Source organism: Medicago sativa, chromosome 8 (assembly GCF_051527215.1).
Source record: "Medicago sativa cultivar Bolivia chromosome 8, Bolivia_mono, whole genome shotgun sequence".
Lineage (NCBI taxonomy): Eukaryota > Viridiplantae > Streptophyta > Magnoliopsida > Fabales > Fabaceae > Medicago > Medicago sativa.
In genome coordinates, this window is record NC_140756.1 from 74,749,778 (window position 1) to 74,893,956 (window position 144,179).

At 33.1% G+C, this 144,179-nt stretch overlaps 7 protein-coding genes and 2 long non-coding RNA genes across 14 annotated transcripts in view; 6 read left to right on the top strand and 3 right to left on the bottom strand.

Annotated features, from left to right (window-relative positions):
• Positions 1-451: 451 nt before the first annotated feature.
• Positions 452-3,930, top strand: LOC146901477 (uncharacterized). Its single transcript, XR_015022095.1, has 3 exons — positions 452-545; positions 657-720; positions 3,845-3,930. It is a non-coding gene; the product is annotated as an uncharacterized LOC146901477 (long non-coding RNA).
• Positions 3,931-4,030: 100 nt separating this feature from the next.
• LOC146901478 (putative trehalose-phosphate phosphatase G) lies at positions 4,031-6,872 on the top strand. Of its 3 annotated transcripts, none has more exons than XM_085733937.1 (12): positions 4,031-4,111; positions 4,303-4,545; positions 4,658-4,798; positions 4,888-4,959; positions 5,056-5,181; positions 5,391-5,447; positions 5,536-5,637; positions 5,723-5,800; positions 6,005-6,074; positions 6,177-6,247; positions 6,343-6,435; positions 6,565-6,872. In XM_085733937.1, the coding sequence occupies exons 1-12, from the start codon at positions 4,046-4,048 to the stop codon at positions 6,631-6,633; spliced, it is 1,188 nt and encodes a 395-aa protein (XP_085590063.1). In that variant the 5' UTR covers positions 4,031-4,045; the 3' UTR covers positions 6,634-6,872. The 3 variants fall into 3 exon arrangements, with proteins under 3 accessions (XP_085590063.1, XP_085590062.1, XP_085590061.1); XM_085733936.1 differs by having other exon boundaries at positions 4,037-4,141; positions 4,299-4,545; XM_085733935.1 differs by lacking the exon at positions 4,031-4,111 and having other exon boundaries at positions 4,114-4,545.
• Positions 6,873-17,268: 10,396 nt separating this feature from the next.
• LOC146901479 (Aldolase superfamily protein) lies at positions 17,269-21,897 on the top strand. Its single transcript, XM_085739292.1, has 11 exons — positions 17,269-17,597; positions 17,814-17,889; positions 17,983-18,066; positions 18,612-18,716; positions 19,285-19,365; positions 19,464-19,528; positions 19,765-19,834; positions 19,916-19,993; positions 20,267-20,364; positions 20,467-20,602; positions 21,569-21,897. The coding sequence occupies exons 1-11, from the start codon at positions 17,335-17,337 to the stop codon at positions 21,713-21,715; spliced, it is 1,203 nt and encodes a 400-aa protein (XP_085595418.1). The 5' UTR covers positions 17,269-17,334; the 3' UTR covers positions 21,716-21,897.
• A 26,878-nt stretch (positions 21,898-48,775) lies between these two features.
• Positions 48,776-49,306, bottom strand: LOC146901480 (uncharacterized). The gene has a single exon (XM_085737055.1). The coding sequence runs from the start codon at positions 49,304-49,306 to the stop codon at positions 48,776-48,778; it is 531 nt and encodes a 176-aa protein (XP_085593181.1).
• Positions 49,307-56,819: 7,513 nt separating this feature from the next.
• ATBETAFRUCT4 (Glycosyl hydrolases family 32 protein) lies at positions 56,820-62,028 on the top strand. Its single transcript, XM_085738006.1, has 7 exons — positions 56,820-57,303; positions 58,233-58,241; positions 59,442-60,298; positions 60,477-60,638; positions 60,727-60,962; positions 61,150-61,237; positions 61,330-62,028. Exons 1-7 carry the CDS (start codon positions 56,925-56,927, stop codon positions 61,531-61,533), a joined length of 1,935 nt encoding a protein of 644 aa, XP_085594132.1. The 5' UTR covers positions 56,820-56,924; the 3' UTR covers positions 61,534-62,028.
• A 23,946-nt stretch (positions 62,029-85,974) lies between these two features.
• On the top strand, positions 85,975-90,565 carry SKU5 (Cupredoxin superfamily protein). Its single transcript, XM_085731622.1, has 9 exons — positions 85,975-86,379; positions 86,595-86,704; positions 86,945-87,215; positions 87,322-87,460; positions 87,949-88,315; positions 88,561-88,926; positions 89,015-89,093; positions 89,886-90,085; positions 90,178-90,565. The coding sequence occupies exons 1-9, from the start codon at positions 86,242-86,244 to the stop codon at positions 90,278-90,280; spliced, it is 1,773 nt and encodes a 590-aa protein (XP_085587748.1). The 5' UTR covers positions 85,975-86,241; the 3' UTR covers positions 90,281-90,565.
• Positions 90,566-97,472: 6,907 nt separating this feature from the next.
• Positions 97,473-100,657, bottom strand: LOC146901483 (axial regulator YABBY 1-like). Of its 4 annotated transcripts, none has more exons than XM_085734703.1 (7): positions 100,416-100,657; positions 100,139-100,297; positions 99,881-100,004; positions 98,903-98,945; positions 98,694-98,769; positions 97,827-97,901; positions 97,473-97,688 (listed from the first exon to the last, which is right to left on the bottom strand). In XM_085734703.1, the coding sequence occupies exons 1-7, from the start codon at positions 100,512-100,514 to the stop codon at positions 97,614-97,616; spliced, it is 651 nt and encodes a 216-aa protein (XP_085590829.1). In that variant the 5' UTR covers positions 100,515-100,657; the 3' UTR covers positions 97,473-97,613. The 4 variants fall into 4 exon arrangements, with proteins under 4 accessions (XP_085590829.1, XP_085590827.1, XP_085590828.1 ...); XM_085734701.1 differs by having other exon boundaries at positions 98,903-98,951; XM_085734702.1 differs by having other exon boundaries at positions 99,881-100,007.
• Positions 100,658-142,370: 41,713 nt separating this feature from the next.
• LOC146901484 (uncharacterized) overlaps positions 142,371-144,179 on the top strand; it is a 2,389-nt gene continuing 580 nt past the window's right edge. Inside the window, exon 1 of the long non-coding RNA XR_015022010.1 lies at positions 142,371-142,529. This is a non-coding gene — a long non-coding RNA (uncharacterized LOC146901484). The remainder of the gene's footprint in view (positions 142,530-144,179) is intronic.
• NAC007 (NAC family transcription factor) overlaps positions 144,063-144,179 on the bottom strand; it is a 6,492-nt gene continuing 6,375 nt past the window's right edge. The window contains exon 4 of the mRNA XM_085733847.1: positions 144,063-144,179. This exon is cut by the window's right edge and continues 911 nt beyond it. The gene's annotated coding sequence lies outside the window, so the exon portion shown is untranslated.

Sequence of the window (144,179 nt, forward strand, 5' to 3'; positions counted from 1 at the left end):
TGGACGAATTCATTGAGTTCTTTTTTCTTCATGGCAAATGTTAACCTGTGTTTTCAAGGGCATATATTAAAGAACTCATCATAGAAATATCAAAAGTCGTGCATTCAACTTTAAAATGTTATGTTTTCCATTGTAAAATTACTCTTTTTAGGTTCTTAACGTGTGGTCTAAGCGCACAAGTTAGCACAACCCTTTCTTCGTACATGTATAAAAAATAGTTTTAAAGAGGCATCCGTATCAAGGTAATTAAGAATCGAATAAGTTAAAAACAGTAATTTGGAATCAAATCAATGGAGAAAAATAAAGTAATTTGGAAATGAATCAATAAAAAAAAGATCTGTAACCAAAAATAAAATAATAATAAATAAAATATTACGCGAGAATCATGGTAAATATGGAACGTGAATCAAACGAACTTGATAGGCAAGTCTCCTTATAACCTTCAAACATATAAATACCTAAAGCCACCTCTTGTTTTTTTTTCTTCTCTTTCTTTTCATCAATCTCTCTCCTAAATTTCTCGTCTTCATTCATTCAATTTCAAGGTCTCAATTTTTTTCTTTTTCTTTTTCATTCTCTTTCTCTTTTACGTTTCTCAATTATGGTTGCGTATAATTTCATTATTAATTCAACATTGTTCTATGGTTTTGTTCCAGCACTTTTGATACGTTTTCCGCGCCGCTGAAAGAAAAGAAAAAACAAAGGTAGCTGATAAATCAGGTGTGTTTTTTTTCGATCTCTCTTTCTGCGTATCATTAAAGGATCCGAAATTATGTTGTCATTGTGTTGTGGCGTGGCGTGTTACATAGTTATAATCAACAAATTGTACCAAATCAATCATGCGTAAACATAATGCTACCCTTTAATTCAATCAAAACTTTAAATCAATTTTAATTATATTCATTAAAGCCATAATGAATCATTATTTTATGCACCATCTGTTGTTGTTATTGTTGTTGATTTTTCTTCAATGAGTTTTTTTTATTATTTTATTTTTTTGCAATCCCCATACTTTTTGGTGTAAAAAAGTTACCCTTTTTTGGGTCATAGCACATGAAAAGTTTCAACTTTTTTTTTGATGAAATAACCAGAAACGGTTGCTATCATAGGTAATTGACAAATCTTAGTTTTTGTTGGTCCCGGATGACTTTTGACACACTACAAAGCTTTATTTTATTGAAAATATGTAAAGCTTTTTAATCACACATTGAAAGAGATAGTTTTTTTTTATTTTATTTGTGGCAACTTATAAGTATTGTGATTATACAATTAGACAATGATTTGAATACTCATTTGTTAAATAAAGTAGTATGAACGGTGATCTACGTCGTTACTTTAAGGTTTTTGATGTTATTGATGATAGTGGGACCTCAACTCTAGGGTTGAGGTTGTATTTCGTGACGCCGACGTTATTGAAAATCTTCCTTTGATGTACCTTTGTTATGTTATTTTAGGAAAACCATATTATACGTGACGTTGCTGCGATTTAAAATCTTGCTATAATTTACCTTTATTACTTTAAATGAAATAAAGTTGTTCGAACCGCGATCTTTGCCATTACTTTAAGCTTTTTGATGTTATTGATGTTGGTGCCATCTCAAATATAGGGTTTAGGTTTGTATTTTGTGACGTTGCCATGGTTTCAAATCTTGCTTTAATTTACCTTTATTACGTTAAATGAAATAAAGTTGTTTGAACCGCAATCTGTGTTGTTACTTTAAGCTTTTTGATGTTATTGATGTTGGTGTCATCTCAAATATAGGGTTTAGGTTTGTATTTTGGGACGTTACCATGATTTCAAATCTTGCTTTAATTTACCTTTATTATGTTAAGTTAAATAAAGTTGTACGAACGGTGATCTGTGTCGTCACTTTAAGTTTTTTGATGTTATTCTCAACTCTAGGGTTGAGGTTAGTATTTTGCGACGTTGCTGTTATTTCAAATCTTTCTTTAATTTACCTTTATTATGTTAATTAAGGAAAACCACGATATACACGACGTTGCCGCGATTTAAAATCTTGCTTTAATTTACCTTTATTTTGTTAATTACGGAAAAACATGATTTCTATGATTTTCTTTTTCATTAGTTTATACTACTAAGATGTTGAATTTCAAGAAACATGCCTGCATAAGGAGAGAAAAGTACTAAATAGTTAATGATGGTGGGTCTTCATGCCTGATTTAGATCAAAAGTTTTCTATAGGTTATTACTTTTTCTTCAACTCCATAAGTTTTTTCAACATTGACCTTAAACAAAGCCAGATGGCTGCCAACCAAGTACATCTTCTAAAAGTGAATTTTGATGGTGACCTTACACATGTTTTCCAGAATCTCGTTTTGTTTTTTTTACCCTTTTAAGTCTTTTTTTGGTTTTGGTTTTGTTTTTTTGTGGTGGAGAGTGATTGAGTTTGGTGTATGCACTTATTTTATGCTCATGTTGCCGTTGAAGTGTCAAGTCATGAAGGAAATATTTTATTGTTGTGAATATATTAATTTATAGTTTATAATAATTTATACATGAATGTGAAGGTCGTGGGTTGGATCTGCAACTAACAAGTGACAGGCTGACATGTTTTTTTCCCTTCCATTTTAATTTCTATGCTTGGATAAGTTTCAACTAAAGAATACATACATAACTAAATGGAATCATGAATACATGTGACTCATACAATACAATGCATTACATCTGCATTTGCCATTGTGAATCTTGATCGTTAGATAAAGATGTAACGGCTCGTATTTGAAGTTGTATTTTTAAGTTTATTAAAATATGAGAGCCGTCAGATCTTTATCTTATGGATGAAATGTCTAGTCGGCCCGATTTTCTTAAATGTATACAAATCCCAGTCCACATTGAACCTGTGTTTTCAACTCTACACTTGAGTTTTTATTTCATTTCTTTATCGGATGTTACCATAAACAATTAATCATTAATATATTTTCGCATTTAGTGCATTTGTTCTTATGCAACAATGAATACATAAATAATGCTCCTCAACAAGTTTTTAAAAGGCTTAATAACTGACAATGTTACTAGATGAAAGTATTTTATGCATTCAGGGTTATCTGAATCAGATCTTCTGAAACAATATAAAATGATCCATTGCATATCTTTGGGAAATTTGGATTCATTAGTCAGGAAAATCACGCGCCCATGCAGTTGGAAACGTGAAATGAATTCAAAGGAATCATATTTTTAATTGCGTGAATCTAAATTTAAACAGTTACGCAAAATACGAGTCGTTTTTATCTTTATACAAATATTCTGTCTCACGAACAACTTGAGTGCGCGCTTATCATGATAACCCTGGAAAATCTGTAACCGTCTTCCTTCCCGATCAATTTATCTATGCGTGTTTTATTTTGAACTTGATTTATACGTTATCATGAATTATGTTCCTTGTTATATACTTATTTGTTTATTTCACCCTATAAATTGCTTAGAAATTTTCAAGTTTCAGCATAGCAGAAAAAATATATCCATCATCAATATTTCTCTATTGCTTTGAAAATCTAAAGTTAAGTGAAAGTTTTTTATACATATGCTTGAAAGGATTGTAAGCTCTTTGTTAGTTATATAGATAAGGTTCTTTCTCTGTTTGTTTTCCTTTGACAATAGTGTTTTCCAGATTTTGCAAGCTAAGTTTCAGTTATATATTCATATTTCATTTCACGCACGTTAATTCCTATTTTTCCTATTTAAGCTATTATACATTCGTTGTAGTCTCACCATGCTAATAGGCCCTGCAACATTTGCACTTGTCAGCTTGTATAAGATTAACAAAATTTCAATTATGCATAGATCTATAATTTATCTTTATTTTGGTTAATGCCTATGTTGCAGGTGCTGTAATTATCACTCTAAACTCAGAAGAATTATACTACTAATATTATCCCCTGGTACGAAATGCAATGCGATATATGATAAGGTATTGATTTAATATTTTTATTATTTGTTTCATTCATCTGCCTAACATATTTATTTGGATTTCATGACAAAACTCAATTTGCTTTCTCTGTTAACTTTCAGGGAAAGTCGTGTTCGATGGACTGCTCACACAATAGAACTGACAATAAAACATTAAAGCTTTGGTTTTTCATTGACAAAAGAGTTGGTTAAGCTAAAGATTCGTATAAATCAGTTCTGTTCATCGACAAAACTCATCATAACATTGAACACAAACTTTTTTTTTTTTGCCTCTGTTCATACATAGTTACATACCCTTTTAAGTAGTTTAGTTAGGTGAAATGGATTTGCAGCCTTCTCATGCTTCTCCAATTCTTACTGATCCTGTCAGCAAGTCAAGGCTTGGAATCCATTCTAGTTTGTTAGCTTATTCCCAACAAGATTCACCGCTATCTCCCGGGAAGTATACAAAATCCAATTCAAAGAAAAATATGGGAAGTCTCGATGATGTTAGGTCTAATGGTTGGTTGGATGCTATGAAGGCATCTTCGCCTCCAAGGAAGAAATCGGTACTCAAAGGTTCGAGCGCTCAGGTTGCTTCAATTGACTTTGACATGGAAGATTATAATTTATGGATGGTATGATTTATTTCTACTAATTAATTTCTGCCTATAGTTCTATGCTTGGTTTCAATTAATTTATATCTATATTTTTATGGCTTGCCATCATTAATTTATATTTTTTTTCCAGCTGGAATATCCTTCAGCACTTGGCGCTTTTGAGAAAATAATCGACCATGCAAAGGATAAGAAGATTGCAATGTTTCTCGATTATGATGGCACACTTTCACCTATAGTAGAGGATCCAGATTGCGCTTTTATGTCTGAACCTGTAAGTAATGCATTGTTATTAACTCATTTGCTCTTTAGTTTTAAGTGTTATGCACATAATTTTTTACTCTTTCTCAAAATAATGTTTAGATGCGAACAACGGTGAGAAGAGTGGCGAAGTGTTTCCCTACAGCAATCATTAGTGGAAGAAGTCGCGACAAGGTATTTAAAATTTGTTCAATCTAGCTAGTACTAATTTAAAATATTTTTGTTCATCAGATTTATTAAGTCTAGAAAGTGTGGCTACTGTTTTTTCAGGTTTTCGATTTAGTTAAACTAACAGAACTCTACTATGCCGGTAGTCATGGGATGGACATTATTGGCCCTGTTAGTGACACTTTGCACGAAAACCATCCAGATTGTGTTAAGTCTACTGACGATCAGGTAACAATATCGAACCGATCATGGATAATTGACATCCTCTCATAGTCCTTAGCTAGGAATCCATAACTGTTGCAGTATGAGCATTATTAGGAATCCGTATGAGATATGCGTCGAATAGTGATACCTTGCCATTTTTTTAGTAAGCGATCTTCACAAGATCTGTCATTAAATTCAGAAGTTGACATAGCATTTGTATTTGAATGGGACAGGGAAATGAGATAACTCTCTTTCAACCGGCAAGAGAATTCCTTCCTATGATTGATGAGGTACATAATCTATCTCCAATAAATAATGATTGATTTTTTTTTTTTTCATGATTGAAAAAGAAATTAACGACGGGATGTTTTCGTGCAGGTTTTTAGAACCCTCATCGATATTACCAAAGACATCGAAGGCGCAAAAGTTGAGAATCACAAGTTTTGCGTTTCTGTACATTACCGCAATGTAGAAGAGAAAGTAAGGATTAATTGCCTACCCCCAACCATCGATTTCTTCTTTTTAATCTCATTTCATGTTCTCACCTTTCTTGAATTGATTGCAGAATTGGACAGTGATTGCTCAACGTGTCCATGATATCTTGAAAAATTACCCTCGTTTACGTTCAACTCATGGAAGGAAGGTATAATATTCCTATGTTCGACATTATTTTACCAATATATATTATTAGCTTTGTTCTTTACATAACTATTGAACTTTTCATTATAGTCATTAATTTATTAATTTTATATTTTTAGTAACTTGTTACTCAAGTTTCTTCATAAACTTTATATTCTACTTCAACTTGTTATATTATAAACTTTTTGCCTATGTTGTGTTGTGATAGGTTTTAGAAATCCGTCCTGTAATTGACTGGAACAAGGGAAAAGCTGTTGAATTTTTACTTGAATCTCTCGGTATATAAGAACCTCTTTTTTTTCCTCTTATTAATTATTATATACACCGCACGACAAAGGTGTGTAATGATATATTATAATGTACAAAATTGTTATGTCCAGGGTTAACCGATATGAATGATGTGCTTCCTATCTACATTGGAGATGATAAAACTGATGAAGATGCATTCAAGGTATTGGATTTAATTAGTCTTGAATAACATTTTCTATTTTCTCTTTAATCTGCAGACATATTTATTATAATTCTATAAATTTTGAATGTATTTAGGTTTTGCGAGAGAGCAATCGAGGTTGTGGGATATTGGTTTCATCAGTGAGAAAAGATAGCAATGCTTTATACTCTCTCCGAGACACCTCTGAGGTTTAAATCCCAACACTCTTTTTACTCACGTTTTTCTCTTTTTCTAGAGAGTGTTCTTAGCACTTTTCTATATGTAGTTAATCTTGTGTGGTTCTTCAAAGTGTGAACATTATAATTATATACGTGCAGGTTATGAGATTTCTCCAACGCTTGGTGAATTGGAAGAGGAAGCAAGAAAGAAAGCATGGGAAGAAATGAACTTTATATGATTGCTATATATTGTTCACATTGGTTGTAATTGATGATTTCCTCCGGTTTCATTTCTTTTTATAAGTTTTTTTAGCGACTTTTTATTAAGTTATTATGAATGGGAATTGGGAGCAATTGGATTCTGTAGAATTTTGGGGTATTGTCCTACATGCATACCATGATATTATTGCCATCTCAGGCCTTGTTCTAATGGGTTAAATATATTTATTTTGGATTGGATTGGATTATACCAGTTGTTCTAATGGTTGTTCTCTATGTTTTTCTTTTTCTCTAAACATGTTTTAAAAATAAATTTACCGAACATGCCTTATTTTTAATATTTTCTAGAAGTACAGTTTTTTAATTTTATTTTACGAAATAGTTTTCAAAAATAAAACAAAACCAAACACTTGTTATACAAGTTAGCTTTGAACAAAAAAGTCTTCACTCCGTTAGCATATAAAAAGTGTTTGTTTTGAGAAACAGAAAAAAGAAAAGAAAGTAAAAATAATGTAAATGAAAATTAAAGAAAACAGATGGGAAAGAAAACATCATAATGCGTAGAAAGTAGAAACTAAATAAAATTATGTTTGAGGAAAAACAAAATTAAAATGCGACGTTAACAAAAATAAAAGGCTAACCTCTAAAAAAAGTAAGAAAAATATAAAAGGCTAAGTTATACTAATACCTTAACTTATTTTTAGATTTCACTTTAGTATTTTACCTACATGACATTTATGTTAGCTTTTTATTTGAGTTCGTTAAATGTTACCTACATGACATTGCATGTTGCTGATTAGGTATTTGGTGTTATCTATGTCACGTTTCTTGTTGGATTAGTGTAAACTAGAGGGAGATTGAGAGAGAAGGGTAGAGGTTGAAGGAGATCAATATTTGAGTACCACCCATTCCTTCTATTGTTTCTGAATGCGGTGAGGTGGAGGAGCCCGTCAATATTTGGGGTCAGGTGGAAGTTTGAATGTTGAGTTGTATGCGAAAGAAAGAAGTAAATATGTTTTTTCTTCCTTGAATTTACAAAAATGATTAATTTTATCCATAAATTAATCGAAATAGATAGAACATCCTTGAATTTTATAACATTCAATCAATTTTTTTTTGGTAGTGTTTGGGGTTTGAACCCCGGACCTTGCATATTATATGCATTGTCCTAACCAACTGAGCTAAGCTCATTAGGACAACGACTTCATATTCTCTTTCTTTTTTACATCCCCGGACCTTGCATATTATATGCATTGTCCTAACCAACTGAGCTAACCCCAGACCTTGCATATTAAACGTAGTCTCTAATGTCATCAAGCAAAAGTGTTAAAAACGACTTCATATTCTCTTTCTTTTTTACATCCACAAGCATATGTTACTACAAATATTTGGCTGTCTCCATCTTGTCCCGTATCTCAAACAAGTTGTCCCCCGAAAATATCCCTTTCAAGAAACATCCATCTAACTTAATCAAAGACCTACAACCTATTTTATATGCATCCAAGCATGCATAAATAAAATTTGAATTGTGGTGGGGACTGTGGAATACATTTGTACTGATCCTTGAATAGATATAATGAAATATTCAAATTCTAATACCACTTCTCGTTGATATGATAAATATTGAAAACATCTGAAATAATGATGCTTTCCAATTCCAACTACTAGGCAAGTGTTTAGCCGCAACTTATTTCCCAATCAGATGTTACATATTGTTTTTGCCATTTATGTCATCCAAAGACCACATTTTTCAAGCCAATTAAAACAAAAAATACAAGCTTATGATAATAAAAAAAAAAACATGATATTATAGTCCTATTGCTGAAAAATGAGATTCAAGTTCAACCACCACCCTCTACAAGCAATAAAGCCACGTAAAAGGTAATTCGGTCATTTTAGCTAGCATAAATAGACAATTTGTAACCACCACCAATGAATGGGAGAATAAGAACATTACTTCGATTCAAATATCATTAAGACCAATGTCTAGGGCATGACAGAGATTAATATTAGTCATATAATGTAACAAATAAATCAAAAAATAGGACGGTTCTCACCACACTTTCAACCACAATTCCCATTAGGAGTAAGAATATTACTTTGAATATTTCACTCTATCTTTTCAAAGATCTTACGAATGTACTCCACAGTCTCCACAACAGTTCACATTTTTTATGCATGCTTGAATGCATATAAAATAGGGTTTAAGACAGGTTGTACGTCTTTGATTGGGTTTCTAGAAAGAATATTCCAGTGGCCAACTTATTCCTTATGTAGTTATGTGGGACAAGATGAAAACAACCACATATTTGTAATAGCATATGTATGGGAATGTAGAAAACAAAGAGAATTTGAAGTGGTTTTTAACACTTTTGTATGAAGACCTTGGAGACTATGTTCAACATTGATGAAACTTCATTTCAAACATGTAAAATGTAATAAATAAAATTAAACCCATTCTTTTAGTTTTTAACATTTATTTGATAGTATCAGAGATCAGTTTAATAGATAAAATAAATGATTGAGTGATCGATGATCGATTTGATAGTGAGTTACATAATTTAGAGACCAACTTGATTTTTAATGAGTAATTCATAGATCGATTTGATATAGTGTAACAATTTGTAATAAATTTTATTTCATAAAAAAATTTAAAAAAAAATCAATATTTTCCGTATATGAAAGCTGACTTGAAACATCACGCCAACATTGTTAACGACGAGATTTGACAGTGGACTAAGTTGATTGAACATTCTAAAAATCAAGGACGTTCTAACTATTTCGATTAATTTGGAGATAAAATTGGTCGACTTGTGTAATTTCAAGGACCAAAAAACTCATCACTCCAAAGAAGGTAAAGAAAGACTTGCATGATGTGATGAAATTCTTTATAGGGCGGTTAGGACATGAAAACATGACACAAATGACAGTCAGAGGTTTTTCTTAAGGAAATTGAAAGAAATAAATTGTAGGATGTTAAAGTCCACGATTGTAAATTTGCAACATTCAAGCTTCCTTGGACAAAACACACTCTAATTTTTTTATTTTTTTTTTCAAAGCCAATATTATCCTCATCACTTTTTTATGCATTTTATCCTTATCTTTCAGCTAGAGACTAAAATAGTGACAAAGTGCCCGACGGATATCACAAGATGATCGAAAAGGACGTGTGAAATGTATAGTTTTAGCAGTATCGAAAGATTCATTTCTATGATGTGGAGCATCTACTCAAAATTTGGGTGAGGAAAAGTGTTGAACTAAGGTTAACTATTGGTTGACCTATAGTTCCTTCAAATCAAATAGCAAGGACTTCAAATCAAATACTAAAATTTATGTTCCTATAATATTTTTGTTTAGGGTATAATTATTAATACCTTGAATTAAATATTTATCTTGTTAGACCAATCATGATTGGAGTTTGTCCTCGTGAGCTTAACTCAATTGGTATGGACAATGCATAACATATACAAGGTCCGGGGTTCGAACTCCGGCTACCACAAAAAAAAACATGATTGGAGTTCGAACTTTGCCTCATCCACATATGTGTTTTTTATAACTATTGTTTTTTCGTCAATCTACTAAAAGAAAAATATCTATCTTTGTAACTCAAAGATATAAAGTTCACTTGTGATACAAACCATAAATATTGGAGTCTCCTTATTATCATGTTTTGAGTTTCATATTTGATCAATGTATATGAAAAAGAAAAGAGAAAAAAAAAAGACAAATTTTACTAGGGAAAGAAACACTTTCTCACTTTTTTAAGATAATATTTCTTTTTATAATTCTTTAAACAATGATATTTGGGTATTGATTAGCATCTTTATATAATACAAAAGGATACTTCTATGAGAATAAGTACATGTGGCGCCTCATATTGCTTCTAGCATTTAATGCTCCTCAAACAAATTTTTTGCAAAACATAAGACCTTTGATTAGACCTTTGATCAAGATAGTTGCCTTAATTATGTATTATGTAAATATTTGATTAAAAAATGGTATCAAATATACATTATTATTTTATGTACATGTGCATTTTGCCTTAACAATATGTATTATTATACATGTTAATCCAACCGTATTTTATGTTTATGGAGGAATCCAACCGTATTGTATACATGCGATATTATTATATACGCTCATTCCAGACTAAATTTTTTTTTCTTTTCCACTCTAATTTCGACTCTAATTGACCGATCAATTTTACATATTAGTTACCGATATTTGTTGTAATTACTCGGAGATAACTTAATTATTGTGTACTTTTTTTTTGAAGGAATTAATTATTGTATACTCTTTCTGAAATTTTTTTAATCTTCGAAAATAAGATTTATCTTAAATAGGATCAACGTTATGTACATCGTATCAAAACAGAGTACCACTTTTATATATCATCGTATCAAACTAATTTTTTAAGTCTCCGAAAAAAATGTCATAAATTGTTTTCTATAATTTGGTACCATTTTTTAATCAGAAAAAAATAGCAATTGGCAGTACCATTTTTTTTTAGCAATTACTCTGTTTGGACTCCAATGTTATTTATTTTTGCCATATTGTTTTTTTTGTTTCCGTTTTTTTTATGATATCATGCTATTGCCGAAATCAATACATAATTAATTTGGTTTACAAATATGGTAACTTCTTTCTTAAAATATATATATATATATATATATATATATATATATATATATATATATATATATATATATGGTAACTTCTTTACCATTTCATTACCGATTTTTCTACACCAGGTGTTGCCCACTCAAAGCAATAATGATTTGGTCAAAAGATCAGTGTTGCCGCACTCAAGGAATTTGTTTTCTTATTTGGAAATGGTTGATTGATATCATGTAGTAGTAGAGTGTATAGAAGGAAATAGTTGATTAATGGTTAATTTGCAATCAAGTGCTACAATAATGTATTAACATATACTAACATATATTAACATATATACAGGTCCATGCGTTTTTTGTGTTAAAAAAAGGGTCCATGCGTTTTTTTCCTTTAATGACGTATCATTTCCATGGCCGATCCAATGGTTGTATGACAAGTGTCAATTTCACTTTGTCAGCCAATCGAATCTAAGAGCAATAGTATATGTGGCGTCTCAAGTTTCTCCCTAGCATTTATTACTTCTCCAACAAAAATTTAAATTATCTTTCCTATTAAAAGACGTATATTCTATAAAAGCAAAGTAATTGGTTACCAAATTATTCATTAAGGTCATTGTTCCTTTCTCTTAATATTATATTTAATTGTTATTTTCACAATAAACTTTTATCTTACAAAAATTGAATTAGGAAAAAAAATTACTTAAGTAAATGGTTCTTATGAATATCAAGAATTTTGTTTTTAGTGATACAAAAAAATTCGCACCTTTTAGTCGCTGTAAAAATATTTTTAGTCCATGTTCAAAATTTCATAATCATTTTTTGTTTCTATAAATTTTTTGTCACCATTTATGATCTCTACAAATTCTAAAAGGAAAACTTTACAACGACTAAAAATTGCAATTTTTTTTACGGACTAAAAACGAAATTCTAAATATTTATAAGGACTTCTTTAAAAAAAATTATAAGGACCGTTTATTTAATCAACACAAAAAAAAATATTTTGACACTTATCAACTAGGAAGCATGAATCACGGATTTTAATGGTTATTTTTTAAAATGTCATTGAATTAGCAATTATCATGCAATTAAATACACCAATTAAGTATTTTTTTTTTTGAGAGATTTAAGCATTTTTAATTATAAGGCACAATTCACATACGCATACCAATTCTGTGTGTATATAAGGAATATTGACCAACAAACATTGTTGCCATGTTCATAAGTATTTCATAGTCATATTCTTTTTTTCTTTATCTCATATTCATTTTGCATCTCTTCAAATCATTATTTTTCGTTCAACTATTTTAGAGTACTTTCTTTCTTTCTTACTTTTCGTTCAACTGTTTTTAGAGTACTAAATCTATTTGTTTTGGTTTTTGCAGGTGTTCCGTTATTTCATACGAAGAAAGATTTCAAAAGATTGTTGCGAGATGGTTTCCGGCCGTTTCGATAAAAGTGTTCATGAATTATATTTACTTGACTCTTATTGTGATGTTGTTTATGATTCACGTTGTGTTTGATTCTTACACCCATATTTCTTTTCTCTCTTATTTTCGTTCAATTTTTTTAAAGCTTTGAATCAATTTAGTGTGGTTGTTTCAGATGTTTGATTGTTTCATACGATGAAAGATTACTGAAGATTGTTGCTAGATGGTTTTCCACCATTCCAATAATGATGTTTATGAATTATATTTATTTTGCTATTGTTGTAATTTTTGTCACGATCTATTCATGTAATGTTTGATTTGTACATCCATATTTCTTCTATATGTTTGTCATCGACAGCAGAGGCGTGTACATGGATTTTATGGCCATAGGCAAATTATTTAAAGAGATCTAATGATGTAGTTAATAATTTCTTATATTAATCTTTCAACTTTTTTCACCACGATAAGTTTTATTGATTTGTTATGATCAATTCAGGCAATACTTGATTCTTATGCCTATATTTCTTATATATGTTTGTCATCGACATTATAGGTGTGTACATGGATTTTGTGGCCTTAGGAAAATTATTTAAAGAGATCTAATATTGTAGTTTATAATTTCTTATATTAAATCTTTTAAATTAGTTACTCACTATTTTTTTTGACAACAACCAAATCAACTCATTAACAAGATCATTAATACAAATAGGTATGAAATCAAAATATTGGAAACTAGCCCAAGCAATCATTCAAACTTTGCAATGAAGTTCGCTCACTTATTTTTTTATTTTATTCATTTGACTAAAATATATATTTCCTAACATAAAAAGAAAAAAAAAACTAACTAATAACTCACATCTTCCTAGAAAAGTCAATATGACTACTATATACAAGAATCCTAATTAGAGTTTAATTGTTTCGATTGTAATATAATGGCGTTCGCTATGAGTTTTTTTTTTTGTTTTTTTACAAATTCACTATGAGTTTTTACAAATGAGTACACGCCCTTTAAATACAATCACTAAAAATCTAAAATGGTTTTATTTAAGGTTGCGTGAAAACTGAAAATTATACATGCAAAAAGGCCAATCTTTATCTTTATCTTTATATAATACAAAAGCCTTCATCAAAAGTTATAGTACACATGGCATCTTCACATCCTTCTTCTCATTTAATGTTTTTTTATCAACCAATAAAAATGGATCTTGAATCATTTATTTTATATTAGTCAATCAAAATGAATCATGACTCATTTGTTTTTCATGAGCCAATAAAAATTGATCATGTCATGATTTTTTTCCTATATATATGATTTATTTTTCTTTATTTTCATCTACATCTTCCTCCCAGAAAAAATCATTGCTTTCAACCCATTCTATTTTCCTTTATTTGTTTATTTCTTATTGTTTTATTGTTTGTTTAACATTTCTTATTCTTATGTTACTTTTTATTGTGATTTCTTTTGTTTATATTTTCTTAGTCATATTCTCTTTTAAATTTGTCTTTTGGTGTTTATTTCTTTTGCTTTTGACCGAATCTTTATTTTGGATATGGAAGTCAATCAAGAGAAAAGAAGAAATGCATGACGTAGCAATTAGAATATATATCAATGATTTCTATTACCACGTACAAATATAACCACTTTCATCCCCTTTTATTGTTTTTTAATCCCTAAATACTCGCAAATTTTTCTGTGTCTTTAGCTATAAATATTTCCTTTGAGATTCCAAATTTTCACACCAATTCGAATTGCATTACAATTTTTCATAAGTATTGTCCAAATTTCTATTTTATTTTAAGCTTACATTTTTTTAGTTATCTTATTCTCATTCTCATATTGTTGGTGTTGTTTGAATTCGATTTGTTCACTATGTATCGTGTGACAAGCCTCAAATCATCTATATATGTTTCTGACACTTTATTATTGTTTTTGTATTTTGTTCATCGATTTGAGTCAAAGGTTAATTTTTTATTGCTTTTTCGGAAGTTTAGAATGATTTTTTTTATTTATCTTTCTCTGCATGATTCATTACCAAAATTATGCAACATATTGCAAATATGTCATGAACAAACTTCGTATTTTTTGTCTTCTTATTTTCTTTCAATCTATTTTATGATTTTAAGATTTTTCTTTTGAAGTTTAGAGTAAAATGGAGTACAAAACAAATAACTTTTGGTAGATAAATGAAATGTTTTTTTTATTTAATTTATTTAGGAAAGCTAGATGGAATGTTTAAGATAGGCATTTCATCTATTTTTAGTCTATTGTTATTTTTGTATTTGTTTTTGATTTTATAACCATTTTTAATTTGGAAGTAATTTATTGGTACAATTAAATTGGTTATAAAAGATTCCTGATTCATAAAGTAATATTAATACACCTTCTTCTTATGACCCACAATATGATGATCTCCACAATCAAAATAATTAATAAGATTTAATTAATTTTGTTAAAAATAGTTAAAATTTCATTAATTTCACTATATCTTTATTAGTACTTCGCTTTAATTTTGACTGCTAAAAGCAAAATTGTGACTTCAATACAGATATTACATGATTTGAATAGTTTTTTAATATAATTTTAAATCAAATTTGATTTTTTTTAAAGAAAGTTTTTACATTGCTGAAAATTAAAATCTTTGACTTGATAAGTGATAACAAGCAATTCAAAAAAATGCCACATCATTTAAAAATATATAATAAGCACGTATTTTGTCAACTCAGCATAATACATCTGCGTTTTTATTTGGTCAAATTCCAACAAAGACCAAAAGTGAAGGAATTTAAAAAATAGAGATTGATTAAAAAATGTTGCATGAAAACGATTCAAATCCAAAATATTTAATTGAGTATAAAAATTAAACAAATGACATCTTAAAACTAACCAAATAATTCATCTTAATGTTTTGAGGGAGCCTACAATGAATTATATCATGATATTAGGCTGAGAGCAACCACACAAGTGAGATTGACATCGCATCTTCCTCTAAAATCTTAAGGCATTAAGTATATGAGTCAACTTACTTATATGTTTTTCAACATCTACTCTTCATACACACTAACATCTCTCCATTAAGTGTTGGACTCTTCGTGGTCGTGATCCACCACCAAGCAGTGGCGGAGCCAAAAAAAAAAACTTGGGTGGGCCACTAAAATTAATTCCAATATATAAACACAAATTAAAGTTGTAATAAGCATTAAGTACGAAATTGAAATGACGGAGTTTGACTAAAAAGTTAGGATGAATACTTAAATAATTAGATATTTAACAACTACTATAAATTATGAAACTTTTTTTGTACATTACAACTGTTAACTGTGAGAATTTTCAGTTCACAGGATAATATGCGGGAGATTTGAAACTCATGCAAATTCGAAGGTCTATAAGTCTCCACTAACATGCTAAGTATAAGCATCACAAAAATCAAATATGCCACTTTTGAAACCGTGGAAAACTATAACCGTTGAAAAATTGTTTAAAGTCTCGCAAAATAGACCTATAATTCAATTATTTAAATTTTTCGGGTGGGCCACTACACAACTTTGCGGGAATTTGGATCAGCCGAAACCTAAAACCGACACAAAATTGTATAAAATCTCGCAAAATAAACCTATGATCGTTAATTTTTAATTTTTTCGGATGGGCCGTGGCCCACCCTAGCCCATGAAGGGCTCCGCCACTGCCACCAAGAACCAATCCTGCTACCCCACAATGTTAAACCGGGACATCATACACCTGTTGGGCCATAGGGAGCCAACACTGATGTGGATTGACACATTTGGGAAAGAACAACCACACAATTAAGAGTGATACCGCATTTTCATCCAAAATTTTAAGACTTAAGTATGTATTTTGTCACTTATTTGTGGTTCAACGTGCACTCTTTTATCCAATATTGAGCTTTAAATGAAATTTGATACATCACACTATCATTTCCCTTAAGTATGACGAAATTCTAGCCCGTGCTTGGCACGGGTGTCCATACTAGTTTCCCTTATTTTAATAAGAATGCATAAACAAATAAAAAAAAGAGTAAAATCATCACTTTATCATCCATTTTTTTTTTTCAAGTAGCTTAGTATCTACTCGATCAAGTCCTTATTTTAAGAAACAATTGATTTTTTAGGTTCATTGTGTAAGTAATGTATCTAGTCTATATTTATAACGAGATACATTAATTATTCAATAAACTTAAAAAGTCAATTGTTTCCTATAATAAGGACAGAAGGGAGTAGACAATTAGCTTTTTAAGATGAATAAATATATCCGACGTTCGAACTTCAACTCTTACATATATGATGCAATACACCCTTTGGTCACTATCATAAGCAAAAAACAACATTTTGGATACATTCATTTAATGATGTATGTGACATACATCATTAAATGAATGTATCCAAAATGTTGTTTTTTACTTATAATAGTGACCGGAGGATGTAGTAAACTTATGGAGACATTTCATTCATCTTTTTTAATTCGCGTAAAATGATCAACTCGACAAATATCGTGGAAAATTAAAAAACAAAGAAGATAAACTTAAATTATTATGAAGATTAGTTGATAAAATTGATTATTTATCGCTAATTCATTAATGCCAGTTCTTAATTTCTTCTAACCAAGTCTATAGTGTCGGAAAGCTAGCTTCGTGTTTATCTCTGAAAATCCAGAAATGGCAGCAACATTGCAAACTCCGCTCTATGCAGCTATCTCCTCTTCTCCTGCTTCATCATCATCATCATTACCTTCCATTCGAACAACAACATCATTCTCCTTCTTCCGTTCTACACCGCCACCTACTCTCCTCTTCAACTCCAAAAACTCCTTTCCTCGAATTCGTGCTTCCTCCACTGACACTGTTGTCACTGAATTGGATGCTGTTTCCGCTTTCAGCGAGATCGTTCCAGATACCGTTATTTTCGATGATTTCCAAAAGTAACCTTCCTTTTTCTTACTTCTGCTTCTTTGCATTTAATTCATTATCACGCCGATAATAATTTTAGAAAATGACATAATTGAATGTAATTAAATGTGTCAGTGTCGTAATTGTGTCTGACACATGTCACACACCAGACACATCTTCAAACAGAAGTGTCAGATGCTACATAGATTTGATCTGATAAGTGATTGATTATACTCTATACTTCACAGGTTTCCTCCAACTGCTGCTACTGTTAGTTCATCACTGATTTTGGGGATATGTGGTCTTCCAGATACTATTTTTAGGGTTAGTTCAGTTCTTTCGAATACAACGTGTGCATTTTGATCTGATTCTGAGTGAGTGAGTTGTTTTTTAATTTTTAAGTATTATTGTTTGTAGAATGCTGTGGAAATGGCTTTGGCTGATTCTGAATGTTATGGACTTCAAGATCCTAATGCAAGATTATCTTGTTTCGCCACCAAGGTGCTTATTTTTCTTTTCAATCATGTTTGGATTTGATAGTTAGTAATGCCTGACACTCGGTTGACTAAATCACGGGAATTAAGAATGTTGGTAGTAGTATTAAATTTGTTGAGGATTGATATTGTTTTACAAGTTTATGCTAGAATTAGTTTATGTTTCCATGGCAGTGTTTGTTACAGGTTAAGTGCAACATAATTATGGATACGGTGGTAATAAAATAAAGGGAAATGTTAACGAGTGCTCCCGGGACACTCTTTAAACACTTTAAATGGTAAATTTTTATAAAAAAATTGTGTATTTAATGCATTGGAAATTGTAATAATTGACTTTTTGAAAGAATAATTTCTAAATTTAGGATCCTTAAAGAGTGCCCCTGGGGCACTCGTTAACAAGACCCAATAAAATAATTACTGCAGTTGAAAAGTTAAAAGGATTATATTTCAGATGAAAGTAGTAAGAAGTAGTTTTCTTTTAAACATCATTTTTTTGGGGTAATAGTTCACTATTTACAATTTACGTTTCGTGGATTGATGTTGAAATTGTAGGCTTTAGTGAATGTTGGTAGTGACATGACAAAGCTTGTCCCTGGCCGTGTTTCAACTGAAGTGGATGCGCGTCTTGCTTATGACACACATGGCATTATCAGGAAGGTACTTGGTTCTGTTTCATGATACTCTTCATGTTAAAATTATAAGGTTATGCATCTTGAACATGAGATTATAATTTAAAGGTCTTTTCGAAGTTCAATGCGTTTTCTTTAGAGTTTTCAAATCAAATCTCTTCTAATGTTTCAGATTTACAAAGTTCAAATAAACTTGTATACTCCATCTGTGAGTAAGTGCCATGGTACCTCCCTGGTATTTATGTAAACAGTTCTGGTTTTGCTACCATATTTACCGAAAGGATAGTTTTCAGTTTATTGTGTCATTATCATGTGAACAATTCCCAAATTAAGTATCTGTATGTGTGCTTGTGTAAATCTAAAGTGTGTGCACATTTTGAATCTCTTGACAGCAAGTAGCTCTCAGTCTGTTTAGGAACAAGCTTTGTAGTTTTTGAACCCTTAATACTCCACATTTTTTTTAAGTTCCTGACAGCATGTAGTTGTCAATCTGTTTAGAGACAAGCTTTTCACAGTTTTTGAACATCATTGCTTAATAAAAACACATATGCCTAGTGCCTTGGCGGAGTCTGATGCTACTGTTATCAATTTTACAGGTGCACGACTTGTTGAAGTTGTACAATGATAGTAATGTCCCTCATGATCGTCTGCTATTTAAAATTCCTTCAACTTGGCAAGTGAGTAATCCGAAAAAGTAGAATGGTAGTGCCAGATGAGTTCAGAAACTCTGGTGCTCTACTTACTGCCCTCATGACTTGTTTGATTTTTTATTTAGGGAATAGAGGCTGCAAGATTGCTTGAATCCGAGGGCATACAGACACATTTGACTTTCGTTTACAGGTTGTTTTGCTTAGTATTTGAAAGAAAACTATTGAGGTTTATACAAGAAGGATGTTATCTCAGTTTCTTAGTAAACATTAAATAGATGAGATCCTTTCATAGTTTGTGAATATTTGTGAAGAGAGAGATAGATACAAAATTTCTAATGATGAGTTCATATGAAATTTTACCTTGATGAGAATCCATCCCCATATTATCCATTCCTAATCATTTTATGGACTGGTTTTATTCTTCAGCTTTGCCCAAGCTGCTGCTGCTGCTCAAGCTGGTGCTTCTGTTATTCAAATTTTTGTTGGCCGTGTCAGGGTAATTTCTATATATGTTTGATTGATGTCTGTCAGATAACATTTATTTGGGAATCTTATTTAAACTTTGTGCCATTTTAAGGACTGGGCGCGTAATCATTCTGGTGACAAAGAGATAGAATCTGCCAAGCTAAATGGAGAGGATCCCGGGTTGGCATTGGTCTGTTGTTCAAAATGGCTCTTCCACTCATGCTCATACTCTTTTATATTTTAGATTTACTTTTGTGAAAACAAACTGATAAAGCTCTTGGTGAAAACTTGGAAATTGAGATGTGATACATTTTTATGGTCTAGTTTAAGTGAGAAATGTTGTTATGACTTGTGGGATCCATCTTAGTTCAGACAAGAATCAAAGCCTAGGCTAGAAATTTATGTCAGTTACTAATCAAGCTTATACCTGAAAGCATTACTATTACTATTATTATTATTTCAGGTCACAAAGACTTACAATTATATTCACAAGTATGGACATAAGTCAAAGTTGATGGCAGCAGCAGTTCGCAACAAGCAGGACCTATTTAGTCTTCTGGGGTATGCAAAGACTTCCATACAGTCATATCCAACTTAATTCCTCGTTTAAGTTTTATTTATACAATACCCTAATTTATTTTGCTTTATATTGCTCTTTTCTAGGGTTGACTACATCATAGCCCCATTGAAGGTGTTGCAGTCTCTCAAAGAATCCGTTGCTTCTGGTGATGAGAAGTACTCTTTTGTTAGGAGGCTATCACCGCAATCCGCTGACCGCTACATGTTTAGTGATGAAGAGGTTTGATTTCAGCCTCTAATATCATTTGTTGCTCCCTTAATATTGTAGGAATTTCTTATTTGAACCTGCAAAATTGAGATGGTATCGATATATCTCCACGCCATAGCTGCAAAACATAATGCCACGCCCCTTGGGTCCTTCTGAGTTATATAATGGAAAGTCAAGAACCAGTTAGGTGAAGAGCAATTTCAAAATTCATTTTGCATTTGGGGTTGTTGGTTTTATTACTCCCATAATAATTTATATGAGGGACAAGGAGAAGTTCAGATTTCATGACAGACTTTGACAAACATAACCCTTGATTGCCAAGGAGTTTTTTATTTTATTTATATTCATAGATGACATGTTAACAAAACAATGCCAATTTTTTGAGTTCCCCACCCGAAACAGAAAAACCAATGTAGTCTCTTTACACTTACAAACTTCTGCATTCTGATGGATTATCAACTTCTATCTTTTTTCCCTTTTATTTATCTTAAACACCCAGAGTTAAATATTCAGTTACATGACATTTCTCTTTTTTGAGTAGTAACTTTTTGTCTCGTAAAATAGTAAATGTTTTTATATCAACCATCACCTTGGTATTACATTTGATTTTTTAACCAGAATTATATGGGGGTAAATGCAGTGGACCTTTTTTTAGTAACAAGGTACTTTATACCCCTGTCAAGAAGCTATGCAAAACCAAAATTCAAAACTAGTCAACCGTAACTTCCCTCACTCTATTGATGTGAAGTTTTCTTATATTGAGATTTCTATGATGTGCCATTGATAATGTAATACTAATACAACATGTTATCTACTTTGCATTGCTTGCCTTAGGGTAAGTAGTTATGCCAACCTTATGCCTGTTCTGTTTTTGTTGCTAACCTCAATCTTCAGTCAGAGAACTCTAATAGAATATCATTCTTATTCTGGCGACTGTAATATTTTACTAATTTATAGTATTGCTTTACTTATATTCAGCTTGTTAAATGGGACCAAATGAGCCTTACAAATGCCATGGGGCCAGCAGCGGTGCAGCTTCTGACTTCTGGGCTGGATGGTTATGCTGATCAAGCAAAGCGGGTGGAAGATTTATTCGGGAAAATTTGGCCACCACCAAATGTATAATTTGATCTCTTACGTCGCTCGATAGATGTTTTTTTTTTTTGAACTAATGAACATACAGCAGATGGAGGCAATATTCTGTTTGTTTTGTCATTTCTCTCGTGAACTCTTGAACATTTTCAGTTTTCTTCCATGTAAAGCACCCGCTTCCTTAAAAGCAAAATTTTACAACACTATTTTGTTCAGTTGTTATTGTCTTGAGTTTAGGATTCTCTCCATTTCTTTTGAGAAATGGAAAACTCCATTACTGTAGTTTTGTGTGCACAGTAGCACATATTTCTAAAATATGACACTTATTGAGCATTTATGTGATTTATGCACACAAAACTATAGTAATGAGCTTTCTATTTCTTTTGAGAAATGGAAAGGATCCTAACTCGTCTTGACCTTGTTTTTGGAGAGATTATAGATTTATAGTTTTTCTCTGGATACACCGTATACTGCATTTTAATGCTTGCTAGAAATGCATGCTAGTATGAAGCCGAACCTGACCAAACTTGAATGTAGTGAAAGATGAAATCAATAGACCGATTGTATTATGGCTTGCACACAGGATGAAAGTGCTGCCAGGATGATAGGTGCAGCAGCGGAGATTCATGTCCATGCACGATAAAGGGTGGCTGCGAAGGACATGTGATCACGGCACTAGGCCATATAGTCTTATACAGTGCAGCGGAGGCTTTTGGCTGGCTTGAGTGCTGTTTGCATGGTGGCCAGCACATGGTGACGGCTGGTGGGCAAGGATGTGTGGATTTGAGACATTGGAACAAGCTATCTCTTCTCGCATATGTTTCTACACTCTCACTTCCTCTTGCACATATAGTGGGCAGGTCATTGATTTTAAGTATGGGGCAATGTCAGATCTTGTGTTGGGGGGACTGCTAAAATACCGGAACAGAAGGAAGATGAAAAACATAAAGATGGTTGCACAAATAAATTTCAAATTTATTTGTAGACACCAAGTTTAAGGTCCGATTCATCTCCACCATTTTATGCAAATTGGATACATATGGGTAAACTGACGAATCCCCTTCAGATACGATGGAAATCTTGAAATGAATCGCATACTATCGATCAATGATATTTTATAGAATAATTTAGAAATAATTTTGTATCATGGAAACATTAATTTGTTGTCTTCTTTATATTTATTTATAAAGAAATTTGTATTAATTTAACAAGAGCATGTCGCCTGGTTGATGGATTCTTGCATGTTACTCTAAAAGCTCAAAAACTTCAAGATTGGTCCATATTAAATCCTAAAAGTGGTGGTCTTGACGCTATTCAATTAGCCGTAGTCACTTAATTCGGGAACTAAGTTAGCTTAGCATGAGAAATTAATATAGGGACTTACGTTTTCTCACACATATCTCAGTTCATTATTTCTTAACTAATTTCAGCCCATCTAGTAAAGAAATTTGTATCACTTGGTGGAAGAGAAATTTTTTTTTTCAACGGTTTCGGGATGAATTCGCAGCGAGAAAAATAAAATAGGCAAACATCCATTCGAAATTGTAAACTTCTTATAAATATCCCCTACAAATCGGAGAAACGAAAATGCAAAACCACATGAAATTGATAAACATATGTTAATTTTCCCCCTTTGTCGGTCTCCACCGTTACTTAACATGACGTGGTCGTTAGCGGTCTATGTGGACTGAAACACTACGAGAAACGAAAATTTATAATTAATTTGTCACTCATTTAAAAACTTCAAAATTTCATGCAGCATGTTCTTATGATTTTATAAATAAGATAGAAAAATTGAAAAATGAAATTTGACACGTGAGTATATGCTTACTCTTAACAAAATTACAATTTTGCATGTTTAGATCAAAAAATAAAAAATTAATTGAAGCTTCATCGGGATGCTATGAAACTTTGCATATCAATTATATATATTTTTATAGATGTCTTTGCAAAAACAAACTCAAAATTCAATTTTTAGGTTGATGATTCCGTTGTTTTGTTTTTTGAATTTTTGGCACTTTAAAAATTTATAATTAATTCGTTTTTTGTCGGAAAATTCTATTTTTTTTTTTTGGAAAACCATATTTTAACATCCTAAACATTCATGTAAAAGATCATGAAAAAATTCAATCTCTAGACCATTTTTTTGGAGTTTATGTCTACATTGAAAAATTAGAGGTAAAAAATAGGAAGAATCTCAAATCACAGGGTTAGAATTTGTGTTTACAGCGTCATTTTTTTTAGACTTTGCGTGTATTACAAAATCAATTTAACAAACTGACCTTTTTTAAAATTAAAAAAAAAAAATTTCAAAAACTTTTTTCCTGGATTTTTTTTTTAACAGTAACAAACCCTCACGCCTCATAATCCTATGAGCAAATTTTACGCTTACATACAAAAATATGCCCCCTAAAATTAACAATAATCAAGAACATTATAAGAAGGGTTAAATAATGTTTAATTTTACCACCAAACTCAAGTTGCTTTGGCCTATCAACCTCGACATAATCAACAGTTGATCTTGAATATTCCTCTGTTACACTTTGTCTGGCATTGCGAACCAAAAGAGTAGTCTTGGTTATCTCCAAATATGTGCAGACATTGCATCATAGTGCAACCTGCATCATCAATTGGCTGAGCAGGTGATTTCAATCGGTTTTGAAACTCATGTTTTACGCGATAACACTTTTGAACTGGCTTTGTTTTCCATAGTTTCATTGTTATGTTTGATCCTTCATCAATTCTCATGAACTCCATGTGTGGAAATTTCACTTCCAGTGGATAACGTGGCTTGAAAATCACTTCAGAGTTCAGACAATGCTATGTTAGATCTTGCTTCAACTATTAATGTACCATTGCTCCCAAGAAAAATTTAAACGAAATCGGAGCAATGTTGCTAAATACGGCGCTGTTGTAAGAGCTTATATCGTTTGGTGACTGTATTTAGGGACGGATATAGTGAGAAATGGAGGCAGCTGACCCCATTTAATTTATTTAAAAAACCAATAATGAGTAATTTATGTTAAAGATTTAAATATTTCTTTACGAGATTAGTGAACTAATAAGATAATATAAATTACTATTTTAATTATATAATACTTCAAATAATATATAGTGTTAGGATTTATCAAACTAAAGAAATCAAGAGAGAAAGAAGTATGTTGATATCTTTAGATTTCTCAAAATGGTGTAATTTTACATGAGTCAAAGTGTGGTATTTATGTTGACATTTTTTGTTTTACTATCATAAGTTGACATTTAGATAGGTAATTCACAATAAGTTGATATTATAGATTGATATTTTAACATAAATAATAAGACCTATAATTCTAGGATAATTCAGGTTTTTATAATTTTTTATAACAATTTCAGCTTTTTGTCGAAAAATAATGAGTAGTTTTGATAAGTTGACCTCACATAAAGTAAATTAATGTCTCTACACTATATATATATATATATATAAACTTTTTTAGATGGAACACACTTCTCTAGTACATAGCACACTATGAAAATTAAATCTTCTTTCCCCAAATATATATAATTGTTTGATTATTCTATTTAGGTGGGTTTGTTTAACTTCTTTAAAAGAGAATTGTTTCATCATATATATATATAGGACATATTTGATAGTGTTGAAAATAATACCATTTACAACACTTTAAAATTTGAAGACACCTAATGAGCAATCATATAATCCTTAGGTATTACGGTGTCTTCAATTTTTTATTATACAATGGCATAACTTTTCTGATCTCTAACTTTTCGATATACAACGTCGTTATTTTATCACTCATGCGTTAATTTATTTTTTGTATAAGTATTTACAATATTTGACTTTAATCCTACTTATTAAAATGTTTAGATCTGACACTGAATGTATGTAAGTATGGAATGTTATATTGGATGACCGTTTTTGATGAATTTTAGACTTGTATTTTTAAATATTGGATCACATTGTACTCAATTATGTCTATACATTTAGTTAAACATTATTGCTATAATTATTTTGTTTTTTTACTAACAATAAACGATATTGATTAATTCAAATTGACAAAATACATCGGTGCAATACAAATTCGCTAAGAACAAAAATGATGAATCTGCGAACAAACCCACAACATCCATATTAATAAATAAAAGGCAAAGTACAAAAGTGTACAAGTATGGTTGTACAAAATAAATTTCAAGATGTTTTGTAGACACGTTAAGCTTTAAGTTATATTCTCTTCCACTAGTTTATGTAAATTTGATGCAAATGGGTAAATTGACGAATCCCGATATTGTGGAAACCTTGACATGAATTGCACATTTACATCTAGCACATCAATCGATAATATTTTATAGAATCATTGTCGACCTTATCTAATTACTCCCTTCGTTTCAAAATGAATGTTGTTTAAGGTTTTTACACACATTTTTAAGAAACGCGTTAATTAAAAGAAATAGATGTGTTATTTTACCAAATTATCTTAATCAACTATTGGTTTGTTTTTCATTAAAGAAAAATAATACTTTGGAAGTAGTGTATATAATATTAATTCAAGTGTACAATTGAAAAGAAAAGGTTAGAGTAAATTACACTCCCCTCTCCTCAAAGATGCTTGAATTACACTCCCCTCCTCTCTTATGTTAAAATATACACTCTCCTCCCTTGAAAAGTAAAACTGATAATCCCCTCCCTTATGAGATGCTTGAATTTGAAACTCCTCCCTTAATAATTAAATATACACTACATTTTAATCTATTTTAACATAAATAAATATTTTTATAATATATACTAATTTTGAATCACGATTTAAAAAACATAAATTCGTTTTTTTTGAAGGAATAAATTCGTTTTTTTATAATTTAAATGTTAATTATAATTAAATTTAAATATTTTGTTATTAATTTTATAATTTGGAGCATAAAATTCCCATTTAAATAAGCATTGCTTAATTGACTTGGTAATTTTTCACATACTTTAATTTTATTTTGGGTTGTTTCATATTTTATAATAGGGTTTAAAAGTTAATGAAATTGAGAATAAAAAATAGCGAAAAATATGTATTCAAATTTTGCTTATATTAAAATAAACTTGTAATACTATTTTTCTTCAAAGTGTGTTAGATTATTTTTTTTTTCTAGATTATTAGAAATAAAAAAAATTATTGAGGGAGTAAAACGTAGATTTTAACATAAGGAGGGGGGGATGTAATTCATGCTTTTCTCAAGGGAGGGGAGTGAAATATTTTATAATATGTTTTGAGTAAGAGGGGAGGGAAGTGTATATTTTAACATAAGAGGGGAGAGGAGTGTAATTCAATCATCTTTGAGGGGAAGGAAGTGTAATTTACTCAAAAAGTTATTATTGCATTGGAAACTGAAAGTGACATTCATTTTGAAACAATTTTTTTTTGGCTAAAACGACACTCATTTTAAAACGGAGGGAGTATTATCTTGAGTTATCAACTTGAATGTGACTGTTGAATCAACTTATCAAATGATTATCAAATTCTATGAATTATTCTTGCCTTAATTCCTTAGTAACAAAATCGTTAATTCTAAAAATAACCCCTCATTCCTTAGTGAATTTAAGATTAGAATCAAACATGAATGAACTATTGAGATAACTTCTAAAATTCCCTTTTTTTTTTGTTTAATAATAACAAAACATTTAAATTATGATTAAATAAATTCTGAGATTATTTGTTATTTAACATGTGCTTTTGGGTGAATCCTTGAAAGGTAGGTTACAAGGCAAACAAGAATTTATAAACTCTACTTCCGTTTCACAATATAAATCATAAATCAATTTAAAGGCGACCAAGCAATAAATGCATTAAAAATAGAGATATGAAAAATGATTCAGTAAACTTCTTCAATAATCAAAATAAAGTCATAGAACAAAAACGATCATCTAGATAATCTCATCCATAACAGCAGAGAAATTAGTCACTCATGGCATGATTACAGAGAATAGAATAAAAAGGATTGAAAGAATTACACATAAAGGCAGAGGATGAGAAGCTTCAACTTCAGTCCGCTTGGTCGGAGAACACCTTCTCGAAACCTCTCTAAGTATTTCTCTTCAATTTCTATGTAAAAATTTCTGAACCCCTTCAAAATTTGATGTTTGGGCTTAAATAGACAATCTGAAACTTGAAATTGCACCCAACGTAAATGATGTGGCAGCGTAAATGGCTTCCGCGTCGAGGCGGAGCATTTTTGCTCCTAGGTGCAAAAGGGCAGTAGCGGATAGGTCTCTAAATACAATGGCTGCACACAGACCTAAGTGTTCTGCGCCCAGGCGCAAAATGGCAACATCATTGATTTTTTGAATTCTGACTGCACCCAGGTGTAAAATGACATCATTGATTTTTCTTCTTTCAAATTTGCATACTTGTGCAATGACTTTTATGGTTGACTTTCCAAAACCCCTTAGACATCTTACCACTTTTAAAACTTAATGAAAACATATTGAAATACACAAGTAACAAATGCTCCAAGGATTGTATGGTTAGGGGAAAATCAATACAAATCAAATTCTTTTCGCTAGATATCAGATTATGACAATGATTTCTATTATAAAAAAACTAAAACTAATTAAAAACTAAGAATATCAATTAAAATAATCAGTTATACCATCAAAAAGAATTAAAATATTAAGAAGGGAAATGTAGATCTTAACATAAGAGGGGATATGAATGTAATTCGAGCTTCTCGTATGGAAGAGGAGTGTAATTTTTTCTAATATGTTTTGCATAAGAGAGGAAGGTGTTATACCCTAATTTTGGACCCAAAAATACTTGATCAATTCTTCTTTTCTGGCATTACAAGCCATTTGAACCGTCTCTGATCAATTGCATCTTTCTCTGCATGTTATTTCAATTTTATTTGCAAAATTCACATAGAAGGGCATTTTAGTCATTTCCTATGTCAAAATTTCTTTCAGTCTTTAAAAATTGTTTGAGTCTTTTCAATTGGTTAGAATAAGTCCTTATTTCAATTCTATGTCAAAATCCAGTTCAAAAATTGCATTTGAAGTCATTTTGAGTCAGTTTTGCCCCTAGGGGCATTTTAGTCTTTTCATGTGTTAAAACCCTGGTTAAATCTTAAAAATTGTCTCTGAGTCTTTCAAGTTGGTTTAAATAAACTTTTGTTTCAATTCTCTGTTAAAAATCATTTTAAAGTTGCATCTGAGTCATTTTTAGTCGTTTTAGCCCTAGGGGCATTTTGGTCATTTCACACGAAATTTCGGCAGAGAGAGGTTACTTTAAAGTACCTCATTTAGGCCATTGGTTCGTTTTAGTCCGTTTTGTCGATTTTAATCGTTTCACTTTACGTTATTTTCCGGTTACCAATTTTAATTCATTTTATTTTTATTTTTAGTCCTAAATTCCTAAAATTTGCATTTTAGTCCATTTTTGTCCAAGTCATAGTCCAGTGCCACGTGTCAGGTCCTAATTTGTCCAAGAGTTAGTTATGCCACATGTCATTTTCGTATTGGTCCAGAGGGCACAAGTGTCAGCTATAAAGCCCAGTCATCACAGTCAAAGAGTCAACAATTTTTCATTTTCTGCACATTCTCCCAAAAAGTCTCAGAAACACTTTCATAATTTCTCTCTCCTCAAAACAGAATCAAAACTGAAAATTCTTCAAGAACAAAGATGAAGATTCATCTTCATCCTTGAACCATAGCACATCAAATTTTCCAGAAACATCACAGCACACATTCAACGCAAATCCACATGATAATCACGCAGATTACCAAAACGGAATCCACGTCAAACACGAAGCCACCTCTGTTTCGATCCACAACAACGCTCTAAACACCAAAACGCATCGTTTCTACCGAAACAGTTCGTGTTCGACGCGAATCAGTAGCAGATCGGCTTCAAAGAGTTGGAACGGTTTCAGATCAAGAAGAAGAACGTCAAGACCAGTTTTGCGAAGCAACAACAGTCCAGATCGGAGCATGTACGAACAAGTTCGAGTTTATGCGCCGACGTTTTCTCTCCCGAAGCGTTCCCTCTCCGATTTGAGCGAAGGTACTCGTTTCCTTTTCTTTTCACCGTCGTGTATTCGATTGCAGTCCATTTCTCTTTGAAAATTTTCGAAACTTGAAGCGTAGATCTAGGCCGTTTTGGTATGTTCTTGAAGAAATTAATCATGGATATAGGTAGAGAAGATGAAGAGGAACGTTTTGGCTTTAAAAAATTTTGAAAAAAGGAAGTTTAAACTTCCGACGCGGTGGCGCCGCCACTTTGGCCGGCCAACCACCGCGTCGGACCACCTCCCCTTCATCTTCTCCGGCGAAGCATTAGTTAGAGAGAGGAGAGAGCTTTTTGTGTTTGTTTGAAAGTTAGAGAGAGAAATGGTGAATGGAAATGAAAGAAAAGAGCCAAAAAACCATTATATATGTGTCCAAGACCCATGGATCCGGTTGACCCGCTCCATACCCGCTTCCAACCCGCTCCAGTGGCCTTTTAAGGCCCAGTAACCAACCGCCATGCCTGATTGCTATGCGCCCCCCCCCCCCCCATTTCTGCATATTCTTGCTATTTCCTTGCTTTTTACACCTCCTGCATGTCAAAAAACCTTTAAAAATTTCCTAAAAAATTTCCTATGTGTTCTTGATCATTTTTTTTGATATTTTTGTGATATTGTCATATGTTGAATCTTGGTTAAAAAGTGTGTGGTATTTTCTTGTCAATTGTTTTCTATTTTTGTTAAAAAATTGTGAAATTTTATATGTTTTTGTGTCTAAAAATGCTTTAAAAATTCTAAAAAATTTCATACACACTTCTTGATAACTTTGTGGTGTTCTTGTGATAATCTTGCATATTAAAAATTGGTGAACATAATGTGGCTAATTTTCCTACTATTTTGTGATATTTTGTGCTAAAAATGAATGGAAATTTGCTTGATTTCAATCCCAATTGCTTGATGAACATTTGTGACCTATGCCACTTGATTTGAGGGAGTTTTAGTCACTGTTTGTGTTTGATATTGCTGCATGATTGTGAATCTTGATAGGTTACTTAGTTTACAAGTTACTTGTGTAAATAAATAATGTAAATGTGCCTAAGTTTGCTTCTAAAGTGTCAAGTTAGCCATGTTGCCTTAATTCCCATTCCAAGATTTGATTCTAAACCTTTAAAAATGTATTGGAATGTGAGAATTATAGGTCATATGGCTCTTGCATTCTACGAACAAATTTTAGTCTTGTTTGCATTCATTTTGCCTTTATTGTGATTGGTTTTCTATCCCTTATGTTATAATGTTTCTCTTGCTTCATTTCTTTTGATATTGCCATGTGTTACTAACCATTTCATTTCATGTCTCATATTCATCATAAGCATTCACACTTCATCTTCCTCTCCACCTTATTTCTTGCACTTTAAGTTTCAATTTCATGCAAAAATTAGAATGTAAAGATTTAGGAGTTCTTGTAATATTTTACTTTCAAGCAATTTAAATTTCTTGGCAAAGAGGCCATAGAATGTATCTAGGGTGTGATGTAATAAGGACAATGGACTCCAATAAACGTACACCGACACAAGCACCGACACATGCACACACCTCACTTTAGATAGATAGCTAGAATATGCATGTTTAGATGTATGTTTAGGATTGTATGTTTAGATGAATGTTTAGGCATTACACTTAGAGAAAAATCAATTTCCTAAAAAACTTGAACAAACTTCACTCAAATCATTTTCAAAATAAACCTTGGGATCAAAATCCCATTGAATTTTCCTTTTTCATTTTCTTAATCAAAATTCAATGAAAATAATCATATTTGACTTCTTTTGCAAATGACTAATTCAACCCCACTTTTTACAATCTCATGCCCTTGAGGCCTCTTTCTATTCTTCAAATTCCAATTTTCAAACTTAAAATCAACCAACAAAAACAAAACATTTTTGGAAGAGAACTACGGTGGATTTGATCCCTTAAACGGGTACGTAGAAATTAAAAATAGCATTTAAAAATAGAGCGCGCGCGTAGAAATTAAAGACGGTTCCTATAGGATACTATAGTCGTTATGGGTGCCTAACACCTTCCCATAGCGAAAACAACTCCCGGACCTCGATTCTCAAGGGTTTTGCTTACCTTTTCCCTTCCCAAGAAAAAATAAGATATCACCGGTTAAAAAGGTTCAAACGTAATCAATGTTTGACACCCGAAAACCAAGATAAAACAGAAGGAAGTGTATATTTTAACGTAAGAGTGGAGGATATTGTAATTTAAAGATTTCTTAAGCAAGATGTGTTTAACTTACTCTAATTTTTACTTATCTTCCTCTAATTGTGTTGTTGTTCTAGGTTATGGTGTTTTTAGGTCTTCAAATATAAATTACGAATGTGAATGTTAATTGTGTTCTATGTGTTTGATAAAATGCTTCAATAAATGATTAATTTGGGTTGTTGATTTTTCTAGAAATGGTTGATGATGTGGATAGGTTGATACATGGCAGGCTGATGCAGCACACCTTCGTACGCAAAGAGTGTTTAACAACATATCCTCATAAATGGGGCCATCGTAGATGGGTTACATACGACATTGATGCCTCCATTTTATTCACCATTCTTTGGTATGCCGCGCCACGTTAAATGATTGTATATTACATGAATTTAGCGTTGTTGTTACAGATGCAAAAATGAATCTGTGATAGTCATGAATCACAAGGTCTATGAAGAAGCCTAAATTTTACAGAGTATTGGTGGAGTTCTTTATGATGGTTATTAGTTTAAAGTTGATGATGATGTTTAGGTGGTGATAGATATAAAGATGATAATGATTATTTTTTTTCCTTCTAATTGAGTTTCTTTAGGTTTCTTATTTTTAATAAAAAATAATTAATAAATAAATTTTTTTACTGACGTAAACGTGACACATCAGCGTTTAACCACCACATAAGTCCTATTTAACAAAATTGAATGAAAAATGGTAAGGTTGTGCGACTTAAAAGACCAATTTAAAACTAAAAAAACCTAAAAGATTGATCATGTGCAAACATAAAATTTAAAGCCTCGACGAGATATTTACCCTATTTTTTAAGTCGAGCAATCCATCAAACGACCTAAGAAGTAGTTTTTAAAGTTTGTTATTCCAACTAGACCCTGACCCGTGCGATGCACAGGTTTTTTTTTTTTGTTTCAATTTTTTTTACAATATAAACATCAAATTGGATATATTATTACTTGTGTCAACATGCATAAATGTATTTTTTATTAGATTTCAATAAATACTACAATGATATTATTGAATAATTCAAATTAAAATCATTTTCAATATCACAAATCAAGTTACATTCAGTCTTAAAAGAGTAAATAACTAACTATTGAACATTAAAAAATACTTCTTTGTAAACTACATTGAAACATTCATAATTAACTATGGCATCAGTCCAAGTAGTATGGCACCATTCAAGTGTCTCCATATAGTAGGAAGATTTGGAATTGAAAGTGTCAATAGTAACCATTACAATTTAAAGCGTGATTGTGTTATTACTTAAAGCCTTAAGTGTCTTATTATTTAAAGCATTGGCAACCAAGGAAATTGACGCAACACAATCAAATATAATCAATACAATTATAATATGACTAGTTTGGACACCCGTGCCAAGCACGGGCTAGAATTTGGTTATACTTGACGTAGAGAATATTATTATGTATCATGTATCGATTAAGCTAAAGATTTGATAAAATAGTGGAGGTTGAACAACAAACAAATGGAAAAAAAAACTCATACTTAAACCTTAAAGTTTTGAATGAAGATGTGGTATCATTCTCACTTGTGTGGTTGTTCTTTCTCCAATGTGCTGATCCACACCAGTGATGTCTCCCCTTGAAGGTCCAACGACGGTATCATATCCCGGTTCAACATTGTGGGGGAGTTGTTCTTGGTGGTGGATCACGTATACAGAGACTATGATACTTAGTGGAGAGATGTTAATTTGTCAACTGTGAGTAACAATTTCACATTATATGCAAGAATAGATGTTGAGCAACATATATGTATGGTGACTCATATATCTAATATCTTACGATTGGTGAAATATCAATTTCACTTATATGATTGGTCTTGGTCTAATGTGATGATACAACCCATTGTAGGCTTCCAAGAAGACATAATATTATGATGATTTTTTTGTTTCAGTTTTTGGCTGTCATTTGTTGAATTTTTAGCCTTAAATTTTAATTTTTAAATGTCATTCGCTTTCATGCAATTTTTTTTATTCAACCTTTGTTACTATAAAATTCTTTACTTTTGGTGTTTGGTGGAATCATAGTGGAAAATATAGATGTGTTAGGTCACAAAATACATGTTTATTAGACAGTTTATATTGATGTGGTATTTTTTTAATGGGTCTAATATTTTGGTAGCATAATTACCAGCAATCGCCAACGCCTTCAACAAATCCATAAACTATCAGTAACTCACTATATTACCTATACTCTCATGGGTAAAACATACTTTCCTTAGTTTGTTCCCTCGTAATTTCTCTCATGTTCAAATTCCTTGTTCATCTTCTTTCTTTTATTAATTTACTTTCTTTCTTCGCATGAAAGAAACAAACAAAAACACTCCTCTATGAAACCACCACCAACCAAATTTTTTTACGATGTTGTATCTTTGATCTGATTTCGCTATCTCACTATATCACATACACAAAGATTCCTACCCTTAAGGGAGATATGTTAATGTGTCATGTGAGTTAAACTTCTATTTTGGATGCAATAATATATATTGAGCAACATATGAATGAGTTGATAATATGCCTAATGTCTCGAGTTTTAGGTAAAGATGTGGCATCAATCTCACTTCTGGAGTTTTATTAGTCAAATGTGATGATTAAATTCACTGTAGCCTCCCTTATAACTACAAATATTATGATGAATTATTTAATTTTTTTATTTTTTAATATAATATCTTAATTTTTTAATATTCAATATATATTTTTGGATGTCGTTCGATTTCATTCAATTTTTTATCCAACCTCTATATTTCAAATATTTTCATTTTTGATCTTTGATGAGATTGAACAATAGAAAACTACATATATGTTATGATGAGTTGATAAAGTACATGTGTACATGTTTATTAGACATTTTAAAATGATGTGGAGTTTTTTTATTGTGTCTATTTTTTGGTAAAATAATTACTCATAAATATCTTACTCCTTCAAATAACCCATCAAATTATCACTAATACACTCTTTTCTTAATATTTCCACGGACAAAACACACACTACTTTTTTCCCGTTATCATTTCTCTCATGTTCAAATTTCTTTTTCATATTATTTCTTTTTCTATTTTTCTTTCTCTCTTTTTCATTAAATGTCGTAACATAAATCACCTTCCATGAAACCACCATCAACCAACCTTTTTTACTACGTTTTGCCTTCGTCTAGCTTTATTTGGCTATGTCACCAGATCTCAAACGAAGAGAGTCTCACATTTAACGAAGATATGTTAATGTGCCAATTGTTAAGAAACAGATACGTGAGATGATCAATATAACTAATGTGTTAAGATTTTGGTGATGATGTGGTGTCAATCTCACTTTTATAGTCGCACTTAGCTTAATGTGTTGTTCTAACCTATTTCAGTCTTCTTCAAAACTCCGAACATTATGATTAACTATTTTGTTAGTTTTTTGATGTCATTTATTTCATTTTTATATTAAATATAAGTTTTTGGATGTTATTCATTTTCATGCACTATTTTTTAATCAATCTCTATTATTTCAAATTTCTTCACTTTTGATCATTGGTTGGATTTAACTATAGAAAAATTCTCACGTAGAATGTTGAGTTGACATAATTCGTGCTTATTAAAAAGATTTAAATGTTGTGGTGTTTTTTAATTAGGTATAATTTTTTGGCAAATTAATTACCCAAAAATATCAAACTTTTTCGATAGACCTATAAAATTACCAGCAACTCACTTTATTTCTTATAACCTCATCGACAAATACACAATTCTTTTTTTTTTTTTACCTGTATCATTTATCACAATCTTAAATTTATTTTTCATCTTTTTTCTTTTTCAATTTCCTTTCTCTCGTCTCATAAAAGTGATAAATATAAACCTCCTTCTATTTAATTACTACCATCCCATCTTTATGACCATGTTGTGCCTTCATTTGACCTTATTTGCCTATGTCACATAATTACAGACGTGGAGACTCGCACACTTGAGAGAGAGATGTTAATATGTCAAATGTGAGTTAAAATTATAATGGAGAAAAGAGAAGATGTTGAATAACATATAAGTGATATGAACTAAAAAAATTGTATGAAAATGTGGTATCAATCTAGTTTTTGTGGTTTCTCTTAGCATAATGTTACGATATAACCTAATGTAGGCTACACCGGGAATTTCAACATTATGATAATTTGTTTTGTTAGTTTTTGCGTGTTATTTTTTTAATATTTTTAATCTTAACATTTAGATGTTGGACGTCATTCATTTTCATGCAATTTTTTTTGTCAAGGCAATATATATTTTTATTCAACATCTATTATTTCAAATTCCTTCACTATTGGTCTTTGGTGGAATCTGAAAAAGGAAAATTATAGATGTTTATTAGACATTTTAAATTGATGTCGACTTTTTAATGAGTTTGATACTTTGATAGCATAATTACTAAATTATCTCAATTTTCTTCAACGTAACAAACCCATAAAATTACCAACAACTCACTATTCTCCCTTACTTTTTCTCTCATGTTCAAATTCTTTTTTCATCTGATTTCTTTTTCTACTTTATTTTTTCTCTTCTCATGAAATAAATGAGTGAAAACATCTCTCTACGAAATGGCCTTATTTGGTTATTTCACCATATCATAGATACAAACAGTCTCACGCTTAAGGGAGAGATGTTAATGTGTCGTGTGTGAGTTAAACTTCTACACATTAGATGCAAAAGTACATATTGAGCAGCATATAAGTGAAATGTGGTGTCAATCTCATTTGTTTTTAGGGGTATGTCAATCTCATTTGTGGGGTTTCTCTTAGCCAAATATGAAGATCCAACCCATTGAAGACTCCCTCATAACTTCAAACATTATGATGAAATATTTTGTTAGTTTTTTAATCTCATTAGCTTAATTTTTTACATTAAATATAAAAAAAATCATTTTATTTTTTTGCGTTATTTTAAATTCCTTCATTTTTTGTCTTTGGAGGAATCTAAAAATGGAAAAACGCTAATGTGATATTTTAAGTTGACAAAGTACATGCTTATTAAAAAAATATATGATAGATAAATTAGGGAAATAATTTGATGAGTTACATATATACGCAAAACCTTTGATTAGTTTTAGGATTAATTAGAAGCTGACCCACTTGTGTTGTTTTAATTTTTTGTATTATCCGTTTAGGGTCGACCTACACTTTTGCGTGGATTTACTGGGTTAGGTTTATGTCCCCCCTAATTTGTATTTGTATCTCCCCCTTTTTTAATAATATAATATATATAAGCACAAATGAATAAAGTCTAGTTGAGACATCATATATTCTCTTTAAATTCTGCTTTTAATTTAGAAAAAAAATTACAAATATGATACGTAAAATTTACATTTAGATGTCAATGTATATTGAAGGAGGACACAATCGAAAACCAAACTCTCCACTCAACGAAAAAGGGATTTGAGAATTCGAGAAGAATTTCAAATTTTAGAATGAACGTTGAATTTTGAAACAGTGTGAAAATGTTGAAAGTTAGAAACAATATTTTAAAAAATAAAAATCAATTAAATAACTTCAATTACCCCCTTCCCCTCAAAAAAGAAAAACATCAATTACCCCTTTAATTTTGTGATATGATCAATGTATGGATATCTTAATGGATAAATGCATAGTTGACTAATGATATGATAAATGTCTAATCTTGAATATTATATTTATGCATTCCTTTCTCACTAAAAACTGAAAATGTACATGCTGATGGGGATTAGTTTGATAACATTTAATAAGCTTAAGCACCATATATGTACACGTGTACTTTTGCATTTTCTGAAGTCAAATCTTTATAATAGAGAAAGTCTTTTTTTATATATTAAAACACATTTACGTGCATTTGTTATTATAATTATTTTTGACAAATACGTGCATTTGTTATTAAAACATATGCCATAATTTTTTTAAAAAATAAAGATAAACATTGTAGGAAATTCGTAAAATTGAAATTTGAAAAATTACCGAGTTATTGGTAAAATTTAATTTTACATATCATTCAATTCTCCTTTTAAATTATCTTTGTTATTATTATTTCACAAAAAAAATTCCTTTAGAATCTGGCAAATAGACTTTAATTTTACATAAAAAAATTGAGGACACATCAAGGTCAGGACATGTCTCATGACTCAATAAGCACTTTCAAATTTTTTAGAGATCCCTTGTCAAAGAGATCTTCACGCTAATTGCGGAGATTGAATCCACACCCTTGAAATTGAGTCAACTCATTATTAGCAAAACCAATTATTTAAATAGTGAATCAAAACATGATATCATATAATGTTATCATTTAAATAACATTTTTTCATCTGACTAAAGAAATCAGACATTTAACAAAATCATTTTAATTTAAATTACCACATTAATGACTATTATTTAAAGAACCTTTTATTTTTTAGTCTATTATTTGCCTGGCCTATTAAACGACACAATTTAATATTTATTGGATCAACCCAATTAAAATGACACATAAAATATAATTATTTTAAATTATAAAAATATAAATTTCAAAATTTAATGAAATTTTTTTGCGAATTTGTCAAAAACTTTTTTATGTGAATTAAATAGTCCCTTAAAACAAATGAATATAAAACATTAATTAAAAGGTTAAAAGATTCAAATAATTCATTTTTTTATACAGATAGGAAAATCGAACTACTTGAATTTTAAATGTCTTCCATTTATTTTTTTATAATATACTACTTCAATATTTGTTTGTTTTCATTTTTTTTTTGGTTTAGTTGTTTCCTTTTTTTGGTAGTGTTTAGTTATTTCCTTTAATTAAGGGTTATAATTAACGCTATCATTTAATTTTTTTTTTCTGTTTCCTGTCTGATCCATCAAATGAGGCATTTTCATTCTAAATAATTAAATGATAAATTTTAACCTTTATATAATCATTCTAATTTAAATGACATATTAATTAATCTTAAATTGCTTTATCATTATATTATCCTTAATAAATGCGAAAATAATTATATTTGAGAACTATATTAAATTATTAAGTATACAAAAATACATGAAAATTTTGTGTTAATATAATTCATTTTGTTTAGTTATTAAATTATTAAATGGATTTTTTCTCAAAAAAAAAAACATTTTGGCTTGTTAAAAATACCAAATACGTGAAACTTAGAAAGAAAAAAAAAAGAAAACAAAAAGAAAAAAGGAATGACATTGAGACAAAAGATTGAAAATAATACAATTTTTGATTGAAATGGTGGGTGGAATTGTTTGCAAATGGATGATATTTATAATAAAGGGTAGATAACAAAATTAACAATATTATTTAATAGTCCCCACAAAAAAATTTATTTAATAGTAACTATCTAATTGACAAATTAAAGGAGAAAAAGTCATATGTTGATTATCAAATAAATAAGATTAAATGACACTTAAAGGATTGTGTATTATCTCATATATGGTCAAAAGAAATAAAAAAGAAACCATGTATATTGCTCAATGGTTGATTGAAGCTTTTGATACATTCTATTGAAGAAACCATGATAAGTGAAAAGCCGTCATAGTAAAACATGATGATTTAAGATGTCTTCTTATTAGAAAAGGTTTGTCCAAATTAGATGATGTGAACCAATTGTATACAACCTTTATGATGATGTTTAACATGTCCGGAGATGTGTTTAAAATCATCAATTAGGATTCATCAAATAAGAGTTCATGTGTAGGATTCATCAAATAAGAGTTCATGTGTAATATACGTTTTTGTGCAAGACAAAAATTCTTAAAATAGATATAGATAAAGGCTAAATCAATTTATTGAGATTAGTTTATCGACATATAAATTCATTAAATAATATTCAATAAACCTAAGGTATCTAAACTCTAACATCTTGATTCTATATCAAATACAAAACATTGTCTTGACTAAAAATTATATTGTTGATGTTGAACATCTTGAAGTCGTAGAATGTAGACACATGCTCTCCAATGAGATCCTGGGAAAGTAACATTATCAATTAACAATTAGATACAAATAAAAAAGAAAATCAACCCCATAATCTACGACCTAGTGATGAAACTTCTATGATTTCAAAACACATATAAAATAATGAAAAAAAATAAGGATTTGTTGATGGGGGAAGAGACACATGAAAATAATGAAAACAAATTGTCTATATATAGGGGAAAAAATCATGGCATGATCAATTTTGATTGGTTGATGAAAACTAAATGAGTCATTGCCCATCTTGATTGGCTAATAAAAAAACAAATGAGTCATAATTCAATTTGATTGGATGATAAGAAAACATTAAATGTGATGAAGAATGTGAAGATGCCACATGTACTTTTGCCCATAGAAGTAAGCTTTTGTATTATATAAAGATTTCAAGCATTGACTTTCATCAAAACTGACACAATCAAAATTCACAAAATCAAAATGAATAAAATAGCATTAATATCAAAATTAGTTTAGTGATCATACCATTAGTAAGTTATTATGGATGAAATCTGCATCACAATCACATTTTTTAGGAGAAATCGAAGGAAAAAGGGGAAGAAAGGGATGGAAACTGCTGCCTTCTGGGTTAATATAGAAGGAATAAGGGGAAAAAGGGTTCATAACCGTTCAATGTTCAATTCTAGAAAGAAAGAAAAAGTGATCAATTGATTTTTAAAAGAGCGCGTTTGGTATTGGATGTGAGGTAGTGGAAACAAAATCATGTCACAAAAACAGCTACTGGCTTAGTGGTCAAAATGCTCACATGAAATTATACTGTTGCGGGTTCAAATCTCTGTAGAGATTTTTTTCATAAAGATTTTTTAAACCCCTCAAAAAAGGTGGGGTTAGGGTTAATCAGCACCGTTTAACATTTATATATATTAAGTAAAAGATAAGATAAACAACTTTGAAAAAAAAAAAATCCTCTTTTCTTCCCTCTTACGACATGAGCCTTTGTTCTCTTATCTTGCCATCCTCTTGTTTCCCGTGTAATTAGGATATCTTTATTATATATATTTGCCTAACTTCAAAATGAAAAGTACACGTGGCAGGATGTCTAGCTTGCTATCATTAATTGCTTAAAAATGGTCATTTGAAAATTTGCATTATAGAGCATAGTAACACGTTCTTATTACTTCAAAAAGCATTTTTTTATGATTTAATTTGAACATCAATACAATTAAAATCATTTGATTCTTTTCCAATTTGAAAACTAAATATGGTCAAACATATTTAAACAGGCAAAACAGATCTCACTAACCATCTCTAGAATCTTTCCAGGTACACTAGCATATTCAAAAGACAATTATTTCATAACCCACTAATTTTGTATTGCATTCAAATTTTAACAAATTACAATTGCATTTCTTATGGTATATTTTTCTATATATACTAATTTCGTTTTAGCCATTTCTTCACTCATAACTTTTTTTTATTCATGTCATCATAGGAGGATATTGTGAGTTGTGACTAAAATGAGTTCGATTATGATTGGTTAGTCATACCAATTGGAGAGTCATGTCATTATCATTTTAGTTTCTAACACAAATTTACTAATAATATCAATTCCATTTTCTTTTGCATATTCAAATACAAAGTTACATTGTTTAGTCTCTGTATATAGAAGCAATGAACGCATTTGATGTTGTTTTTGTTGGAGGGATTAAAAATATTGTGGTTGTTGTGCCCTTAGCCCAAAGTTAAAATCTTTCAAGCTATTTTTTTGGTATTCATTTTGTTTGATCAATTATTTTAGATCCACATTTCCAACACATATTTCTATTTTTAAGATTCAATTTTTTAATTCTTTTTTTTTGTTGTAGTTTTGGATCCATTTTTCGATCATCTGCAAGATTTATTGAATAATTGTATTATTTGGATCAACTTTCTTAATACATATTTTCATACCCAGTAATTTTGTTTAATACTTTTATAGGAAATTTTTTAGGTGAGTTGGCTCCCATGCTCACGATGATAATCATTAAGGTTCAAAAAACTTTTACAAAGTTCATTATAGTTCATTCATGTAAGAGATCTTAACGTCGGCATAGTTGAATCCACGTCTTCTGTGACATATGGATCGATCTCTTCGCCAACTTAATTAACATTTGTTGTGTATTTTTATTTCTATTTTCATTTATATTAGCAAAGAATTTTTTTACGGTAATGTTATAAAAGGAATCTAATACTTAAATGTGATTTATACAATAAGGAATGGTTGTAAACCAATATTATTATTACTTATTGTGATTGATCCTTGCTTGACTCCTCATTTAATACGTTTCTATTACGCGTTTTCATTTTTTTTTTATTATATTGCCTAAATTTCTTTAATTCATTATATTATATGAAAAACCCAGATTACTATGGGTTGTTAACACAAAAACTTCACTAATACACGTGGACTCATTCATATTATCACATATAATTTTTTTTATAAGTTTCAACACATATTAAAACGCATGCATGATACTACCTCCGTCCCTAAATATAGGAGCCTTTTGTAAAAATTATGGAGATTAAGAAAGTTGGTTGTAGTATTAAATTTGTACTAGATTTTTGACCCGTGCTCCGCTCGGGTTTATTGTAAAGGGATGGACATACGAATAATAAAATGCAATATATAATAGGTAACGGTGAAAAAATAACACATGATAATCCATAGTAGACAAAATAAAACACTTCATAAAATGTATGACATCTGAAAATATTATAAAAGAAAATTTGGTAATCCTATCAATAATTCAGGTATATATAACCAAGTTTACATGAAAATTTGGTAATCCTATCAATAATTCAGGTATATATAATTCATGTATCAAACGTGATCATTGATATGCTCATAGTTTCTAGAACAAACGTACAACATCAAATAAGTGTAGAAAATATTTTCTTCAAAAAAAAGGCAAGAGGATAGGAATGAAATTGGTGCGATGCATTTTTTTAGATGGAATTTGTTTGGTCAAATAATTGCAAACCTAATAAAGCAAATGAGCAGGAAAAAATTAGGTTAAATTGCTGCAGACGTAACGAAATTAATAAATAAGGATATAATTACTATTGTTTTTACAATTTTATCCTTAAGAGAGAGAACTAATTTATGTTTTCAACATAATATTTATCGTTATTGTCAAAAAAAATAATATTTATCATTGATTGAAGAAAAAGATGCAAAATAAATAAGGGTATGTTGGTAAAGAAATAATTAATGTTCTTGGAAATACCAAAAGGGTCTTATAAAAAAGGACAAAATTTTTCTCAAAAGAGTCTTATAATTAGAGACGGAGGTAGTACATATTTAAATTTTTCATTTATTCCGATTGATTTATAGTGAAAATTAGTCAAAAAAGTTTAACTTACAATGTGCAAATTAGCCAAATCTTATTTTTAATTTCCAATAAATGCATTAGTTTTCCTAAAAAAAAGCATTACTTTTCAATTCATGTAAGCGATCAGGAAAAGTAACTATTTAACCATTAATAAGTGACTAATTAACCATTAATTTTAGCAGAGTCTCTCACTTTTTCTATTTTACGATCCACAAACCATGCACATTTGCTTGTGTGCTTTTTAATAAGTCGTAGGTAATTTTTTTGACAAGACCATAATCATTTATAATTACCGAATTCCTTTGATTATATCATTTTGTCGGTGATTTTTTTTTTTTAAAGATTGTTGATGAGGTTATAAAGAATGAAATCGATAATCATAATTTTATGGATGTGTTAGAGATTTTTGGTTAATTAATTTATTAAAAAGTTAGACTCCATTAAATAATGTAACAATATATAAAAATTTCGAATAAAAACAAATTTTGTCAACTCAAAATATAACACATCAACATTTTCTATAGTTAAATTCCACCAAATACCAAAAATGATGGAATTTAAAATAATAGAGATTGATTAAAAAAAGGAAAGTTCTATGGTGAAGTCATGAAAATGACTTTTTCGACATATGACCAATCATTGAGCATTGTGTATTTAATTCATTCCAAATCAAATTATATGGTGTATTGCACATTTATGTGTCATTATATCTTTACTTATTGCATAATCTTAAATGAATCAAATTTAATTTGAAATCTACGACGGTGGAAGACGAACATTTGAGGAAGATGAATTGACGTCGAAATTTGAGGAAAATGAATTGAGGTCGAAAAATCACCAACACAGATCAGTACCTTAAATGAATACCAATAATACCGTTATTTGATGTCGGAAAATGAATATGGGTTAGTGATTTTTCGTTCGGCATATGAATTGGAAGGTATGAAGAACACGAACGAAAGCGAACACGAACGAAACTGAATAAGCAAAAGTTATACTATTGGCTAAAGTTATACTATTGGCTAAAATATTTACAAAAAAGTTAGTTTCCTTACTGCACCATAGATGCCCTTAAAAAAATGCTTGAAATGGAACGACATCTAAAAGCTAAAATATAATATAAAAATTAAATAAGTAACATCCAAAAACAAACAAAATAGTTTATTATAAGCTCCAGAGTCCTGATGAAGACTACAATAAGTTGGATAATCACAATACGCAAAGAGAGACCACACAAGTTAGATGGACACCACATCATCATCAAAACCTTAACACATCTAACTTGTCATTTTAAAATAATTTGTTAAAATATTTATGTTCCAGTTAATTTGTCACATCTAACCTTAACACAAGGGGTAATTTTTTTATTTACCAGTTAATTTGGAACTTTAACTCACAATTGACACGTTAAAATATATGTCTTAAGTGTGAGACTCTCTGCGTTTGTGATCTATTGACATAGTCAAATAAGGTCGGATAGAGGCACAATATTGTAAAAAAGTTGGGTTCATAGTGCATGGTTTCATGAAGGAAGGTTTATGTTTCCATCCTTCATGAAAAGAGAGAACAAAAATTAGAAAAGAAGGAATATAAAAAAGGGTTAATAGGGCTTTAACCCCCTGTAATATAGGTCATTTCTGGTTTTACACCCTGTAAAAAAAAATTGATTTACCCCCCTGTAATTTTTTTTTAAGTTACCCCCTTTATAGGTCATAAAAAAATGAAAATTTCTGCAAAAAAAAAAGATTTTTTTATGACCTATAAAGGGGTAAATAAAAAAATTACAGAGGGGTAAATTAAAATAATTTTTTTACGGGTGTAAAACCAGAAATGACCTATATTACAGGGGGTAAAACCCTATAAAAACAGTTTGAACATGAGAAAGGTGATAAAGGAAAAAAAGTAGTGTGTGTTCTTTTCATAACAACATTGAGAGTAGAGTGGGTAGTGGTAATTTGATAGGTTAATTGATGAATTTGAAGATTTATGAATAATTATTTCACAAAAAAATAAAATATCATTTTAAAATTTCTAATAAACATGTACTCTCTCTCTCTCTCTCTCTCTCTCTCTCTCTCTCTCTCTCTCTCTCTCTTTCTCTCTCTCTCTCACACACACACACATCTATATTTTTCATTGTTAGATCCCACTAAAGACTAAAAGTGGAAGTATTTGAAAAATAGAGGTTGGATAAAAAAAATCATGAAAACAAACAAAATCCAAAAACTTATATTTAATATAAAATAATTATACAAATAACATTCGAAAACTAAAAAAATAACAATTCACTATAATGTTCAGAGTTATGAAGGAGCCTACATTGGGTTGGATCGCAACATTTGATTAAGAGAAACCCCATAACTTAGATTAACACCACATCGTCATCCAAAACCTTAAGACATTAGTTATATTGATCATCACACTTATATGTTCCTTACTATATACTACTACATCCAATGTACAAGTTTAACTCACACAAAAACACAATATTATATCTCCCTTAATTATGAGACTCTATGTGTATGTGATTTGGTGAGTTAGCCAAATAAGGTAAGAGACACAACATGATCAAATGGTAAATTAGTAAATTAGGAAAAGAAAGAAGATGAAAAGAGAATTTGAACATGAGAGAAATGGTAAAGAAAAAAAATGGAGTGTGTGTTTTATCTATGAAGGTATATAGAATATAGCGAATTACTAATAATTTTATGGTTTTGTTGAAGCTGTTGGAGATTACTGGGTAATTATCCTACAAAAATATTAAACTCATTAAAAAAATGTCACATCAATTTAAAATGTCTAATAAACATGTATTGTGTCAACTCAAAAGAACATATCTATATTTTTCCTTTGTCAGATGTCACCAAAGATCAAAAGTGAAGGAATTTGAAATAATAGAGGTCGAATAAAAGCAACTGCATGAAAGCGAATGATATTCAAAAAATAACATTCAAGGTAAAAAATTAAACAAAAGACAGAAAAAACTAACAAAACAAATCCTCATAATATTGAGACTTCATTGGAAGACACAATGGGTTGTATGATCACATTGGGCTACGATCAACCACCCAAGTGAAATTGATATTACATCTTTTTGTTAAAGTCTTAAGACATTGGATATAAGGGGCCCTCACTTATATGTTGCTCCACATCCACACTTGCATATAATATAAATTTTTAATCATACTTGACAAATTAACAACTCTTCGTTAAGTGTCATAACCTATGTATGTGATCCACCATCAAGAACTGCTCTCCCACAATATTGAATTGGGACAAGATGCCATCATTGAGGCCTTTGGGTGTCAATAGTGGTGTGGATCAACACATTGGAGAAAAAACAACCACAAGAATGATACCACATCTTCTTCTAAAATTTGAAGGCTTAAAGATGAGTTTTTTCCCCTCTTATTTGTTGTTCAACCTCTGCTATTTTATCCAACATTTAATTTGTTGAAACAAGCGTGGTTCATATAATTCCTCTAGGGTTTCGATGATAACAAAGTATTAAAGAACAATTGTAATACTAACATATCTTCAAGTGTACAGAATCAAAGAATGAATCTATCATTGAAGGATGAACATATGAAGAGCATCAGAAGGACCAAGAGAAGCCTAGAAGATTATGGTAGAAGATCTAAAGAAAGATCAACCATAAGTCAATGTCCTTAGAAAAAGGATACCTCATAGAAGCTTGAGAGTTACCTCAATAGATTATGTGAAGGTCATCAGACTCAGAAGCTGACGGCCAGACTTGGATGACCCTCAGATTTGATAAATCCTGAGTGGCCTAGAATCCACGTAGGTTTTGTCTTCTTTTGTGAATTGTCCCTATCATAGTATCTGATAGAGCAATTCTTTTGTCTTCGTCTGTCTACGTGTACAAACGGACAAAGGACCTCAAGAACAAAAGGAATGCAAAAGATAATTCTACTTTCATCAAAGAAAATTCAGAGGACTATTTAACAGAATTATTCATATCAGGCAAATGCCCAACATTCTTGATTGAAGCTTCTCAAAGACTCTATTTACACTGACACTCTTCTTCAACATCTCTCAAATGACTGCATATATAAGGAGCTGAAGATCTAATGAAGAATTAACAAGACTCTGCTATTTTACTGTGCAATTACTCTGTTAAATCAAATAACACAAAATACTTAGGATTTTTGTATTCAAGTTCATATCTTAGAAATCTTAAAGAGTTTGTTCATTTGTTCAGTTTACACTACCATTGTTAAATCCAATATAAGAACAAATTGATTTGTTTACTATTGTAAACATTTAGAAAGTCTCTTGCCTACATGCTTGAGCAAATAAGTCTCTTGGTGAAACCTTGAGCAACTAGGAAGTCTCTTGGAGTTGTCCTTGAGCAAAAAAATCTTTAGGCAGTGTCCTAGAGCAAAAAAGTCTTTAGATAGTGTCCTAGAGCAAGGAATCCTTGAGCAGTTGTGCTCGAGCAAGGAAGTCTCTTGGAAGGGTCCTTGAGCAATTTGTAATCCAGAGTGATTATAGTGAAATCTCTTGGAATTGCAAGGGGACTGGACTACTCCTGTGTTATGAGAAGAACCAGTATAAAAATGCTTTGTGTCTGCTCTCTCTCTCTCTCTCTCTCTCTCTCTCTCTCTCTATATATATATATATATATATATATATATATATATATATATATCTATCTATCTATCTATCTATCTATCTATCTATCTATCTATCTATCTATCTATCTATCTATCTATCTTTGTGTTCTGTATTTATACGCTGCATTCAGACTCTAAGTCAAAATTTGCATACCTCATATTCTAATCAGGTTTTTAACACCAAGAAAAAGAAACCAGAAAAAAACCAACACAATTCAAACCTCCTTCTTATGTTTTACCCACCTTCGTAATTTTAGCTAACACTTTATATATCATAATATTCTCTCTCTCTCTCTCAAGTACGACGAAGTTCTAGCCCGTGCTTGGCACGGGTGTCCATACTAGTTTAACTACAGAGCTTTAAATTATGCCCATGCCTTAAATTCTTTGAGCTTCTTGTGAGACTAATCATCAAAGAATACTGCTCTTTACCCAAATGGATTTGCTCATTCCCAAAGTAAATTCTCTTTTTACCCTTATGTGACTTAACATACGCTAGTTCAAAATGTAATGTGACTTAACTCACGTAGCGTGAGTTAACTCACGTTGCGTGACTTAAGTCACGCTAGTGATAACTAAAACAAAAAGTAGCGTGAGTTAAGTCACGCTAGTTTTAACACTAGCGTGAGTTAACTCACACTGGTTCTGTGCATGAATCAGAACAGACATGCAGTAGCTTCTATCTTGTTCCCTGTTTATCTTCGTTCCTTCGTTCGTTCATACATAGGTACAACCATTCATTCATTCAACCAAAACTCATAATTTAGAGAACATGCATTCATTCATTCATAATTTAGAAACACAATTTTATCGAAAATTAACGTAAATGTCATAAATAAGTGCAACCGCGCAAATGTAAATATAGTACAACCAAAATGTCAGGAAAATACTACAAATATCCAAAAAGACATAAAAACAAGTCATAAAATAAGACACTACTGCTGCTCCTGTGGACTATGACTCCTAGACCTCCTCCTCGAAACTTGCTGATGGACAAACACGCTATAATCGGTCCGGAGACCCTCCAAAATGCTGAAGAAGAGTGGATTTGAAACCACCTCTGGAATCTGCATCACATGCTCCACTCTGCCTCTGATGCTGCTGATGACCTGCAATGGATCAGGAGGATGTCTGGCCCACTCCTGGTCAACAAGAATTTCCTGGTAGACAGGTCTCGGCATGACATTGTCAGGCTCTGGAGCAGGGTTGACGATGAGAAGATGGGATACATGGTAGAACCACCTAATGTACCTATCTGAATGCTTCAAAGGCTCGTCGTCCGGGACTTGGTGACCCCTCTGCTGCTGGGAAACGACATGTAGAGCAAACTCCAAGAAGGCAGCAGCCACATCTGTTGGGGCAAGAGGCATAACCGTAGTAGGAGGTCGGGGAACCCTCTGAACATGTTTGTACTGCCTCAGAACCCGCTCCGGCAAGTGACACACCATCCTTTGTTTGTCGGCCATGATCCATCCAGAGTACCAGCACACGTCCTGAAAAGAATTTGGCTTTGAATGGCGCAAGATTGATGAAATTCGAATTTGGGGGTGAAATTTTCTTGTTTGGCAAAAGTTGGAAATGAGGAACTGTGTTGCTGTGTTTTGCTCTTAACTGACTTAACTCATGCAGCGTGAGTTAACTCGCGTTGCGTGACTTAAGTCACGTTCAAATTATAACTGGCGTGAGTTAACTCACGCTGCGTGAGTTAACTCACGCTGCGTGAGTTAACTTGCGTAGGGGTATATCCGTCATTTACTTTGGGAATGAGCAAATCCATTTGGGTAAAGAGCATGATTCATCATCAAATTGGCATGGAGATGTGAAGTTTATCATACACATAATTGGACTATCTATCAAATAAGTGTCTCTAAGAATTAAACTAAATTTTTAGTAGAGAATGTGTTGTTAAGTGTCAATTTCGTTTCGAGTAAACATGTATTTACGGGGGTTAAATTTTGTTCCCCAATTTTACAGACAAGTTGATAACATCATAATAACCTTCATTACAAAATTTTGGAATTTTTGAAAGAGGGACATATTAGTTATGAATTTCTGTTCCCCATAATTATAAACGTCTTCAAAAATTCTTAATTAATTTTTCCCTCGTTTAAAAATTAAAAAATTTCATGTTGGAGTTTCCTAAAATGATTTAAACATGCCTACAAAGTCAAGGATCAAAATGTGATCCATGAGTATATGTTTACTTGGAACAAAATTGCGATTTTGCACGTTTTGATTGAAAAATCAAAATAAATCGAGGTGTCTTAAGAATGTCATGAAACTTTGTAGATTTTTTCTATGTATATTATTTTTATAGAAGTCTATGCAAAAAGAAAATGCTCAAAATTCAATTTCTAGGTGGAAGTTTTTATTGTTTTAGATTTTAAAATTTTGGCACTTTAAAAATTCATAATTAATTCGTCCCTTGTCAAAAAAATCTAATTTTATGTGGGATTTTAACGTCCTAAACATAAACATGATTGCAAAAAATTATAAAAAAATTCTCCTCTATGTCACCTTTATGGACTTTATTACGAGAGGGAAAAATTGTCTATTTTTTCCTTATTTCAGTCTCTTAATTAATGCTAGGAAAAAAGAGGAGTTCTTAGGAAAAAACAAAGGGAAATGTTAACTAGTGCCCCCGGACACTAGTTAAGGAAAATTAATATAAAAACTTTACATTGAAAAATGGTAAAAAGTAGAATGAACAACTTTATGAAAGTCAAAAAGTTGTTGTTTTTAAAAAAAAAAAAATCTATTTTTACTTCCTTAATTAGGGCCCCGGGAGCATAGGTTAAACTTATGAGGCAAATTGTTTTTTGACACATCATAAAATAATACGTGGCAAACAACCACTTTTCCACATGACAAGATTTTCTACCACGTTAGTGTGACATGTGTGATTGAGTTTCACTAGGACTAAAAGGAGAAGAATCACAAATTATAGAGGTAGAATCTGTGTTTTATTGTTTACATGGGCCATTTTCAGACTGTGTATATTAGAATGATTTTTTTTCTTCAAGTAATCTAGTGGCTAAAAATTCGCCTCATAAAGGTGAATAAGTGGGGTGTTCGACGTTCGAACCTTGGCCCCCAGCATATATAATGCAATGTCCTTATCAATTGAGCTAAACTCACGTGGACTAGAAGGATTGTTTCAATAATTATCTCAAAAAAGAATTACATATTTTACTACTTTTATAAATTATGAAACTATTTTTTTATTATTGTACAACTGCTAATCACTTGATAGAACAATGTAAGGGAGGTTTGAAAGCCCCATAAATTAGATGATCTGTATACCTCCTCTAAACAGCTTAGTATAAGCATGACCAAAATCGTGTATGCCACATTTAGGACCGTCGAAAACTAAAACCGTTGAAAAATATTTAAAAACCCGCAAAATTGACCTATGATTTTAAAAAAAAAAAATCAATGGGCCACTCAAGCATTTTGGAGAAATTTAGATGAGAAATGATATTTGAACATCCATTTTTTAACAACTTTTGTGACAACTCTCTCATACTCTCATTGTACTTTTATTCTCTCTCTTCCTTTTTCCCTCTCTATTGTTATTGTCCAATAAAAAGAGAGGAAAAATGTTGTCACTAAAAGTTGTTGGAAATTGATTGTCAAAATATCATTCATTAATTTAGATATGCCGAAAAGTAAAGCCTTCATAAAATTATTTAGAACCTTACAAAATAAACCTCTTGTTGTTGATTCTTTTAATTTTTTCGGGTGAACTGTGGCCACGAATGTCTCCGCCACTGTAAGTATCTGAACACCATGTTGGTTATATGATTTTTTTTCTTAAATAATATAAAACACAACTCTATACACCTTCGAATGATTGGCACACTGAAATCAGAGAAATCTATAAGTATCATGATTTACTCTTCAAAATTACAATTTTTATATATGTGATGAATTATACACTAAGACGGTGCTTCAAGTTTAATATAAAAAACCACTTGGTTTTTTGTACCAACACTTTGTTTATTTTTTTTTTTAGATGAGATACTCTTGTTATATATATTCTCTGTTGTTCAATTACTATCGGGATCTTTGCAGTTTGATCTTGGTTTGTTTGCTTGCTTAGCAATTAACATGGATAATTGGATTCTAGTGTCTCTACTATAGTATTTTCCTTCTAAATCATGAATGAATAAAACAAAAATACTGACAAGTTCATAAAATTGCGGTGATTAGCTAGCTAAAATGTATCAAACATAATTGAAGAATATAATCATATCGAATTGTCCTATCATAAGGGGCATGTGGAACCTGTTAGCACCACTCGGCGTTGCATGTGGAAATAACATGCACTATGTTAAACTAGGTTGGAGGCACATCATCTTCATGACTAAAAATGTAATCAAAATTCACAAGAACAACAAAGCGTAATGATCTGGATCATGTTTTTGGTTTGGTTTGTTTTGTTTCGTTGTCAATAATGTAGTGAAATAATGGAAAATTATTGGAGGGAGAGGTGGGACGGTACTAGCCACATAAAAAATGAAATTTTTTGGACCACTTCATCTCAAAATTGAGCTTATATATGGTGTAATAAAAACCTGTGACACGTGAATATTTGGTAAATAAAAGTGCCACGTCAATGTGTGTTGGCTTTGGCAATTTACAATAATTATTTTGAATATTGTATATGCAGTTGAAATGTGGCAGGTGGCGGAAATGAGAGGACTGTCTGACTCAGCAATGTTACATAGTCCACCAACTATAATCAAACAGAAACTGATTGCTAAATATACTGAAGGATGTCTGAATTTGACCCTCGTGCATATATTGACCATTGTTATTTTTAAAGGAAATAATGCACAATTGCAAATTATTGTATTCAATAATGTACCTTATTATTTTGTAAAATAAAATAAAATAATGTACATTATTATTAGGGAAGATTGTAACACTTCTAATTTTTTTTTTAGCAATGCTATATCTCTAGAAAAATAACATCAAGAATTCTTCAAGAATAAAGAATAGTCAATCACAATGCACTATTTGCCACAATTCAAGGAGGTGTGGCTGAAAAATAGGAAGTGGACAATTTAATCATCCAATTAAAAATTTGCCAACTGTGTCTTGAAAAATTCTTGAAGCTATTTTTCTTGAGAAGTAGCATTTTCCTTTTTGATAATTTTCAATTGAGGTAATGAAGTTTGAACTTACAATTTAATGAATATACACGAAATTAATGGTGCACATCCTTTGCTCTTTTAAACATAGAAGACTCTCACTTTTTTTTTTTTTACGGAAGAAGACTCTCATCTTTAATTAAGTATGTTTAAATTAATAATACAATTATTTACTAATATGTTTTTATAAAAGACATTTACTTATTTTTGCTCATCATACACACTGTTACTAAATTTAGAGAGTCTACTCACACAGACATATTTAGGAGGTGTGTCATTTACTCTTCGGTTCTCATGACTTGGGAAGTTTACCACCTTAGACAAAGAGGTAAAGGTGTTTGATAATTATATAAACTTGAGTGCTTCTGAAAAATTCATCTTTAACTATAGTTCAATAATCACTTAGTTTTTTTTTTAAGTTGGAGACAGAGAAAAACTTACTAATTAATTAAAGTGTCACTAACAACTATTTTACAATCGGATTCGAGGAGATTCAAACTCAATATTTTAAAGTCATAAAGACTAAAGTCTTACCACTAAAGTAGCACCTATGTGTGATATATATATATATATATATATATATATATATATATATATATATATATATATATATATATATTCGAATTCCCTTGGTCGTATGTGTGTCACTTAAACAAATCTAAGATATGAGTTTCCAATAAATACACTTATGGATGATTGACGTTAATTCTTTTCGTACAAAAACTGATATGACACTAAGTATTTATAAAAATTGATATGACAATAAATCATAATAAGTATGTATATTGAAGAATTGATATGACTATATTAACGGAACATTTTAATGTCATAGATTATTTTGACTAACATAGTACACAATCATTGACTATTTTAAAATTTTGATACACCGAAAGACTATTATGTCTACTTGATACATATTCATGGATCAAAATTACCATTCACCCATATGAATTCGTCGTGTTGATCATATGTGTTTGTGTTGAGTTGTGGTTTACTTTTACATGTAAGTTTGGTATTGATCTTTGTTTTTGTAAACTTTTCTTTCTATTCATGACACATCTTAGTGCCCTGAATAGGTCATAGTGATTTCTTCTTCTTCTTTTTGTGTGGCTTTTTTGAAGAAAAAAATACATGTTCAAGAATGTGTCAAAATTATTCTCCTTAATATATGTACACTTTCGGTGTAATTTTTTTTTTTACCTGTTTCTTTGATTTCTTTGATGTACAATATTGGAGACAAATGTTTGGAATTATAACAAGAACTCATGCATACTATTTTATTTATTTATCAATTATATTGTGGATAGTATGCCTATGGTTTAATAAGCACTATCGCACTTATATTTAAAAATAGCAAATGGTCAAGGTCTCATAGCAAATATAAGTGTGATACACTTACATTTTTAATCCCTTTGTGTATGAAAAGGATTAACCTATAACATTGCAACAACAAAAAATCATAAAAAAAATTAGGAAAGAATTTGACTATTTGATAAATCATGAAAAGGAGTATATCTTTAATTACATTTATTCTATCGATCAAGTGGATCTATTAAACTTTTTACTTTTTTGATGGTGACAGGGGTTTGATTAAACTTTTTACTTTAAGAAAAGTGAATTTTTTTTAGGGGAAAAAAAGAGAATATATTAAATTTCAGATTTGTATTCTTTAAATTATTAAATCATATCTTATTTTTCCTAAAAAAAAATCATATCTTATTTTTCATTTTGAAGACTACATACACATAGTACAACTTTATATTAAACCAATTCCTCAAAAAGTAAAAACTTTATATTAAATCAAATCTATAAAAACAAAATTAACCTTAGCAATGAATTTGTTCGAGTGGTAAGAGACTTGAACCTCTTAAGTAAATGTATTGCACTTTAGTAGTGACATAGAGCGAAAAATATCAACGACATTGGACAATTCAATTGTGACACATGGCAATACATATTTTTTTCCAAAAATAAAATAAAATAAAAGGTTGTGATAGAGAGAGAAGTAGAGAACACATAGACATTTTGACATGTGTCATAATTGAATTGGTCAATGTCATGTGACATTCGCGACGCTATGTCATTGAAGTGCGTATCGAGAAAGTTCGATTGAGATAACTAATTGTGCTATAAGATTCTCCCATAAAGATTAGTTATTGTTAAACGTTGATGAAAACTTTCTACCGATGAATAACATTGTAAGCAGAAAAATATAATTGTAAAATTAACCTTTTTTCTTCATTTATTTAATCAACAAATAGATTAAATAATTAAATAAATCATTCTTTCTATTGAATTATGCTAAGATGGACATTATAGTTTCGTTCATTATCTTGAAAAGCGATAAGATAAGCACTAGACAATACATTTTTAAGCAGGGACTTAAACTATGTCCATTTCGATTATATAAAGCTGGCACCTAGAATATAATTTCTTTTTAATGAATTTCAATTAAGCTCAGTTTTTATTCTTTTCTAATTGTTTTCAATTAATATTTACATTTCTTCATTTAAGAATTATTTACTTAAATAATTAAAAATACTTATTTTGTGATTGAATTCATGTATAGATGGTGTAAAATTTTCTGACGCATGCATCAAATGAAATCACATCAAATTGATATTTTTATACAAATTTTAGGAACTAGTCTAAAGAAGTGGAAATATTTGTATGATTTGATTGCATGAATGTACCTGTAAAAAAAAACAATTACACCATTATGTATATAAATTAAATCCAAATAATTTTATGATTGAATTAATGTGTAATTTTTTTTATACGATAATGCTATATAGCGCGGGAGAATTTCTCACGAAGCCGTTACAACTTAGCGCCACTAGAGTGTTTTTGCCGCCAAATTCAAAATTAAAGTCATCAAAGCGGTTTTTTTTTTTGAAGGATCAAAGCGGTTTTGTTATTTTATTTTTTGAGAAAAATATATTTCATGAAATTTCACGACAAAGTTTCGTTATATATAGCATTTCTTCACCACCAAAAAGAAAATATATAGCATTTCTTCTTTTTATATATAATTTTTACACTCTCGAAATTGTAGTTACTTATATACATGCACACACGAGTATTCATGTTTCGTATAAGGATTAGACATAAACAAATCAATCCTCTTCGGTGAATTTTTTACCGGAGAATGTCCGATAAAAATCCTTGATTCTTCAATTCTCTATGATCCCATGCAATAGTACAGTGCAAGGATCTATTTCCAAGATTAGGCAACAATATTTTGTGATTCTCATGACTCATGTAAAGTGCATATTCTCAATTAAAAAAATAACCATTACTATGAGATGAGAACCAATGAGAAACAGTATGGACAGCAAAAACAAACAATAACTAGAGTCACAAATGATTGCATTAGAAAATTGTAGGGCCACCAACTAAAAGTAGCTTAGTTAAAAAAGAGTTAGTAATTCATACTATCTTAAAAATATGAGTTTAACTCTCACCGTTGTGTGAGAATCTCATTAGTTAATAATCTAAAATTAAATTTGTCACCACCTTATTAGTTTAAACTCTATTCTTAATCCTTATGAACCCCAATCTCCAATTCATCGCAACTCTAGAAAACAATAAAAGTTGTAGGGCAGCCAACTCCAATTATTGATGTAATGTCTCACAATCTAACCCCCTTAGTGGGTCCCAGTCTTCCCTTCCAATAGTCCTTCCTCATGCTTCATGTGGGAAGTAGTAAACGTCCTTGTTAGTTCAATTGATCTAAACAGACTGTGGGACTGAGTCATATGCCTAATATTATTTCCCTATCCCTACATATATAAATACATTGCCAATGTGTCACAACCATTTCAATAAATTTGCACTTTACCCGTGATTCACCCAATCCCATCTTTCATTTCTCTCTTTTTTTTCATTTCTCACGCATATTCATTCTTCTTCTTCTTCCTCCTTCACCATGAGAAACAACGACTCTCCCTATACACCTCTCCTAAATGGGGCCCACAATAACAACAACCGTAAGGAGCTTCTTCTCATTTTTTGTGGATTGTTATTACTTGCTTCTCTTATAGCCTTTAGTGGCTACAAAGCTTCCGACAACGTTATCGTCCCTCATGCTGACGTGTCCTCGTCATCTTCGATTTTATCCCATGAAGAAACAAAACCAAACATGGTTGTTTCACCAAGTGTTTCAGCTGGTGTGTCGGAGAAGTCAAATGTTTTTCTCTCCGGGGCCAATAAGGTTGGAGAAACTGAATCATTTCCATGGAACAATACTATGTTGTCGTGGCAAAGAACAGCTTTTCATTTTCAGCCAGAGAAGAATTGGATGAATGGTAATTCCATGCTTTTAATTTTCATTTTTCTTTGCCAAATAATTTACTTAAGCGCGGAGAATTGCAGATTCAAACATGCGCATCTACGGTCTCATGCGCGGAGAATTTGATTTAATATTTTCTACTTTATCAGAATTTGAATCTGATCTTTCAACTCTTTATTATTAGTTCAAACCAGTTGAATTACTCAACACATTTAATCGTTCTTTTCTTGTTTGATTAATTTAATTTAGTTTAATTATTCTAAGAAGTACAACCCACACGTCCATGTTATGAGAAAAATAAAGTTGACAAAGTAGATTTCATTTTAAATCAAATTAGTTTAAAAGGTACTTTATTTTTCACGTAAATTAATCGTGCCTTTCCAAGCATCAGGGATTGAAGTTTTATTGGGGGAAAAGGATTTTATAATCAACAAAAAGAAAACAGTGAAAAGAAGCGAAGATGACATTTGCAATAGGGAAAAGGGGTGAAAATGATTGAATCAGTTTCACCTAGTTAACAATTGTAATAAACCAAAACTAACGATGAAGCTGATTAATCCTCTTAATGAAAATGTTATGATAAATTTTAGTATTATTTTTTGTTAGACTACTAAAAGATTATAAGAGAGATCAAATTAGATCTTTATTCTTAGATTTATTATATTTTAATTATTGAAAAGTGAATTAATTTTTATATTGAGTTAGAAACATTCCTGCTGGATTACGTCAAAAAGATAACGTCTGCCTTGCTGGAATGATTCATTTGAATTGAAATAAAATAAAAATTTGTGACAACTTTGAATGTTCATGATAAGTAGTAGTGTACAACATTAATACCATTTCTCTTTTATCTCAAGCTAATTTTATTTTTCCATTTTTTTTTTGTTTGGTGATGCTGGCTTGGACTAATGGTGGAATCTGGTTTGCTACTTTGCTCTTTTTCAGATCCTAATGGTAAGGGACACTTTTTCTTTTTCTCCTTTAATTCATCCTAACTCGTTTTAATTCATTGCTATTTTTTTTGTTTAATAATTTTCTTATTTGAAGATTGAATCTTATTTTTTGAACATGATTTTTGGATTACATTGACCGCTGTAAGAAATCATAGCGTTTCGTAATGTACCAAAGAGGAAAGAAAGAAATAATAGCATTCAAATGGTAGGACCCAAATACAGCTCAATGGGGTCTACAATGGGGATTGCTTTTTTTTGAGACCATATATTGTGTATTTTTTTGTAATAAAAAAACACCATAAATTATGTCATCCCCACAAAATTAATGACCACAGGCATAAGTTCAACAATTTTGGATTAAAGAACCAATCTTTATTCTCACGTGCTTTTTATTTTTTACACCTATTTTTTCTTTTTTATAATTGTCTTTCTTATGACATCACTTGTCTTATTTTCTTGTATCTTTCTTTTTTTATTTCTCACGACAATACTTGTCCAACAAGAACACTCCAATTTCATTTTGGTCATCTTGCCAACTCCATCAGATTTTGGAACACGAATTTTTTTTTGGTTCACAAAATTATTTCTCACCGCACACTTGAGATGTGTAGAGAATAGAACAAAATTTACGATAGAGGAAATGAGGAAATTAAAATGTAATACCATGAGAAAGGTAAAAGACAGAACAACCTAAAAATTGGTGTGAGCAAGATTTTGAACCATTCAAGCTAGTTTTGTATATATTGCATTTTGTAATTAGTTATTTTGTTTTTTCCTTCTAAAATGATGCGTTGTTTCCGCTAAATTTTCTTGAATAGTAGTTGTATTTATAAATAATTATTTGTACAACAGTGTGAAAAAAAATTATTGAAGACTTATTTAGTCACGTACATAAATACATAAATTTTTGGTAATGTTGAAAATGGTTAAATGAAAAATATTTTAGTATACTATCTTTTCCCGCTTATTAAAATTTATGAACCCGTCACCGTTCTTAAATACAACGGTATAATCTTCATTGGAAGTTTGAGATCCCTTACATGTGTGACTACATGTTTTCCATGGTGTTGAATCATGCTTGTGAACACAATGCAACAATATCCTTTATACCAAGTTCCAATATATTTTTAAGTTGTTTAAATAGTAATCCAGCAATTAACAATAATTTCTTAACATGTATGGGGAAATTTATGCATTTCAGGTCCTATGTATTACAAGGGATGGTACCACTTTTTCTACCAATACAATCCAAACGGTGCAGTTTGGGGAGATATAGTTTGGGGGCATGCTGTGTCAAGGGACATGATCCATTGGCTTCACCTTCCACTAGCAATGGTGGCCGATCAATGGTACGATAGTAACGGTGTTTGGACAGGCTCTGCTACCATCTTACCTGACGGTCAAGTCATCATGTTATATACCGGTTCAACCAATGAAACAGTGCAAGTCCAAAATCTTGCATACCCTGCTGATCTCAATGATCCTCTCCTTGTGGATTGGATCAAATACCCTTCCAACCCGGTTCTCGTCCCTCCACCAGGCATTCTTCCAAAGGACTTTCGCGACCCAACAACTGCTTGGCTCACTTCTGAAGGAAAATGGAGAATTACCATAGGCTCCAAGATTAACAAAACGGGCGTTGCTTTGGTTTACGACACAGTGGACTTCAAGACCTACGAGCGTAAAGAGGATGTGCTTAATGCTGTTCCTGGCACCGGTATGTGGGAGTGTGTGGACTTTTTCCCTGTTTCTATGAAGTCTGAAAATGGCTTGGATACTTCCGTTAATGGGGAGGAGGTTAAGCATGTGATGAAGGTGAGCTTGGATGATGATAGACATGATTACTATTCATTGGGAACTTATGATGAGAAGAAGGTTAAGTTCACAGCAGATGATTTGAAAAATGATGTTGGTATTGGACTTAGGTATGATTATGGTATATTCTATGCTTCCAAGACATTTTATGATCAGAAAAAGGATAGGAGAGTGTTGTGGGGTTGGATTGGAGAATCTGATAGCGAATATGCTGATGTCGCCAAAGGTTGGGCTTCAGTTCAGGTATACCGGATCTATCTATCTATCTATCTATCTATCTCATTTAAATTTTGTTTTCTGCCTAAAATACTTTTTTTTAGTGTCCGTGTTTTAACTCGAATTTCACAAATTACATATACTAGTTTTTCGTTTGCGATTTTAATATACAGATAATAATATTGTTAAATTTTAAATTGTATAGAGCATTCCAAGAATTGTGAAGCTTGATAAGAAGACTGGTAGCAACTTACTTCAATGGCCTGTTGCAGAAGTTGAAAGTTTGAGATTAAAAAGCGATGAATTTAAAAACTTGAAGGTCAAGCCAGGGTCAGTTGTGTCAATAGATATTGAAACTGCCACACAGGTTTGTATTCACATTCTCAATCTAAGAAGACATCCCTAAATTCAAAATTTAGTTGTATAACATTTAAGTTTTATTGTGATTGCAACAGTTGGACATTTTAGCTGAATTTGAGATAGACAAGGAAGCTCTAGAGAAAACAGGCCAATCCAATGTGGAGTATGAGTGCAGCACTAGTGGTGGAGCTTCCAAACGTGGTGCATTAGGACCTTTTGGTCTTTATGTTTTGGCAGATGGTGCTCTTTCTGAGTACACTCCTGTGTACTTTTATGTTGTTAAAGGAAGTGATGGAAAGCTTAAGACTTCTGTTTGCTCCGATCAATCTAGGTATTTAACCAATCTCAGTTCTCCGTCTAAATCTTAAGTATAAGCAAAAAGTCAAATGTATTTAGTCAAAATAGACTAATTACATTCCGGGAATTATGTTGTCTTTTATATGTGTTAAAGAAAGATAATTATTATATATTTTGGTTGTTATAAATTCAATATTGATTTAGTTTAACTAATTTTGTAGGTCTTCTCTAGCAAATGATGTTCATAAACAAATCTATGGGAGTGTAGTTCCAGTGCTTGAAGGAGAAAAATTGTCCTTAAGGATATTGGTAAGTTGAGCCTTGTTTCAAATGAGTACATATCTTATATGCACATTATCCACATTAATTAAAGGACTTAAATCTTTGTTATTATAATTTAGGTGGACCATTCTATTGTGGAAAGCTTTGCTCAAGGTGGAAGAACATGTATAACATCACGAGTTTATCCAACAAGGGCAATTTATGGAGCTGCAAGATTGTTCTTATTCAACAATGCCATTGAAACCAATGTAACTGCCTCTCTCAAGGTTTGGCAGATGAACTCTGCATTTATACGACCATACCACCCTGATCAAAAGAGCTAAACAAATTGAATTGGATATTAGAGACACACAATTGCAAAGACAAATTAAGGGGAAAGTATTTTGGTTGGCATGTTGTACCCAACAAATGTAATGATCAAATCATCAACCCGTTGTTCAATGTTGTGGGCTTTTTGTATGATATTCATTCCCCAATTTTTGTCCAATTATTTTATTTTTTAAAATATTTCATTGTAATTTGGTTACTCTACAAGTGATTATATTCACAAGAGGTTAATATTTCAATTGAAGAGAAATGATGTTAATGTTTTCTATGTCTCGAATAAAAATCAGATATATTTGTACCAAAAAAAAAAAATCAAATATATTATGGTTATATTAATTTTTCTCTAATTACAACTAAAAACACAGTTATGTCCATATATTGGGGAGAAATGTTGGGATAATGTGAGAGCTATGTGTGTTGCCCTTATTTTGTTTGAAGTTATTTCGAGGACTTGTAGTAAATTTTAATAAAAGTATGTTGATTGGTGTGCATGCGACCAATTCATGGTTAGGTGAGGCAATTATGGTTTTGAATTGTCGAACTGGGAGGATTCCGTTTGTGCATCTTGGGTTACCCATATGTGGTGATGTGAAACGACTGAATTTTTGGGCTTTGTTGTTAGACCGTATTATATCTATATCGTTGAGTTGGAAAAGTAAGAAATTATCTTTGGGTGGTCACTTGATTCTCCTGAAATTTGTCATGTCTTCTCTATCGATATATTTTCTTTCCTTCTTCTAGGCTCACAAGGGTATTATCTATTCTATATATAGAATCAAATTGAAAATGTTTTTTTTTCCTTGGGTGGGGGTTGAGGAATCAGGGAAAGTTTCTTGGGTCAGTTGGAACTCTATCTGAAAATGGAGGTTTGGGGGTTAGGAGGACGTGGGAGTTCAATTTGGCGTTGTTAGACAAATGGTGTTAGAGGATGCATGTTGACAGAGGGGGCCGTGGCGTAAAGTTTTGTTAGCTATGTATGGTGAGGTAGAGGCGGCTTAGAAAGGGTGGGAAATATGGGTCTGAGCGGTGGAAATTTTTGGTGAAGATCCGTCAAGTGATCTATATAGAGGTGGGAAGATGGTTTGATGATAATCTTAGAAGGGTAGTTGGTAATGGCGTTAATACTTCTTTTAGGTTGGATACATGGGTGGGCGGTGTTCCTTTAAGTGGAGGCGGATGTTGTTTACATGAGAGGAAGATCTGGTTGCGAAGTGTTGTGTTTTGCTTCATAATATTGTTTTCCAGGTTGATGAAGTAGATAGGTGGCAATGGCATTTATACATTTTCAAAGAATACTCAGTTAGTGGAGTTTATCACCTTTTCATTACTGCTGAAAGGTTGGTTAAATCTTTTGTGGTGGTTAACATTTGACATAAATGAGGTTCCCTTGAAGGTCTCCGTTTGTGTGCAGTGTTGTTTTATCTTGGTTTTCGGGTGTCAAACATTGATTACGTTTGAACCTTTTAAACCGGTGATATCTTATTTTTTCTTGGGAAGGGAAAAAGTAAGCAAAACCCTTGAGAATCGAGGTCCGGGAGTTGTTTTCGCTACGGGAAGGTGTTAGGCACCCATAACGACTATAGTATCCTATAGGAACCGTCTTTAATTTCTACGCGCGCGCTTTATTTTTAAAATGCTATTTTGAAAGATGATGTTAAACCTAAGAATGTTCTAAGTGAAGAATTGGAGGGAGAAGAATGTTTTTTGGATTTTTATTTTAGTTGAATTGAAGGAATTTTGTTCCTTGCCTACGTACCCGTTTAAGGGATCAAATCCACCGTAGTTCTCTCTCAAAAAATGTTTTTGTTTTTATTGGTTGGTTTTAAGTTTGAAAATGAAATTTTGAAGAATAGAAAGAGGCCTCAAGGGCATGAGATTATGAAATTGTGAGGTTGAATTAGTCATTTGCAAAATGGGGTCTAAGTATTATTAAGATTCATTAAGATTTTGATTAAGAAAATAAAAGGAAAATTCAATGGGGTTTTGACCCCAAGGTTTATTATGAAAAATGTTTGAGTGAAGTTTGTTCAAGTTTTTTGGGAAAATGATTTTTCTAAGTATAGAGCCTAAACATTCATCTAAACATACAATCCTAAACATACATCTAAACATGCATATTCTAACTATATAGCTAAAGTGGTGTGTGTGCATGTGTCGGTGCTTGTGTCGGTGTACATCATTAGAGTCCATTGTCCTTATTACATCATACCCTAGATACATTCTATGGCCTCTTTGCCAAGAAATTAAAAGTGGCATAAAAGTAAAATATTACAAGAACTCCTAATTATTACATTCTAATCTTTGTATGGAATTGGAACTTAAAATGCAAGAAATAAAAGTGGAGAAAGAGATGAGATGTGGAATGAGATGGGAATGCTTATGGAATACATGAAACATGAAGCAAAGGGATTAGTAGTACAAGATATAATATGGAGGATGAAGCAAGTAGAAATTGCATAACAAAATGAACAAGACTTAACCAAAAAGTAACAAACACTTTAGCCAAAAAAAGAAAAAAATGGGAAAATGGACTTGAAGAAATTGCACTAACACCAAAGCAAATTTAAGGCTTAAAATTCTCATATCAATGGTAATTTTCAAATGGTTCATTTCAGCCACATTATGAGAATCATAAGGACAAGTATGAGCCAAGACTTATAGTGCACTTTCAAGTCCATTTTACGCATTATTTCTCATGGTGACAATACACATTACTTATGAAACAAGAAAATCACAATTTGCACTTTCAAAACAGCCAAACAAACACAATTTTCAGAAGTAAACACATCACATTTGCATATTAAGCATTCAACACAAGGTGGCAAGATATTGGAATCAAAAGCATACAAAGATTTCACAAAAAAAAATTGACAAGAAGTGACACAAAGTCACAAGGGAATTCTACATAAACTCTTATTATTTTTGACGTGCCAAAATACCATAAGAAACAAGTTTCAAGCATCAAATATGATTGCAAGACAATTAACAAAATCTTAGGAATTTTGGCAAGGCTTTTTAACAAGAAATGGAAAAGAATTGAAACAAAAATATTTCCTCATTTTTAATGAATACTTAACATACAAACATATCAAGATTCATTAAAAAAAAAAATCAAGGAAACGGTTTGAACATTTTTTTTTAGGAATTTTTGAAGATTTTCGACAAAACAATGGCGCAAATAGCAAGAAATGGTGTAGGAACAGCAAAGCATTAGAATAAAACAGAGGCTGTAGGCAAATTAGGCCCAAGCCCAAACGAAATGGGTAGGGTATGGGCATGGGGCGGTTCAACCCATGGGTTATGAGTCAAAGAACTATACACTTTCTTCTTCTCTCCATCCTCGTCAATAACACACAGACCTCTGTATCTCTTCTCCTCTCTTCACCAATTCGTTTTCAGCAATCAAAACACCTAGATCTAACATTCAAATTTTCGAAACAACAATTCACCTACTCTTTGTTCATGCCTAAAACGAAATTAACACCAGCAAACAATACAAGATTCACGGCGTTTAAACGGAAAGATTCTAGGAACATTACCCTGGGTTCAGTTCTGGTCGGTAAGCTTCGATTCCGTTTGAATCAGACTCGATTTGGATTCACCTTCCTACTCCTGGAAATTGGTTTGGTTATGATGAATTCGGATTCAGCTTCTCTTCCCTTTCTCGATCTGGACTCTGTTTCGAAAATTGCTTGCTGTTTGTGTGTTTGGACGAACTGGTTGTGGCTATGTCTTCTTCTTCCTTTCGAAATCCATTTCCTCTCTGTGTGATTGTGTTGTTGCGATGGTGAGAATGTAGCGGACGGCGGTGATGCAAAATTGAGGAATGGTGTCGCCGTTAAGGTGAAGCGTGATTGCCTTTTTGAGAGCTTCGATTGTTACAGTGACGTCGTTTTCTTCAAGAGGTTCTTTGATTTCGGCTGCGAACGCTGGTGTTCCTTTGATCGAAGTGAACAACGAAACTGCATGATTCCTCCATGGTTGAAGGTTTGAAGGTTGCGGTTCTGATTTGATTTGAAGGAACTGGAGAGATCGGTTTTGGAGAGAATGAGGGAGATTCAGAACTCAGAGAGTGTTTTTTGTGGAGGTTATGGTGGTTAGAGGTGGTTAGAGGTGATGACGGAGGTTGTTAGAGGTTGTTGCAGGTTAGTTAGGGTGGTTTAGGGTGGTTTTTGTGGTGGTGGGAGTTTGTTGTGGTGGAGAGAGAAAGTGGGAAGTTGGTTATGGTGGAGAAAGAAAATGAACACGTGAGGGAAAAGAAAGAGGGAAAAGAGAGAAAATTTTTATGACTTTTTTGTGAATTTTGGAAAAATGATTGAATGTGTGAGACTTTGACTTGGACCTTTGACTTATATAGGGGATGTGGTAAGCTTGGACCAATGAAATAATGCCACATGGCACTGGACTTGTAACAAACTCTTAAGGACCAATAGCATTTGGACACATGGCACTTGGACTCTAACAAACTAAAAAAAGGGATTAAAACGTAAATAACAAAAGTACAAAGGCCGAAATGAAAATTAAACTAAAATTGAATTGAAAAAGTGAATTGAAAATTAACGTAAAGCGAGACGATTAAAAGCAACGAAGCAGACAAGAGTTTTTACGTGAAATGACCAAAACGCCCCTAGGGACTAAAACGACTAAAAACGACTCAAATGCAATTTTAAAATGATTTTTTAACAAGGGATTAAAGCAAGAGCTTATTCAAACAAATTAAAAGACTCAGAGACAGATTTTAGAATTTAAACAGGGTTTTAACGCATGAAAAGACTAAAATGCCCCTAGGGGCAAAACTGACTCAAAATGACTCCAAATGCAATTTTTAAAATGGATTTTGACATAAAATTGAAATGAAGACTTATTCAAATCAAATGAAAAGACTCATACAAATTTTTAAAAGACTGAAAGAAATTTTAACATGGGAAATGACTAAAATGCCCCTAGGGGCTAAAATGACTCAACTGATATTTTTGAAATGAATTTTGACATGAGATTGAAACAAGGACTTATACAAACCAATTTAAAAGACTCAAACAATTTTCAAGGATTAAAATGAGTTGAATGCAGGAAATGACTAAAATACCCTTTTTCATGAATTTTGCAAGTAACATTGAAACAAAATGCAGAGAAAGATGCAATTGATCAGAGACATATCAAATGACTTATAATGCAAGAAAAGAAGAATTGAACAAGTATTTTTAGGTCCAAAATTAGGGTATAACAGCTGCCCCTATTTAAGTTTCTTTGTCCGGGGAGTCAAGAGACGAAGTCTTAGAGTTGACGGGACGAAGATACTTAAATATTAACATTTGCACTGCTTTTGGACATAAAAATACGTTTTCAGATTTTCAAAAAACATGAATGCCATGCAACATTTCATTTATGAATGCAAGACAATCGAACCGGAATCTACGGGCTGTGTCACACCACCAAGGGATTCATATACATCAAGGTAGAAAGAACGGGCAAAAAATAGACAGGTACAAGCTGTTCTTTGGATCGAACTTGCCACTTGACCGAGAGATACAAACAAGAGACGGGTACAAGCTGTTCTTTGGATCGAACTTGCCACTTGACCGAGGAAATACAAACAAGACACGGGTACAAGCTGTTCTTTGGATCGAACTTGCCACTTGACCGAGGAAATACAAACAAGAAACGGGTACAAGCTGTTCTTTGGATCGAACTTGCCACTTGACCAAGGAAATACAAACAGGAAACGGATACAAGCTGTTCTTTGGATCGAACTTGCCACTTGACCGGAAATATAGACAAAAGGTAGATACAAGCTGTTCTTTGGATCGAACTTGCCGCTTGATCAATATCACAACATGTAAGTTGGTGCAAACTGTTCTTTGGATCGAACTTGCCGTTTGACCGATAACAAAACATAAGCAAAGGGTACAAACTGTTCTTTGGATCGAACTTGCCGTTTGACCGGAAACATAGACATATAAGCAGGTACAAGTGGTTCTTTTTGGATTGAACCTTGAACTTAACCAGTAACAAGATACAAATTGAAAGTCTGGTTTAACAAGATACCAATTGAGGGTAAATTGTCATTGACTTGATTTGTAAGAAATGACCATTTTTGTTGGCCCAAAAGCAAATTGACATTGATTTGAATTGAGTTTGAAAGTTGAATTTGACATTGGCATTTGACATTGGCTTGGAAATTGAAATTGACATTGACATTGACATTGGCATTGACATTGACATTGACATTGACATTGGCATTGGATATTGAAATTGACATTGACATTGACATTGGATTGGCATTGACATTGGCATTTGACATTAACATTGACATTGACATTGACATTGGCATTTGACATTAACATTGACATTAGCATTTGACATTAACATTGACATTGACATTGGATATTGACATTTGACATTAACATTGACATTTGACATTGACATTTGACAGCTGACATTGACATTAACATTTGACATTTGACATTGACATTAACATTGATATTGACATTGGGTATTGACATTGAATTTTGACAGCTGACAGTTGGATATGCAACATGTATGTATGATATAGCAAGATTATTGGATGTATGAGCACATAAAATGCATGATTATGCATGTATGAATGCTTGAAATGCATGATTGGTTGGCAATTTGGCAGAGAAATTTCACAAAGGCAGACAAGACATTGGAAGATTGGGCACGTAGTGGCTCGTGCTGCGACATATTCACAGGGGAAAAACCTCTTTGGAGAGACCGTCGTTGCGAGACGTATCGAAACCATGGCTGAGGGTAGTAAACTTGTAGAGGGGGACCTTTGGAAGGTTCTTGGATACAGGTCGCCGTTGCTAGGCGTGTCAGTGCTGGGTAAACATTGGATGTTCGTATCTGTGGTCAATGCTTTTCAATATTTTATTCTTTCATTTTTTCATTTTCAAACCCCACTTTTGGCTGAACCGCCCTTTCGGGTTTTCGATTCACCGGGGAATAGATTCTTTTTATTGCCCCATTTTTGCCTGAATTGCCTTCATAGGTTGTCAATCAGCGGGGTGCTCATTTTTGCCTAAGCCGCCCTTTCGGGTTTTCAACTTAGCGAGCTTTTTATTTTTATTTTTTCATTTTTCATTTTCATTCTGTTTTTTCATTCTTGCCATTGACCACAGATCATCCTGGGGAGTAACCTGCTTGTAACATGTATTGAAATAGACATTGACATTCATTCATTCATGCATGTTTCATTGAAGTGTACCCTATTGCTCAGGTTTGCTTTCAAAATAGACAGAAAAAGATTTTTCAATTTTCAAAAGATGTTTGTTTCAGACATTAACATTATCAATTGGAAAGGAAATATTTTGTATAAAGCATTGAAAGTAGAAAGGAAGACAGAATTTCAAACAGTAGAAAGGCTTAAATTGATGTAGAAGAGTGAAAGTCAGCCAAAGGCATGACTTCACGGATTTACAAAGCTTGGAAAATGGTAATTTTATTGGTTGGTGATACATTGAACACGATGACCGCTACATTTCATAGAAATTTTGAATCCACAAGTACAGAAGCCTCTGATGAAGAAGATCATTGACAGTTGCAGACGCCCCAAGGGGTGATGGTGATTTGCCAGATATAGTTACTTGTCTTTTATTGACCTCATTTTTGCATGAACCGCCCTTTCGGGTTTTCGGCTCATCGAGGCGCTCATTCTTGCCTGAGTTGCGTACAATCTCAGCGAGCTCTTTCATATTCATTTTTTTTGTCCCTAACTTTTGCCTGGATCGCCCTTTCGGGTTTTCGATCCACCGGGAAGCGCATTTTTGCCTAGGCCGCCCTTTCGGGTTTTCGACCTACCACGTTGTTCTTTTCTTTTTAGACAAAGTATTTCTTGACTATATCGGCATTAACAGGATTTGGGAGTTCAACACCATCCATGTGTGTAAGAATCAAAGCACCACCAGAGAAAGCCTTCTTGACAACATAAGGACCTTCGTAGTTGGGTGTCCACTTGCCCCTTGGGTCGGGTTGCTGACTTATCCTTCTTTTCAGTACAAGTTCGCCTTCCTTGAATTCTCGAGGTCGGACTTTCTTGTCAAAAGCATTCTTCATTCGTACTTGATACAACTGTCCATGAGCCATAGCATCCATACGTTTCTCTTCAATTAGATTCAATTGATCGTACCGACTTTGACACCATTCAGCCTCAGTTAACTTTGCTTCCATAATCACTCGAAGAGATGGAATCTCCACTTCCAGAGGGAGAACTGCTTCCATACCATACACAAGAGAGAAAGGAGTTGCCCCGGTTGAACTGCGCACTGTAGTACGGTAACCATGCAGGGCGAAAGGTAACATTTCATGCCAGTCTTTGTAAGTAGTGACCATCTTCTGAACAATCTTCTTGATGTTCTTGTTAGCGGCCTCAACTGCACCATTCATCTGAGGTCTGTAAGGAGAAGAGTTGTGATGCTCAATCTTGAATTCTTCACATAAAGCTTGCATCATGCTATTGTTCAGATTGGAGCCATTGTCAGTGATGATTTTATTGGGAACACCGTATCGACAGATGATGTTATTCTTGATAAATTTGACAACCACTTGCTTGGTCACATTTGCATAGGAAGCAGCTTCAACCCACTTGGTGAAATAGTCAATTGCCACTAGGATGAAACGATGTCCATTGGACGCTTTTGGTTCAATTCTTCCGATCATGTCAATGCCCCACATAGAGAAAGGCCATGGGGAAGAGATAACATTGAGAGCATGTGGAGGCACATGAATCTTGTCAGCATAAATTTGACATTTGTGGCATCTTTTAGCATGTTTGTGGCAGTCACGCTCCATAGTTATCCAGTAATAGCCGGCTCTTAACAGCTTCCTCGACATGGTGTGGCCCGAAGCATGGGTCCCAAAGGTACCGTCATGTACATCGTGCATCAACTTCTCAGCTTCTTGTTTATCCACACACCTTAACAAGACCATGTCATAGTTCCTCTTGTATAGGATTTCTCCGTCCAGAAGGAATTTACTAGCCCATCGTCTCAATGTCTTTTTATCCCTGTTGGAAGCACCAGGTGGATATTCACGATTCTGCAAGAATTGCTTGATGTTGTAATACCAAGGCTTTTTATCATTCACATCTTCATCAGCTTGATCTGGCATATTTTCAATAGTGAACACATGAGCGGGTCTATCAAGACGCTGTACTTTGATTACGGGCACATCATTCCAGTGATTGACACGAAACATGGAAGACAAAGTAGCAAGAGCGTCAGCCATTTGGTTTTCATCCCGAGGGATGTGGTGCAGCTCAACCTTGGTAAAGTATGTCAACAGACGTCTTGCATAGTCACGGTAAGGGATCAGCTTCTCATGATGAGTCTCCCATTCACCCTTTATCTGATTAATAACAAGCGCAGAATCTCCATAGATGTCAAGGTGCTTAATCCTCAGGTCAAGGGCTTCCTCGATGCCCAAGATGCATGCTTCATATTCAGCTATGTTGTTTGTGCATTCAAAGGTTATTCTAGCAGTGAAAGGAATGTGGTGCCCCTGTGGAGTTACAATGATGGCTCCAATTCCTTTACCATAAGCATTAACAGCACCATCAAACACCAATCCCCATTTGCTATTGGGGTCCGGCCCTTCATTGATCAGTGGTTCTTCACAGTCTTTCGCTTTCAAATACATGATCTCTTCATCAGGGAAATCAAACTTAATCGGCTGGTAATCATCAAGAGGCTGACAAGCAAGATGCTCAGCAATGATGCTTCCTTTGATTGCTTTCTGAGCTTTGTACACAATATCATATTCAGACAACAACATTTGCCAACGCGCAATCTTTCCAGTAACAGCAGGCTTTTCAAAGATGTACTTGATTGGATCCATTCGGGATATCAACCAAGTTGTATGATTCACCATATAATGACGTAGGCGTTTGGCAGCCCAAGCTAAAGCACAACAAGTCTTTTCAAGCATTGTATACCGAGTCTCACAGTCGGTGAATTTCTTGCTCAGATAGTAGATAGCATGCTCTTTCTTACCAGTCTCATCTTGTTGTCCGAGAACACAACCCACTGAATCATCTAACACTGACAGATACATAATCAAAGGCCTTCCTTCCACTGGCGGGACAAGGATAGGTGGTTCCAACAGGTATTCTTTAATGCTATCAAAAGCTTCCTAGTATTCATCATTCCATACAACAGGCTGATTCTTTCTGAGCAATTTGAAAATTGGTCCGCAAGTAGTAGTCATGTGAGATATGAATCTTGAAATATAGTTCAGACGTCCGAGGAAACCTCTGACTTGCTTCTCAGTCTGAGGGGCTGGCATCTCTCTAATGGCTCGGACTTTGTCAGGATCAACTTCAATGCCTCTTTGACTGATAATGAAGCCTAGCAACTTTCCAGATCTTACACCAAATGTGCACTTGTTAGGATTCAACCGCAGCTTGTACTTTCTCAGTCTTTCAAACATCTTTTTCAAATACACAACATGCTGCTCTTCATCATTTGACTTCACAATCATATCATCGACATGTACTTCAATCTCTTTGTGAATCATATCATGAAACAGAGTTGTCATACCCCTTTGATAGGTAGCACCGGCATTTATCAAGCCAAACGGCATTACTTTATAACAGAACGTTCCCCATGGAGTGATGAAGGACGTCTTTTCTCTATCCTCAGGAGACATTCGTATCTGATTATAACCAGAGAAACCATCCATGAAGGAGAACACTTTGGATTGAGCCGTACTGTCAACAAGCACATCTATATGAGGCAATGGGAAGTTATCTTTTGGACTGGCTTTGTTCAGATCTCTGTAATCAACACACATTCGAACTTTCCCATCTTTCTTTGGTACTGGTACGATGTTGGCAATCCACTTAGGGTATTCAGCTGTCATGAGGAAACCCGCATCAATTTGTTTTTGTACTTCAGCCTTGATCTTAAGAGCCATGTCTGGACGAGACCTTCTCAATTTCTGTTTGACAGGAGGACATTCAGGTCTTGTCGGTATCCGATGTTCCACAATCTGGGGATCTAGACCCGGCATATCTTCATAAGACCATGCAAAGACATCTGGATAATCATGGAGAAGCTGAGTAATCTTCCTTTTCACCTCTGGCTCAAGTGCAGCACCAATCTTGATCTCTCGCTTGTTTTCTTCAGTACCCAAGTTGATGAGTTCAATCTCTTCCTGGTGAGGCTGAACGGCTCTTCTTTCTTGCTCAAGCAGTCGAGTGATCTCATACGGTATCTCTTCATCATCATCCTCATCTTCAGCTTCATATACAGGGAATTCAAAATTTGGAGGAACCATAGGGTCACTGTGTTCAACGGGTTTATTATGGTTCAATCTGCATAATATGATTGGGATGATTTTAGAAAAAGTTTTTCATGCAGACTTTTGAAATTAATAAGAAAATACAGATGTTTTGGTTTTTTCTGGCATTACCATTATTTCCAAGAAAAAGGCACTAAAAAGTAAAAAACAAAGAGTCGTGAGAAAAACGACAACTTTTATTGATAACGGCAATGCCGAAACAAACACGCCCTTACAATGATATCACTTTCGCCTTGGGCAGAGCGAAAGGATTGTTATTTTGAAAACAAAAAACATGAGCAACAAAACACATTACATGGAAGCATGCATGACTAAGGGAACATCAATGGCCTCCCAATTCCTCACGGTGCCTCCTGGTATAACAAATGTAGGCACATGACCTCTTTCAGCAGCATCTTCAGCAATAGCATTGATGAACCCAGCACTGTAGAAGGTTCCCTTTGAGACAGCAGATGTCGGGGAGAATCCAAGGCCTTCTTTACGCTTGTTTTCCAGAATCTGAATTACTTTGCCCCAGCCAGCAGCTTGCCCTTCTTGACCCGGAGAATCCTGAAGCACTGGCACAATCACACATACATCACTGACGGTCAAGCGTTTGTCATCTATCAGACTCTGGATATCATCCAAGGGAGTAACGACATTGCGGACATCCAGCATGGGATCCTCTTGAGGAACAGGGATCCTTTCAAAAGCCTCGATCATGTTAACTGCAGCATGGCTTGGAAGCGGATTGTCAAGAACATGAGAAGCACTATTCTCGAAAGCCAACCTTCCCTTTTCTATCAGATCTTTCACAATATACTTCAGAGCAAGGCAACCCTCAACATCATGGCCTTGAGCACCCTGATGGAATTCACATGTTAGATCCTGTCGGAACCTGGGAGGCAATGGATTAGGCGGAGGTCTGCCTGGTCTAGTGACACAGTGTCCTTTGGCCAGTAGAGTTGGGAGCAGCTCACCATACCGCATTGGTATTGGTGGAAAGAGGTTTGGGTCGGGGACCCTGTTGTTGCTGCTGTTGAGCAGGAGGCTGTTGTTGCACTTGCTGGGCGATGGCATTGACAGGCACTGGTGGTTGGCCCGGTGGCAGGGGATATTGCTGGTAGAATGGTGGGAAGAAAGGATGCTGAGAGTACTGCATGTAATGATAAGGCATAGGTAATTGTGTGGCAGCTGCAGATGGGTTACCAGACACCATCCCCACATCAGATTCTTTCTTCTTATGATGACCATTACCATACTTCTTTGATGCACTGTTTGAAGATTCACCTTTCTCTAAGACAATAATACCATCTCGGACGGCCTCCTCTAGACGCGTTCCCATTGTAACCATATCAGAGAAGTTGTTTGGGGCAGAGACTATCATTCTCTCCTTATATTCCTTCTTCAGAGTCTTCAGGAATGTCTGTGTTAACTCTTCCTCATCAAGTCGAGGAGAAACACGGGCAACTGCCCCTCTCCACCTCTGAGCATATTCACGGAAGGTTTCATCTGATTTCTGAGACAAGGCCTTAAGAGAGTCCCTATTTGGCCTCAGACGGGTATTGAATTCATATTGACTCTCAAAAGCAGCAGCCAGATCCTCAAAAGTATGGATGTTGTCTTTACTCAAACTAGTGTACCAATCTGCTACATCATCTGTCAAGCTACTCTGGAAGCAATGGATCATTAGTGCATCATTGTCGGCGTAGTTAGCCATCTTTCGGACATACCGGATAACATGGTTGTGTGGACAAGAAGTCTCATTGTATTTGTCAAATTCTGGCTCTTTGAATTTCTTAGGAACCTCAAATCGGGACACCAAGCATAGATCACGAGCTTTAGCAGGAGCACCATTGTTTCCTCGGCTAGCCCTGACCTCACGGAGTTCTCCAGCCAACTCCATCAACTGTCTTCTCATAGCTTCCATTGCGGAATCTTGTCCACGCGGAGTGTCAACATCAATCACCTGTTGTACAGTGTGTACAATAGGGTCGGTAACAACAGTAGTCACTTGAGGCATAGCAGTGGATACAGGAATCTGTCCTTGACCAGCAAAACCAGAGACACCAGCAGCAGTATTAGGAGAGTAGAAAGGTGGGAGTCCATAAGGACGGCCGTTGGGCATAACAAACCGAGCATCAGTAGCCACAGCAGACAGTGGGATAGAGGGAATCACCTCAGCAGTAACTGGAACAGAAGTGGCTGGTTGTTCCTGTGCAGCCATCATAGTGGACATAACGTCATGAGCCTTAGCCAAGTCTTCTTTTATAGCAGCCAATTCGGCACGGAGCTGAGCATTTTCTTCTTCAAAGTTAGCCATGATTCTTCTCTTGTAAAATCTTGTTTGGTGAATTCTATCTGGTTGATACACTTTGCGAGCACGAGCCACTTTTCAGACTGCGGCGGACAAAACCAGGAGGCAATGAGCACGAGAGAAGCTTTTTGTGACCACTGAATGATGCATATGATGCATGATATGCAAATGCGAAAAGACTGTTTTTTGTCAGAGGACTTCTTCAAAGTGGTTGTGAACATCACGGAGAAACACGGTTTTATTTGAAAATCTTGAGCAAAACTAAAAGTTTAGTTGAGATGGTATCACTTGGCGTTCACATCCGTGATGTTCAAAAGATGACTTGTCTAAGTCCTCCGATAAATGCATGGAAAAAAGTTTATGCATGTATGCATGATCACATTCAGGTTCGGAGAAAACATGGTGGGTTTGAAGTTCAAAGTCGAGGAGTCATGGGTGGACACGGCGTCCGGTGAAACTAGGGCTTTAGGATAATAGTAACCGGGTTCTAAAAAGGTTCCCAAGTTGCAACCTCTCCGACGTATATCATGGTGTCACGAGACAACACTCGCTCCACGATTATACGTGGAAGGTCTAACTTGAGTGTAGTATCGCGTGACGACTAAAACTCGAGACAACACTCGGTTTAGCCTCCGCACTACATCCTAGAAAAATGGCCATGGATGGGTTTGGTTATCTACGGTTCATAGCCTCATAGAACAATTAGAAGTAAAGTGCCTAAACGCGACAACACGCGCCGACAACATCACCCCCAAAATGCCTCAGCTATGTGGGATTGATCGCATAATCCAAAACACGAGGCAACCCCCGGAATGAATTGTCGATTATATCCCTCCTAAATCCTAAGTTCACTCAGCCCGGGTGCAGGACTTTTGATATTCTCACCCCACACGTTTGCAAGAATTTAAACATTTATTCACATAGGAAAGCAAGTAAAAGAAACAAGTAAAAATACAAGCGCAAGCGTGGAAATAAAGACTAGGCGTAACTCTCGAATCTCCCCAGTGAAGTCGCCAGCTGTTTTATCTTGGTTTTCGGGTGTCAAACATTGATTACGTTTGAACCTTTTAAACCGGTGATATCTTATTTTTTCTTGGGAAGGGAAAAAGTAAGCAAAACCCTTGAGAATCGAGGTCCGGGAGTTGTTTTCGCTACGGGAAGGTGTTAGGCACCCATAACGACTATAGTATCCTATAGGAACCGTCTTTAATTTCTACGCGCGCGCTTTATTTTTAAAATGCTATTTTGAAAGATGATGTTAAACCTAAGAATGTTCTAAGTGAAGAATTGGAGGGAGAAGAATGTTTTTTGGATTTTTATTTTAGTTGAATTGAAGGAATTTTGTTCCTTGCCTACGTACCCGTTTAAGGGATCAAATCCACCGTAGTTCTCTCTCAAAAAATGTTTTTGTTTTTATTGGTTGGTTTTAAGTTTGAAAATGAAATTTTGAAGAATAGAAAGAGGCCTCAAGGGCATGAGATTATGAAATTGTGAGGTTGAATTAGTCATTTGCAAAATGGGGTCTAAGTATTATTAAGATTCATTAAGATTTTGATTAAGAAAATAAAAGGAAAATTCAATGGGGTTTTGACCCCAAGGTTTATTATGAAAAATGTTTGAGTGAAGTTTGTTCAAGTTTTTTGGGAAAATGATTTTTCTAAGTATAGAGCCTAAACATTCATCTAAACATACAATCCTAAACATACATCTAAACATGCATATTCTAACTATATAGCTAAAGTGGTGTGTGTGCATGTGTCGGTGCTTGTGTCGGTGTACATCATTAGAGTCCATTGTCCTTATTACATCATACCCTAGATACATTCTATGGCCTCTTTGCCAAGAAATTAAAAGTGGCATAAAAGTAAAATATTACAAGAACTCCTAATTATTACATTCTAATCTTTGTATGGAATTGGAACTTAAAATGCAAGAAATAAAAGTGGAGAAAGAGATGAGATGTGGAATGAGATGGGAATGCTTATGGAATACATGAAACATGAAGCAAAGGGATTAGTAGTACAAGATATAATATGGAGGATGAAGCAAGTAGAAATTGCATAACAAAATGAACAAGACTTAACCAAAAAGTAACAAACACTTTAGCCAAAAAAAGAAAAAAATGGGAAAATGGACTTGAAGAAATTGCACTAACACCAAAGCAAATTTAAGGCTTAAAATTCTCATATCAATGGTAATTTTCAAATGGTTCATTTCAGCCACATTATGAGAATCATAAGGACAAGTATGAGCCAAGACTTATAGTGCACTTTCAAGTCCATTTTACGCATTATTTCTCATGGTGACAATACACATTACTTATGAAACAAGAAAATCACAATTTGCACTTTCAAAACAGCCAAACAAACACAATTTTCAGAAGTAAACACATCACATTTGCATATTAAGCATTCAACACAAGGTGGCAAGATATTGGAATCAAAAGCATACAAAGATTTCACAAAAAAAAATTGACAAGAAGTGACACAAAGTCACAAGGGAATTCTACATAAACTCTTATTATTTTTGACGTGCCAAAATACCATAAGAAACAAGTTTCAAGCATCAAATATGATTGCAAGACAATTAACAAAATCTTAGGAATTTTGGCAAGGCTTTTTAACAAGAAATGGAAAAGAATTGAAACAAAAATATTTCCTCATTTTTAATGAATACTTAACATACAAACATATCAAGATTCATTAAAAAAAAATCAAGGAAACGGTTTGAACATTTTTTTTTAGGAATTTTTGAAGATTTTCGACAAAACAATGGCGCAAATAGCAAGAAATGGTGTAGGAACAGCAAAGCATTAGAATAAAACAGAGGCTGTAGGCAAATTAGGCCCAAGCCCAAACGAAATGGGTAGGGTATGGGCATGGGGCGGTTCAACCCATGGGTTATGAGTCAAACTATACACTTTCTTCTTCTCTCCATCCTCGTCAATAACACACAGACCTCTGTATCTCTTCTCCTCTCTTCACCAATTCGTTTTCAGCAATCAAAACACCTAGATCTAACATCCAAATTTTCGAAACAACAATTCACCTACTCTTTGTTCATGCCTAAAACGAAATTAACACCAGCAAACAATACAAGATTCACGGCGTTTAAACGGAAAGATTCTAGGAACATTACCCTGGGTTCAGTTCTGGTCGGTAAGCTTCGATTCCGTTTGAATCAGACTCGATTTGGATTCACCTTCCTACTCCTGGAAATTGGTTTGGTTATGATGAATTCGGATTCAGCTTCTCTTCCCTTTCTCGATCTGGACTCTGTTTCGAAAATTGCTTGCTGTTTGTGTGTTTGGACGAACTGGTTGTGGCTATGTCTTCTTCTTCCTTTCGAAATCCATTTCCTCTCTGTGTGATTGTGTTGTTGCGATGGTGAGAATGTAGCGGACGGCGGTGATGCAGAATTGAGGAATGGTGTCGCCGTTAAGGTGAAGCGTGATTGCCTTTTTGAGAGCTTCGATTGTTACAGCGACGTCGTTTTCTTCAAGAGGTTCTTTGATTTCGGCTGCGAACGCTGGTGTTCCTTTGATCGAAGTGAACAACGAAACTGCATGATTCCTCCATGGTTGAAGGTTTGAAGGTTGCGGTTCTGATTTGATTTGAAGGAACTGGAGAGATCGGTTTTGGAGAGAATGAGGGAGATTCAGAACTCAGAGATTGTTTTTTGTGGAGGTTATGGTGGTTAGAGGTGGTTAGAGGTGATGACGGAGGTTGTTAGAGGTTGTTGCAGGTTAGTTAGGGTGGTTTAGGGTGGTTTTTGTGGTGGTGGGAGTTTGTTGTGGTGGAGAGAGAAAGTGGGAAGTTGGTTATGGTGGAGAAAGAAAATGAACACGTGAGGGAAAAGAAAGAGGGAAAAGAGAGAAAATTTTTATGACTTTTTTGTGAATTTTGGAAAAATGATTGAATGTGTGAGACTTTGACTTGGACCTTTGACTTATATAGGGGATGTGGTAAGCTTGGACCAATGAAATAATGCCACATGGCACTGGACTTGTAACAAACTCTTAAGGACCAATAGCATTTGGACACATGGCACTTGGACTCTAACAAACTAAAAAAAGGGATTAAAACGTAAATAACAAAAGTACAAAGGCCGAAATGAAAATTAAACTAAAATTGAATTGAAAAAGTGAATTGAAAATTAACGTAAAGCGAGACGATTAAAAGCAACGAAGCAGACAAGAGTTTTTACGTGAAATGACCAAAACGCCCCTAGGGACTAAAACGACTAAAAACGACTCAAATGCAATTTTAAAATGATTTTTTAACAAGGGATTAAAGCAAGAGCTTATTCAAACAAATTAAAAGACTCAGAGACAGATTTTAGAATTTAAACAGGGTTTTAACGCATGAAAAGACTAAAATGCCCCTAGGGGCAAAACTGACTCAAAATGACTCCAAATGCAATTTTTAAAATGGATTTTGACATAAAATTGAAATGAAGACTTATTCAAATCAAATGAAAAGACTCATACAAATTTTTAAAAGACTGAAAGAAATTTTAACATGGGAAATGACTAAAATGCCCCTAGGGGCTAAAATGACTCAACTGATATTTTTGAAATGAATTTTGACATGAGATTGAAACAAGGACTTATACAAACCAATTTAAAAGACTCAAACAATTTTCAAGGATTAAAATGAGTTGAATGCAGGAAATGACTAAAATACCCTTTTTCATGAATTTTGCAAGTAACATTGAAACAAAATGCAGAGAAAGATGCAATTGATCAGAGACATATCAAATGACTTATAATGCAAGAAAAGAAGAATTGAACAAGTATTTTTAGGTCCAAAATTAGGGTATAACAAGTGTCTCATCGTATTCGACTTCCGACAGAGGATAATTTAATTCGGGGTGACATTCTTCAAGCATATTATAATCTTTGTGTCAGTGGGTCCGGGATGGATGAAAATGTCAAGTATATGTTCTTGTGGTGCACTAATTTCGGCAATATTTGGTCTCTTATTTGGAATTGGATGACATTCACTCAACTGATTCGACTCGCTTATCATATCACTTATCACAGTATGTTCACTTAGGTGATTTCCTGATCTCTACGGTCATCTTTGCAGGTGGTTTGGTTTTCGCATGTTTGTGTTATTTGGAAAGAAAACAATAACTGGATTTTTAATCGCAAGGAAGACAATTTGCATCATTTTTAGATAAAATTAAACTTTTTTTTTAATTGTTGAAAGCAAATTACTCTTGTTTTGTTTTTGATTATCATAACTAGTGGCTCAATCCCTTGTTATACATGAGTTTTACCTTATAAATATAATCTTTTCTTTCTTTCATTTCATGCATTTCATGTTTGGCACAATTAATGTATAAATTTTCAGCGTTCTTCTATGACACTCCTTATGCTTGGTAGTTTGTTTGATTTATGTTAATTATAATCGCATTTTGACTTGTTTAAAAAATAATAATAATTTTCTTAATATATATGTGAAATATAAATCACTCATTCATTTTAGCCTGATTAATCTCCATTAGAGTTCTATTTGGCACACACCGTAGATTGTTTCCTCCAATCCAACCGAGTTTATAGCATAAGCAAGAGTATTTAATATTAGAGAAACGAGCATTTTGGAAGTTCTAGTTAGAAAACCATCAATAAAAATAATAAAAAATTAGGAGAATGATAATGAATGTCCTTGGAGCTGGTTAAAGTGTTAAAATTAATAAGTTTGAATTAAAAAGTTGTGTAATTATTGCTAAGATAAAAGTAAAAATTTATATTTCTAAAATAAAGTTTCTATTAATAGATTTTTTAACCAATATTCCGAAGGCATTGATTTTTTATTTTTCTTTCTTTTTCTTGAAAGATCCTTAAAGCATTGATTAACAAGAGCGTAAAAATTATGCCCACACGGTTCAGCCAATACTAATCAATATTCCAACGTTAGATAGCTGCCTATGCATTTGTTTAGTGTTATTTTGTAAACACTTTATTTCTAGAGGAAAAAATTCTTTGGATTGAAATAATTAGCCCCTATTGTGTGCATAAAATGATAATTACGCATTATGCAAGCGTGTAGCTGAGGTCCAAAGTCATTAATTAATTTATGAAGAAAATATTTCAAAAGTTTTTTGTCTGACTTACAAACCAAAGTATAAAAATTCCAGTTGCTGGAATTCTTTAATGTATATCCGATTACTTCGTCACAAAATCTTTTAGTTTTACTAATATGAATTCCTGTATCACAAGAGATGGAGTTGGTTGACATGTCAATTTCCCCTGTAATCACTCAAATGACATTAAAAAAAAATAAACACTCACATGGGGATGATTATTTCTTTTTCTTAGCCAGTTTGTATTGTCGTACATAATAGTATGCAATTATGCATGGTAGTTTTGGGGAAGTAATTAAACATTTTGAACTAATACATGTTTTGGTGTGGGCCTAAAATGTCTAACTCTGTCAAATGCTGCTAGGGAAAAAGACATGACCACTTCAGGAGAATCATGGTGTTAGTTGCACAACGGTTCTAAACACATGTACCTTAGTTTATTTTTTAGTTTTATAACAGTCATATAAAGCTAAAATTTACACAACTAAAAATTGAGTAAATAGACAAATTAATCTTGGAAAATAATTTAATTAAGTATCAGTCAAAATAGTTATTAAATTTTGTGACGTGACAAATAAAATTTTAAAATTGTAGTTTGTAAAAATAACCTCTATATTAACACTTACCCTATTTTTTATTTTTTTTAAACAGCAAATTTATTCACGACGAGGATTGCAAGGCGCAAAACACTCGCGGAGAAACAGAAACGGATACAAATGGTACCGCAAATATACGGGACACCAACAACTCAAACTCCCAAAACAAAACAAAATAATGAGGCTGGAGTATACCACCGGACAATAGAAAACCGGAAGCATACCCCCTGCCTCAAAATTCCTAATCCAGGAATCCCTAAACAACAAACTCCCTCTCTGCTGGCAGCAAAAAAGCACATTGCTGCTACCAGCAACAGCTACCCCCAAACTATGCTAGAATGCCGAACTACAACAGCCCCCAACCCTTCCAAAACCGAGCAGAATTACAGCAATTAGAGAGCCAACCGCAACAGCAATATGAAACTATGATATGATTCATTATGACGACCAGCCATTGCCCATTTTGTAGGTTCAATTTTTCAAAACAAAAAAACAATTGATTTCTAGTGACGGACAAAAACTTTCACGAAAAACCAAATGTCCATATGTAAAGGTTCATTGATATTTTAGTTATCTTACGATATTGTCCGTAGATAAACGATAAACAAAAAAAATGATGTTTCTTTTTGGAAAAAAAAAATGTTTTATCTGATATAACTTGCAATTTAAATAGATGACGACTTTAAAAAAAAAAAAAGGAGTTTTTTAATCTATTTTTAACGGATGAATCATTTTGAATCACATTTACACTTTTAAGAATGTATTTATTAATCCGAAAAAATGAAGGACTTTTTGAGCGATGTTTACAATTTTGAAGACGAAATTGACTTTAGAATTGGTAAATACAGATCCTACAATGAAGTAAGACTCCGATACAGTTGCAGTTGGACTATTTTTTCTTGGGAACGTCGTGGTTCATAATTTGTTTGCATAATTTTGAACAGTGTCACGAAACATGTTAAAGAGAGAGACTTGGCTAATAATCTTTTTAGTGCATGAACATATTTTTGAACCATTTTACCTATTGTTCAACCAATTTTAACACATTTTCTTATGTCATGAGTACAACATTGATCAAACAATGCTAGAGTAATAATCCTTTGGAATGAGTACGATGAAGTGCTTATTGACTCGAACAACAACACAAGAAAGAAATTAACAGATGCTTCTCTAAAATCGATTGGCAAATATTTCAAAAATTAGAACGACGAACACTGGATTACATTATCAAAGATTTAAAAAATTTACAAATGCTATTGAGAGAGTCAAGAGATAACTTAAAAGAATCATGAACCTTGACTTACATTATCAAAGGTTTCCAATTGTCCTTGAAGTATACAATGATGAAAGTTAGATCACTCTATCAGATGAACCTTGTATTACATTATCAATGACTGTATATTTAGCATTTTTGGAGGAGCAATTTCTTGGAAGTCTAAGAAACATATAATCTTGGAAGTCTAAGAAATAGATAATCATGTTCAATTTACTATGGAATTTGAGATGCTAGCATCAACAACAACTATTGAAGAAGCAAGTCGGTTGAGATACTTGTAAGAAAATATTCCTTTATGAAAAAAAGTTGATACGACCGATTGCGGTGATACATTGTGATAGTATCAAGGCTATTACCAAAATTGAGAACAGTTAGAGACGACAAATACATCATAAGTACAATATTGTTAGCGAGTCACTCCCAAACAGAGCTGTTAGAATGAATCATGCATGCACCAATGAAAACTTAGCCAATCTTTTGACAAAAGGATTGGCCAGAGAGAAAGTACATAAAACATCTTGTAATATGAGATAATTGTCTTTATAAAAATGAATCTCTTATGATGGCATCCCAACCTAAACGACTAGAGATTCCAATAATTAGGTTCAATGGGTAATACTAAATTATGAAGTGAGACAAGATTAACATGTTACGATAAATCAAAAGAAACATGATTCATGAAGCGATAATAGGATGAAATAATTGAATCTCTTAATAAAATTTATACTATATGTAGAGTGAAATACATAACTACGTGAATATCCTTGATATACGGACATATGTAAATGTGAAAGTAAGGGGTTGTTTTCTATGAAATTCTAGGGAAAATTCCTACAATATTCACTAAATCGGGATTGACGTGCATGACCTTTAATGCACGAGTTTTTTAGAATACATTTGAGAAAAGGTTATATGTGTTTTGATGTGAGAGATAAAGTTTAAGATTATGAGCCACTATAGTAAATTTAAATCTTACTCACTGTGAAAATGTTCAGGTCAGTCCCACATTGCTTAGTCTACACACATGAGATATTACCGTAACTTTTACAAACGCTATGATATCACATTATCACCTACAATTTAGTCAAAAACATTGTAATTTTGTCTGACCTAGGTAAACCTCCAGAATCTAATTCATCTAAACTTTTGTAGTCCTTAAAAAACATGACGGTGATTTCGAATATGCATAAGTTATGCATTTAAAAACTAAGTCTAAATTTCAGAAGTTTTTTTTTATAATCAAATTTCAGAAGTTTTCCAGTTGGTATTTTGTACACATACACATCCAAAATAAGCAAACTAGTAATACTGAATCTTGTAATTATTATTGCTGAAATAGATATAATAAATTTTCCTCATATGCTAACTTAATTATTACTACTGCTGCCTGCTTTGCACGTAAACGGTTTTCTGTTTTAACTGATTAATTAACAGCAGACAAAGGTATTTTGCTTGAAAATCAAATTTGCCCAAAAAATGGAAAAAAGATGACAATGTCTGTTCAGAGTGGAAGCTGCTGTAATTGCTATATAAAATATTGGACAGTTTAATACTCTTTGGCTGGACTCACGTGGGTTGGATGATCAGGGACCGTTAAGATAAGTCAAAACCACAAAGTCAGGATCAGACGGTAATTACGCAGAGAGTCCAGCCAACATAGACAGCGTAGTGGGCCCCACTCACAGAATGGTTCCCGGCTGGAAAGCATGTGGCACTTTTTGCAGGATCCGACCGTTGTAACGTTAATTACGCCGTTGCCATTGTATTATATAAAACCAAAAGAGAAAGGAATGGGCCCAATCATCAACCACCAAATTCATTTAATTTATCAAATACTCCTATCTAGTAGTTATAGATTTTGATTAATTAATGTAATGTAATGTAGTTAACCAATGCTATAGTGCCAAGTGCAACAGCTACAAACCTTGAAACCTTTCAAAGTTCATGTAAATTTGTAATGTAGTGAATAATAAGTTATACTAGGGATTCAATAGTTTAATGAAACCTTTTAATTATCAACACAAGTTAAGTTTGTGGTTGAAATATCAAAATTTGATCTCAATAATAAAACATACATAGAGAACATAAAAAATGTAAGTGTGAATATGTTTGGTGTGAAGGATTGGTTCATTTAGATACACAAAATCCAATTTAGTAGATTATCAACAAAACTTGTATAGGCCAAATCAACACCAACCATACATCAACATTGTATAACATTCTAAGTGCATGATTAGAATGTGAAATTGACGAAATCAAGATGACACCATAATTTTATTGAAGTACTAAAGTGTGGAACAAATTCCCTACCTTTCACATATGTTTGTTCATATATTGACATTGTGCGGTAAACTGAAGCTTAGATTTTTTTCGCTATGTGAAATCATGGTGTATATAACATTGTGATACAATGATCATAATTATGACTCGTAACATAACAAACATTTAAGCTATATATTTTTTTTTTGTCCAAAAAAAGCTACATATTTTTTACTATTATTCTCTATCTCTCTTGACCTATGATGTTAACTCATCAAATCACTTTTACCGGAATCATCACCATATCTCTCCTAAATACACTAAAATTACCAAATCTTACGGTTATAGAATTTATTTCCTCTAAATTATAGATTTTGCTGAAATCACATGAAAACACACCATAATTCCGCCAGACTCACCAAAAATAGATACAAATACTAAACTACCATGTTAAATTTCAAACCTACCTTCCATTAAAAAAAGGGGTAATTTTATATAGATTGTGATTGAGTATAGACAATAGTCAAATACAATTGGTATAGTATGAACTGTCCTTAGGCTGTCACCATTTGAAGACATTCACTCATTCACATTCAGCTCCATCCATCCAGTGTCCACTCTAGAACACACCTTTTTTTTACACCACAGCTAAAAAGACAACCCTTCCACACCACTTCTCCAATCTCTCTCTCTCTCTCTCTCTCTCTCTCTAGAACAAGAAAACCAGTTTCTTTCTTTCATAGTCCTTTCTTTCCTTATAGACACAAAAAAATTGATAATGTAAATCAAATCACATAAAAGGAAAAAGTCTATTCAAAACTTAGCTAAAAAATTCATCTTTTGAGTCACCAAAAAAGTTCCATATTCAATGGCTTCTTCACCTCTCTTCCTCTTTCTCATCAACATTTTCTTCCTTCTTACACTCTCTTCTGCTGAAGATGCATTTGTTCCCTATGATTTTGAGGTTTCATACATCACTGCTTCTCCTCTTGGAGTACCCCAACAGGTTTTTCTTCTTTCTCTTACTATTTTTGGAAATGGGTATGTTCACTTTTTTACTAACTCACTTTGAATTTACTAAATTTTCAAACTTTACTTTCAGATCTACATCTAAATAGTAATGTTATAGTTAAACTTGAAAAGGGTTATTGTAAACGTAACTGAGTTATATAGAAAAGATGTAAAGGTTTTTTTTGGTAATGTTTTTCATTGTTTGTGTAGGTCATTGCTATCAACAAACAGTTTCCAGGTCCTACTATTAATGTAACCACAAACAACAATGTTGCTGTGAATGTCCACAACAAATTGGATGAAAACCTCCTCATTCATTGGTAGGTTGTTTTGTTGTTGATTATTAGATGTAACTAGTGTAACTAACTGTTTTAACTAACTATTACGTATGAAGCATGGACACTCCTCATATTAGGCGTCCCGGTGTCGGAGACACGTCAGTGTCCGTGTCCGTATCCATGCTTCATAACGTCTAATAACGATTTTTGTTTAAAAAGTTGAAAACTTTGGTTTTGTTAATTGAGCTAAAAGTTTATTTTTTTTATTGGTGGTTGAAATAGGTCTGGGGTTCAGCAAAGGAGGAGTTCATGGCAAGATGGTGTTCTTGGAACAAATTGTCCTATTCCACCAAAATGGAACTGGACTTACCAGTTTCAAGTGAAGGATCAGATTGGAAGTTTTTTCTACTTTCCTTCACTTAATTTTCAAAGAGCAGCTGGTGGATTTGGTGGTTTCATTATAAACAACCGACCCGTAATTTCTGTTCCTTTTGATACTCCAGAAGGGGACATTGTTGTTTTTATTGGTGATTGGTACACACGCAATCACACGGTTAGTTTTGTGTTGTTTGAGTTGAGTTTATGGAAAGTTTCCGATTCTGTGTTAGATTAGATTGGATGTTAGATGAGTTGATTAAAATTTTTTGTAATTAATGTAGGCTTTGAGAAAAGCTCTAGATGATGGAAAAGATCTTGGCATGCCAGATGGTGTTCTCATCAATGGGAAAGGCCCTTATAGATATAATGACACACTTGTTCCTGATAACATCGATTTTGAACAAATTGATGTCAAACCAGGTAACTTCTTGAAATAGAAACTTAACTTGAATTCTCTGATTTTTTTAGTTATTTATTTTTCAAATACTGATATGGATGTTTTTTGTTTGGTTTTATGATTAATAATAAATACAAGAGAAGTTCCATGTGTGATTACAAAGTAATAAATTTTAATGTCTCTTGTATACAATTTCTCTAGACATGGAAACACAATATCACTCACTAATGTATGATAGCTGTTTTGCTTTTAGTAAATTAAGATTAGGCACTCAAAGTTTCTCTAATGTTGTGTTTCTTAATGCATGGAAATAAAAACAGATTTGTAAGCACTAAAAGTTTTCCTCTATGGTCTTCATATGCCTTGAGCAATATCTGTCAGTAGAGTACAAAGTGTGTATGTTAGAACAGTGAGTTTGGATAGATGTGAGCTTGGTGTTATAACATTCTTCATTCTTGATAATGATTTACCTGTTTAATGTTTCTAATGTTTCTTTGATAATTTTTAACAGGAAAAACTTACCGACTTCGTGTACATAATGTTGGAATATCAACAAGTCTGAATTTCAGGATTCAGAACCATAACTTACTTCTAGCAGAGACTGAAGGCTCATATACAGTGCAACAGAACTACACTAGCTTAGATATTCATGTTGGACAATCTTATTCTTTTCTGGTAACCATGGATCAGAATGCAAGTTCAGATTACTACATCGTCGCAAGTGCCAGGTTTGTGAATGAATCACGTTGGCAACGAGTTACTGGAGTTGGTATCTTGCACTATTCAAATTCCAAGGGGAAAGCAAGAGGTCATTTACCACCGGGTCCAGATGATCAATTTGATAAAACTTTCTCAATGAACCAAGCAAGATCTATCAGGTCTCTTCATACTCCAGTTCTATAGAATTATATATTATCTTGTCTCATTTACTTACGCTTCGGTTTCGAGCAACTGTCTGAAATTTGTCAATAAGTCATCAACTTTAGAATTCATTAGGTCTCATCCGTGTTGACATATTAACTATGTTGTAATCAAACTTTATACTGTGAAGTTCCACTAATGCAGACTATATAATTGAAAAATATTAGCACTCATTTTTGCAATTCTGTGGTTAATTGTGTAGATGGAACGTATCAGCAAGTGGTGCTCGTCCAAATCCACAAGGATCTTTCAGATATGGTTCCATCAACGTGACAGAGATTTACGTATTGAAAAATAAGCCACCAGTGAAAATCGATGGGAAGCGGAGAGCAACACTTAGTGGAATTTCTTTTGCCAATCCTGCCACTCCAATCAGGCTTGCTGACCATTACAAATTAAAGGGAGTATACAAACTTGATTTTCCCACGAAGCCTCTAACCGGACCTCCTCGGGTAGAAACATCAGTAATCAATGGAAGCTTTAGAGGATTTATGGAAATTATACTGCAGAACAATGACACCAAGATGCATACTTATCACTTGAATGGATATGCATTTTTTGTTGTAGGGTAAGATTCTATTCCTTACTTGCATGATGTTACACTTTTACATGTTTTAGCCGTCAGCAACACTCAAAACTTGATCCATTGACTGCAGGATGGACTTCGGAGATTGGTCTGAGAATAGCAGGGGTACATATAACAAGTGGGATGGAATAGCTCGTACTACAGCGCAGGTATATTTTCTGTCTTAGAATGCATGTCGATCAAGCAAAGCTTTACTTGTTTTTAACAAGCTCGACATTCAAACTCCACTCTTTTACAACAAGCGAGCAACCTTCTTTTTTTTTCATAAACCAAACGCATGATTCAAGCGTTTGACTTGACTCAACTCGTTTACATCCTTGATTTTCATCATTGACTTTTGTTTTGTTTTTAAAAAATTGAGGGTACTGAGGATGAAATCTAGTTCAGTTGGTCAAAAGAATTTATGGTGCTACATCAAAATGAATCACTTTATCCAACATAGGCTCTGTTTGGTAAACCCAAAAAAAAGAGCTTTTAGCTCTTAGCTTTTAGCTTATAAGCTCATTTGACAAAAAAAGCTCTGTTTGGTAACACTTTAGCTCTGTTTGGTACAACGAGCTTATAGCTTATTTCAGGAGCTTATAAACTATTTTTCAGAAGCTACTTCAAGTAGCTTTTGAGCTTATAGCTTTTAGCTTCTCATTTTTTCTTCCATATTTACCCTTATTATTCAAAGCAAAAGCTATCAGCTAATTTTACCAAACACTTCAACTAGCTTATCAGCTAAAAGCTATCAGCTAGCTTATCAACTAAAAGCTATCAGCTAGCTTATCAGCTAAAAGTTATCAGCTAGCTTATCAGCTATCAGCTAATTTTACCAAACAGAGCCTTACTATTTGGTTTACTACATGTCTTTCATATGACTTTGTCATAACTGCTATTGCATCATGTATCCTACAAGTTTTATACACAACTATTTGATTCCCTTGCCGTCTGTTTAGGTTTATCCTGGAGCATGGACAGCAGTTTTGGTCTCCCTCGACAATGTTGGAGTTTGGAATCTAAGAACAGAAAACCTTGATTCATGGTATCTTGGTCAAGAAACATACATCAGGGTTGTCAACCCGGAGCCTACTAACAAAACTGAGTTACCGATGCCAGACAATGCCCTTAAATGTGGCAGACTTCAGCATTTGCAAAAGTATGTTACATTATCATTCTTCAGTATGTTAAATTAAAAGTATGTTACATAAAAAAAGTTGTTAAATTTTGATGTAAATTTTCTTGTTTCAGGCCTCAAAAAATTATTTCATCTGCTTCAATCAACGGGAATGGGCTGAAGTTGTTATTCACTTTGGTGATGTTTGTATGTGCCATAATGAACATTTTTCAGTAAAAGCACATTCTAGATCATCCTCTCTTAATTAGTTGATTGCGAAGAGTTTGGCTTGTTGGTGAGATTTGTGGTTGAATTCTTGATTTTTTTTTTTTTTTTTTTTTGTTAGTCTTGTTTATATCTTGCAGTGATTTTGACTTGTATTCTTGTTGTTTAGCTTAATGTTCTGTGGCTCCCAGTTTAATTATTTGGGACACTTGTAATTCTTTTAATGCCTATAATTGTTGTAGTAATTACCAATCACATTCTTGATACATGAAACTTGCCAACACGGTTTCCACTTCATACTTTCCTTTCATCTTAAATTCTTGATACATGAATCTTGCAGTGATTTTTACTTGTGTAATTTGTACATTAGCTTGTTCTAAGACTAACTTTACTTTTTAATTGAACTGTTTGCATACATATTTCTTGTGCCAAAGTCTTTTGAGAGGAAATGCTGCAACCTATTTTCCTGCATACATATTTGCACACATATTTCTTGTGCCAAAGTCTTTTGAGAGGAAATGCTGCAACCTATTTTCCTGCATACATATTTATTAAGTCCTTATGTTGGAAGAGTTCCTCCGTAAATTTTCAATCATAATTTCAACCATATAGAAATTTACATTTCTCCCACTCCCAGGTAAAGTTTGAGTAAACTAAATTTAATCAATTACACATTTTTTTCTCTCTCTCTTGGACAACATCAAGGATTTTTTTATTTACGATGACAAATCAAAAAGGTAACACGTGCAAGTACGAACCACAAAAAATGGACTTCAAATAAAGAGTATAATTCATTTTTAAAATTATGTCTTGCTTTTTTAAAATATTTTTTATCAACTCTATTTTGAAAGATACAAGAAAAAGGAGGATTAAAGGTTTTTATTTGAAGTTATAAATAATTATACTCATAAAAGAAATAATGAAATCAATAATTAATTGTTGATTTTGTAAAATTATATATAAAATATAATATTAATATGATTTTATATTTTTTTTATCAGTGTAAAATGATTTTATATTGTAAATAGAGGTGATGGAGTAACTATTAAGGGTCTGCTACATGAGTGGATCTTGTCGGTAGTAGCACGCCAATTACAGCTTTTTATACTAACCGGTACAATTTCTTTTTAATTTATTCAAACTGATTTTTTTGAATAAAAGTTAAAATCTTTATTGAGTATCCATACAATATTGATTAGATGATACTATTAAGATAAAATGTTGTTTTAAAAATATAAGTTGTCCCTTCTATTAATGTAATAAATATACCGTTTTTTGAATTTTGGATTAGATGAGAAGTCACTTCTAACCAACAAATTGAAACCTAGACCGTTCAAAATTTTAAGATAGCTTTTAATTTAGTTTGATATAAAATATTAATGTTAGAATCAAAATTGTTTGATCTTGATCATACGGTCACGAACTTGATAGTTTTTTTTTTTTTTTTTACAAGACAAACTTGGTAGTTGCGTGTAGTAAAACGATCACAAGTTGCGTGTAGTAAAAACAATGATTGAAGACAAATATGGCCGAATATAAGACATGACATTCTTAATCAAACCAAAATTTTAACAAAAACCCAATTTTGTTCATTTTCTATGTTGGGCTCGGCATATATTATCCTAAAAAGGGAACCTATATATAGATTTAAGATCTATACTTGAATGAACAATAAATACAAAGAGAATGGCAAAAAAATAACAATTTTAATTTTAAAAGGAAAGTGAAAGTAAAAGATTGGGAATACATAGAAGATGGTAGAAGACGTCACACTCAAAGAGAGAAGTGATAAGCCAAGTGAAGAATCACCACAAAGATATGGATACCATTGATAAGATTCAAATGTGTGATCTTCAAGGTAAAGATAGAAGAGTCACAAAGTCATTTTAATTATAATTAATTTTGGAGAAAATTCTTGTCAAACATTATAAGTCGATTTACAACAGCAATGAAGCAATAAATACTATTTTTTATATCATTAATTAAGAGGATATTGGATATTTATAGACTTTAGAGTACATATCTAGATAATTCTTCCAAAACCTCTTCATATTCACGAAGATATGAGTACTAAATAATGACTCCTACTACTAGTAGGCATGGCAACAAAACCCGTGCCCATGGGTACCCGCCCAAACCAATCCCGATTTGACGGGTTTTTCCCGATTTGACTGGTTTTGGGTATGGGTTTGGGTTTTCCCCGATTTTAAAATACGGGTATGGGACTGGTAACGGGGATATATGTACTCACCCCGAACTCATACTCAAACCCTACCCGAATGCAAAAAGGTCATGTTTTTGTTTTTTTTAGGGGGTTGATAATGATATGTCATGTTATTTGGTTTGATAATTGTCATGATATAAGAACTTTCATTGATAGTTAAAGGAGCAACTGAATTATTTGGTAAGGAAATGTTAAAATGAGCGCAAATTGTTGGATAATGCATCACAACATTACCATTGAAGCTTAAAAAAACATTTTTTTATTAAAAAAATTGATTCAATGCGGGGACGGATGGGGCGGGAATACCCGAATCCATTGGGAACGGGGATGAGATTCAATTTCTCATCCCCGTTGGGTATGGGTAGGGTAACAGGTAAGTATAAGAGAGTAGGGGATGAAGACGAGGAAGGCAAAACCCGTCCCCACCCCGCCCCATTGCCATGCCTAAAAAAATTGATTCAATGCGGGGACGGATGGGGCGGGAATACCCGAATCCATTGGGAACGGGGATGAGATTCAATTTCTCATCCCCGTTGGGTATGGGTAGGGTAACAGGTAAGTATAAGAGAGTAGGGGATGAAGACGAGGAAGGCAAAACCCGTCCCCACCCCGCCCCATTGCCATGCCTAACTACTAGGTACAACCCCTTAATTAAATACAAAAGAAACATACTCCACCCGTCTTAAAATATATGAAAAAAAGACCACATTTATTAAAAAAAAATCAACCATCCTTCATTAATTATTCTAAATTTTATCAAATAAAATTATAATGTTCCTAAATTACCATTGCACACATTAAATACCAAAACAATTAAATATTCCCTAAAAAAAATTAAATATTGCAAATACATAAACACATCCTTGTAGTACCTTAAACTCCATGGAATAGACACTATTCCATAATGTCTATTCTACTACCACATCATCTTAATGAAAATAGAAAATACAAGTAAATATTGCCAATATTGCACGTTAGTTAGTTAATTGTAGTTAGAGAAAATTACATTCATCTCCCCTAAATTCTATTAAAATGATACTGACACGCTCTCTAGTTTTAAAATATACATTAACCTCTTCCGAGTTCTCATCAAATAGATAAATACACCCCTCCTCCATAAACAGAGTTTATTTCACAGTTAATATTTCTTTTAGCTGAATAGAAAAACATTCACACTCATCTTTCGATCCCACCAACTAGTCTCTTCCTCCATTTTTTAATACAGTCCTACGATTTACAATTCTTTCCCTTCGAAAATTTGCAAGATGGGTATAATAAAGAATCAAGGTACGTGTAATTAATTTTAAGATGATTGATTAGTAATTGGAGGTGATGGTTGGTGGTGGTTCATATGTATCAAATATTTGCCATATGATATACATTAACCTTCCTTCCAGGCATATTTTTACAGTTACAACGTACATACATAATTTGCCATATGAAATACTCAATTTGGCACCCAAAATATTTTTCTTCAAATTCACATGATAACAAAATCAACCAATTTTCAATTCAGAAATAACAACAGCAAAGTGACAGCAACCAGTAAAAACCAATGAAATTCATGTGAAAGGCAAAAGACGACAAGAACGGCAACGTGAACAATAAGAAAGGCAAACTGTAACAACGCAACAGAAAGAACGATGCTCCAAAAATCCACAATAACGACAAAGACAATGATAGCTAGAATGCACTTCGGCAAGAACAATGATGAGTGGTAAGAGGAGACGATCAGAAATGGCGACAACGAGTGAAGGTGAAGATGAGTGCGGAAAGCCTTGAGTGACCATAGAGAAGAAGAAAGACGTAAGGTTTCTTTTTGGCGGTTTTTGAGTGAGAATACGCACAGGCTTCATGACTAATATGTTTTGTATTCTAACGGTGATTTGACTGAATGTAACTGGAGGGGAGGTATCTTATGCTTTGCAAAACAGAGGGGAGGTTAGTTGTATTTAACTAAAACTTAGGGGAGGTTGTTATAATTTCCCCTCGTAGTTATAGTATTCATGCTCTATAAATAACGATATTTTCGAAACACCATATGAAAACTGAATTTTTTAATATGTTTTGGCATAAAAAAGTCATTTTTTAATTATATTTTAAGACAAGCAAATATAAAAACACAAAATATAATGAAATTCCGTCTTCAACATCCAACACATTTATGACCAAGATAGAAGCCCACTTTGGAATAAGATATGGCCAAAACAGGCAAATTGGAGTATGAGTTGTAGATGAATGTTTTAGAGTTCTAACGCATTAGAAAAAAAACATGCAAATTGGAGTTTCTAGAAATTAAGATACGGCCAAAACAAAACAAACATGAAATTTTGAATAACATAATTGCCGATGGGGGTGCGGGAGAACAATTTTGACAGCTTAAAAGAGCAATTGTCTTTCAATTCTTCTTCCTTTTTCATGTTGGGCTTTTATTTTTCTCGACAAGGCTCCCCTTAGGCTTGAAAGTTGCTGTTCCCAATTCAGCATTTGCTATATGAAACTTCAGGAAATTACACCTTTAACCCATCAGCAGTTAACTGCCTTCGGATCTACACTTGGAAAAATGCCACATTGACGGGCCGCGGGACAAGGCATATCAGTAGTTACCGCCGGGTAAACTTTTCTTAGGCTTTCATCTCATGTCATATATGGTTGTCTGATGACTAGTGTACTTATAAACCTCAATTTTCCTCAATCACTGACTTTTCGCATTCACGCAGTCAGCAACCTGTGACCATTTGATTAAGATTGGAAGGTCCAAAACTCTACTAGATTTTGATTTTCTTTAAAAACTATAATATAATTACTCAGCTTGACGGATCCTACGTGAATGCATAGAGTCAGTGACCACGATTCATGTGCATATATAGTTGAAAATGTATGTTGGAGTTTGGCAGAAAATTAATAATTGATTTGTGGTCTCTTCTTTTTATATGCACGTGATTTCTCTCATAAAAAGCCTGGGTTGCACGGGCAAAGAGTCAAGCATGTTAACATGTTGAAGCTAAAGGAATGAAATATTCTTGCTTTCTTAACAATTAACATAGTATCCCATGCTTTTTGGAGGTCAATGAATGAATGAGAAAAGTAAAGTAACATGGAGCATTTTCAAGTCATTTGTGGAATGTGGGGCAATATATGTGCCTTGTACATACAATTACAAAACTAAACAGTCTTTACCATTATGTTGTATAAATTATTTTTCTACATGTTTTCCAAATGCACAAAAAAAAGGTATTATATTGGATCCCCAATTAAGATGAGGTGTTTCCTATAGTTCCCTTCTTATTCATGATTTGGAACATTATATTAACTGGTAGGGTGCATACACGCTACCAGCATGTTCGTGGGCCGTGGCAAACAGTTTCATTAGTACTACTGACTTTTGACGGTTTTCCTAAGAAACAATAACAGAAACAGTTCTACATGCATATCTACTCTAGCACAGCTCCTTGAGTTGTCGGAATGATTTTTCGGGATGATTTTTCGCGGGGTAAATAGCAGTACTCATGCATCCTTAAGTTGCCAGATTTTTGTTTACATTGTGGGATTATAGGTCATAATGTCACTTAGAACTAAATAACAATTATTTACCTGGAGAAGGCTACAGACACACCTCCCACAAATATTAAGGCTCCTACGGTTGTTGAGGCACCACAAGATGTAGACCAGCCACTCATGCTTGAGAAATCAATGGAAATATCGATTGTTCAACTAATATCGGAGTCTGCTAAGGCTACTACTTAATTTCACTTTGCTTTAAAAAATGTTACAGATGAAATTGTACATGGGAATATTGGCACATCGGGGCCGGCTAATGTTAACGCTCCATTTATTTTGTAGTGTATCATGCCAAGAGAATATTCTCATGATGGCATCAGTAATGAAGAAAATGGTCATGACCAAGAGTTTGATAATAATAACGTGGTCTCAATAAAAGAAATTTTACTGTTAGTTATGTGTTCACACTTGCAGAAGGAGCTGGAAAGTTAGTTATCTAAGTTACAACTGTTGTAACTTTGTTTCTATAGAAGTTGAGTACATGATTTCTATTCAGGCTTGCAATGCAAAAGTTATTGGAGAACTTAAGCAGAACCAGCATAAAATTATTGCGTATTGTGAGCAAATAGACTATCAAAATAATGATATAGACCCAATTTTGTACCAAATAATAATTGGGCAAGTAGACTATCACAACACACAATAATTTGGGACAAAGTTATCATTATTTGAGACCCAATAATGTTAACTTGGTCCCAAATAATGATATAAACTATCACAAAAGTAGCTTCAAGTGGGAGATTGTAGAGGATATAGACCCAAATAATGATTCAAACTCAATATTATGAGTGATAAATCCACTTTTTTGGCAAGATACATGTCCATGATGCATGCAAAAACAAGTTGCATTTTTCATGTGATGCAAAGTCGCAAAGTGGAAAGTTGGATGCATTAACAAAGTTGCAAGATGAATGAGATGCAAGCGACATTTTGCACACTTGTGTATTGCTTGGAAAGACAAGTGGTTTGTTGCATGTAAGGAACTATGGTTTGCCTCTCCTTTAAATAGCAAGCTCGTTTGATCCATTTCATTCATCCCATCAAGTAGTTTAACAACAACAAGAACTAGAGCTTGTTGAGAGTGAAACGAAAAAATGTAAAGAGACAATATAGTTTCTCATGTGAGATTCTCCTAATGTTAGTATCCTCTAATTTCAAGTGAATGGATAATTTCTCTCTTTGTAATTTGAGAGAAGAGGTCTTGGTAATTTCTATCACTTAGTGAAACTTCTTTACCCTTATCCTGTGGTGTTTCCCGTTATTTATCGAGGGATTTTTACACAAATATTTTGTGGTATCGGATAAATAACACTACCATAAATAAGTGTGTAAACACACAAAGGAGAGAACTTGTAACTAGAAAGCAAAGGCTATAATTATTGATTAGATAAGTAACCAGCTACGGTAGTACTAAGGAAATTAAAGGACATGAAAGTTCATAATTTAAGAAAAAGCGAATTACATGCATATGCAAAATCCCAAAAGAGCTACCTAGTGATAATGTAGTAGTCCTTGATTATCAACATAACATTATATTATTAAGCTATAGAGATTGATGCATTAGTAGGGCGAAACACCAAGATTAGCAGAAGCATAAAATCCCGCATCTTTCATCAGAATCTGATCATCTCCTTCCTGGATAAAGAAGAATGATACAACAAACTCAAACAATCAGAAATGAAAAAAAGTCATGGGATATATCAATATGCATTATTATTTGTCTGAAACATTTTTCAGCGAGAATAGGGGTATATATATGCTATGATAATTTACCTGCTGGCACACATTTGTCTTCTTCATAGTCTGATCAGGCATGAGACCAAAGTGAATGTGTGGGAAGTGGGCCCACTGTCACACAGAAAGTATGTCACATATCAAAAGGTAGTCCAAAATGAACTAGAAAACCATATCATTCATTTTGAATTGTTGAAACAGGGCAGGGAAATACAATCATGGACTAAAAAAAATTGGATTCTAGTGATCTAAACTCAAATGACCTTTTTTATAGATATTTACATGTTTTATAGGTATAAAAATGCATCCTTTTTCTTTGTGAAAAATGTCAACACACAACATTAATATGAATAATAAGCCGAGTATGCAAACCTCGGAGAAAAAAAAATTGATTAATTTATTTCAAATTAATCCATATTTTTATTTATTTATTTATTTAATCAATATTTTCATAAAATTAATCAAGATTAAGGATAAAAGGTACAATGGTTTTAAATGCTATAATGAAAATATTGATATTAACAAATAAAAATCTTGATTTTGATCCTTTTCTCCTTAACTTTATTTAATCAATATTTTCATAAAAATATTTATTTATATTAAATAAAATTAATCAATATTTTACATTATAACCAAAGAGCATCCTTTTCTCCTTAGTTTTTTTTTTTGAGAGGTATTACATAAATTTGTATGCACAAAATTTTAGATTAAGTGAGAGACACTCATTACCGAGGAGAACCATCAACTTCAACTAAAATTTGAAATGAAATTTATGTTTGATCTATCAACCGAAAATTCAGATCTTGAACCCAAGTTAGGGTTATTAATTTTATTTAATATAACATTTTTATTTATTGAATTATATATTCATTTATTTATAAGTTAAGGAGAAAAGGAGGATCATACATTCTTGGCAGCTGCGCTGAAGGCTTCCCTGTGGGTTATATCAGGATTGACAGACTTAATGCGTTGGATCTCGTCCCTGCAGATGGACCGTATTTAGATTTACTTCACATCACACTTTAATAACATTAACAAAAAAATTTAATATTATATATCAGAAATTGAATATGAAGTTAAAAAAAAAAGTACAATGGTTTTAAATGACTACTTACTTGATGAAGCGATTGTATGCTGAGGGAACTCTCTGTCTTTTCTCTGGAGCTGGACATTAACACACCGTTATCATATATATCAAAATCACTTCCTGTTATATTTTCATATAGTTGGAAATTTTCATTTATTTAACCTTTCAATTTAATTAATCTGTTACCTTTTTTTCATGAGGTATTATTGCAACTGTCTGCAATCTATGCCTTATGATTCAGTTGATACTTATTACTGAGTGTTACAAGCTTTAAACAACTACTATTCCGGGGGAGAAGAAAAGTACCCTATCTTTTTTCTATCCACCACATATTTTCCCCATCTTACATATATAATATATAAATTTTTATAAACATACAAAATAATTACCTAAGTTTGCTTTCATCTCTATATGCTGGTGCTTGTACCGAGAAATTAACAAAAAGGACATTAAAAATGAAAAACAAAGCCTCGTGAAGAAGGGCTGTGCCCTAAAATCAATAAATAATTTCCAGTATTACAAACTGTTCTATGATAAGCTAAATTAAGGTGAAAATATTCTATCTTTTGATGTAAGCCTGTCATTACTTATAGAGACATTATATCTTTTAGGGCATGCACACTTTAAAGTAAGGAATGGTTTAAGGTAATGTCGAGATGATGCCATAAAAGACTTCCTTCCTTTTACCAAAAGAAAGTGGAACAAGACCAAGGGTACCTCAACAACACTGTCCAATCAATAGCAACCACATAAAGTAAATATTTTTTTTTTATTTACTATTTTTTTGAGTAATTAATTTATTGATTTTTTTTAAAAAGCTTATAAGCATATGATACTAATTAGCTTTTCCCATAATTTATTAATTTGAACTCAACAACTTTTATTTAACTAAGCCAACCGAACAATATTTTAGAAGATCAACAAAATCATGAACAAAAAAACCATCGTTTTGATTGAGGGAAACCTAAGTTACTCAAACAAAGTAAGTATAGATAATGAATCTCACGTCTGTTTATGATTGGTGGTCGTGGAAGCTCATCAGCTACAGTCCTAGTGGGAGGCATAGAGAAATCATTTGGTGCATTTATATGGTTCATCATAAAATTTGGAGCTGGGTTTGGCATCTCCTCCTGCTGCAAGAAAAAAAAAATGCATCAACACCACAAAAGCTATACTACTTAGAACTTAGTTGCAAAGTAATTAATGTATGGTATATAAAATGGTAATTAAGAGTAAAAAAGAAGAGGAAAATTGAGAGTATAACCAGAAGGTTATGATGATTTGGGGAGAAGAAAGAGTGTCCCAAATGAAACTGATTGGGGGATGGCAGAAGTAATGCACGCATGTTGACTGGAAGCAGATTAGTGCAATGACCGCATCTCACAGTAACAGTCTTGAACAAGCTTGTGCAAGGAACACTCACCTGAAAAAAAAATGAAGGAATCAGTTATATTTGCATAAAAAAATGGAGAAGAAAAACCCTAGCTAAGCTAGTGTTGAAAAGTGGGGATGGAGTGAGAAAATATAGTGATGTTTCATACAGCAAGGATGGTGTCACAGATGGTGCAGTGGACATAACAAAGTTGCTCGGAAGGAGGGAGGTGGTCCAAGGATAATGTTGTGGTTGAAGAGGACGACATTATATATTCGGTTTGATGATTGGTCTCTTGATTGACTGATTGATTGATAGATAGATGGACAAGTTAACCACCACACCTTGGATATGCTTTTTTTGATTATGTGTTGTGAAAGAAAGGTGCAGAGAGACAGTTCATAGATAGAAAGATTGAGAGTGATATATATATATAAAGAGCTTGTGTTCTATTCTATTTCTTGTCTTAATTAATAAATACTAATAAACATAGGGAACCATATTGCCACGGAACCCTTTTCTTTCTCTCTTTGTTTATTAATATTGCTCTTGTTTATACATCAGTTTTTATCCATATGCATGTATTATATATATGATATATAATATATGATTTAGAAATTAATCAACAATTGATTGGTTCAAGTGGTAAGGGATTTGGATACCTTAAACAAGTGGTTAGAGGTTCAATGTTTGATTCTTGTGTATGATAGAATCCAATTGAAAAGGAAAAACTTACCTTGTGTATTGCTTAACGACGATGAAAATTTAGTAATTATAACATGATTACACGAAAAGAAACTAGAAACAAGTTAGAATAACACAATCAATTTTATTTTTAATTTTAGATTCCAAAATGCTTGGGTGAGTTTTAGATACAAAATTATTTTTATTGTTTGAAATTCAAATGGAACAAACTATTTTAATAATAAACCTCAATACATTATTTGGGTACTAAATAAACTTGATAGAGTACATGTAATTTGAAACTAGTGTAAGAATGTATTGAAAAGTGTATGTTGATAGATGTGACAAATAACAATATACATTTTGGAAATATAAATCTCTTAAAACTTTTTCTTTAAGAGTGTTTATAATAAGAGACGAAGGGAGTATTACTTCAAAAGATTAGTCTAAGCAATGAGAAATGTTATACATAACAAAGGTTTGTTTCGTGAATGCATCATGCTGTTGATGTGTCACAGTTTCAAATAAATTTTATTTTAGTATTTCAAGATAATCATGGAACCACGGGGCGGTCAAAGTCTGACAATCAATTAAAACCGTTCGTAATGCATTCAGGATACATGATATGTAGTGAGATTCATCATTTCCGATATGCAACTACGTGGAGAATATCTTAGTTTACCAAGAAATAATGTATATTAGGAATTTATAATATCATGTAATCAACAATAGTTGGTCTATAATCCCATGGAATCTGATCGAATCAGATTGACCGATTCAATCTATTGAACTTAGAACTAACTTGTTGGATGATTAAAAAAATTAAGGATCGCCTTTGAACTTTAAAGATACATCTTAGATCGCTTTTGATAAGTAGGTCGAGTCACTTTGAACATAATATAGTAACAATCACCAACAATATTAATCTATGATTTGTAAGTTTCACCGATTCGATTGTGGTCCAGTTCTAACAACATTCATTCATGATCATATAGATATGCAGGCAGATACTTACTTACATTCAAGAGCATGAAAATGAGTAAATTGATTTGTACATGAACATGACGAAGAAGTTATTATTATATCATTAACATAGGAACATATATGTGGTTGGAATTCCAATGTGTATGTGGGAGAGAGAGAGAGAGAGAGAGAGAGAGAGGCGGCAGATGTGGGGGAGAGGAGCTAGAAAGGGACGTGTGCATGGGGTGATAGCTTTCACACACTCACCTGTTGTTTTCAATAGTTAAAGAGGGTCTTGTCTTGTGGTGTTGGTTGATCTCAAAACAACTTTTTCAAATAAATTTTCCTAAATTTCCGAACAAAGGAACAACCAAAACCCCACTAGGCACCAGTGAAACCCTAAATAAAACACTATCTCTCTTCCGTTTCCTTAGGGCTCCTCGCTCATTCAACAGTCAGTGCAACTATAGAAACTCCATAATAGCTTCTCCATAAACCATATAATAATATTATTTATGAAAAAGAGATAAACATGCAAGTTTTACTTTTCTTGATTTGACAACTCCCTCTCGCTGCCCTAACACAGTTCTGATACGCATTTAAGTCAGTAAAAAACATCTCAGTGTGCAGACTTTCCTCTTCCTCCTCCTTTCCACCTTTGTCCTTTACTATATTTCTATTTTATTTTCACTTATATATTTTACCTAATTATAATAGCTTACTCCACAAACTTAGAATTAGAATCTTTTCATATATGCTTACATTTTAAATTTTGGTGAAATTGATGCTTGTCAACTGTTTTCATGATCCATATATTGATTTGAAGGGAGATCCGATCAGAAACGACTTCATCATCTCTATGCTCATGTAAGCTAGCTTCTGGGATTCCCTTATCCCAACAAAAAAAAAAACAATAGTGTCATCATTAATTCATCTGTAATTTGTTCTAAATAGTATATAGTAGTATAGGTCAAGGTGCTTAATTCGATATTATTTAATGAACTTGTAAGCTTGGTTGGCTTACAATTACACATACCATCAATATATTCTTATCTAAAATTTGAACCCTACCCAATAAATTATGTATATTAAACATGTTGAAAGGGAAATTACATACACTCACTTATATACATGACATATCATCCAAACACTTTTATCCTTTTCGATTATAATTAATCAATAAAAATTGTCATTCAATAAAATATTGACATATCATTTTTTGTCTTAAAGGAATAAGATCTTGATAATTTAGAGTTTGGTCGAAAAATAAATAAAACCTAACCATAATTATTTCTACGAATTGAAACTTGAGGTTAATCACTTAGGTTTAATATTGTTAGATTTTTAAACTATTTATAACAATGCAATTACATTTTTTTTTTAAATCTTAATATCGTCCTACCTCCAAATTGAAAAGCATCCAAATGAATAATGGAAGATGTGCGTGGCCAAAGTCTACATTAAACATGAAGTACAAGGGGACACAACCATATGCATGTATGTCTACAAACGTTGTACCTTTTGGATGAAATTTGGAATGCATCTAATATGTACCTCTCAAAAAATGGTTTAAAGATGGACTCTTATACTCTTTTATTAACACAAGTCCATTTTATATTAAAAAAAATGGAAAAATGTAACCCAAAAAAAAATGGAACATAAATATAATATTTAATTAAATTTACTAGAACTATTAGGGTTTGTCTTTGGATCGAGTCCATATCAGACACCCCTAAATTAATATTAACTATATATATTCAATATTTTGTACTGTTTGGGATGAAATAGGAATGAACTCTTCCACGGTCTTGGTCTTTCTTTATCTTAAAAAATGAACTCTTCCACGATGTTATAGTGTTTTGTACAGTATAGTAGCAGACTAATTGAAATTTGAAAACATGAAATCATCTTTGGCACTTCATCATTTTTCTTTAATTTTAATAATTTTTTATCATGAAAAAACAAAAACAAATTACTGGTTGAGGTATAGGATATGTTTGTTACAGTTTTGGACCGTATCCATATACTAGTCTCCTTCAAAAAAATTGTGTTTTTTTTTATTAAAGGAAAAATGCGTTTTTTTTAGGGAATTTTGAGTTTTTTCTTATAAAATCATTTTAAAAAATAAAATTTTTAATAAAATAAACAAACAAAAAATAAATTTTGTTTTTGTTACAAATCTTTATAAATAATCTTAAAATTGTTATGTTAAAGTCATTTTTTAAAATCGAGCATCCTTCGCGCAACTACGGACGAAAAACTCTTCCTAAAAGTTTTAACATTGCATCGTGTCAAAAATCATGATCGAATCTAAGAGTTTAGTTAAATTAAAAGAGACTCACGTCATCTTATCTTTAAGTCATTTTTTTTAATAACATATCCGGATTCAGATCATAATTCAAAGTGAAAACATAAATCATTAAAGTGTGTTTGGTTGGTGTTTCTATGGAAAACAAGTTAAAAGTATGTTTGGTGCGGTGAGTTTATTAATTGATGTCTCTAATGTATTTTTCTCTTTACTCATCTTTGGAATCTATGATGTGACTGTTAGTACTCGCGGTGATAACTAATAACTGTTGTTGGCAATATATAGCTTTGCTTGTCTATTTCAAATTGTACTGCCATGTTTTGTCAACATTCGAGCTGTTTCCATTAATTAAGAAGTCATTCTTGTTGCCTCTTCATCATACGACATTAAAGCATGCCAGAGACCGATGAGGAGGAACATAATATATAAAACTGAAAATATTAATATTATGAACTCAAAGGGTTGTTTGTATAATTCTGTACAATCAATTACAAACAATATTTTGGTTATTATTTTGTGTAAATTAAAGTGACCGGTTTGCATGAATTCAGTTCTTTTATGTTACACATGGAAAAAAAGATAGAAGTGAAATAGTAGTTCCTAGTCTTTGTTTGGGAACAAAGGCTTGTGGATGTTTTGTTGTTGTGTTAGATAGGGGTAAATATAATATTCGGTTATATGGAGAAAATGATATCTAAATTCAAAATCAAATCCACATAATCGGACGTGTTTACAGAACAATAATTGATCTGTTTTAAAACTGGTCGATCATCTATTTTTATAAGCTCGGGTTTTTTGTCGGATGTCCAGATCCATATATAAGAAAAAATTCTTTTTTTTTAGGTTCATTGAATAATTAATGTATCTGATCTTTATTTTAAATCAGATATATTAATTATTCAATGAACCTAATTTTTTTATTTTTTTTATATATGAGACCAGAGGAAGTATCATTTTTAATAGTATATGAAGAAATTTATTGAAAAATCAGTAAAAACAAAGTACAAAAGGTATTTAACCTTGAAGAATATAAGTATAAAGATCACTTTATCCACTAAAATAAAATAAGAACGCATACCCCAAACTCATACCATTGTCTAAGAATACAATCTAATGGAAAACTAAGTCATTCATAGAATAAACAAGGGTCCTCCAACTTCTTTGCTAAAATTCATTACCAAGATGAGCTTTTGATTGAATGTTCACCACCTATTCAATTGAGACCGCCGTCTTCAATACAACAATTAGGTTGTTCCCCGCCTTCCAAATCTACCATAAAGCTACATGCCAACACAAGCAAGAGACCCTTTACCCTGTTTCCGTTACAAAAAGTAGAGCAAAAGCTTTGTAACAACACAAACTAATTTCCTGGGAGAGTTGCCGACACCCCAAACCACCTAAAGATTTCGTACCAAATGGACTCGAAAAACGAACACTTTATAAAAAGATGAACTTCAAGGATGTTCCGTACACCACCCACACAAAGGTTCATACAACAATTCAACTATGTCACGACTAGTTAAATTTCTCCTTGTAGGGAGGTGACCCGTAATAATTGTCAAGAGAAAGCAAATCACTTTGGACAATGTATAAATATCCCACAACGTTTTCAAGCACTTTTGCATAAGTAAAGATAATTTGAGTTTACTGTAAACATACATTCTCATTTATGAAGAAAACCAAGTACTCGAGGAGTTTATGAAACTAGACGGTTGAATATACACAACAAATTTGTCAATAATTTATTTTCTCGTTAAAACAATCATCTTTTCCAACGGAATTTCCAACATCAGACCTCATTCACCTACTCCCCCGATATCTGAAATATCATTTTCGGCATGCAAGGAGACATAAAATTAAACTGGAAAAATCAATCGAAGGGGTTGATCACCTACCCAACCAAAACCGAGTGTCATGACCGTCGCCAATCTTTATGCGCAAAGCACCTACAACCAATCACCTAAACCATCTCTCACCAAAATACCCGACAAAAATCTTTCCACCACAAGAAGTGAATGCGGATTTATGATAATTCGATAGATCTAGACTAACTAAAATTTATCTCCTTGTGACAATAACCCTTTCAACCAACTCAAGCCTTTCCCGAATAGTAATCGGCAATGTCACTTTTCTAGTAAGATTTTGTTGAACATTCTAAGATCTTTCGCTCCAAGGACTCATTTAACTTTCGACCAAATGTGAGCAATTTTTTTTTTTTTAAACAAGCAAAAATGTTATATAATAACATTGACAAGCAATCTCTTCAGCATAAGGTGTACCAAAGAGACCATGAAGAATTTACAAAGTCAGCACCTGAATACAGATACAAATCAGCCGATGCCCAAAAGTGAGCAAGTTGTTTGATGCAATATGATCATATATATCAGGTTCTTTTTGTATAAGACTTTAATTAAGCAATTGTGAATTTTGAATTGTATTATCAGATTTCATGTTTGAACTACAAATATTTGAAATACATTTATGTTATTATACTTTGGTTGCTTTTTTAATGGAAATTTGAATATTTAACAAAATAAATTACATAGTTTACGACCGCTGCAATTGCAAAATATTAGAAGGGAGAATTTTCTGACAACACAATTATTAATAAGGGAGAATTTTTTTTCTGCAAACTATGCAAGAGATTACAAACCCCCCGTAAAATAGAGAGGTTGGTAAACTTCTGAAAAATTGTGTAAAATCCTCCCCAAATATAAGTGTGATACAAAGGAGAAAATAAAAAGATACTCGTAAACATTTTGCAAGGTTTAAAACCCCCACTAAATGGTATAAACTATAAAGTATAAACCACGGCTAAATTTCCTAAAAAAAAAACCGGCTAAATACAAAGCTTTTTTTTTTTTTTTTGAGGGATTAAGAATACAAAGCTTTATATTCAAAGACATGGTAGGTATACGCGACAAGGTAACTAATTCAGATTTCGTATAAGAAAGAGAGTAAGTATTTCAGATTTAGGTTTACAATATGTAAATTAATGAGATTGGATTGCAATGACTGCAGTTGAGTCTTGATTTTCAATTTTCATTCTCAATTTAGAGTAGTATACTTAATAAATACGTATACCTTTTATGGTTTCAATTTGAAGTACCAAACAGTGGAAATGATTAATACTACCATTTAAAATCTGAATTCACTACCTATCTAATTGATCTCTGTCCCTGCATCCACATTGTGTAAATTAATGTGTACTATTCAATTGATCTCTTCGTAATTGCTATTGTACCTATATACATATAATATTACTGAATAATAGGAAAACAAATCAAATTGAAAATCAACTTCAAATTAAGATCTGTACCATAGCAAAAGAGTTCATTAAATGGAAAATAGAGACATTGTACTTGTAGGGTGGATAGCAATTACACAATTGGTAAAACCATAATGTCTATAGTTGTGTAGACTAAAATTAGCATCTTGTGACTAATTAAACCGGGAGTGTGTAAAAACTAGAGTAGAGAGTACGTATGTTTATAGGCATGCACTATAGCCACATATACCAGAGGTGTTATGTTATTATTGTACAGAACCTAGCTAGGTCTAATACTCGAGTCTTCACACTTTTCACTCCTATGCTAGAGGAAACATGTACTTACTTGAAACTAAAAAACAAAAACATTCAAGTTAATATCGCATCGTTGACAAGTTCAGGTTCACGAGCTACATTGTCAACTATTGTTTCTTCTTTATTTCATCTAATTAGTTCCTTAATTAATTACTCTACCTTTATTTCCTTTGGCAATGCCATATTGCACCAGTAGATGTTTGTTAGACTTTTTTTTGAACAAATCAAAATGATATATATATTAACAAAGACGTTACACTTCCCCGCACAAGGTGTGCTAAGGAAAAGCAACGCTCAAAAGTTTACAACAAGATGATGCCAAAAGGCAAAGACACCAACGAAAAAACAAGCTGAAAAAATAATTACAAGCTAACACCCATACAACGAAGCGGGTGTTGCCACCAATCATGATAACATAAATGAAATGACGGCCATTTAGCTTTCAGCCACAAAAAAGAATGCAATTTGATTTTCTCAATGAGGACGGAGGGATGTGACCCCGTATTTTTGAAGACCCGGTCATTACGATCCTTCCAAATCACCCAGACACAAGCAAACCAAATTACTTTGAAGACACACTGAAAGCTTCGAGGAATACCTGGTAATAACGAGAATTGGGTATGATGCTCCCTCACCTGACAAGGAAGCACCGTCGGTATGCCTATCCATTGACGCACATATAACCACACCGTATTGGGCACGTGACACTCTAAAAATAGATGGCTAGCTGACTCTGGTTCTCCGCACCCATAAGCACACACAGTATCATCAACCTGAACAATTCTTCGTCGCAACAGATTGTCCTTCGTGGGGAGACGGTTGAGAAGCAAACGCCACACAAACAGAGACACTTTTGTCGGAATGAATCTGTGCCAAACATCATCAACCATGCTTCTATCTACTGGATCATTAGTAGTTAACAGACGGTATGCTTCACGAACTGTATAACCGTGAACAGGATCTAACTGCCATCTCCACGTATCAGAAACATTTTCCTGCAAAACAATGTTATGTAATAATAAAATACACTCCCTCACACTATCCTCCTCCCATGCTAATAGACGCCGCCTCCACACCCAGGCACTCCCTCCATCCTCCCAACCCCTTGTCGCCATTTCCTCCACCGAACATTCCTTATTCACCGCAAGATTAAAGAGCCGAGGAAATTGAAGGCATAAAGGCCTGTCCCCAACCCATCTATCAAGCCAGAATAAAGTAGTACAACCATCACCAACAACACGGCGAGTGTTCTCTTCAAACCAGTTACCCACTCCAGCACCCACCCCACTACGCAACAGACACAAATTCCTCCACCACGAAGACCCCCATCTCCCATCCTCCTGCAGCCGCCCCCCTACCTCACCATAACGGGCCTTTAAAACGCGGTACCAAAGGCCCTCCTTATCTATCAACATCCTCCAACACCATTTACCTAGCAAAGATAAATTAAAAGCACCCATCCTCCTAACCCCCAACCCTCCATCCTCCTTTGGGACACAAATAGAATCCCATTTTATCCAAGCAATTTTTCTACAATCCTCACCACCCCCCCAAAAAAATGATTTAAAAATTGATTCAATAGAGGAGATTATACCTGTGGGAGCCTTGAAGAAGGAAAGAAAGTAAACCGGGAGCGAAGACAGGACAGATTTCAGTAATATCAAGCGACCTCCAATAGACAAAAATTTATTATGCCACAAGGACAGGCGAGTCGTAATACTATCAACCACGGGTTTCCAAAAACTCAATTTTCGTGAATCCCCACCAATAGGAAGCCCCAAATAAACAAAAGGAATGGAGCCCCTTCTACAATGCATCACTGAAGCCGCCTCCGCTAACCAAGTATCAGATATATTAACACCTGTCAGCATACTCTTGTTGAAATTCACCTTTAAACCAGAAATGTCCTCAAATAATAATAACACTGCCCGCATAGACCTGACATTCAACCAACTCTTTTTGCCAATTATGAGAGTGTCATCTGCGAATTGTAGATGAGTTAATTTAACCTCACCCATGCTTCCCACCTCATAGCCATGAAACAGATTCGCCGTCACCAGAGAGTCCATCAACACATTAAACCCCTCTGCAGCTATCAAAAAAAGAAACGGAGAAAGAGGATCCCCTTGTCGAAGGCCCCTCTCTAGATGAAACTCATCAGTCGGACTACCATTCACAAGAACTGAAGCCATCGCAGTGCCCACACATTCTGATATCCACTTACGCCAAAGAGTTGGAAAATTCATCTGTGCCATCACTGTATCAAGATAAAATAAGTCTACCGAGTCATACGCCTTTTCAAAATCAACTTTGAATAATAAGACTTCCTTCTTCAAACGTTTTGCTTCATCGACTACCTCATTGGCAATCAAAATACCATCTAAAATTTGCTTTCCTTTGACAAAAGCTGATTGCGAGTCTGAAATAACACTACCCATAACACCTCGAAGACGATTAGCTAGAACCTTGGCAAGCACCTTATACATACAACCAACCAGAGAAATAGGACGAAAATCATTAAGTCTTTGCGGACTATTTACCTTAGGAATCAAAGCTATAAATGTAGAGTTGACACCTTTCGTCAATTTTCCGTTGCGATGAAATTCCACCATAAACCTCATGAAGTCTTCCTGTATCAAATCCCAAAACTCTTTCAAAAAGCCGAAATTGATACCATCCGGCCCCGGACTTTTGTAACTATCGCAATCCCACACCGCTTGTTTCACTTCTTCCAACGAGAACGGTCTAGTTAAGTTACCCCCTTGATCAACAGATAATTTACGGAACGGGATGTTGCCCACAGACGGCCGATCAACACCTATAGATTTAAAATGACTAGAAAAATGATTAAAGACTGCCGAACGAATGTTCTGAACTCCTTCGACCCCAACACCATTAACATTTATCAAATTAATAGTGTTTCGGCGACGGTGATTAGACATAACACCATGGAAAAATTTAGAATTCGCGTCTCCTTCCTGTAACCAATTCAATCTAGCCTTCTGCCAATTAATACTCTTTGAAATCCGAGCCATGGAATGCAACTGAGCCGACAGATCATGGAGCTCCTCCACCTCAACACCACTAAGAGGCGCCACCTCTCCTTTTTTATCAAAATAAGAAATGCGATCTTTAACCTTCGACATCTTTCCTTCCAAATTCTGAGAGTGTAGTCTATGCCATTCTTTTAAACTATTTTTTATCATTTTTAGCTTTTGGCGCAACACATAACCGCCCCACCCTTGCACCTGAAAGGAAGTCCATTGTTCACGAACAAAATTTGCATAACCCGGATAATCTGACCAACATTTGAGCATCCTCAACGGACGGGGTCCCCAGTTTGCTTCATCAATATGTAACATCAGAGGAACGTGATCGGATAGACCCCGTTGGTAAGCCACCTGAATACTATTAGGCCACACTGCACACCACTTTTCAGACAATAAAAACCGGTCCAATCTACTCATTGAAACACCGTCACCACGATACCATGTGAACAAACGACCACATAAAGGCAAATCAATCAAAACGCTATCAGCAATGAATTTATTAAAAATGTCTGTATCCGCCTGTCTGAACACCGTACTCCTACCTTGTCTTTCGTCAAAGTCACGAATCGAATTAAAGTCCCCACATAAACACAAACAAAAATCCTTCTTGCTAGTAATGAATTGAACCAACCGCGCCCACAAATTTTTTTTAGCCTCCAGATCGCAAGGCGCATACAAATTAATAATAACAATATCCTCCCCTGTGGCAATAACCCTACCAGTAATAACAAGGACATGCCCAAAACTCGTGGTAGACCAGACCTCAATAAGAGAACTATCCCACACTGTAATTAAGCCACCGGACGCCCCAACAGATGGTTGAAAAGAATATCCACAAGGAGTCAGTCCCCAAATAGATTTTATCAGGAAGTCATCGACAAAAATCATCTTCGATTCCTGGATGCACAACACAAAAGGATTCTTCTCTTGAACTAACCGACGAACCTCCTCCCTCTTCTCCCCACCTCCTAACCCCCTCACATTATAAGAAATAACCTTCATTTAACCCACGCACCTCCCCCATCTCCCACCACCCCTACTCCCTCAGCACCCATCACCTTCACTCAAAGAACCTCCTCCTCCCTCCCCAGAAACATCAGTACCTCCTGCTGTCCGCCACTCTCTTCTCCCCGCCCGCGTCAATAAATTAAATCTATTATTAGGGTCACCCTTAAAACTCACACCAATCACCTTTCCTATATCTTCCACATCCTTCGCCACCCCTTTTTGATTTTCATGAGCCAAAATCCAATTTTTCCAATCATTATTAACACTAGACGAAGAATTTTTAGATGAATCTGAAGTAGTGACTATGGCTGCCTTGCCCTTAGAAGTTTGGGAAACCTTACTTGTCTTCTGTTTACGATCACGTTTTCTCAACACTTTCAAAATTTCTTTGCGATCAGCTGAAGGCATCCTTGCTATTTTCTTCATAAAACCCATCGAATGCTTCAAACTACCTGCACTTCTCTTCTTTACTAGCTGCTTCTGAACCATAGTCTCAGTAAAAACAGAAGGCTGATCAGCGCCAGCAGCTGTCCCAGCCGTGAAGACTTTACCACCTTGTTGAACAGGTACTTGCGCTAACATGTCAAGACTCCACGGACCATTCTGTAAAGAGTTATGAGAAGGAGCTGATGTCTTCAGCGTCGAACCTTGCTGCTTTGTAACATCAATAGTATCCACCGGACACAAAACTGGTTCCAAGACCGCAGATAAAACAGGCTGCTCTTTCTTACTGTTTTCATTCTTATGCATCACTGAACTCTCTTCCACCACGACATGTTTCCCCTTCTTCTGACTTTCATGATGACTCCACTCTTTTTGCAAATCGTCGACTAAGTCGTCTAGCTCCCACTCCCCTTGCACTTCCTCTAACCCGGGAACATTATTCAAAAGTGGTAACGCTTCCGGCCTAGAATCTAACTCCACCTCAGTCAAGAAGGCATCCTCCCCAAGATGACACCCCCACTCCTCAACCAACTTAATTACGTACACACATCCATCTATAGAAAAATCTGCAGTCGTGTTCACAATTTTGATATTTGGCGTAGAAATCAAAATACGAGCAAAATCCAACCGAGCCTTTTTCCAAAGTACAGTCATCTACGCGAATAAATCTGCCACTATTCATTACACATAGTTTGAAAAAATCATCATTCCATGCGTGAGCGGGAATACCATACACTCGTAACCATGCCCCACGTTCATACTTGACTTCCGATACCGACCATTTATGAACATTAGTAAAGAGCATTCCAAAAAAGTGAATTGCTTCATTGAACACTTCCCAAATGTCCTCCTCACCGGTGCTATGCAACAATACTTTATCCCCGCCCAAAGGAGTAACTACTACAGACATAAACCCCGCATCCTCAATCCTTTGTTGTAACGCCAAAGAGGAGTCTCCTGAAATAATCGAAGCTACCATGCCAGCTTTTGCCCATTCTAAATCATCTTCTTTCGATCTATAAGTAGGTATGAAGCGTGAGCCTACCTCCGGTACTGTCTTGAGATCAGCCACCCTTGGTTTCACCACAATATCCTCCCCACCTGTTCGTGAAAGAGACTTGGCATCAGCCTTCACAACCTCCTCTCCCTCCCTCGGCTTCCCCCATACTCCCTCAACCTTCCCTATCTTAATACCCTCCTCCACCCTACGCACTTTCTGTTTCCTCCCGACACCCTCCACCTTCACCTCCACCTTTCCCACATTAATAGTTTTAGCTCCCTCACCACTAACCATCTCCGAATGATTTCCCACTCTCACATTTTTAATTCCAACACTCTTCACCCTCACCACAGCATGGCCATTCGTACCATCCCCTACCCTTCTCTCCTCCGTCACAACCACGTCAGAATCTAAAGAAAACCGATCAAAACGCGCCTCACGCGCCCAAATCCTGCTTTGACCTATCCAAACATTGTTCAACGCCAAAGCCAGCTTATCAACATTTCTAACGTTCTCAAAACGCAAAAATCCATAAGGTTGTCCTCTAATATTTCTATTCCGAGCAATGTATACATCATTTAAAATTCCACACACCTCAAAATATTTGCGCAATTGGAATACAGTTAAACCTTCTGGAAAGTTTGTGAAGTAAAAAGCTACCTTACTGCCTGTAACAGAAGTGTTTTGGACGTCTGCAGCTTTCTTTTCAATAGAATTATCGCGCCTGATATGAGAGTGACGTCCCATACTTTCAGAAACCCTACTGTCCGCATGCCAATGAGACCTCCCTGACCTTGACTTGTGTCGTTGAAAACTCCCATTGTCCTCTTGCCCTCGCCTGTCCCTAACCCTAATCTGAGCCGGTCCTCCCTGTCGCTCCAATATCCTTGATCTGTCCCATCTTCCAGCTTCCGGTTGCGTCGCTTTCCTCTTCCTAGACTGAACCACAGTCCAATCTCCCCTATCCCCACCCTTTTCTGCCACCCTGGCTGGACCCCTTCCCCCCCCGTGGTATCTCGCTGCCGGCGATAAGCTCCGGCGCGGTTGCCCTAGATAAACCCTAGAAGAACCGCCACTCTCTCTCTCTGTGTAACCTCTCATTTTTTCTCTATTGTTCCTGATCAATACAAAAAGAGAAGAAGTTTTTGTTAGACTTGATTTTTTTATTTTTGTTAATTCTTTTTTTAAAATAATTTTTTACTATATGAAAATATAATATATTATGTGGAGTATAATGCTTACTCTAACCTTTTATATTTACGGAAAATGTCGATGTTTCACTCACAATGAAAAGATTAAAGGAAAAAAATAATTGCACGATGAATGCATTTTTTGTATTAATCGTTTTGTCTCAAGCAATTACAACTCACAAAGCTCATTGTAAAAATCACAATACTAACTTCAAAATATTCACATTTACTTTATTACTTATATACATTCTATCTTTGTGTCTTTTTTTTTTGACAGAATTCTATCTTTGTGTCTTGTATACTAGTTATATGACGGTTACAAAGATTGTTAGAACCCATCTCGAAAAACATTTAAAACTATATGATTTCATGCTCATAAGAGCCTGATAGACTTCCTGCTTTACAACTGTAGCCAAAATAATATTCTTATGATCAACATTCAGAGAGGAAGTGCTAGTGGTTACTGGATGGTGATAAACTTGTAATTGCATGGTTTTACTGTGTAATTAGTATTGATTTCACAGATACTTTGTATTGAGTACCAATCTCTTTTGCTACGGTGATTAATATCTAAAATAAATAGTTTTTAGAAGGATGGTTTTTGATTGAAATATGCGAGAATAAAAAGTGACCTAGGATTTTGGTTTCATCACAAGAAACTCCAATCTCAATCCTTCTTGTTTGTTATGGAAATCAAATTTTCAGAGATGAGATGTCAACTGCCATAATTAATGCATGACTTATTCATCGCTTATAAAAAAAAAAAAAAAATTAGAGTGTATTACGTAAGGGGGTCATTTTTTCAAACTTGTCCTAAAACCTATCAAATGTCACGGGGATGTGTCCTATGAGAAACGGATACGCCTGTTTACATCACGAAGTCCTTGATTCGATCTCCAAGCACCAAACGTCCACCTATGAGATTTCCAGATAAATTTGCTTCCAAAGAAATCTAAATTTAGTAGGTTGCATTTGGCTAACATGTCGGCAAACTTATCTCACTAGCTTGAGAAAAATTGTTTTCACATTTTTTGGAGGGAATTAGAATATGATTGAAGTCGCCCAATAGCATCACAATTGGACAATTCGAGACCTCAAGTCACAAAATAGACCTACAAGCCTTCTATTAGTTACCTTTTTTTCTTCTTCATATGTTCCGAACTAAAAAGATAAAGAATATATTTAAGTCTTGCTTTATTTGTCTGTCAAATTAAACTGCATGTGTCTTGGCCCATGTTAAGAAAATTAAAAATAATGGAAATAATAATTTTTAAACTTTAAAAAGTTGAATATAAACTTTATAAGAGAATAATATTATATTGATTTTCTTAACTTGTATATTTATGACACTCTTTAGAATTTCCTTTAATACAATTTTTTTAATGGCAATATATATAAAGGAACATGTACACAATACACTAAAAGGATGTCATAAGACGCCAGTCACCAACACCCAAGGAATAAAACCCTCGCCCCACACCCAGGGAAAGAGAAACACTCTAAGGGATCACCAAAAACAACAAAAACACAAAACAACAACCACCAAAGAAGAAGAACCACCGAAGAAGCTCCCCTAGGGGAAACGCCGCACACACGAACACCTGCAAGGACACAGAGCACAAAGAGCAACCCAGGAAGCCAGGTTGGAAAAGTAGAGGCTGCGAACCCCCGCCCAACCCCCCCCCCCCCCCCCAACAACACCAGGAAAACAACCACCACAACCCCCTACCGCTGCCAACATAGAACGGGTTGCACCTCCCACTCGTAGAAAGTGCAAGAACTAGCAGGGCACTTAGCCAGGAACCACTTCCAAGCTAAGAGTTTCGCTCTATCCACCACAGGCTCCTCTCAAAATTAAAGGCGCCACCAGAAAAAATAAGGTCATTTCGGGACGTCCAGATGGTCCAAATAACAGTATGGCAAACCAAGAGCAAACCTAATCTAACTCGCTTCCCCCAACTAAGCCCGTAAAGGACAAAAAATGTTGGGGTAGACCTAAAGGAATCACAAACTCCCAACCCAACCACCTAGACACCTAATACCACACCGGAAGAATAGAGGGACACGAAAGGAACAAGTGCAACGACGACTCAGACGACGCAACACAGAAACCACACCCAAAACCCCCATCCGGAAGCGGGACACCACGCTTAACAAGGTTAAACCTGGTAGGAATCCTATCAAGGATAAGCTGCTAGGAGAAGACAACAACTTTCGAAGGTTCACCAGACTTTCACACCCGAGAAATCGCCTGCAGGACCTCACCCTCTAGGGTGCCTGTAATACAATTAATTAATATAACTATTGCACCCAAAAAAATCAATACAAGTAAATGTTTCACCGCATGTTAATATAATCAGTGTAAGACTATGATAAGTTCATAAGATGTGTAACACATGTATGAATGAAGAAAAGTTGTGTCTATAAAAGGCCTAGTTGGTGTTGTTTGTTGCTGTTTGTGGGGATATGAGGGTTTGCCAGTTCTTTTTTGTCCAAAGGGAGGTTTTGGGTTAGAGATTTGAGCCGTGTAGAAACCTAGAAAGTGAAAATTCTATGTGCTTTCTTATTTTCTTTTAATTTTACAAGAAAAAATTCTTTTATTAAAAAATAAGAAAAGAAAAATCTGGTGTGCTTACAGTGGTGGTTCACGGTAAAACTCTTCCTTTTTCATCCTTCCCAGAAACGTAGTACGTTATTACAGTTTAAAAGACACAAACTAGACGCATTTACACATTTTAATTCTTTTAAGAATTTATTTAGCTTTTGTCAACAAAAGAAAAACACCATAAGTATATGCTAACCTGCCACTTTTTTTTTTTTTTTCATGAGAACTAAAGACAAAAGTCGGTATATTTAACCCAATAAATAAGGTCTTGTTTGCTACGGATTAAAATAAAAATGATTTTGACTTTGAATAATTTAGAGATTTTTTTTTTAGATTTTATAAAAAATCAAAATCTATTTTGCGTTTCTTTATCGATATAAAAATCACTTTTTTTAATAAAATAATTTAGTTTGCGTTTCTTTATCGATATAAAAATCACTTTTTTTAGAAAAATAATTTAGTTTGTTTGAATACAACTATATAAAAGAGATTTGTTGTTACAAAATTAGTTCAACCTTTTGAAACTTGTTTTCTCTCTCCTCTATTTTTCTTTAGAAGCTGCTAATAACAACTTCTCATTTGATGATGTTTTTAGATTTTTAAGATTCTGATTTTTTTTTTTTTTAAAAGTTGTAACAAACGCATACAATACTTTTAAAGTGATTATTTTATTTTTTTAAAAAAAGATTTTTTTTCTTAAAAAACTATAACAAACGGGCTCTAAATGTAAAACACGTAAAACTGAAAAATATATTATGTTTGCCACCAAAAGAATTAGAACTGAATCATGCTCCTCCAAGTAACATTCTCACTTGAATCATGCTCCTAACAATCAATTCATTCAAGGAATCATTTTCCAAGGATTATGGCCCTCATACTTTTTTTAAGGAGTTGTGTTCAATGGAAATTAACCCCTGGAAAATGAAGCCAATACATATGTTATCGTAACAACAAATTTGAGATTATGTGAGAGTATTTTTTAGAAGTTAACCCATTTGGAAATAATTGAAGTTATTTTTTTTTTAATTTGCAATAAACTACGACTATACTCCCTCCGGTCTCAAATGTAAGAAACAAAAAAATAAAATTGGTGGTCTCAAATATAAGAAAAAATATAGTAAAATGAACCTATTAAATGCCACAATTCCAATTTTACCCTCATTAAACCCACCTCATTAATTGTTTTTACTACTCCAAGACAAGGTTAAAATTAGATATCACTTTTTATAATGACTTAAATGTAGTCAATCCACTTTCTTAATATGTGTGCATTTTTTTTTTGTTTCTTATATTTGAAACCGGAGGGAGTATATTTAAAATATAAATTTTAACTATCACACACATATGCTCGTACTAATATCTTCTAGCAGATTCTCTTTCAAACACTCGTAACACTTGATTTTATACTAACCAAAATAACAACAAATAATAAATTAAAATGATAAAACAATAAAAAATAATTTTACTAACTGACTAGAAAAGTGATATTTCATATGCAGTGGCGGCCAAAGGTGGCAGGACCAAGCAAGGCGGTGGTTATCGAAATAAGGGAGAGAGTAGGGAGATATATGAGAACGAAGTTTTGAGAGAGTATGAAATATTGAGGTGACAAGGTTTTTTGGTTTTCTATAGGCAAATTTTCGAGAGATATATCAAGAAATTGAGTTAGAAGGGGGACCAACAAAGGTTACGGTTTCCAAGACTTTTTAATTTTTTTTTTATACTGGTATGCTATTATATATTTTTTTTATCTCTATAATTTATTTTCTTCCCAAAAAAAAACGGTATATTTAATTTTTGTGAAAATTAAATAATATTGTGTATTGGTTATTTTATTGAGTCAATATTTATTGGGCCTTAAGCACTTATTTAAAGAACGTTACTTTTTAAACCCCCAATCTCTCTTTAGGCCTCTAAAAATATGAAAATGACCTTTCTAAGACGTTCGGTACATAAACACCGGTAATTCATTTTAATTTTACATACGGTACATAAACACCGGTAGGTAATTCTTAAACACTGGTAATTCATTTCGAACACCGGAGGCACATTAACTTACTCATATATTACCGGAGGCACATAAACACCGGTGTTCATTGTGGTAATTCATTTCGAACACCGGAGGCGCATTTGCACATACGGTAGTTACATTCCGGATAAAACAAAAAGTTAGTGTCTAATATTGAAAAAATTCTAGAAAAGAGGAGAGGTACATGGGGGTTTACGTGGCCTTTGGACACACTACCACAATGACTAGCTTTAATAATGCTAATATCTATAATGTAGTTTTAAATAAGTTTTTGTCCTCGTAAGCATAACTCAGTTGGCAGGGACATGCATTGTTATCAGGGTCGTTCCTAGAGTTTTACGGGCCTTAGGCATAATATGAAAAAAGGGCCATTAAATAATACATCATAATTTTTTTTAGCTCATTGCTGTGTTTTTTTTAACTCTTCATTTCGTTTTTTTATTTCGCTTTTCACTACCAAATAAATGCTTTTTAGACAACATCTGAAAATAAATTAAATACTCTATATACACCAAAACAAATAAAATATCGTAGAAGTAGAGAAAAATAGCACATGCGACTGAAATTTTAGCACCCCATTTTCAACTAAAATAGAATTTGCTTTGTTATGAAAATTATCCCAATTTCTTGGATAATAAATATCGTCGATATTTTTAATATTAGCGAAGCACATTAATAGGAACAAAGGTCCCAAAAAAATATCACCAATTTATTCGATAATAAATTTTCGAGCATATTATTAAGAACAACCAATTTTTTTTATAGGAGGGTGCATTTAGAATTTTTTGTGCTGCATGGGATATTTATAGCAAATCTCACTAAATGGGCCAAAACCATTAACAGATTTCAGCCCATTCCTATATCATGTCAAAGATTGGGCCTTTTCAGAGAATTTTGCTATATATACCCCCTAAAATCCAAATATTTCTATATACAACCACCACCTTAATTTTTTTTTGGGCCCCCTACCGGCATGGGCCCTAGGCCGTTGCACTCGCGGCCTATGCCCTAGGGCCGGCTCTGATTGTTATATGCAGGGGCTGGGGTTCGAACCCCGGACATTCCGGTGAATTCTAGCCACTATGCTACTTGACAGAAAAAAGAAAAAGTTTATATGCATTGAGCTTTAATTACAAATTTAAAAATTATAAATGGGCTCAAGCCCCCTTGAACACTTGCCTGCACCCCGAAAATTGTTCTTCTTCCATCACGTTTTGCTCACTCTCAACTGAACTTTCCAAAATACACTTGCGTGAGTTAACTCACGTATGTGTATTATTAGCGTGACTTAAGTCATGCTCGATACATGACTTAAGTCAACGTGAGTTTTGTTATAAAAACATAACAACACAATAGGAATTTCCAAAACTCCATTGTTGCGGTTTTGATTTCCATTGTTGAGGTTTTCTCCAAGCTTAAGCCATTCAACACCAATTACAATCCCAAAATCAAGTAAGTGTTTATTATCCTATTCATTGGCTTTTTTTTATTGAATTGTTAGATTTTTATGGATAAATTGTCACATATTTAGGTTTTTATGATTTTTGATTTTTGATTTTATGATGTTGGATGTTTATGACTTGATTGAATTGTTAAATGTTAATTATAGTAGAATTGATTGAATTGTGGTAGAAATTGTTAGATGTTTGAAATTGTTACGAATTGTAAAATTGTGGTAGAATTTTTAGGATTAGAGTAAGTTTGACCATTGATGTTTGCATTGTGTAGATATGTCTCAGAAACAGGGTAATGTTCAATTAAAAAAGATGGGTGAGAAGAAGGAAAAAAAAGCTACTGTGACATGACACGGTATCGACTGCGAAGGATCCGGACAAAAAAGCAAGACGAATGTGTCAGTGTACAATTTCAACAAGATGAGAAGGAGCGGAAGTACCTGTTATTTTGGTCCACAACCAAAAGCAGGTGCACCAAGAACTGTCGAGGACAACCCAATTGATTTAGGTGACGATGGAGATGAATTTTGGTACATTTTGATATTTAATAAATTTGAATAAAGTTGCGTATCGAATAATGTTGAATAACATTAAAAAAATGATGCAGGGCAACATCCAGACAATGTGACATAGTGAGTCGGAGGAGGCGTGGAACACAATGAGACAACAGAGTGGTTAAGCGGTGCCGTGAGATAGAAGCGCCTTTGTTGTTTGTGTTTGAGTTGTTTAGGGTTTCTAAATTTATGAGTATGATATTGCAGTTGTTCTGAGTGTTTTGCGTACAAAAAATCCAAAATAATTCTAAGAAGCAAAGTGTTTGCTTCGGGTTTGGACTCGAACTAATAAATTATAAGTACTTTGCTAGGTCAATTTAGTTCGGTTTTTAGAGTTTATTTGATTTATCTGGTCCACATACATCCTTATATTTTACAATCTTTAAGTTATCTAGTTACTTCTCTTAAGTTATTTCATTGTATGAAATTAGTCATTTCAATGTTTTTTTGTCTTAGATAAATCTTTTAAGTCACATTGTATATATACCACCATCCTGTTTTAAAATATTCTACTATAAAAATAAATATTTGTTATATTATTGACATGGCAGAACAAAATTAGCCTCATGTCAACATATCATTTTCTATTTGAGACATTTCTAGGTAGGTGATATTTTATCTCCCACAAAATGGGCAACATTGTGGAAGCCAACAAAAAATCATCTATTATACTTGCTAGAGCAATTCACAAACAATCACATACGATAAGAGACCAACCTCATTCCTCCCACGATGATAGGTTATCATGTTGCGACCAAGTCCGACAAAATTGCCAGTCGGGATATTTTGAATCATTTTTGGCCGTCAGATTGACGATATACAATTTAGATTTAAAGTTTGTATACTAGTTTGTGTTGCCTATTTTCACCAAAGAAACTAAATTACCAATCTTATGTTGCATTAACACCATATACAAGTACCAGTTAAATTTAGGAACATAAATATATAATCACACAACAAATGAAAAGACTATTGATAATGTCGGGGTATAAATCCCAAGATTCCAATTGAAAGAAACCATATTTTCACTTTTCAGCCTGTAAACAGAAAGACTACTGATAACATCGATATTTTTATGAAGGAGGTAACATTGATGTTGAAATTCCAAAATTCACATTTCTTAGTGATACGTTCTTGACCATATGGATGTTCATGTACATACTTCATCATATTTTCAGCAGTTGCCAACCCATCCAAATATCGTCGTAGATTGTCTCTAGTGGCCGGTAGAAAAACATTTTTTGTTATTATAACTAGTACTTGGATCCGTGTGATGCATGCGAAGTTATTTATCTTAATTATTAATATTTTTAAAATCACAATATGATATATAAAAATAAAAATATTAATTTATCACATCTTTGAATCAACTTTGACATAAAATACTCATTAACCAAAAATAAAATCGAATTCATATAAATAATTTTAAAAAAATAATACTCAAAAAATAATTTATGTGCTTTTCTTAACAGATACACAATATTTTTACCAATTTGGATTATAAAATCTTAACAAATAAGTATGGTGTGTTCCTTATTTTTTTCGGATTATAAAATTTGAACTACCCCATAACACCTCTTTTGCCAAGAATTTAGGGGAAAATATGTCCACATTAAATCCAAACTATATAGTACAAATATTAAGCTTGTTTATAACATGGATAACTTGTTAATAACCATATTAACGATCCTAACTCCCATTTTTATGTTTTAGGTTATTGTTAGATGTTTTCGTCGTGCACTAGTCAAAAATTCAGTTTTCAATCTATTTGATCGGATTACTCCAAAATTTGCTCGTAAAACAAAATAAAAAAATCCAGGAACAAGACTCTTGGAGAAGGGTTTTTTTACGGGACTTCGCCCTTAAAAATTCTATCGTTTCGAACAATTTTTTTTTATTTTTAATTTTTTCATATTCTCAGAAAAATTTAAAAAATATTTGCATTAGCTTTATTTGATTTTTAGAATTTTTGATTTTACTTAACATTTTTTTTTACTTTATAAGCAAAAGTTCAAGTTAAAATAGTTCATCAATGTCAACATTAACTCTTTTTATATAGTGATTGATATGATAGTAAGTAAATATCCATGGATACTTATATAAAAATAAAAAATTATATTGGTGGACTAATATAACAATATTAACTAAATATTCTAATGTATTTGTGAAAGAAAAATTAAATATTTTAACATAATTGACTACTTTGACTAACATAGTGCACAATCAAATACTATTTTAAAATTTCAATAAACTGTTGAGGCATCTCACTACACGTTCATAATTAAAATGACTATTAACTCTATGAACTATTGTGACATTAACTCTAATTGTTTTTTCAACAATTTTATTTAATTAACACCAACAAATCTTCTTTTCATAAACCTACCTACCTTCCTCCCTCCACTACTCCCACTCTTTGAAATCGTGGTTAGGTCTAACACAACCCCACAAAACCAGCTTGTGAGGTAAAAATAACACTCACTTATAATAATTTATATAATTTAGCTCACATGTATTGATGAATTTATACAACAAAACCACATATATTAATTACTACACATAGTGTAATAGACATGTTCATTGAGTTGAGATGCAATCATTGCATTGGTCTTGTGTTGAACATAACAAACATATATTGTTTACTTAATATTTATCCAAACAGAGCCCAATGTAATATATATATATATATATATATATATATATATATATATATATATATATATGTTGTAACTTTTTTATTTTGATTTTCTTGATTAATATGTTGTAGTTTTGTTGTACGTTCTTCTCTCGAATGCGGCAACAGAACCAGATTCAAGCCGACGTTGTGACCTACAACACGCTCATCCATGACTTTCTTAAGGCTGAGAATGAATCTGAAGCCCTTGCCCTTTTTAAACACATGTTGTGCCATGGGGTAAGTCCAAGTATGTATACTTTCGACATACTTGTAGACTACTATTCTTGCCAAAGCTGTGTGAAAGAAGTTGTTGCCTATATTTATTTGATACTTAAGTATAATATTCCTCTCATTGTTGCTACCTTCACAACACTAATGATAGGATATTTTAAGATTGAGAATGTTGATAGTATCTTTGAATTGTTGAAGATAATGTCCAAATTTAGAGTATGTCCTGATGCTAAAACATACTTCACAGTTCTTACTGATTTCTTTTATAGGGACATGTTCAATGAAACACTTGAGTTGTGGTCCGGCTTGAAATTAACACACAGGTTCACCGACGTAAAAATGTACAACAATATTATAAATGGTTACTGTCAAGTTGGTGATGTTTTGGAAGCAAAAAATATTCTTACTGAGATGGAAGGAAGAGAGTTGCATCCTCTTACAATCCAATACTCGAGTATTTGTTTGAGAAGAATGAATTGGTTGAGAGGGGAGAAGTCGAAGAGGCTTTGACATTCTTCAAGTATGTCATTGATAAAAAGGTCAAAAGGGATGTTGTCACCAAGAATATCATTGTTGAAGGCCTTTGCAAGTGTGATAAAATCTTGGATGCTCTAACTTTTTTTCTTGACCTTAACTATGTAAATGTTAATGTTATACCATTTACCAGCATGATAAAATGTCTCTTCAAAACTAATTCAACTAGGGAGGTATTGCTGCTATTCTAAAAGATGAAGCAGAAAGGAATAAAGGGCAACTTTGTCATGTTCGAAACCATCATGCATGATTTTGTTGATAAAAAGGATTATGAATGCAGTAGGAGGATTAGCGGTGCTATGTTGGAGGATAAGCAGTTAGAGTTTGTTGTAAGTAAGATAAATTAATTACTATATATGTGAGATAAATTAATTACTATATATGTTGTAATTGATATACTTTGGCTCTCATATATAGTAAACTAATGAATTTTTACAATAAAACTACAACATATTAATCAAGAAAATTACAATAAAAAAGTTACAACATATCTATTACATTGGGCTCTGTTTGGATAAATATTAAGTAAACATTATATGTTTGTTATGTTCAAGACAAGATCAATGCAATAATTGCATCACAACTCAATGAACATGTTTATTACACTGTATGTAGTAATTACTATATGTAGTTTTGTTGTATAAATTCATTAGTAATTACAATAAAATTACTTTCCTCTAAATTTAATTAAAAGATAATGTTTTTAAAGATGAGTTGCAACATTATGAGTTTGAGGTTTTTAAAGATGAGTTGCAATAAAATTACTACTCAAGAAAAGAATCAATTGGAATATGAGTTGCAACATTATGAGTTTGAGGTGTTTAAAGATGTCAATTTTCAAATATTTTATGTCGCTAATTAATTTAGACTGATAAATCGAAGTCTTATCCATTGATTGACAGACTGCTATGACATTACGACTTGTGACGACTCTTTTCGGTTTCAACAACAACCACAAAACGTGCATTTTCAGCCATGAAAATTACAAAAACAAAGCTATGCAACAAGGTGGAAGATGATTTTCTCAAATATTTGATGGTTGTGTATATTGAAGATGAGATTGCTGAAAAATTTACCTCAAATATGATAGTTGATGATTTTGAATGTATGCAACCACGACGAGAACCATTTCAAAAGTAAAGGTTAGTTCATTTTATATTTGTTTGACAATATTAACTTTGGAAGTACTTTATAATTTATAAAAATTTCTTGTATATGCTGTGTGTTTTAATTTTTTTTCTTTACTAAATTGTACTCTTAAACTCGGTCATCCCAAGCTGAATTCCAGGCTCCATAGAAATTTCAATTTCAATGTAAATTCTTACACAATTTTTTAGAAGGTTATACCCCTCGAAAAATTGAATTTCATAAAATAAAACTTTATGCACATATTTTTTTAGGGTCAAACAACTTAGAAATTCAAAATTCACTCTCAAAATGCCTAAGGATCAAACAACTAATTAAAATTTTGAATTTAAAAAATTAAATTTACCTCTAAATTTTTTTTAGTGATATATCACTCGAAAAATTTCAGAACAATTACCGTTATGTTTACTGGAGGTGTAACCCCTCAAACATCATTTATCTTCCTTAAAAAAAAAGTCATTTATCTAAAGTATGTGTCTCTTCAGTAAAGCCTAGTTCAACTGATAATGTTTAAATTATTAGGTCGGGCGCCTTCATATGGGTTTGTACTCAAGCCCTTATTGTATGTGTGAGTTGCAGTGGTCTTTAGGGTGGTTAGCATTTTTCTTGTAGTGTATAAGAAATCATTTAGCTGCACATGCTAATAATAAACATAGTATAAAAGAAATTTATGTCAATCCAATTAAATCAGAAAATATTATAAAGTTTGGAAAATGAATTTTCTCCATTAGCAAAAAAAAAAAAAAGAGTTTTCTCTCCATATATAGATTCTCAAGAATACATTCGAGAACCTAACTTGTTGAAGAACAATCTAAAAATCTGGCAAACGATCTCAATGATACATACGAAAACCTAACTTGTTGTAGAAGAACAAATTAATCTTCAAAATTGGCAAATGATCCAAGGTAATTTTTTAGTAGCAAACAACTTCATATATATCATTGATTTGCACTTAGTTTTCATTGATTTGGAGAAGGCATGTGATAGAGTGTCAAAAGAGATTTTGTGGAAAACCCTGAAGAAGAAAGGTGTTAGAGTGACCAATATTCAAGCTATAATGGATATGTATGAAGAGGTCTCGACTAGTGGAGGACACAAGGTGGAGACACCGAAGATTTTCCCTTAACAATAGGATTGTACAAAAGTTCAACACTAAGCCCTTACATTTTCACCTTAGTTACGGATGTACTTACGGAACACATATATGCTTTTTGCAGATGATATAGTCCAACATGGAGAGTCGAAGGAAAAATTAGATCGAAGGTAGGAGACAAGCCTTAAAAACATATAGTTTTTGCTTGAGTAGAGCCAAGACGGAGTATATGAAATGCAATTTTAGCAAGAAACGAAGAGCTTCTAGCGTAAAGGTGAAATTGGAAGATCATATCATACCATACCACAAATTATACAGTTTAAATATCTTGGGTTTATAATACAAAATGATGGAGAAATAGAAGGAGATATAAACCATCGAATCCAAGATGGATGGTTGAAATGGAGGAATGTCTCATGTGTTTATGTGATCTGAGAGTACCGTTTAAGTTGAAGGGAATTTTTTTATCGGACATCGGTATAACCGACGATGTTGTACATGATAGAGTGTTGGACGGTGAAGAACCAACACGAACATAAAGTAAACAAAGCAGAAATGAGGATGTTGCGTTGGATGCGTGGTAAAACTAGATGAGATAGAACAGAAATAATGACATTAAAGAGAGGTTTGTGGTAGCACCTATAGTAGAAAAGATGATTGAAACTAGACTTAGGTATTTTGAGCATGTAGAGATAAGACATATGGATTATGTAGTTAGGAGAATAGATCAGATGGAGGGGAGTCTGATCACCAGAGGTAGGAAGGATCTAGAGATAAAAGAGTCGGAGATAGACTTGGTTTTTGATAGAACACTGCTATGATGTCGTTTGATTCATGTAGTCAACGTTATTTAGTGGGATAATGTTTGGTTGTTTTTTTTTTAAAAGGATAATGTTTGGTTGTTGTTGTAAACAACTTCATAGTTATATTAAACCCTGCAAAGGTTTGACTTTTGTGCATTGGGTACGACCTGTATAATGGCCTAGAAATCCTATATGACTTGAACATTTTTTTTTGCGTTAACCCTCCGCTTCATAGAGGAAAGAGGCCTGATAATTCAGAGTTCGGCCGTGAGGTAAGGATAACCTGACAAAAAATTGTTCTACCTAAGAATAAAACTCGGGTTTCTAGAACGATTTGTCCTTGGTGAAGTTCATTAACCACTTGAGCTTAATTGCTTGGTTTAGATGACTTAAACATTCTAAAATAGGCTTCACAAGCGTTGGTACTAACCATTCTCGTCTTTCAAGTTCCCATTCTAACTTTTCTATTTGGACATGAAACTTTCATCATTGCCGTTACACATGATCAAACTTTGGAACAATCCATTTGGACATGAAACTTTCATCATTGCCGTTACACATGATCAAGCTTTGGAACAAATGTGCAAAATATTGGTTTCACGACTGTGTTAGGGTTTTGATGCATTTTTCTTAGTAAGGTTTGCCGCTAAACAATGCTCGTGCACATCAGTGAATTTTGGCGCAACTTGTATTGAAGTCAAGACAATCGTGCCAACTTAAGGAAGGCTAAGATTCCAAATTTCCTCTTGCATGCTTACATATTCAAATGTAGGATTTGTGTGGAACTCGGAGACTTTAAAACTTAGTTTTCTAGTGTAATTATTTTTAACAAACATCCAATCACATTTTAGATATGGATATTTATAGGGATATTTTAAAAAAATATAACAAAGTAACACATGTTGTGATTTAATTGAATGGATGTGAAAATAACTATTATCATGTGAATGATTAATAATAGTAGTTTAAAGAGGATGCCATGTTAATGTAAACCAAACATGACACACTCTTGTAATTAAAATTCAATATTAATGATACCAAATGACAAAATAATGGATTCTCATAAGAAGATATTATGAAGTTTTCATTGAAGTTTAGCGATGATTAATCTTCATTTTAGAATATGTTGGATAAACAAGTTGGTTCTCTTCTTCCAACCGAATTTTTTCCATACGCAAGAAATAAGAGTTAAATCTGATACCACTTATTTAAGGGGTATAAATCTCTTACAATTTGGATCAATCCATTGATGACATTATATGCTCCTTAATCTCTAACAATTAATCTCATGAAAATTGTTTCAAAGTTATATTTGTGATTATATTCATGCAAAATAAATTCATTGTATTTTAGCTGTTAGTTTCCCTCTCATTTTTGTTCAAAACTATTCTAACGTATCAAAATAACTTAAAAGAAATATTTTTCTAAAACAATACATCCAAAAAAATTATGAAATTTTAAATTTCAATTTAAAATGTAAATTATTTAGGATAAATATTTTCCGTGATAAAATATTTCTTTCTCAGACAAAAATGAAGTTAGGATGATACATAAGGCCTTAGATTCCATAACCAGGCCCAAATATCGAAAGCCCACAATCGAGTTAAAATATAAGAAAGTCCTTACTGGTTGCTCATTTGGCCTCCCTATTTGATATTTATCATGAAAAACAACATTTGTGAATTATTTTCCAAAACTTTAAACACACAAAAAATGGTTTTAGAGAATTATCTTCGTTTCCGCATTTTTTGAAGGCAAAAGAGCAACCATTTACAATCAATAGATATGGGCCCAACTTTAAACACACAAAAAATGGTTTTAGAGAATTATCTTCGTTTCCGCATTTTTTGAAGGCAAAAGAGCAACCATTTACAATCAATAGATATGGGCCCACCTTCTCTCAAAACCAATATGTGAACAACTTACTTGAGAAATCAATCATGTTGCTTGGCCTTTACATTTTCCATATATTTGTTTTTTCTTTTCTTATCTCCTTTTGTTTGAGGTTTCTTCGATTTCTCTTCTCTTTTCAAGTGGATCGAAAAACTAACATCAAAGAATAAGACATCAATAATAACCACAAAATTCATTGTCTCCTTTGCGGTCGTTTCCAAAAACATGTTATACAAGGAATGTGCCCTCTTTGCATTACAAGGACTACTCATGGTTTTTGTGTTTATACATGTACTACTACAAGCTCTAAATATATATTTCTAAAATTATTATGTACATTAATTATTATTTTTAAATCAATAATTAATATTACTAATTTATTTTACGAAAATGTTTCATCTAAACTAATATTTCTATTGTAACCAAAAAAAAAACTAATATTTCTATATATCTGGAATATTTTTTTAATCACATGTAAAATTGTAACAACCCTTCAAAAAATATGTAAAATTATCATAAATTCAATTGAGTATATAATTAATTTAGATCATATTAAAAATTGTGAAATTGTGGTTAATCTTATAAATGAATTAACTACAATTTTGAATGTGAATTAAATTAACAATATTTTTGAACATGATTAACCATTGTGCTTCAAGTGTAGAAAAAATAGGTAGTTTAACAACAATCCTGCATAAAAGAGATATATTATATACATTGCAACTTTTTTTTTATATACATAAAAATAGGAAAAATGTATTTATCATAAGATAGGTAGTATACCACATCCTTTAAAATAAAATAAGGTTGTATACTACAGTAATATTATGTGGAGGTAAGTGGTCCATCCCCTAGGCATGAAGTTTTGCCTACGACTTAATGGTGCTTGATTGCTTTAGTCACCTCAATGCTTAAAAAGTCCATGTATATAAAAAGTTCATAGACAAAATTGTCTTTTAGATTTGGAGTATTTGTACTTGATACGTACCAGATGACATTTGATGTAAGATACTAAGATATATATACATATCTATAGGCCCTATTATTTGTTAATGATTTGCGAAACGGCTTTCTCAGTTGACAGGAAGAAATATAACAAAGCAGGAATGAAAAACTGTTGTTTTTTGGATTTCCAAACTGTTAAATTTGAATTTCCAAATTCTATCATCTACCGAAGTTGTTACTAGGTTGAGTCACGACCAGGTCGCTCTCTTTAAGACGTTTCGTGGCACTACCCAAAGTTGTGCAAGGTAGACTATCAACCACGCCGCCTCCAGGATAAAACAAGCCCAGCTACAACTGTTCGATTAACTACTGCACTGTAGAAAAATCGTTCGAGAATTACACCCTCAAAATATGGCTCAATCGTTTGATCGAAGCCACTCGATACGGTACGTAACCGCTCTATTCGAAACCGTTCAAATTAATATGGTATTATTACCATTCTATTATGGTGCTGAGACCACTCAAATATGGTGTTACCACCATTCTAACTTCTCCAAAACATGAATATGGCACTACGACCACTCAAATATGGTGATACCACCATTTCTCCTTAAAATTATTAAAATAATATATATACTGTTAAGATCATTCTTTAACATGATCTTAATAGTACTCTATATTCCGAAGAATCATATATTATCGAAGGGACTATGAACTTAAGACCAAGGGACTATGGTCTTAAGAACACTCTTAATACCGAAGGGACAGAAAGGAGTAGAAGCAGAAGAAACTTGTTAAAAACAAGTCGGAGGGAGAAGAGAGGAAAAAACACAGGAAGCATCGACTGTGAATTTTCGGTGTAAAGAATCAAATGGGGCGAGCTCTCCTTTTATAGGGAGAGTTTGTAACAAAAAACGAGTGACTTGGGGATTAAGTTTGCTTAATCCTTAAGCAAACGCGTTTTGTTTCTTAATTGGATATATCCGGAAGTTTCTGGATATGCTTTTGGATCGGGTCAGGTCGTAACAAATTTATTTGTTACGCGTAGCGCTTACGGATAATGATTAAATTAATTAATTAATTAATTTAACATTTTCAAGTGACAAAAAAATATATATTAATTTTTTTAAGCGTTCACCCGTTCACAAAATTGGGTACCCCAAGGGCACACCCTTGGAGGTCACTTTTCCCATATATAAACACTTACTAGTTGGGGTGACCGTTCAATGTGGGACATTTTTAAGTCACACCCACACACTAGTTTTTTTCATAGTGTTTTTCTTTGCAATTTTCTTCACTAGAATTAACTAGTGTTCCAACAATCCCCCACTTGACTTCAAAATGGTTTCGAGAAATAACGTAAAACGTTTCCATAAGATTTGCTAATATACAAAGGTGTCGCCACACAACTTGAACCTTTGCATAGTGGAAGGTATTCTGATTTAACAAGAGTTGCTTACATCATTGAACTCTATCTCAGACATAGAATCCACACACAAACCTTTTCATAGGTGTATTCTAAAAGCCCGTGCGTTTTAAGGCCCTGCACGTGTATCCCGGTTTTAACGAATGCTCTAGGAATTCTGCCTTGAAATTCCATAGGACTGGCCTAAGTTCCACATTCGTATAGGTGAGTCTATCAAGGGTACTCCTGTAGCTGTGTACCCCACTCAACATAGAGTATAGATCTCATTAAGAGTTACTATTACCTCATCCTTCTTTCGCTGCAGGATCATGCTTTCTATATTCTTTCTCTCATAGCATGTTCTACCACTTCATGACTTGTTTTTACCCATTGAACCTATTTCTTGGGATCTCCAGTCATGTAGGTCGGGTTACCATCACTTGTGGGCTATAGGCATTAGTCCCATCCTACTGGATGTTTCTTGGACTTTCTCTCTATTAAGTCCTTTCGTCAAAGGATTAGCTAAGTTTTCATTCGTACGTACAAAATCAACTCCAACCGCTCCATTTAGAGATACACTCTCTAATCATGCTATGTTTTCGCCTTATCTGTCGTCTCTTACCATTGTAATAACGATTCTTAATCTTTGCAATAGCCGCGGTACTATCACAATGAATTAACACAGCTGGTAACGGTTTCTCCCATAAAGGGATTTCAGCTAGCAAGGATCTTAGCCAACTTGCTTCTTCACTAGTTTTCTCTAGTGTTCTCATCTCAGATTCATTCCATAGTGGACTGAGTCAATATCATTTGTTTTAACAAACAACTCCTCTAGTGATGCTCAATGTGCAAACACTAGTCGCTAAATATTCATCTGAAAGATGTTCAATTCTATATCTTGTACCATTTAAGTACAATATGTTACTCCTAGTGAAGTAATCTTAGAGTCATAGTCTTCTTAAGGCACCTCATGACTCTTTCTATAGCATGGCAATGCTTCTCATCCGTCTACTAGTAAACTTGCACAAGAGTTTCACGACATCGACAATGTCGGATCTAATACATTCAGTGGCATACCTAAGTGCTGCCAATGATGCTCGTATATTCTGTTTTTCCATCTCAAGTGTTCTTACACTTGGATCATAATATGTGATTGCAAGTTTACGGTGAAATAATTACATTTCTTTAAGATCTTCTCAACTTTGTGAGATTTATCAAAAAAGTTATCTTTTCTGATCTAGTAATCTTGAAACCAAGAATTACTTCAATTTTTATTTAGGTCTTTCTTATCAATGTTATTGATAAACAATGATTTCACATAATTCATAACATGAATCTTTAAATCAAATATGAGCAAGTCGTCTTCATAGAGACATATGATCGTGCAAATATTATTTGTCACTTTCATTCACTTTATACTCATTCGATAATATTAGAATGTCAAATTTTTCATGCCATTCCTCAGGAGTTTATTTTAGACCATTCAAATAATTATCTAACTTACAGACCTTGTTTTCTTGTCCATGAATTGCAAACTTTTTCAGGTTGTTTCATATAGACTTGTTCTTCTAGTTCACCATAAAAAGACAACTTTCACATCCTTTTGGAGTACTATCGAGTTATAAACGGCGGCTAAAGGGACTAGTACTCTTATGGATATGATTTTCGTGACTGGTGAATGATTGTCGAAGAAGTCTATATTTTTCTCTTTGTTTAAAACCTTTGACTACAAGGAAAGGCTTGTATTCATCAACCGTACCATCAGGTTTTAGTTCCTTTTTTTTCAAAAATCCAAATACAACCGATTGGTTTTGTAACTATGAGACAAGTCAACCAAGTGTCATGTTTTGTTAGACTCTAGAAAATTCATTTCATCGTTTATTGCTTTTGCCATAATTCAGCATCCAATGAGGATATAACTTCTTTAAGGCTTAATGAATCTTCTTCCAATGTATAAACCAAGTTCATACTCTTTAGCAATTTTAGCTTTCTTACCTCCTTGAGGTTCTATAACATCTTGTATGATGTTTTCATAACTATTTCTAATTACATGAATGTGATTAGATATAGTGCCCCCACTAGTTCTTAATTTTTAAAGGGAAATTTATTTTGCCCCCACTAATGTCGTGCTCCCATTAGAGCCCCCACTAGTGCCCCCACTATTCTTTAGTTAAAGGGGTAAATATTTACATAGAATTCGACTTCTTTTAAATTCTATGATCACTTTAACATTTAGGTCATAAAACCTATATGTTTCGTTATTTATCGCATACCTGATGAATATATATTCATAGGCTCTACTAGTGAGTTTAACTCTCTTGGGTTCAAAGTCCGAACTTATGTCAGACAATCCCAAGTTCAAAAAATAAGACAAGTTGAGTTGTCTTTTCTTCAAAAATTTCTTAATTAGAATTTTTGTTCTTAGACTTGAGTTCTCTATATAAATTTCAATTTTTGTTATAAAAATTGAACATATCAAGCATATCAATTTTATTTTCCAAAATTCACAGTCATCAATAAATATGATAAAATATCATTTTATCATTTCTAATTTATGTGTCATCAAATTCACACATATCATAATTTATTATGTTTAGAGATTCATATTCTCTAATTCTGATTTATATGAACTTTTGGTTCATATATCTTGACTGGAATAAATAAAATTGTCTGATCATATAACTTTGGAATTAAATCCAAGTTATTCAAGTTTAAAATCAAACGCTTGTTCTCATTATAAATTTTGACAAGTCAAATATTAAAATCACACAACTAATAAAATAGAAGGAGAATTTAATTTTAGAACATGTCATCAAACAAGTAGTTTTTTTTTTTTTTTTTTTTTTTTTTTCAACAAAAAAAACATTGTATACAAGTCACTCGACATGTATTTATAGGATCAAAATCCTAACATAATTGAATACTCAAGTCCAAAAAATGGTACTGAAGCTCAAATTCACAGATATACATGTGCTTTAATTTACCAAAAGAAACTAGTCCCTGTGCTTGAACGGAAGTTGGTACAGCGAAGCAAGCACAAGATCCATCTCAGTGGTAAACTCATCCTTAAAATTTAGAACCATTGCATCATTTACGGTTGTCATCGTTCAAGGGTCACATTGTACGAAATTTTCCAATACTTGACGACCAATTTTTTTATCCCACTCCGATCAGCTATTTTCAGCAGATTGATACGATAATTATCTGTCTTTATCAATTGTCAAGAATCCAATGGAAAATTAAGGACGATGCAGCAACACTTGTCGGTTCTATTCTCTTAATAATTAAAATTATTTATTCACGGTGCAGTTTTGATTTTGAAAATAAATTTCAAACAAATTCAAAGTTGCATAAGTGAATTTCTTAGTGTTGTTGTTATAACAACAAACACTTCATCGTTTCAGTCAAAAGATGTATTTCTATAGCTTGATTTATCCTTAATGTGTTAAGGGACAACTTAACCTCAATATGTAACTTCTTCGGTAGACATAGCAGATAGAAACGTCTTAAAATTGTTGTTTTTTGGATTTCCAAACTGTTAAATTTGAATTTCCAAATTCTATCATCTACCGAAGTTGTTACTAGGTTGAGTCACGACCAGGTCGCTCTCTTTAAGACGTTTCGTGGCACTACCCAAAGTTGTGCAAGGTAGACTATCAACCACGCCGCCTCCAGGATAAAACAAGCCCAGCTACAACTGTTCGATTAACTACTGCACTGTAGAAAAATCGTTCGAGAATTACACCCTCAAAATATGGCTCAATCGTTTGATCGAAGCCACTCGATACGGTACGTAACCGCTCTATTCGAAACCGTTCAAATTAATATGGTATTATTACCATTCTATTATGGTGCTGAGACCACTCAAATATGGTGTTACCACCATTCTAACTTCTCCAAAACATGAATATGGCACTACGACCACTCAAATATGGTGATACCACCATTTCTCCTTAAAATTATTAAAATAATATATATACTGTTAAGATCATTCTTTAACATGATCTTAATAGTACTCTATATTCCGAAGAATCATATATTATCGAAGGGACTATGAACTTAAGACCAAGGGACTATGGTCTTAAGAACACTCTTAATACCGAAGGGACAGAAAGGAGTAGAAGCAGAAGAAACTTGTTAAAAACAAGTCGGAGGGAGAAGAGAGGAAAAAACACAGGAAGCATCGACTGTGAATTTTCGGTGTAAAGAATCAAATGGGGCGAGCTCTCCTTTTATAGGGAGAGTTTGTAACAAAAAACGAGTGACTTGGGGATTAAGTTTGCTTAATCCTTAAGCAAACGCGTTTTGTTTCTTAATTGGATATATCCGGAAGTTTCTGGATATGCTTTTGGATCGGGTCAGGTCGTAACAAATTTATTTGTTACGCGTAGCGCTTACGGATAATGATTAAATTAATTAATTAATTAATTTAACATTTTCAAGTGACAAAAAAATATATATTAATTTTTTTAAGCGTTCACCCGTTCACAAAATTGGGTACCCCAAGGGCACACCCTTGGAGGTCACTTTTCCCATATATAAACACTTACTAGTTGGGGTGACCGTTCAATGTGGGACATTTTTAAGTCACACCCACACACTAGTTTTTTTCATAGTGTTTTTCTTTGCAATTTTCTTCACTAGAATTAACTAGTGTTCCAACAATCCCCCACTTGACTTCAAAATGGTTTCGAGAAATAACGTAAAACGTTTCCATAAGATTTGCTAATATACAAAGGTGTCGCCACACAACTTGAACCTTTGCATAGTGGAAGGTATTCTGATTTAACAAGAGTTGCTTACATCATTGAACTCTATCTCAGACATAGAATCCACACACAAACCTTTTCATAGGTGTATTCTAAAAGCCCGTGCGTTTTAAGGCCCTGCACGTGTATCCCGGTTTTAACGAATGCTCTAGGAATTCTGCCTTGAAATTCCATAGGACTGGCCTAAGTTCCACATTCGTATAGGTGAGTCTATCAAGGGTACTCCTGTAGCTGTGTACCCCACTCAACATAGAGTATAGATCTCATTAAGAGTTACTATTACCTCATCCTTCTTTCGCTGCAGGATCATGCTTTCTATATTCTTTCTCTCATAGCATGTTCTACCACTTCATGACTTGTTTTTACCCATTGAACCTATTTCTTGGGATCTCCAGTCATGTAGGTCGGGTTACCATCACTTGTGGGCTATAGGCATTAGTCCCATCCTACTGGATGTTTCTTGGACTTTCTCTCTATTAAGTCCTTTCGTCAAAGGATTAGCTAAGTTTTCATTCGTACGTACAAAATCAACTCCAACCGCTCCATTTAGAGATACACTCTCTAATCATGCTATGTTTTCGCCTTATCTGTCGTCTCTTACCATTGTAATAACGATTCTTAATCTTTGCAATAGCCGCGGTACTATCACAATGAATTAACACAGCTGGTAACGGTTTCTCCCATAAAGGGATTTCAGCTAGCAAGGATCTTAGCCAACTTGCTTCTTCACTAGTTTTCTCTAGTGTTCTCATCTCAGATTCATTCCATAGTGGACTGAGTCAATATCATTTGTTTTAACAAACAACTCCTCTAGTGATGCTCAATGTGCAAACACTAGTCGCTAAATATTCATCTGAAAGATGTTCAATTCTATATCTTGTACCATTTAAGTACAATATGTTACTCCTAGTGAAGTAATCTTAGAGTCATAGTCTTCTTAAGGCACCTCATGACTCTTTCTATAGCATGGCAATGCTTCTCATCCGTCTACTAGTAAACTTGCACAAGAGTTTCACGACATCGACAATGTCGGATCTAATACATTCAGTGGCATACCTAAGTGCTGCCAATGATGCTCGTATATTCTGTTTTTCCATCTCAAGTGTTCTTACACTTGGATCATAATATGTGATTGCAAGTTTACGGTGAAATAATTACATTTCTTTAAGATCTTCTCAACTTTGTGAGATTTATCAAAAAAGTTATCTTTTCTGATCTAGTAATCTTGAAACCAAGAATTACTTCAATTTTTATTTAGGTCTTTCTTATCAATGTTATTGATAAACAATGATTTCACATAATTCATAACATGAATCTTTAAATCAAATATGAGCAAGTCGTCTTCATAGAGACATATGATCGTGCAAATATTATTTGTCACTTTCATTCACTTTATACTCATTCGATAATATTAGAATGTCAAATTTTTCATGCCATTCCTCAGGAGTTTATTTTAGACCATTCAAATAATTATCTAACTTACAGACCTTGTTTTCTTGTCCATGAATTGCAAACTTTTTCAGGTTGTTTCATATAGACTTGTTCTTCTAGTTCACCATAAAAAGACAACTTTCACATCCTTTTGGAGTACTATCGAGTTATAAACGGCGGCTAAAGGGACTAGTACTCTTATGGATATGATTTTCGTGACTGGTGAATGATTGTCGAAGAAGTCTATATTTTTCTCTTTGTTTAAAACCTTTGACTACAAGGAAAGCCTTGTATTCATCAACCGTACCATCAGGTTTTAGTTCCTTTTTTTTCAAAAATCCAAATACAACCGATTGGTTTTGTAACTATGAGACAAGTCAACCAAGTGTCATGTTTTGTTAGACTCTAGAAAATTCATTTCATCGTTTATTGCTTTTGCCATAATTCAGCATCCAATGAGGATATAACTTCTTTAAGGCTTAATGAATCTTCTTCCAATGTATAAACCAAGTTCATACTCTTTAGCAATTTTAGCTTTCTTACCTCCTTGAGGTTCTATAACATCTTGTATGATGTTTTCATAACTATTTCTAATTACATGAATGTGATTAGATATAGTGCCCCCACTAGTTCTTAATTTTTAAAGGGAAATTTATTTTGCCCCCACTAATGTCGTGCTCCCATTAGAGCCCCCACTAGTGCCCCCACTATTCTTTAGTTAAAGGGGTAAATATTTACATAGAATTCGACTTCTTTTAAATTCTATGATCACTTTAACATTTAGGTCATAAAACCTATATGTTTCGTTATTTATCGCATACCTGATGAATATATATTCATAGGCTCTACTAGTGAGTTTAACTCTCTTGGGTTCAAAGTCCGAACTTATGTCAGACAATCCCAAGTTCAAAAAATAAGACAAGTTGAGTTGTCTTTTCTTCAAAAATTTCTTAATTAGAATTTTTGTTCTTAGACTTGAGTTCTCTATATAAATTTCAATTTTTGTTATAAAAATTGAACATATCAAGCATATCAATTTTATTTTCCAAAATTCACAGTCATCAATAAATATGATAAAATATCATTTTATCATTTCTAATTTATGTGTCATCAAATTCACACATATCATAATTTATTATGTTTAGAGATTCATATTCTCTAATTCTGATTTATATGAACTTTTGGTTCATATATCTTGACTGGAATAAATAAAATTGTCTGATCATATAACTTTGGAATTAAATCCAAGTTATTCAAGTTTAAAATCAAACGCTTGTTCTCATTATAAATTTTGACAAGTCAAATATTAAAATCACACAACTAATAAAATAGAAGGAGAATTTAATTTTAGAACATGTCATCAAACAAGTAGTTTTTTTTTTTTTTTTTTTTTTTTTTTTTTCAACAAAAAAAACATTGTATACAAGTCACTCGACATGTATTTATAGGATCAAAATCCTAACATAATTGAATACTCAAGTCCAAAAAATGGTACTGAAGCTCAAATTCACAGATATACATGTGCTTTAATTTACCAAAAGAAACTAGTCCCTGTGCTTGAACGGAAGTTGGTACAGCGAAGCAAGCACAAGATCCATCTCAGTGGTAAACTCATCCTTAAAATTTAGAACCATTGCATCATTTACGGTTGTCATCGTTCAAGGGTCACATTGTACGAAATTTTCCAATACTTGACGACCAATTTTTTTATCCCACTCCGATCAGCTATTTTCAGCAGATTGATACGATAATTATCTGTCTTTATCAATTGTCAAGAATCCAATGGAAAATTAAGGACGATGCAGCAACACTTGTCGGTTCTATTCTCTTAATAATTAAAATTATTTATTCACGGTGCAGTTTTGATTTTGAAAATAAATTTCAAACAAATTCAAAGTTGCATAAGTGAATTTCTTAGTGTTGTTGTTATAACAACAAACACTTCATCGTTTCAGTCAAAAGATGTATTTCTATAGCTTGATTTATCCTTAATGTGTTAAGGGACAACTTAACCTCAATATGTAACTTCTTCGGTAGACATAGCAGATAGAAACGTCTTAAAATTGTTGTTTTTTGGATTTCCAAACTGTTAAATTTGAATTTCCAAATTCTATCATCTACCGAAGTTGTTACTAGGTTGAGTCACGACCAGGTCGCTCTCTTTAAGACGTTTCGTGGCACTACCCAAAGTTGTGCAAGGTAGACTATCAACCACGCCGCCTCCAGGATAAAACAAGCCCAGCTACAACTGTTCGATTAACTACTGCACTGTAGAAAAATCGTTCGAGAATTACACCCTCAAAATATGGCTCAATCGTTTGATCGAAGCCACTCGATACGGTACGTAACCGCTCTATTCGAAACCGTTCAAATTAATATGGTATTATTACCATTCTATTATGGTGCTGAGACCACTCAAATATGGTGTTACCACCATTCTAACTTCTCCAAAACATGAATATGGCACTACGACCACTCAAATATGGTGATACCACCATTTCTCCTTAAAATTATTAAAATAATATATATACTGTTAAGATCATTCTTTAACATGATCTTAATAGTACTCTATATTCCGAAGAATCATATATTATCGAAGGGACTATGAACTTAAGACCAAGGGACTATGGTCTTAAGAACACTCTTAATACCGAAGGGACAGAAAGGAGTAGAAGCAGAAGAAACTTGTTAAAAACAAGTCGGAGGGAGAAGAGAGGAAAAAACACAGGAAGCATCGACTGTGAATTTTCGGTGTAAAGAATCAAATGGGGCGAGCTCTCCTTTTATAGGGAGAGTTTGTAACAAAAAACGAGTGACTTGGGGATTAAGTTTGCTTAATCCTTAAGCAAACGCGTTTTGTTTCTTAATTGGATATATCCGGAAGTTTCTGGATATGCTTTTGGATCGGGTCAGGTCGTAACAAATTTATTTGTTACGCGTAGCGCTTACGGATAATGATTAAATTAATTAATTAATTAATTTAACATTTTCAAGTGACAAAAAAATATATATTAATTTTTTTAAGCGTTCACCCGTTCACAAAATTGGGTACCCCAAGGGCACACCCTTGGAGGTCACTTTTCCCATATATAAACACTTACTAGTTGGGGTGACCGTTCAATGTGGGACATTTTTAAGTCACACCCACACACTAGTTTTTTTCATAGTGTTTTTCTTTGCAATTTTCTTCACTAGAATTAACTAGTGTTCCAACAAAAACTAGAACAACTAAGTATATAAGATGACCATTGTCTCTGTGATTCTTCAGGATTCATGTATTGGGTTTGTCGTATTGTCATTTCACAAATCAAAGCTTTCATAGAAAAGACTAATTAAATTGAGTCAAAAGAAAAATTGAAGAAACTAAATTGGAACAATATACAAATAATGTCTTTCTCCATTAGGTTAAAATGACCGTATATACACCATAAGTAATATCATGTATTTTGACCCAATCTACAATTACATTTACTATAGCTAAATCACTATGAAATAATGGTTAGACCGTGGTCTTCCTTTTACCCCTCTCCTTGCTTTTAACTATTGTACTAATTTTTTCGACAATAATATTTGGACACTCCAATTTTTTCAACACTCATTCAACACCTCATTTTCTCTATATATTTCTTCTTATCGTATATATCGTCATCCTTTCACATTTATCACATCACTCTTTTATCTCTTTCTTTTTCAACACTCATTCAACACCTCATTTTCTCTATATATTTCTTCTTGATAATTATAATCCAATTTTTGGCAACCGAACAAAGTGGGTGAAGAATGTTTGTCAATGTCCCTTCACAATTGATCAAATGAAGCTGCATAACACTTTTAATAAACCCCACTTAATTATTCACTAAACATATGCTTATATATAAATGCGCATGCATTTGTTTGCTTGTTTTGGCTTTCATTTCAAACTATGAAAGTCAAAGGTGGCATGTGCTAGAAAGTATTTTTGTCTTCTCATGTTGTCATCCATATGAATAAATCCAATTCTATTTATGTCAACTAGCATGCTATCTAGCTCTTTCACATGTACACTCCTAGTCCTCTCTTTCTGTGAAAATGTGAGGAGATGAGCTTGCTTCAATGACTATGAATTGAAACATTCATCATGATTAATTGTTTATCTGAATCAGCACGCCTAATCATTGTGTCATGTCATTATAACTACTTGAATGGAACTTTGGTTCTTGACTTCCCCGACATAGGAACTTCATTTGTCCTTATCAAATGACACAAAAATAAGATTTTCTCATCCATGATTGGTTGTTTTAGACTTTCTTCAATAGTATATATATGTATATAAACCAATTTAACATGTGAAAACACACGTCATTTGTTGACACTTTGAATGAACGCATCTATTTCTTAATCTTCATGCAAGTAGCATATATGTTTACCAAGAGGAAGCAAAACATGCGTTGGCTAGACAGAAATGTTTTAGAACAGAGTATAACTGAGAACATCTTCATTCACAGGTAAGTATTAATTCAGAATGGAGCTAAATTAATGTCTCTTTGTCAAGGTATTAGTTTATTATAAAAATAAACGTTTTTGAGTTATGTAGTGTCAAGATGGCTAAATGGCATATTCCAATGATATATTGATAATATGAAACTACATCTTCCTTAACTCTGCTTTCAAATTATATAGTTACACACCTATATATCCTATGAATTTGATGAATATCATAGAAGTTTGGTATAGTTATATATCTTGTTGCACAAGTTCAAGCAGGTTTGTAGCAATTACTTTGCTTTAGGTTCACACCTTCTTGTGAAATATCAAAGCTTAATATTGTTTGTGCTGAAGCTATAGCTTTACAGTTACACACACATACACAAATGTAGAAAGACTTAACTAATTCTCCAATCCATTTAGACTAAAGTATGAAGAAGAGTTCATCTTGGAAAAAAAAAACATCTTAGGCATATATAACACGGTCTTAATGATGTTCTAGTGGTGAATATGTTATAATTGAGCACTTCATTATTTTGGGATCAAGTGCATATTTTAGTTAATTCAGTAGTGAAATTGGTGAATAATTGTGTTGCAAAAATCCTTCTCTATAATAAAAAAAAAGTTGGCAAAAAAAAAAGTGTTTGGTGTCGTATTGGTATTTGTGTCAAGTTTTTTGTGTTTACTTATCATATATTACTCCAATAAAATTACAACAATAACACAAATCAAATTGTTTCTTTTCAACTAAAAAAAAAAAAAAAGATATTCAATAAAATGAGAAAAGTACAATTAGTACTTAACTCACTACACTGAAAAAAGTATAAGAGATACTCGACACAACAAAAAAAAAAACCAAGAAATAAAACAAAGTAGAGAATTCATGAACCACTCGTAATACAAACAAAAGTCCCATTTTTTTTCTAGCTAAGAGCCACCCCACGAATAACCTTAATACCATCCACTAAATCACACACCTAGGTACTTTTTCTTTAGAAAATGCATCAATTTTTAGCTTCTCAAATTTTCCAATCGGTGGTATGCCGTATTAACATTAGACCATTTTGGTAAATTGCGTATGGTCTTCAAAATAGTTCAATTAGACCCTTACAAAAGAGTTGCAAAAATTTGTAATGCAGTCACCAACAAGAGACTCACACTAGTGCTTACAAGTGATCTCACACACTATTCTCTTGTTTTTGGATTGAGATGCCACAACAAGTCACAAGATTCCCTATGTATATAGGGAAGAGTAGCTTCATCCATTCATGAATGTTCATGGTGAGTACTAATTACTCCACATTTTTAAGAAGTTTCACTTCATTAAAAAACCTTCAAGATTCTAGTATATCTCTCAATCTCTTAAAATGTGTTTATTTTTAAATTTCACCACTATTAATATTAGCTATTGTTTGAAATTTTTAATTGGAAAGTTCTCAACAGCCGTCGACTCAACATATTTTTGTATTTAAAGAAAATTTTTAAGTGAGACTTTTTTAAATGAGAGCAATGAAATAAATATTTTACAAATAAAAATTATACAAAAATTAGAATTATTTCAACCCATGTTAAAAAGAAACCATATAAAAACAGTAGAATTATTCCAACCCATGTACAAAAAGAAACCAACGGCTAGTACAAATTTATTGTTATATATATGTAGGAACATT

What these genes read in the sequence shown, in the direction of transcription:
- LOC146901478 (XM_085733937.1), top strand. Translation starts at nt 4,046, where the DNA reads ATGGACTGCTCACACAATAGAACTGACAATAAAACATTAAAGCTTTGG. An exon ending in GTTCAACTCATGGAAGGAAG is followed by an intron (nt 5,801 to 6,004) that starts GTATAATATTCC and finishes GTGTTGTGATAG; the next exon opens with GTTTTAGAAATCCGTCCTGT. An exon ending in CTCTCCGAGACACCTCTGAG is followed by an intron (nt 6,436 to 6,564) that starts GTTTAAATCCCA and finishes ATATACGTGCAG; the next exon opens with GTTATGAGATTTCTCCAACG.
- LOC146901479 (XM_085739292.1), top strand. Translation starts at nt 17,335, where the DNA reads ATGGCAGCAACATTGCAAACTCCGCTCTATGCAGCTATCTCCTCTTCT. An exon ending in ATTTTCGATGATTTCCAAAA is followed by an intron (nt 17,598 to 17,813) that starts GTAACCTTCCTT and finishes TATACTTCACAG; the next exon opens with GTTTCCTCCAACTGCTGCTA. An exon ending in TTTTTGTTGGCCGTGTCAGG is followed by an intron (nt 19,835 to 19,915) that starts GTAATTTCTATA and finishes TGCCATTTTAAG; the next exon opens with GACTGGGCGCGTAATCATTC.
- LOC146901480 (XM_085737055.1), bottom strand. Translation starts at nt 49,306, where the DNA reads ATGGCCGACAAACAAAGGATGGTGTGTCACTTGCCGGAGCGGGTTCTG.
- ATBETAFRUCT4 (XM_085738006.1), top strand. Translation starts at nt 56,925, where the DNA reads ATGAGAAACAACGACTCTCCCTATACACCTCTCCTAAATGGGGCCCAC. An exon ending in ATATTGAAACTGCCACACAG is followed by an intron (nt 60,639 to 60,726) that starts GTTTGTATTCAC and finishes TGATTGCAACAG; the next exon opens with TTGGACATTTTAGCTGAATT. An exon ending in GTTTGCTCCGATCAATCTAG is followed by an intron (nt 60,963 to 61,149) that starts GTATTTAACCAA and finishes CTAATTTTGTAG; the next exon opens with GTCTTCTCTAGCAAATGATG.
- SKU5 (XM_085731622.1), top strand. Translation starts at nt 86,242, where the DNA reads ATGGCTTCTTCACCTCTCTTCCTCTTTCTCATCAACATTTTCTTCCTT. An exon ending in AACCAAGCAAGATCTATCAG is followed by an intron (nt 88,316 to 88,560) that starts GTCTCTTCATAC and finishes TTAATTGTGTAG; the next exon opens with ATGGAACGTATCAGCAAGTG. An exon ending in TAGCTCGTACTACAGCGCAG is followed by an intron (nt 89,094 to 89,885) that starts GTATATTTTCTG and finishes CCGTCTGTTTAG; the next exon opens with GTTTATCCTGGAGCATGGAC.
- LOC146901483 (XM_085734700.1), bottom strand. Translation starts at nt 100,514, where the DNA reads ATGTCGTCCTCTTCAACCACAACATTATCCTTGGACCACCTCCCTCCT. An exon ending in ACCACCAATCATAAACAGAC is followed by an intron (nt 98,952 to 99,880) that starts GTGAGATTCATT and finishes GTTAATGTCCAG; the next exon opens with CTCCAGAGAAAAGACAGAGA. An exon ending in TCAGCGCAGCTGCCAAGAAT is followed by an intron (nt 97,902 to 98,693) that starts GTATGATCCTCC and finishes TCTGTGTGACAG; the next exon opens with TGGGCCCACTTCCCACACAT.